The sequence below is a fragment of the Miscanthus floridulus genome, chromosome 19, assembly GCF_019320115.1.
Source record: "Miscanthus floridulus cultivar M001 chromosome 19, ASM1932011v1, whole genome shotgun sequence".
Lineage (NCBI taxonomy): Eukaryota > Viridiplantae > Streptophyta > Magnoliopsida > Poales > Poaceae > Miscanthus > Miscanthus floridulus.
This window is the reverse complement of record NC_089598.1, coordinates 24,920,856-25,031,954: the sequence shown is the minus strand read 5'-3', so window position 1 is coordinate 25,031,954 and position 111,099 is coordinate 24,920,856. Positions and strand designations below refer to the sequence as shown.

At 47.4% G+C, this 111,099-nt stretch overlaps 4 protein-coding genes and 3 pseudogenes across 5 annotated transcripts; 3 read left to right on the top strand and 4 right to left on the bottom strand.

Annotated features, from left to right (window-relative positions):
- Positions 1-37,524: 37,524 nt before the first annotated feature.
- Positions 37,525-39,328, bottom strand: LOC136528462 (uncharacterized protein YML079W-like). The gene is made up of 3 exons (XM_066521422.1): positions 39,135-39,328; positions 38,113-38,234; positions 37,525-38,041 (listed from the first exon to the last, which is right to left on the bottom strand). The coding sequence occupies exons 1-3, from the start codon at positions 39,280-39,282 to the stop codon at positions 37,721-37,723; spliced, it is 591 nt and encodes a 196-aa protein (XP_066377519.1). The 5' UTR covers positions 39,283-39,328; the 3' UTR covers positions 37,525-37,720.
- A 342-nt stretch (positions 39,329-39,670) lies between these two features.
- On the top strand, positions 39,671-57,502 carry LOC136529112 (protein GET1-like). 2 transcript variants are annotated; one of them, XM_066522181.1, is made up of 7 exons: positions 39,671-39,868; positions 40,104-40,183; positions 40,265-40,335; positions 40,431-40,501; positions 40,584-40,665; positions 41,394-41,443; positions 57,213-57,502. In XM_066522181.1, exons 1-7 carry the CDS (start codon positions 39,788-39,790, stop codon positions 57,297-57,299), a joined length of 522 nt encoding a protein of 173 aa, XP_066378278.1. In that variant the 5' UTR covers positions 39,671-39,787; the 3' UTR covers positions 57,300-57,502. The 2 variants fall into 2 exon arrangements, with proteins under 2 accessions (XP_066378278.1, XP_066378279.1); XM_066522182.1 differs by lacking the exon at positions 41,394-41,443.
- Positions 57,503-59,637: 2,135 nt separating this feature from the next.
- Positions 59,638-62,210, top strand: LOC136529286 (pollen receptor-like kinase 3). Its single transcript, XM_066522368.1, has one exon. The coding sequence runs from the start codon at positions 59,932-59,934 to the stop codon at positions 62,071-62,073; it is 2,142 nt and encodes a 713-aa protein (XP_066378465.1). The 5' UTR covers positions 59,638-59,931; the 3' UTR covers positions 62,074-62,210.
- A 2,702-nt stretch (positions 62,211-64,912) lies between these two features.
- LOC136525747 (pentatricopeptide repeat-containing protein At3g18110, chloroplastic-like) lies at positions 64,913-69,306 on the bottom strand (annotated as a pseudogene).
- A 2,539-nt stretch (positions 69,307-71,845) lies between these two features.
- Positions 71,846-76,573, bottom strand: LOC136526905 (polyadenylate-binding protein-interacting protein 7-like; annotated as a pseudogene).
- Positions 76,574-82,990: 6,417 nt separating this feature from the next.
- On the bottom strand, positions 82,991-83,796 carry LOC136528058 (uncharacterized; annotated as a pseudogene).
- Positions 83,797-104,641: 20,845 nt separating this feature from the next.
- LOC136525745 (uncharacterized) lies at positions 104,642-107,018 on the top strand. The gene is made up of 4 exons (XM_066518628.1): positions 104,642-104,704; positions 105,161-105,320; positions 105,680-106,225; positions 106,258-107,018. The coding sequence occupies exons 1-4, from the start codon at positions 104,642-104,644 to the stop codon at positions 107,016-107,018; spliced, it is 1,530 nt and encodes a 509-aa protein (XP_066374725.1).
- Positions 107,019-111,099: the final 4,081 nt, after the last annotated feature.

Here is a 111,099-nt window from a genome sequence, read left to right as displayed (position 1 = left end):
AGCAGCAGCTGATAGATCATAATACCTCTAAACCGTAGATCATGGGATAAACTTGATTTAGATGGAGAAACTTGTTCCTGGACCTCGTCCTAGCGCAGTTGTGTCCATGGCGCCGCAGCGACATGGACGTCGGTGTCGTGGCAGCGTAGGCGCGGTGGAGTCTAGAGGACAGGGCGCTGCTGGCGGCGCTTCCCGTCACTTGCAGCGCGCCCGCGATCGGAGGGGCTTCTAGGGTTCTTCGGTAGGGTCCAGTGGCGGTGTCGAACCTCGTGCCTAGCGCCCCGGCCCCCACCTCTTTCTTATAGCGCTATGTGACAGGGGCCCGCCGACTAGTGGTCGGTTGTGTGTCCCTGATCAGGACACGGTCAAGGGGTCCGACTCAGTCGTTGGACTGAGTCGAATGAGATCAATCCTAAGATTCTTCCCATTGATCTCACCTTATGACTTAAACTTAACTTATTTACTTTATTTTGTTCTCATTCCATCACAGATCAGTGCATATAGCGTGCCTCATCTCACGGTCAGTTGCCATTAGACTTAACAGCTACAATGCACCTCTTTGTTTTGAAACAGATACTCAACTAGGCCCTTAGTATCCAGAAATCATAGGCTTTCCTATAAACTCATGTCGACTGTGTGTTCTCTGGACACACTAGGTGGTTAGCCTTTGGTAAGCGGATTCGCAAGTACTTACTCGGTACTTATGTGCTCAATGCTTTTGAAATGATTCTAGATTTTCTCCTTTACAACATATAACTTAGTGTCAATGTATTTGGCAGCACACTTGACCTGCTGTCTTAGAAGTTAACTTACTTTAAATGGTTATTGCTGTTGTCTACCATCGTTAAATCCGTGTACAAATTCCCTTAACCTCCTTTTGCCTGTTCCTTAAGCCTCATATCAAGCTATACTATGGTATGCATCACTGATGACACCATAACTGTTTCTTTGGAGCTTTTCCACAATAATACTCTAACTGCGAGTGTTGACAACTGCTGTGGATTTCACTACACATCTCGCCAAGACTTAACATTTGTATCCTCAACTATTTGAGAGTACTTATTCTTTCTTACTCAGCATGAGGCCTATGATACTTTGCAAAATTGCAAGACATTCTCAACTCCATTCCAGTGATCTATATCTTGACTGGACTTCTGCCAAAATATCCTGGATACATAAACTACGTCAGGGTAAGTTCTTACTTGTACTTGTACACTCATTAAGCTTCCAACAACTGAAGCATATGGAACCATATTCATTTGATCGATCTCATATCGGTTCCTGGAACACTTAAAGTTTCCAAATCTATTACCCTTGACTGTAGGAGCAGGCGTAGGTTTACTCGCATGCATACTTTATTTCTCTAGAATCTTTTCTAAGTATGCCTTTGCGATAGTCCTAATACCCCATTTTCTTCTATCTCGGTGAATTTTAATTCCTAGAACTAATGACGCTTCACTAAGATCATTCACATTGAAACTTGAGGACAAAACTTCTTCTTCAATGACAGATTAACATCACTACTAGTGAGTAGAATGTCATCTATTCACAGGATGTGGAAAATGAATTTTCCATTCTTGATCTTCGCATAATGCTATTGTCCTTCTCATTTTCTTTAAAAAAAACTCAAACTTTCTTATCATTTCATCAACTTCAAATACTACTGTATAGAGACTTACTTTTAATCCATAAATGGATTTTTACAGGCGGCATCCCATATGTTCTTTTCTTCCATGACAAAACCTTTTGGGTTACGCCATGTAAATGTTTTCATACAAATCCCCATTGAGGAATGCTGTCTTTACATCCATCTGGTGTATTTCTAAATCGTAATGTGCCATGAACACCATTATGATTCTAAAAGAATCCTTGCATGAGACAAGAGAGAAAACTCCCATTGTAATCTTTTCATTCTCTTTGCATAAAGCATATTGCTACAAGTCGTGCTTTATATCTTTCTATATTCCTTTTAGAGTCACATTTTGTCTCGTAGACCCATTAACAGCCTACTATTTTGGCTCCATTAGGAATTACTTCTAAGTCCTAAACATCATTGGTATTCATCGAATTCATTTCAATTTCCATAGCTTCTTACCATTTAAATGAGTAAACGCTTCTCGTGGCTTCTTTAAATGAGGTGGAATCACTCTCCATTTGAATTTCTTTACTAACATAGACTTCATAGTCATTGGAAAAACTGGTTTACTAATTCTTTAAGACCTTCTGGGCCTCATCTTCTGGCACTTTCATATGGGGCTGTTGTTGCTCTTCATTGCTAAGAAGCAATTGATTCTTTAGGCTCCTGTATTACAAGATCCTTGTTTACATTATTCATCTTCTTCAAAAAGCCAACAACATGTGTTGTATAAGTCATACAACATCAACAGGTATTGTGAGATTCGTTGTTTTTGAATCACTGAAGTGGGCATGCAGTCCCGCTTCTCTTCAAGTCTTAGGTCTCTACATACCTCTACATACCATGCTCCCCCAGATCTTCCCATCTTTTCTAAAGATAGTGTCGGGTTCATAAACCTAGGGTCCCTCATGGACCTGCTTCCTAGCAAAAGCTCGGCCCAGCAGATGACATTGGAAATGACACGCAACTCCTGGGCCAGCCCAGAAGGGCGATCCAATCTTTGACTGGAAGGCCTAGCCAAGGAAAGGACAACACTCGCTTTTGACTCTGGCCCGCCTCTCCGACCGAAAGGCCTAGCCAAAGAGGAACGACGCTCGCTTCCGACTTCGGCCTGCCTCTCCGACCGGAAGGCCTAACCAACGCCGCTTCCAACTCTGACCTGCCTCTCTAACCGGAAGGCCTGGCCAGCACCGCTTTCGACTTCGACCCGCGTCTCCGACCGAGGATGCACCGAACCTCTGCTTATAGCTCTTCTTTGACTGGCGTAGTCGAAGCCGATTGGGACCAACTGACCAGGGATGCTCGCTCGGTGAGGACCTAGGAAATGAGCGAAGCAAGTAAGGCATGACGCTCAAGTCAACCGCAATACCAAGGACCGTACCCTGTGCACCTGCAGCACAGTACTGACAAGGCATGATAGAAGGGTGCCCTGCTGCCTTCAAGGCATGTCAGAGCCCCAGCAGTGTTGTGGGCGCCGGCATTTGCCCTACAGTGTTGTGGGCGCCCTCAACTCCCATACTAGGTGAACACGATAAAACCCCCCACATGCCTCTGGGCATCAACAGTATGGTAGGCGCCGACATCTGCCATACCAGAAGAAGACGACGGAACCTCCCACATGCATCTGACATTAACAGTATTGTGGGCACCTACAATCATCTTGTACCCGACGACATGGGCAACAAGACTTAGTAGCATACGTACACACACTCTCTCTCCCTCTCTCTTGTAAGGTTGTCCCCTTCATCTATAAAAGGCGATGCGCTCTATCCCAATAGGGACGACTCTCGAACCATTCGAACAACCAACGATCGATTCACCCTCTGCTAGCTTTAGACATTCTAAAGCTACACAGAGCACACGCTCGAATACTTAGCGTATGTAGGAGCTCCCATCACTCTCGGCTCTTTGGTCCAGAGTCCAACCGGACCTCTTGCACCCCCATCTTACTCTCTTCTGTTTATAACCCCACAGCAAACTTCGAGCACCTAGGCTCAGGAATAAAGTCATCGACCGACTCAAACTAGACGTAGGGCATGTTGCCTAAACCAGTATTAACCCTTTGTTATTGAGTGTTAGGCCACATCCGATCACAACGTATGGCAAAACTATAAATATTTACGTGTTGGTCACTTTCTACACCGATAGTTGGCGCCGTCCATGGGGAAGACGCCGTACGATCACGCTTTTGGTCATCAGATGGCCCACCTTTCAGCTATCTTCGCCATGGCAGGCTCAAGCGATATGACTCGCTTCGGCTTGCTAGAGTTTTCTCGCACTCCCACCTGTTGGGATGTGGATTCCTCCCATCTTCGAGCCATCTCAGACCTTCATCTTCGGAAGCATGGACTTCATCGCTGACCAGCTCGGCGTGCTTCTCCTTTGCAAGAAGGCACTTGTTCTGGCGCCCTCCGTCGGCTTCGGAACTTCCGATGACCTCAACGACAAGGCGCCTGCGCTTCGCTTTGAGCCTACGCTGGGCTTAAACCCCACTGTGAGTAATGTACATACTGTTATTTACTCGTTATTTACTATTTTCCACCAATTCTCCAGAGGGACCCTGTTGTCCCTACCACGACCGTCGTACGACCGGTTCCCCTATGGCCTCGCGTCCCCCGTGGATGCATATGCACGGAGGCTCCAAAAGATGCTGGCGCTACCCCCTCTCACATCCGAATTCATGGGGACGACAGACTACGCTCCCTCCTCTTTTCATGACCTCATGGATGATGATGTTGAGAGCAATGACTCCAACATCGACGATGTTGTGGCACCTAGCCACCCTCTGTCCTACGAGTGCGCTATGGCGGACGCTCTAGGATAGCCGGTGGTGGTGGTGGAGTCTCTTCAGACTCACACCCCTCTGGACCCTCGCGCGAATGCCCTCGCATGTGCCCAGGAGCACGGTGAGGAGCTACGACAAAGGTGGCAGAACCAGCTACCACCTACGCCAGCGCGCTTGGCACACCATGATGCGCCCCATGCGCGTAACCCGATGAGCGGCTCTCGGGGTCACGCTCGCCAGGTTCAGCGCAACATCATCGATGGGGGGAGCAATCCCCCACAGTTCGCTTGGGCTGGTCAAAACATTGCTGTGGCGGTGATGCTTCTGCGTGGCCTTCCTGAGCCTGTCGACCCACAGGAGTAGGCGGTCCACCGGAACCTCCGGGCGCTAGTGGAGATCACCGCCGTTCAACAGGCGAAGAGCTCCGTATCGCGGCACCAACTCGCGGCCTCTCTCCCCACCAAGGGCAGGGACGTACCAGATGCATTGCTCCATCCGCTCACCACTACGGCCACCAGGCATGGAACAGGAGGCCACAACTGTGCCACGACCTGACCTAGCACCTTCTCCACACCGACCGCCTGTGTGCGAATGCCTTGGGCCAAACCGAGATGCTCACAGCGTCATCAACAACTGGTGTTAGGCCCGGCATGACGATGACGTCCATCGGGCGGCGGTGAGAGCAGGTAGCACGGGCTCCGGCCGGACCATCGAGGGGACTAGTGAGACACAACTCAGGCATGGTCACTAACCCAACGATCGGAGTCCCAGCCTAGATGGCTTGGGACCATGGGCCTTTGGCTGGCGCATCCAGAGAGCGTCATTCCCACAACGCTTCCGACCATCCACCAACATCTCCAAGTATACCGGGGAGACGAACCCCGATATATGGCTCGAAGACTTCTAGCTCGCCTGCCAAGCTGGAGGAGTGGATGATGACCTCTTCATCATCCAGTACCTCCCCATTTGCGTGGGGGAACATGTCCGAGCATAGCTCGAATTCCTCCCATACGATAGCATCCATGACTGGGCGGACCTCAAGAGGATCTTCGTCGGGAATTTCTAGGGGATGTATGTCCACCCTAGGAACTCCTGGGACCTCAAGAGCTGCCAATAGGAGCCCAACGAGTCCCTGTGGGATTATATCCGTAGGTTCTCGAAATGATGCAACTCTCTTCTTGATGTTGTCGATGCGGACGTCATTAGCACATTCCTCTCTGGGACAACCTGCAAGTCCCTGATCCACAAGCTTGGCTGTCTAAAGCCCTGAATCACCCGCGACCTGCTCGACGTCGCCATGAACCACGCCTCCGGCGAAGAGGCGGTTGGAGCTATCTTCAATGGAGGTCAGGATATGGGCAAGGCCAAGCGCGAGGATCAAGATGAGGGCCCCTCCACATAGAGGGGCAAAAAGAACAAGAAGGATCATCACCGACTAGCCAACTCCGCGTTGGTCGCCATGGCTGATCGCACGGACAAGCAGCCCCAGCAGGGCCTACCCTGACCATTTTGACAAACTCATGGAGAGCTCATGCACCAACCACGCCTACCCATCAAGCACCTCTATAAGGACTGCAAGCTCCTTAAGCGCTTTCTACGATAGGCCGGCGGGCCAAAAGAAGGAAAGGGCAAGGAGGCAGCGACCAAGAAAGGAGGCGAGACGAGCAAAGATGGGGATGGCTTTCCCTACCCCGAGGAATGCATCATGATCTTCAGGGGATCCAACGTCATCTACTCCATGCGCCAGCACAAGGTGCGCTACCGAGAGGCATGCGTCGCCGAGACGGCCGTCCACTCCTTCCTTCGTTGGTCAGAATCTCCGATCACTTTTGATCAGAAGGACCATCCATCCCATGTCGCTAGACCGGGACGCTACCCGCTTGTCATTGACCCCATCATCCACAAGAAGCGCCTCACCAAGGTGCTGATGGATGGAGGCAGTGGCCTCAACATCCTCTACGTCAACACCCTTGACGCCATGCGCATCCCTCGATCAGAGCTCCGTCCGATGAGCTCTCCCTTCCACGGCGTGATCCTAGGAGCATAGGCGTACCCGCTTGGGTAGATCGACCTGACCATCATGTTTGGTGACCGAGCCAACTTCCACTCGGAGGTGCTTACCTTTGAGGTGGTGGACTTCCTAGGGTCTTACCATGCCATTTTAGGGCGCCCATGCTACGCCAAGTTCATGGCGGTCCCCAACTACACCTACCTAAAGCTAAAGATGCTGGGACCAAACGACGTCATCACTATGGGTAGCACCTTCTCGCACGCCTTCATGTGCGACCATGAGCATTACGAGCTCACCACTGCCATCATCAACTCTTTTGAGCTCCCGTGGCTTGGGGAGTTATCGACCCCAATAGTCCTGGACTGCAACAAGCCAACCTCTTTGACTGCCTTCCGCCCACTCAAGGAAGCTAAGGCGGTGGGGATCGACCCTGCTGACCCTACCAAGATGATGTGGATTGGGACCTAGCTCCTAGCCAAATAGGAATGCGAGCTCGCTGACTTTCTACGCGCCAATTGCGATGTCTTCGCATGGAAACCTTCTGACATGCCAAGAATACTGCGGGAGGTCACCGAGCACACGCTATGCCTTGTCCTAGGCTCGAAGCCTGCCAAGCAATGCCTATGTTGCTTTGACGATGAGAGGCATAGGGCCATATGTGAGGAGGTCGCCCAACTCCTAGCAGCTGGCTTCATCAGAGAGGTATTTCACTCTGACTAGCTTGCCAATCCTGTTCTTGTTAAAAAGAAGACCAGGAAATAGAGACCGTGCATTGATTATACTGGCCTCAACAAAGCGTGTCCAAAGGATCACTTTCCTTTGCCGCGCATAAACCAGATAGCCGACTGCACCTCGAGATGCGAGATCCTCTCCTTTCTAGATGCCTACTCAGGCTATCACCAGATCACGATGAAAGAGTCTGATTAGCTCATAAGCTCATTCATCACCCCGTATGGTTCATACTGTTATGTAACCATGCCCTTTGGTCTAAAGAACACTGGCGCCACCTACCAAAGGTGCATGCAGCAATGCTTCGCCGATCAAATCGACCCACTCGATCAGCCTGATCAAACCAAGCGGCCAAAACCAACAATCACCGTCTATGTTGATGACATAGTAGTTAAAATGGCTCACGCTTGTGACCTGATCGGGAACTTGGCCGTGACATTCGTGAACCTCCAAAGGTTCAACATCAAATTGAATCCCAAAAAATGTGTTTTTGGGGTTCCGAAGGGGAAGCTGCTTGGATACATCGTGTCCGAACGTGGTATCGAGGCCAACCCCAAAAAATCATGGCCATCTCCAACATGGGCCCTATACGCAATGTCAAGGGCGTACAACGGCTCACCGGCTGTCTAGCCGCCCTGAGCCGGTTCATCTCCCGGCTCGACGAGCGAGGGATGCCTATCTACAAGCTACTAATAAAGATAGACATGTTTGTCTAGACTGAGGAAGCACATTAGGCTTTGGAGAGCCTCAAAGCGTCACCGACGTCGTCCCCAATCCTCATCACTCCCGAATGGGGAGAACCCCTCCTCTACGTCGTGGCGAGCAACCACGTGGTGAGCACCTCCCTAGTCGTCAAAAGGGAGGAGCTGGGACACCACCTTAAGGTCCAACGACCCATATACTTCATCGGAGAGGTACTCACTAACCCCAAGGTCTGGTACCCCTAGGTGCAAAAACTCCTATACGCCATGCTGATGGTGACCTAGAAGCTCCTGCACTACTTTACCGACCATGAAGTCGTGGTCATCACTTCATACCCACTTGGAGACATCATCCACAACCATGATGCCACAGGATGGATCTCCATGTGGGCACTCGAACTCATGGGCCACGACATTAGGTATATCCCCCATACCACTATCAAATCTTAGGCTCTCGTGCATGTTGTCGCTGAATGGACGGAGGTCTAGCTCCTGACCCCAGATGTCACCCACGAGTACTAGACGATGTACTTCGATGGGTCCATAATGGCACCCGGCTCGGGGGCAAGAGTGGTTCTGATCTCCCCGGATAGGAGTAGGCTCCGCTATGCCATCCGCCTCAACTTTTTAGCCTCAAAGAACGGCGCGGAGTGTGAGGCCCTCATCAACGGACTACGAATCACCATCGAGCTCAACGCCATGTGACTCTACGTTCGTGGTGACTTGGAGCTGGTCAACGACCGGGTTATGAAGAAGTCCTCTTGCAAAAGCCCCCTTATGGCAGCATACTGCTAGGAGGTGCACAATCTTGAGGACAAATTCTAGGGTATCAAGCTGCATCATGTCCCCCGAAAGGACAATGATGTCACTGATTTTCTTGCAAAATTGGCTGCTAGGTGGGACCCATCTCTAAACGGGGTCTTCATCAACGACCTCCACAAGCCGTCCACCCTCATCCTAGAAGGTCCCATCTAGACACGCCCTAATGCTGACCCGGCGCTCGGGGGCTCTGACCCTAGTACCTCCATGGTGACATCGTCCGTCGACGTTGCCGTGTTGGCACTCGATCAAACCGACTAGCGAGCACCGCTACTCGCCTACATCCTTGAGGAGGTTCTCCCGCCTGAAAGGACTGAAGTGTGGCGGATCACTCGATGCACCAAGACGTTCGTCGCACTCGGTGATGAACTTTACAAATGAAGTCCATTAGGAGTACTCATGAAGTGAGTCCCTACCAACCAAGGGAAGCAGCTCCTCCTCGAGGTCCATGCCTGAATCTATGGACATCACACGGCCCCGAGGTCGCTGGTTGGAAAAGCCTTTCGCCAAGGTTTTTACTAGCCCACCGCGCTACAAGATGCAGAGGAGGTCGTCCGCAGGTGTGAAGGATGCCAGTTCTACGCTCGGCAAACTCATTTGCCAGTGCAGGAGCTTCAAACCTATAACAGAACCACCCAATTTATACAAGATCAAGTACAGCTATCCCCGCTAACATATTGACACGCGCATACTTTCACTTATATAAACCCGGTAGTTCGTCGAGTGTCTCAAAAGACCTCAGTAAATCAACATCACAACCAAGATCGCGTGATTAAGCAAATACACATCACATACATAGGGTTGTAGTGGAAATAATATTATAAATGGGTTCACAAATAATAGTACAAGTTTGGGTTTCAAAACCGCTTAGTGAAAACAACATAGCTTTCAAATGATTACATTAATATAAGTTCCAAATATATTGCTAGTGTAACACCCTAGGTGTTTGGCTTCTACTAATTGCATTTCATTTCATAAACATGTGCATCATCTATCTCATCATGCCTTTATTACTGAAACATGCATATGCAACATTTTCCAATTGTGTATGTTTCGTACTTGAGTGTTGTGAATAGTAATGGTGTAACATGTGAATGCAACCTAAGTTTCTCATACCTTGAAACATGGCAACATGGTAGTAATATGACAAGTATAAAATAACCACAAGGTCATGAAACATGTGAAACATGGAATTGAAACATATGAATGAATTGCTTGTTTTAATTGCTTTATCACATGTGATCTTTAGAAGTGGTATAACAATTTTGTAAAGTGGTTGATCATGGTCTTTTACACCTTAACTACACTTAGGTTACTTGTTGGGACATTGTTCATGTAGATCAAAATGACCAAAATGCCCTCAAGTGAAGGTTTGACTTGAATTGACTCCAGAGTCTCACAGTTTGACTGATTCAAAAGACCAACTTAGAGATCTTGCATGGCTGTACACTCTTTACAAAAGTCGTAGCTAATTTATTAAGGAACAAAAGTTGTTTTATGGCCAACTCATGAAAATGTGTGGAACATGGTCAAACCTGGCCCACAAGTCAGAGTTACATGATGATTTCACACTTAGAAAATATTCTAAGTCATGGCTGTAATTTCAGTGTGATTGAGCCATCTTTGGCTTGATGTAACTGCTTATCCATGGTGAATTAGATCATGGTCCTTGAAAAGAAATTGTAGAGGGATGGTACATCTACATTTTTCATGTACACCATTTTTGCAAAGTATCATTGGATTAGTCGTATCATGTACACCATTTTTGCAAAGTAACACATGTCGCCAGACCTCTGCTCGCGCTACCACGTGCCGTGCACATCTTGGCACTGCTGGCCGCGTCTTGAGCACCCCGCGCGCCTGCCCGACCGAGTCACCTGCTCCATTTGCTTTTCTTTCGCTTCCACAGCGCGCAGCACCGAAGCCGCCGCAGCCCCTCCAGTTCCGACCAAGCATCGCCGTTGCCGTTCAAGCTCGCCACTGCAAAAACGCGCCGGCCGTCTTGCTCCTCGCCTTGCCGTGATCCCCTCTACCACCTCCACCGTTCAATCGTGTCAATCGAGCCTCGGTAAGGGCCAATCGTCGGTTTTCTTCCACCACCGCCATGGCTGCCCTCGCCGGAGTTGGCGCTCCATGTGGCCAGCGGTCCTCGCGCCCTTGCCATCCCTCCTCTGTCTCGCGCTAGGTTCTAGGAGTGCTGCCAAAGCTCGTAGGGTCACCTTATCGGGCTGCGACGCCGTCATCTCACCAGAGCCGGCCTTGCCACGGCCGTGCACCGCCATTGCTCATCGCCAACCCTGTAGCCATAGCACTAGCCTCATTTGAGGGCACCAATAGATGCGCACTATAGTATTGAACGTAGTAGCACTACCGACCTCGCCGGAGGAGCCACCGACGACGAACTACGCCACCGGCCGTTCCTCCTCCCCTGTTTCTCTCACTGACGCGCGGGTCTCCTTGTCAGTCGCTGACGTGCGTAGCGGAAGCCTGGCTGGGCTGCGCCACGTCTGGGCCGTGCCAGCGTGCGCTTTGCGGGCCGCCGTGTCCTTCGGGCCGGCCCAACAGCAGTGAAATGATTTCTTGTTTTGTTTTGTTTTAATTATTTCATAGATTTGTATAGATATTCAAAAATGTGTATCTCCTAATTGGTAGCTCCAAATGCTATGGTTCCAATTTTGTTGAGTTCCTAGTAATGTCTAGTATTTAATAAAAATATTATATGAGCACATGTTTTAGAAATTCTAGATGAATTAAATAGGACTTTGAAATGTGTTTTTGGATACATGCAAACTTGTTTGAATTTTATCTTGAGTTTCTGTGGTCCAAAAATGATGAAATTTTGTGGGTAATCTATTATTGCTTAGTAGAATCTCTGGTTAAAATTTCAGAGCTAGTGCATGTATAGTTTTTGAGTTATGGAATTTCTTTTTATCAATGGATGGATCCTGTGTGAATTTTCATAATTTTTCTATAGATCCAGTATAGGTAAAATTTGGTGAGTAAAGTTCTTATGCTAGAGTGATGCTAGGAAAAATGAGAAATCTATTGCTTGACACTTTTCATTAGGGTTTCCTAATTATGCTAAAAATAGGCACGCCACCTGTTATTTTGGATACAACAAGTTCTGCTTGCTCAATGGCTTTGAAATTTTTATGGTAGTCTATGTGAAACATGAGATAGCTACTGTAATTTTTGTAGATTTTTATGAATAGTTTTACTATATATTGCTTAAATCACCTAATTAACTAAATAAATTGGAAAAGGATATTAAATAATTTATTTAGAAGTTGGCACTATACTTTCTGATGTTTCTTAGATATGAAAAACAAGTTGGTAAACTTGGTTTGATCAAATTAGGCTTTTGCATCATCATTAAATAATTAAGTTAGTAACCCTGTCATTCCTGGACAGATTCTAGGTATACTGGAATTCGATTTGATTAACCTAAGATTCATGCCTTAATGTTTACAAATAATTTGTAGAGAATTTATAAGCTTTCCAGAATGTCCTCATGCAAGTCATTTGGATTTGTATAACTCTTGTTGTGATTGAATTAAGGGACTACTTGTGTGCATATGAAACTTTAAATGTTGATTTATGTATACCTTTACTACTTCTAAGTTTGTGGTAATGTTCCTAGGTGTTAGGCCTTTAACTGAAGATGAGCATCTTTATCTTAGGTTATGCAAGTTAGGTAAGTTGATCTTGTTCTTTAAGTTAAGTTAGATACATGCTTAAAGTGATTTGAATAGAGCTATTTTACTCGGTAAACGAGTGTCCAGTGATGCTTTCGTAAACACTTACTGTGATTCATTCATCATGAGCATCATGTCATTCCTTATGCATCCATGATATTTATCTCGTGCATCGACATGCAATAGGTGTACCGGAAGGAGTGACCCTGCTGGAATTCGAGGAACCGAGCGAGCAGCAGCAGCCGACACCGGAGATTCAGGAGGAGCAGCCTTCAGGAGAAGTGCCAGACGAGGTCACCATTGAGTGCCCGGATCACCGTCCTTGCAACTTTGTGAAAGGCAAGCCCCGGAGCATATTAAGCCTCCTAATTTCCGAAATGCAGTTACAGTATTATTATTACATATATTGTTGCATTAAGTTTAGGTGTTGGATGCAAACACTTGCTGCATTGGTTACCCCATTCCTTGTCCAGATATTGTTACCCTGAATCCTATGTAGCTCAGGCTCGTATAGTGCTTAGCCCTGCTTCAACACGGTAGAAGTCAGGTGATTTCCTATCACCTGCGAGATATAGGAAGATACATGTGGCACGGTTGGCTATATTTGCTATTGTGGAAAAGAACCAGTCTTAATTTGAAATAAAGACCGGACGGAGGCTTGCCAGTTTGCAGTGACTCCGTCTGTGTCGCTTAAGGACTGATTCTTGGAGCCTTTCCTGTTCATGTTGAACGCATGCCTCTCTCTTAGTTGGCCATGTCCGATGACCGACCGCGAAGCCGAGTAGCTCACCTTAGGCCGGGAGTCGATAAGTATAAAGTGTGCCTCGGAAGGGAGCCGTAGGCGTGAGTCCAAGGGCAGGTGATTTAAAAGTCCTGATCGTCCTGGCAGAAGGGTAATCCCTGAGAGTGCTGGCGCTGACCGAACCCGCAAATTTGGTTCCTAAGATGTTCCAAAGGTGACCCACGGCTACCCTTGCTAAGTATGCCAGGGTGAGAGTTAGGAATACCCCCTCAGCTGAGTTGTAATTCGATTCGAGTCGCCGTCTCTCCCGGTTAGTGAGAACTTGATGGGCTTATCTCCAAAGTAGATACACTAAATAACATAAGGGTTCGGAAATGATGATATGATGATGACAGCCTTATTATATCTGCTATGGTTAATATTGTTTGCTCCTAATAAGTGAGTGCTCTAGTACAGGTGCTAATCTAGTGGACAGGTAAATAATGATAAGCTTGATGCTAAGTTTAAATTGGTTACTATAATCATAAGCTCTTTTATGCAACTGTGTTAAGCCAGCCCACCTGAAAAGCCTTGCATGATCCTTGGTGTCTTTTATTTCTGGTTTTGATTGGTAAGTCTAGCTGAGTACCTTCTTGTACTCAGGGTTTATCTCCCACCTGTTGCAGATGACCAGTTCTACTTTGGTTGCTGCAAGTACTGCCTTCTCCTAGCTGGGGATGAAGACTAGACCGTTAGGCACGGTCTCTACTAGTTCTCGTATCTGATAATGCTTTTGTGGGACATGACTCAGACTTGGCAATGTAATTGAAAACTATGATATTTTGTACTAAACTATGTTGCTTCCGCACACTCAAACTTGGTTTGTAATATTCTATTTAAACTCTAATGGATGTAATCCGAATGCTTATTATGAAATGTTGTAACGGATGATGTATTGTATTGAATCACTATGATCTTGGTTTGTATGTCGAGAGTTGGTTGAAATCCTTCGTGATTTCCGGACTACCGGGATTATGGGAGCTTAAGTACAGGAATTTGATCGCTTCGGTGATTGTTTTTGTACTTACGTTCTTATGATTTGGTTGGTTCTGTTACAGCTAGCATAAGTGACATCATTAGACAAAAGCATATAGATGAGAAGTAACTATAGAATCACCGATCCCACCGGTGGTTAGCCACCATCTTCAACAGGCCGAGAACTTCACCTGCAACAAGGTGGGATAAACCCTGAGTACTCAAATGTACTCAGCCAGACTTACCCGTCGGAAACCAAAATAAATGACACCAAGGATCATGCATAGCTTAATTTAGTGGATCTGGCTGGACAACCTTTTTACATAAAAGCTTGAGTAACCATTAGCATTATTCACCTGTACTAGCAGTGACTTTTAGCCATTACCTACCATCTATATTAGCACCTGTACTAATCAATCACTTGATTAAGTTGCAAACAATAATAACCATATCAGGTATTTCATGGCTCATTGTCATTATCATCATCATTTAACCATATCTTTAAATTTAGTGAATCTACATTGCCGCTGCTCAGTCAAGTTCTCACTATCTGGGAGATACGGCGATTCGAATCGATTCCTATCCAGCTGGAGGGGTATTCCTAACACAAACCTTGCTTCCCCCGTCAGGATCACAAACAAGTCACCATTGGTACAATTCAGGAGTCACGAGTCCGAACAGTGCCGCAAAATCAGAGAACCACTCTGCCATGAGTGCTCGGTGACTTAACCCGCCCTTGGGCTTACGCCAATGGCTCCATGCACATCCTTACTTCCATCCAGATTGCGGACCCCTGCTCGCGTCCCCGGCCTGAATCGAGCTACTAGGCTTCGCGGTCGGAACGACTTATCCGACCAGCTAAGTGTTAGGCTGCGTTCAACATGACATGAGGATGTACAGCTTATCGGTCCTTAAACGACATAGACGGGGATAGATTCACACCCAAGACCTCCATGCCTTGTTGCTGCACTACCGTCATCCCGTCCGGTCTCTTTTCATTATTAACACATGGTTCTTTTTTATGATAGCAAATATAGCCAATCGTGACCAGAGCTCATCCTACATCTCGTAGGTGATAGGAAATCACCTGACTTCTACCGGTCTATGCATAGCTAAGCATCATTTGATCCTACACTTAATTAGGATTCACAGGATTTTATCTAGACAAGGTAAGGATATAATGCAACAATTGGTTCCAACCAAATTCCTATACTTAATGCATCATCAACAATAAAAGATACTCAAGATATTTGTAAAAACATGGGAGACTTAGAATGCTCCGGGGCTTACCTGGGATCCGACACAAGTCAGTTCAGTTAGCTTGCACCATCTTGGTGACATCTCTGGCCCTAGCACTTGCTTAGTCCTTCCATCTTCGGGATAGATCTACCAAACCCAATCTTCGAGTTCGGCTCCACATCACATCCTTCACGTGGTTTATCTAGCGTACCTAAATGAGATGCAAGATGCATGTGTATGAATGTGATGAATGGTAACACAAGATGCATCATATAAGCATTCAAGACAAACACAAGGTTATGCAAGACATAGACACCAATAGCTATTTAACTAACATCACACAGCTAACTATAGAGAGCAAGCACATCAAGCATGACACAAGTTTAACAAGGTCACAAGTATCATAACTTGACCATCAACAAGGGCATAAGCCACCCTTATCAACACATGGAGTAAACAACCACAACTAGCATATGTCTATTTCTGGACTGGAAATAACAACTTCATGTTTGGATCATAACTAGAGTTATACAAATCCAATAGCCATGCAACAAGACAATCTAGAAATCTTATGGAATTTTATACAATTCATCTTTAATCATCTTAGCATGATTCTCAAGTTAACTAAGTCAATTATACCCATTTACAGAAACTGGTCCACAATTGACAGAGAGCAGCCATTTCTGAAACCCAACTTTAAACAGGCATAACTCACAAACCACAAGGCCAAATACCACCAAATTTTAACAGCAGCTAGATACATGAATTATCTACAACTTTGTTATTATCACCAAAAGCTCATTCAAATCCTAACTAGATCAAACACTAGCATCTTTTAGATCTACTCAGAATACAATCAAAACCTGACAGAAGGCTTAAAAGTCATGTAACTCCTAGAATCTTCCTTGTGGTGTATCCCATGGGTCCCGCATCGATAAGCCCTCGAGCACTTCATGGTTGAGCTCTGGAAGCCTCGTCTTGTTCCTTCAGGTCTTGTCGAGTAGGAACAAGCATTGTCCGAGTGCTTTCTTGAGTGAAACCATATAGCGCTTCTTGGGATCTTTGACTGGTGAGTGCTTTTTGAAGAAAAAGTACATCCATCTGGGTGTAGCCCCCGAGCCTCTTGCTATTTGGAACAAGGAGCTGGAGGGTCTTGTCTTGAAATTGCTCTGATTCTTCGTCGAAGGGCTCCCGAGCATATACCTGGGTTCTTTATCAAAAAGAACTCGGTTATAGCTTGGTCCGGGTTCTTTTTGTCGTAAGGTCTTGAAGTGGTTTGTCTTGAAGAAGTCTTCTTGGTAACGAAAAAGCGCCCTCACTGAGTGTAGCCCCCGAGCCTCTTGCTATTTAGAATAAAAAGTTGGAGGGTCTTGAATCTTATGTTTTTGGAAGCTCCTGTTTTGAAGTAGTCTTCTGAGTGATGTTAATCAACTCAAGGATCTTGAATCTTCACTCAAGTCATCATCCGAGTAGTTTTTGTGGCGTCCGCCCCCGATCTTATGCGCCAGGCGAGCCAGAGGAACCACGTTGAGTACTTATTGGCACTTAGCCCCCGAGCTTGGAAGCTAGCAGAGCCACTGGAGATGTTCCGAGTAGTAATTGGTGCTTAGCCCCCGAGTTCGGGAACTAGTCTGTGCCTTTGGATGTACGCTTAGCGTCCTGGAGCATCGTCGCCCGAATCTTGTTTTGAAAGAAAAGATGCATACATTATGTAGCATATTTGTAGAATATTGAAACTACTGAAATTTATTCAGTGATCAATATAAACATTTTGTGTCATGCCTTATTTCGGCCATCTCTCTCCCGAGTAGTTAGCCTGTTACGTTTAGGCTCTCAGTCTCCGTTTAGCCGTAGCCATTGTGTGTGTGAGAGCCTTGTCCCGTATACGCGTACCGGCACTGCTGTATGCATAGCTGAGAACATTGTCTCATGTACGTGTGCTAGCATTTAGGCGTGACAGATGCACCCGAGGCTTTCATGAATTAAGGCATGTTCTACTCAAGGAAATTATCAATGGCTAAGAGAAGACAAAAGTGAGTAGTCGGCGAGAGCGTGATTGCGCGTAAGAGTTTGCTGCCCTCCGGCAGAGTAGTCGGCGAAGTGTAGCTCTGCATGCGGAGAACAAGCCAGAAAATTAATTAGAAAAGTGACTTAGCTTATTTGTGGACGATTGTCGACGTAGCCTTGGCGGTCGTCGATGAAGCTGACTAGTCGGAGTTGATTCTAACTAGTTGTTGATCACGTGGAACCCACCCTCGGCTAGTTTTCTAGTCGAGATGGGGAGTCAAAGTAGTGGCCGACGAGTTGATGCGGCCGGATGTCGATGTAGTCGAGGTTGACGTCCGTCGAAGTAGTCGAAGTAGACCGTCCTCGACGAGTAGTCGAAGTAGTCCGTCCTCGACTAGTTTTGTAGTCGAGATGAGTAGTCGAAGTAGTCGATGGTGTGTTGGCGGTGCAGTGCATACTTGATGGAATTGTCTTCTGGTAATATCTGTTGGTGTAGCTAGGCGTTGCAGTAATACTCGCGTACATTCTTGGCCTTCATGCCATAATTTCTTCTCTGTCGCTGGAGTAGCGCGCCTCGCCCTGGCTTCTACTCAGATTTCGAGTACTTCGATAGGATGAGGGACGACGGTGCAATGATGATGGATCCCAAACCAATTAGGACTCGATGCGCGATGATCCACCTTCGACTCTGCTTCGGATTTGACGCACGGCAAATTGCCGAATCAATTGGTAAAATTCAGCAACCACGCGGCGCCAGCGGATTGATTTTGATGATGTGGTCCTTCAAGCTCACCCGATGATCTGCCTCGTAGATCCATGAACCAAAGATGAAGGTTGATCCTGTCGAGAAGATCATGTTGTCGAGGTCCGTCGAGCTCTCGGATGCAAATTCGCCGAAAACCCCTACCTGGCGCGCCAGCTGTCGATGTTTGACCACCGATAGCCTGCCACGGGGGTACCCAGGGCAGTATGTTCGGGCTTCTGTGTATGCGGAATTTGACGGTTAATGCAAGAGACAGTCGATTTATCCTGGTTCGGACCCTCGATCGTTGATCGAGTAATAGCCCTACGTCCAGTCGGCGTTAGCCTTTGCGTTAGATTGATTGTGTTGTGTTGGGTCGTCGTAAAGTCTCTCACTCCCCATCTAAGGAGCCCTGCCCTCCTTTATATAGTCAGGAGGTCAGAGTCCTAGTCGGTTTACAATGTAGAGTCCTAGTAGGATTACATGGTAGTATTACTACTAGAATTATATGGGAGGAATCCTAATCAAACTAGATCTCCTCTCTTCCTTGTGGTGTATCCTGCGGGTCCCGCATCGACACTATCCTCTATGTTATGGGTGACCGGCAGTGGCTCCTTGGCGACGCTTTGTTCTTCCTACACGCACACGGACTCCGCGCTCCGCGTTACGATTAATGGGCTAGCTAAGGCTGGAGGCTCAGCTACACACAAACTGCTCGGATGGTTTATATTAAATATAAACACAAAACCCACCACAACACTAAGTGTTCATCAAAAGCTGCTAAGCACTTTTACATAGCATTCAAACATAAGTTTTTTCCTAATCTACTGGACATTGTCACGTCCCTCGCCGAATAGGTCGATGTCTCCGGTAAGCTCCACCGCTGCTTTCTCCGCCGATCAACTGGTCGGACCACTAGGTTCATGGACTTCGTCGACGACCAGTTGGTCGGACTGTTCGGTGCTCACTTCTATTCGGCGCTCACTTCGTCACCAACCAGTTGGTTGGGCTGCTCGGTACTCGATTCTTCGCCAACCAGCTGGACGAACTGTTCGTCGCTTCATCATCAGCTACGTTGGGGGCTTGCCAGCTAAGCTGGGGACTCCTCGGCGTTCAGACTCTTTGTGGCAGAACCTCCTAAATTATAGGACCCACATACACTTGTCACTGTCCAACGACCTTTGACAACAATGCATATGTTCCTGGTAACTTAAGAAATCTGTCGGGTGTCCTCGGGGAACCCCGAATCATCCACGATTTCCGAGCAGGATCACGTTACAGAGTCATTGCAGTATTACAACATTTATTCAAATATCAAAACCAGAGTAAAAACAGCGGAAGTCTTACAATAACATAATTTACAAAACAGAAGTTTCAAACCTTACAAACTAAGTTCGATAGTTATTACAAACCATAGTAGTAGTGGAGTGGCATAATTAATATAAACATATCACACAAAATAAACATCCTGCCCAAGGATCACACATTTACTTCTCATCGTCCTCACAAGGTACAACTGTCATGCAGCACGATCCAAAACAGATCTGCTCATGAGGCTCACCTGCAACAAGGGGTCAACGAACCCTGAGTACAAAAGTACTCAACAAGACTTATCCGAAATATTAACTGATAAACTCAGTAATGCAGGCTCAGGGATTCAAGGTATAGCTTTAACAATGATCAAAGTTCTTTTGCGTAAAAGCTCTTTTAACAACATTCTTTATATAGAAAACTTCTCGAGAATTATATACAAAGCTGACACGATCCGCACTGAGATCATGAAACTTCATATCCAACACCTTCACAAGCTTTATTCAAGTTCCGGTTATTAATACTACGATGATGAACAGTGAGTTGAGTCTCCATAACCGAGGAGCAACGACGATTCGAACCGATTAAACCCAGCTGGGGATTCCAGACCACACGACATATGCAGGTCCCCGACCTACATATACCAACCTACCCTCGGATCCTCTAAAACAAGAACGGGTCCGCGCCACCCGAGAATACAGTACTCCACCAATCCGGCCCATTGCCACGTGGGTACACGCTATTCCCGCCATCTCTCCACTCCCAGTGCGCGAGTAGCCATTCTCGTAATAGAATCGCCAAGTTAAGGCTTACCGGAGTATGTGGTTAGTACTACAAATTCTCACCTCATGCAATTCAACAACGGACGTGCCTTAATCGACACAGGCGGAAAGAACCCGCTCACAAGACCTCCATGTCTTGTGGCTCACACACACCGAGTCCGCCCGGTCTAGATTTATTACTCCACATTCCCATATCACATGCTAACATAATTAACCGATGTTCCATTTAAAACTTGCAGGTGGCAGGTAATCACCCGACTTTCATCGTTCTACGCATAGCTAAGCAAAACTAGGCATATACGAATTTAAAACTGATAATATGGTAAATATGGAATAACAAGGTTGGTAATGCACCAATTAGGCTCTTACTTAACTCCTAATCACTTAATGCAGTAACGGAAAGCAAAAGCAAAATTAATTTGTAAAACACAAGGTAGGGTTGTATGCATCCGGGGCTTGCCTTCGTTGACGGAAAAGTCCGATTCCTGCGACGTCACACAAGTATTCGATCCGACCTCAACAGACGGATTAACCTCCTCAACAGCTTGATTAACTACCACGTTTTCACCTTCGTTCACTACACGTAATAACAATGCCATGTTTAACATGATGCGGAATACGAAACATGATGCTCGATGATGGATACAAAAATTAACAATTTGAATACAACTTTCCTTCGCGGTACAGTTGCAAGTCAAACAAACTAAATCTTTTTCGTAACACATACATCAACTGCCAAGGATCATTATCAACAAATGACCCAAGGTCATCACTCAATCCAAAATTACAAACAAAACCTAAATCACTAAAGGTTACCATTTGCTTTTATGAATTAATTATTTAATTAAAATTATGAAATAAATCAACTTATTCTAATTGAGCTCAAAATTTTAGTAAATGTTCATTACATGATAACTAAGTGGCAAAACAAATTTCATAATTTTTGGACAAGTAAATAAGCCTAGAAAAATCATGGAAAGTTATTTATTAATTAATTGAGCAATTTTTATCATACCCCAAAAATACTGGAAATCAATATTTCAAATTTTTGTCATATAATATACATCATAGAGAATTCACACAAAAATTTTCATAATTTTTGGAGCTCTAAATAATTCTACACAAAAATAACAAATTACAGCACTATTCATTTAATTCTGAAAAATAGAAAATCCACTTATAACGCCGAGTCACTGACATCGGACCCCACATGTCATCACCTACCTCCCGCGTGTTGACTACGACGATGACGGCGCTGACCGGCGCAAACTCGCCGACGGTGAGTCTAAAGGCGATGGTCAAGGTACCAAAATGACCACATCATCACGGCGCATCGACTGAAGGCACTAGCTAGATGAATTACTACGAGTTACGAGCTTGGCGTCGGCCATGGCGGACGCGGTACCACGGCAGTGCTACGCCGGCGAAACGAAGCCGAAAACGGGGAAACAGGGGGCATGGGAAGGTCCAGTATCTCACCACGAACACGTTCAAGCAAGAATTAAGGCCGGAGAAGCAACGGTGAAGCGGGGCGGCGTTCACAGCGATCACGGCGGTGCGAGCAATGGCGACGGCGGTGTTCCAGTGGCTGTGGCAGACAAAACGAGCAATCAACAAGATATTAAGCACCACGGCATCACGGAGAAGCTGAAACAATGCTTCCCGAGATCAGAAGCTCACCGTAGAGTACTGGCCACGACGGCGCTCGCTCGACGGGGACTCTGCCGGCCGCGAGGAAGAAGGCGATGAAACTCGAGTTCCCGGTGAAGACAAGCCAAATTGGTGGGTTAGATGGACGCGCAAGGTTTAGGTGGAGCTGGGACTAGCTTATCAGCGACGGTGAAGCATGACAGCGACGGCACGGACTCGCCGGAGATGGAGCAGTGGCGACGGGAAAAACAGAGGACGAAGAAAGAAGAACGGCGGCGGCTCCAGAGCTTTATAGGACAGCCAAGGAAGCGCAAGGAAGCCACGACGAAGCCTTCAGCGCGCCAACGCGACGCCCAGACGGCCACGCGCGCGACTGGAAGCAAACCGAAGATCGCCGGCCATGTAGCTTCGGCGGTGGACACTGTTCATCCAAATTACAGAATTGCCACCCGCCAAAATTCACAAATTACTCTCAAATTTTCATAACAACTCAAAAATCTCCAAAAACAAAAGTTGTTCAAAATCAAAAGTTCTACAACTTTGCTTTTATAACCATCTTCTAGTTCGGTCTAGATTTTGAAATGATCTTTTAAATTCAAATAGGGGATATTTAACGAATTACGCCTTTTTGAATTACTCAAAATTTTTCTAAACAACTTGAAAAACTCCAAAAATAAACTTTGCTTAACTTGCCAAGCTCTACACTTTTGCTTTTGGGATCAACCCCAAAATATGCTTAGATTTTGAAATGGATTTTCAGGGTAGGATTTAAATGCTGAAAATCAGGGTTTTCTCGAAAAATTCAAAATCCAAACAAACTTTGAATTTAAGTCAAACACTACAATTCACACATACCACATGAATATAAACTTGTTTTAGTGTATGCATCTCAAAGTTTTCACCAAATGCCAAATGCTTTGCAATGCATATGATGACATGTCAGATTTTAATATTTAAACACCCGAGGTGTTACACTCTTCGTGCAAGCATCGCCAGCTAAGCTGGGGACTCCTTGATGTTTGGATTCTTCGTACAAGAGTTGCTAGCTAAGCTGGGGACTCTCTTGGTAGTCGGATTTTGCTACATCTCTTCGGTGTGCTATCAAGTTACTCCATGTTCGGATCTGGGTACTGATCTTGGGCAGCACATTTGGGGTCTTGATAAGTACATGGCAGATGATGTCGACAATCTTTCGTTAAACTTCTTTGATCCTGCTACAAGATTTCTTCTCATTCTTCCAGCAGTCTCGGGGACTACGTGGGTACATGTCATCTAGCGATGACTATACTGATTTTTTTCAGCTAAGCTGGGGACTAGTTTCTAGATAAGCTGGGGACTGGTTTGGCACCTGAAGACTACTGTTTTGGACTCTAGCACCACGTGACTACTTCGCCTACTGTTAGGCTCGGAGACTAAGTGGGCACACTTCACCTCATGGTGAATGTGCTTATCTCTGGACTTGATCTTCTACAAAGCGACTAAGTCGTAGAATGTAATCGTTCAAGATCCCTGTTTCGGCTCTAAGAGCCAATTTTGCCTAATGCATTGATGCTAAGCATCTCTCTTCGTTCCTAAGGGACTAAGTTCCTCCACGCTGACTAAGTCAGGGATGCTAAGCGTCAATTTCACCGCCTAGAACTTAAGTGGGCACACTTCATCTAAGATGAAGGTTTCAAAATTTTTTACTTGAGCACCTTATGTTCTTCTGGCAAACCTTGCTTTCAAGTGAGTTTGAGCTCGGCACCCAGACAAACAGCTTGGATGCTGGCCTTAACAGCTCGGACGCTAGCCTCAACTGCTCGGACAAGCTCAAGACGATATTGCTCAGCGAATACAAGGTGCTCGAGGACTAGCTGTGGGGTATGGCCCCCGATACCCACAGGGTTGTACATAGGCCGAGCCGCCAGGGGAGGCCCAACCCGCAAGACTACGCCACGCGGAGCATGGCACAGGTTGGCATGCCTCGCAAGGTTACGTAAAGATCCTTGGCGATCAAGGATAATATGTTCAGATGTGCAAGATCCCGCAATCTCTGTAATTCATATCTTGTAAACCGATCAGGATAGAAACAACCGATCTGTAACCCTACCTTCAGGCTATATAAGGCGGGTAGGGACCCCCTCGTTTTCATTGAATCTCCCATAATACAATCCACAAAGATACAGGACGTAGGGTATTACGTCAAACTGACGGCCTGAACTAGCCTGATCATTGTCTCTTGCGTTCTGTGTCACCATCCGGTTCCCTCACGTGCATCTCCATTGATTTATCTACTACTATGGGTATACCCAACCCGCAAGACTACGCCACGCGGAGCATGGCACAGGTTGGCATGCCTCGCAAGGTTACGTAAAGATCCTTGGCGATCAAGGATAATATGTTCAGATGTGCAATATCCCGCAATCTCTGTAATTCATATCTTGTAAACTGATCAGGATAGAAACAACCGATCTGTAACCCTACCTCTGGGCTATATAAGGCGGGTAGGGACCCCCCTCGTTTTCATTGAATCTCCCATAATACAATCCACAAAGATACAGGACGTAGGGTATTACGTCAAGCTGATGGCCTGAACCAGCCTAATCGTTGTCTCTTGCGTTCTGTGTCACCATCTGGTTCCCTCACGTGCACCTCCACCGATTTATCTACTACTATGGGTATACCCCTGGTAAACTACCGGACGTATTTCGTCGACAGCGGTTGAAAATATTCTCAATGGCGGTCTATAATATTGACCGTTCATGGAAATTAATTTTGAAGGACAGTCAATAATGACAACTGCTCTTGGGTAGACGCGGCTGCGAAAACTATCTGTAGACATCGTTTTTTACCATGCTATAACAATCAATTTTGTAGTAGTACTTCCCACCCAATAGAAATAAATTGAAGGGCGATAAAATGTCAATATCTAACCAATTAAATCAATTTACTTTTATGCATTTTACATTTTATCCCTTTGCATTACTTCCAACCCCAATTGTTGTTATTCTCCCGTCTCTGCAACATTTGAGGTCACCTTAGTTGTTATTGGTCTGCTGCTCTGCTCGCCCCAAATCCCAATACGATACTGCTAGCGCTCAAACATCTAGATGGACGCCCATGACTGCAGTTGTTTCCGCGCCCCATTTCGTGCAACCACACGGGGCACGTGCTACCCAGACATCGGCCGCTCACGCCTGCATTTTGCGCGCCCATGCGGGGGCCCGCCCCGCCCGGACATCGCCTGCACGGGACCACTCGCACCCTCTTCCGCTCCCCATGCGCATCCCATGTGCAACGCATTATCTACTTTTGAAACATCCCGATGCAATATTTGCAACATACAAAAGAAGACAGATGAAACACTTGAAACATGCGTTAGAAACACTTGCAAAAACACCTAAAAACACTTGAAAATCATTGCAAACATACGCAACAAGCAGATAAAACACTTGCAACATGTGTGAAACATATGCAACATCCACATAAAACACACTTGCAACATACGTCCGAAAAACAGATAAAATATTGGGAACATACGCTTGCAACATACGTGTACAACCATTGCAACATATGTAACACCCCAATTCACTTTTGCAACATCCGTATGAAAACAATTCCAACATAACTCTAAAACATCTGAAACACTTAAAACATACACTTGCAACATGCGCTTTCAGCGCAAGATCTCCTTGCTGCTTGGGCGAATGCATGGAGGCTCGTCGGCGTGTGGAGTTCACCGAAGGCAGCAGCTCGGGGCGAGGAACGGAGCTAGGTCGGCGAGCGGATCTTGGCGAAGAGCGGAGAAGATAGCGCCCACATCGAGTTCAAGGAGGTGACGGACGAATCTCAGAAGAATGGCAGCCGGCGGTCCTCGGCTCTCACCCCGAGTCAAGGAGCCGGCGGTCCTCGACGGTCCGGCGGTCCAGGGGGCGGGGGAGCAAGCATGGGCGGCACGATGCCGGGTCAGAGCAGCGACGAGGTGGGGGGGTGGCGCGGTTGCGCTGGTGGCTGGCGGATCTGCGGGCAACAGCGCGGTGCTTAGGCAGTGTAAGCTGCGTGTGGGGTGCGACACGGTGGGGAAGGAAGAGGACCACGAGGCAAGATGACCGATTTTTTTTTTAAACTCGTGAGCAGATAGGAGTAGTAATTGGGCTAGCATCGGGGCCCAATAAACAAAAACATCCAGGTGGACAGACGCCCACCTCCCAGCATTTCGGATCCCAATAGGATTCCTCCGGCAAGCGTTCAATGGATTTATTTGACACTATTGAAGGCCAGAACTTTCGAGTTTCGAAAAACAAAATTTCTGGTCTTCTGCAGCACGCCCAACACACACTACCTCTACCCCATCGTGTTCGGCTCGCTTCCGTGTCAACACCAACAAGCAACGCACAGTAGGATATTGTTGCCCTAAAATGGGAGCTTCGAAACTGGGAAAACTCCACGCATAAAAACTCTCGCGGAAGTACGGGTAGCTGGTTAAACATGGTGTTTCATCCTCCTGCCCAGAATCCCAGCGAATGAAATCCTCATGGCAAACTGAAGGACCAAAAACGGCGACCAGAGGGGGGGGGGTGAATGGGAGCCTCAAATTTCTTTCGAAATCTTCGACCACTGTCCCAACATCAATCCCCAAAAAGCATACACGAAAGACTTGATGACCACGACCCTAGAGAAGGGTGGATGCTCCCTCAAAACACAGCGGGTCATCACAGAGCAAACGGAACATAGATCGAAGCCCAAACGAGCAAACTCCCAAAAGAAAACAGCACTGCTCCTGCAAATATCGGACACGTCCGGTATTATATCGGACACGTCCGGTATTATATCGGACACGTCCGGTATTATATCGGACACGTCCGGTATGATCTCGGACACGTCCGGTATTTTCAGCAGCAAGCTGACCAAAAGAGAAAAATCCAAAACCCCGTCATATGGTGTCCAAAAATCATGAAATTTTAACCAGAGCTCTTTAGACACCAAGGGAAGGTCTCCACCAAATTTCAGCTCAAAACTCCAAAGTGAGAAATATCGGACACGTACTAGATCATATCGAACGCGTCCGGTATGAACGAGCAGTTTCTCGAGAAAAATCAAATCAAGCCATAACTTGATCAAATCAACTCCAAATGACTTGAAACTTTGCACAAGGGTTCACAAGCGAGTAGAAAGGTAACCTCTAAAGGATCATGGCCCGAAACAAACTCTAACTCCATGAATCGAAGGAATTGAAGAATCCGCCAAAAAATAGGTCAAGAACTTAAATTGCTCGGATCTGCGATCTCGTGAGGAATTAGTGGATTTCCTTCGGTGGAAAGCTTCTACTCATGTCATTGATCGATCCAAGGCAACAAGAACGAACCAAAAACCATCCCAAAACGAAGAAACGAGAGGGGAAACAAGAAGGGAGAAAAGGAGCTCGTGAAGAACACCAAAATCACATCAAGAACACAACTAAATCATGAATCCCGGAGGGCATACGGTGGTTACGGCCACCGATTCCTTCAAAACCAAGTCACAATTTGAGTTGTGGACCTCTCTCATACATGGAAGCAAACTAGAGGAAGAAACCCTAAAGGAGAAAATGAAAACTGGAGGAGGTGAGGGAGATGGGGGCTCCCTCATCCTATTTAACAGGGCTATTACACATTCCTAGTTTTGCCCCTGGATACAAATGAGTTGAACTGCTAAGCCCAAGGGCGTTGTTGTCCAACCCGGTGTAATCTTGATCCGACGGCCACCGCGCCTTCTCATCGGTAGCTTCGCCTCGACGCGAACTCCCCGATGCCGCCACGTGCCGTCCGTCCCTCCTCGGAACCTCCGCCCGGGTTTTGAGGCCCAAACCCGTAAACCGTCCATCCAATGGTTTTGAGGTCCAAACCATCAAACCGTCCGCGAGTAGCGTACTCCATACGCGTCCCCCGCCATCCGACGCGTGTCACCGCCGTCCTCGACTGGCCGGCCCACCAAGTCCTCCTGAGCCTCGCTTGACTCACGCGTCCGCCGTCTTGACCCGGTCAACACCGTCACTCCATGTCTTCTTGCACTTGTCGATGTCCCAAGTGTCAGCCACCGCGGCTAGTCACCCGGCCTCTGGGTCCCTCGGTCCAAGCCTCACATCCGTCCTTCACTGCTCCCGGTCTATCGGCACGGCACGTCCTCCTTGACCTTCACCTCGCCGTCGACCACCGTATCCGAGCTCCAACCTGCACAACACAAGCCAAAAGACATGTCGCACATATAGCTTTCGCCATGGTAGGGTTAGTCACCACTCAACCTACTTCGTGGATCACATTGACAATCACTCATCATAAAACGAACACACAAGGGTACTTGTCAACCTTGTGTTCGCAATCTCCCCCTTGATGAGTGCATTGTCAACACCAATACACGAACAGCTTGAGCAAAAGAAAAAGAAGAAGAAGAGAAAAGAAAGAACTCACCCAAATGACCAAAAGCCAAAGAAAAGCCAAGAACTGGGTTATTTGAAAGTGAGCAAAACTTGGTCCCCAAAGACATGGGCAACGGCTCGACGCAACCAAGTAAAACAAAACTAGCCCTCAAGAAGAGGCAACGGGCTCAACGCCACTAGCAAAGCTCGAAAAGCCAAAAAACTGCTAGACCCTCCAGAAGAGGCAAAGGCTCAACACATCTAGCAAAACACCTCAGATGCAAAACTGCTAGACCCTCCAGAAGAGGCAAAGGCTCAACACATCTAGCAAAACACCTCAAATGCAAAACTGCTAGACCCTCCAGAAGAGGCAAAGGCTCAACACATCTAGCAAAACACCTCAAATGCAACTCCCCCTGAACAAGTGCAATCTCTCTCAAATGAATGCATATCTCTCAACATTAGGTGAATCTCTCTCAAATGAATGCATATCTCTTAACTTTAGGTGACATTGTGAGTGTGGAAACTTCTCCCCCTTGTTGACATATGCACTTATCAAGCTAGAGCCCAAGAATTGCAACTCCCCCTCAAAACAAGCTAGGAATGCAGAAATGCGCGAATGCAGAAGCTTCAAGATTATAGCAAGTAGATTGAAAGAATGCTCTAGTGGATGCTGTCATGTATATATAGCAACACATACAAGTGCTAGCAAATGCTCAAGGTGACCAAATGAAACGAAATATGGCATTTAAGCAAGTTTGATCAAGTTTGAGCAATTTTAAAAGAGGGTTCACCACCAAAGGAGCACATAGCAAAAATAGACAGGAGATCGACCTTGTGCTACACATGTATGCAAAGTGAACTACCCCAAACAAAGTTCACACATCATGTCATGAGACAAACTTGTGGTTTGATCAAATTTTAGACACCAATTGAAATTTATCAGAGTTATGCAGCTTATTACCAAAGTTTGTCAGACAAGTGTGTGCGGGAGGTTATCTGTGCCATCAAAACCTGACTTAGCAACCATGTCAAGCCTATGCCAAAGGCAATCAGAAGCTTAAGACAATGATCTCGGTATCCATTACAGAGCTCAAGTTCACCAATAAGTGCAATTTGGAGCTGTCTCGATACTCTGACATAGGATAGTACAGACCCATCCCAATCTTTTCAAATCACTTAGTTTGATTTTCAAGTTTTAGCACAAATTCAAGTTTATCAAGCAAGTGTGTAACTCAAGGTATGAGCCGTAGCAACGAAGCATATATATGAAGCAAGAAAAAGATCTCGACACATTCTACACATGCTAGTGCCACAAGTAGTGGTGAACACATTTCATGTTTCAACAAGTTTTAATCAAGTTCACAGTTTGGAAAACAAGCTTAGCTCATAACATGTATCAATTGATCAAAAGGAGCCTAAGCCAGAAGCACATCATTGTATATCCATAACATCCCCAACAAGAGCATAGTGTCAATCTAGCTACTATAAGGATGAAACTCAGGATGCAATATGATACATGATGATATGATATGCAAGAATGATATAAAAACAAAAACAAAGGCTAAACTACAAAGAAAAGCAAAACTAGAATACAACAACCAAAGTTCCCCTCCTCTAAAAAGGGAAACAAACTCCAAGCTCCCCTCGCAAGCGAGCAAACTGGGCTTGGTCAAGTGGTTTGGTGAAGATATCTATGAGCTGGTTTTGGGTATCAATGTGGTGCAGATCGATATCACCTTTCTCATAGTGGTCACGCAAGAAGTGAAAGCGAACTTCTATGTGCTTTGTCTTTGAGTGAAGGACTGGGTTTTTGGCTACACTTATGGCACTGGTGCTGTCACAAAACAAAGGCACTCACCTAAACTCTAACCCAAAGTCTCTCAGAGTAGCTATCATCTAAAGCAACTGGGAACAACAAGCAGCAGCAGCAACATACTCAGCTTCTGTGGTGGATTGGGCGATGCTAGACTGCTTGCGAGAAGACCAAGACACAAGAGAAGATCCAAGAAACTGACAAGTCCCCGAAGTGGACTTCCTCTCAACACGACAACCAGCATAATCCGCATCAGAATACCCACAAAGAGAAAGAGAGGAGGAGGCTGAAAACCAAAGACCAAACTCGGGTGTGAAACAAAGGTACCTAAGGATCCGCTTGATGGCTTGACGATGAGACATGCGCGGCGAAGACTGAAAGCGCACGCACAAGCAGACTGCGAACTGTATGTCCGGTCTCGTCGCCATTAGGTACAGCAGGGACCCAATCATGCTTCGGTATTCCTTCTGGTCCACGGCTTCTCCCTCCTTGTCCTCATCCAGGGCCGTCGTGGTTGACATGGGCGTCGAAAGAGGCTTGGCCTCACCCATATCAAATTTGTTGAGCACGTCCTTGGTGTACTTGCCTTGGTGCACGAACATCCCCTCATGAGTTTGCTTGATTTGCAGCCCGAGGAAGAAAGTCAATTCGCCCATCATGCTCATCTCAAATTCCCTGCTCATAGTATCTGAAAACTTGGCAACAAGAGCATGAGAAGAGCCACCAAAGATTATATCATCCACGTATATCTGAACAAAAAGGATGTCTGTGCCTTGCTTGAGGAGGAACAAAGTCTTCTCTACGGAACCCATCCTAAAACCCTTATCAAGCAAGAAAGCTTTTAAACGCTCATACCAGGCTCTCGGGGCTTGTTTCAAACCATACAAGGCTTTGTGGAGTTTAAAAACATGGTTGGGGTACTTTGGATTTTCAAAGCCAGGGGGTTGCCTCACATAAACCTCTTCCTCTATGTACCCATTCAAGAAGGCACTCTTTATATCCATCTGATACAGCTTGAACCCTTTCGAAGCTGCAAATGCTAAAAGAATCCTAATGGCTTCTAGACGGGCAACAGGAGCAAAGGTTTCTTCATAGTCTATTCCCTCTTTTTGGCAAAAACCCTGAGCCACTAATCTCGCCTTGTTTCTCACCACCACCCCATCCTCACTCTGCTTGTTCTTGTAAACCCACTTTGTACCTATGGGGTGGCACTCTGGTGGAGGTGGAACTAAAACCCACACTTGGTTCCGCTCAAAGTTCTCTAACTCCTCGTGCATAGCATTAACCCAATCGGTATTAGATAGTGCGTGTCCAATATCTCGAGGCTCAAAAGAAGCTACGAAAGCAGAATGAGCGAAATGGGAAATCTGATAAGACTTGGAACGCGTTACCCTTTCGTCGATGTCGCCGATCATGGTCTGAGGAGGATGGCGTCGCTGGATATGTCGAGGTGCACCCAAAGATGAAGTCGCCTCCCCCTCATCCACAGCTGGGGCCTCCTCAGTCGATTGAGGAAGTGGCTCGCACGGACCCCATGAAGTAGAGGTGGAGGGCTCGGGGCCGTGAGCCGAAGTGGTCGAAGCTGGCTCGATCGGGGCAGCCGGTTGAGATGGCTTGGGATCATCCCAATCGACGTCATCGTCATCCTCAACGAAAATGCTATCACCCATCTCTTCATCACCTGCACGTTCAAAGACCAAAATAGAAGAGGGCATGGTTTCGTCGAAGGTGACTTCACAAGTCTCCACGACATGGTTAGTCTCAAGATTAAGCACACGGTACGCATGTGAATGAGAAGCATAACCGAGAAATATACCGTCCGAAGATCTAGATTCAAACTTGTCAAGATTACCTTGCTTAAGAATGAAGCACCTGCAACCGAAGACTCGAAAATGACTCACCTTGGGTGGACGCCCAAACCGCAACTCGTAGGATGTCTTCTTTAAGAAAGCACGAAGAAAAATGCGGTTTGAAACATGGCAGGCGGTGTTGATGGCTTCGGCCCAGTAACGCCTAGGAGTCCTATGCTCATCGAGCATCGTCCTGGCCATTTCAACCAAAGTCCGATTTTTGCGCTCAACAACACCATTCTGCTGAGGGACATAGGGCAAAGAAAACTGATGTTCAAGACCCAACAAAGCACATAAGGTGTCAAACTATGAGTTTTTGAACTCAGTGCCATTGTCACTACGGATAGCTCGTATGGCATTCTTTGGTAACTCAGTTTGCAACCTCAAGATCAAGTCACGAGCATGAGAAAACGCTTCGTCCTTGCCCTCCATGAAAAACACCCAAGAATAGCGAGAAAAATCATCCACGATCACAAGAACGTACCACTTCCCTCCCTCTGACCGAACCCGAGCCGGACCAACAGTGTCCATATGGAGTAGCTCACCGGGTCTCGTGGTCATGACCTGAGTCACTGGAGGATGGGAAGCAGCCACCATCTTCCCGTGGCGACAGGGATGGCATACCAGATCCTTCTCAAACTTAAGTTTGGGCAATCCTCGAATCATGTCAAGAGAACTCAACCTCACTAGGAGATCGAAGCTCAAGTGACCAAGTCTCCTATGCCACTTCCACAAATCAGAAGAAGATCCAGCAACCAAACAGCGAGAAGAACCGAAAGACTGAGAGAAATCAGCTCTGAAAACTCGGCCAAAAGGAACGATCTGACAAACTAGATGTCCCTGAGAATCGAGCACACGAGAAAGTCCAGTCTTAAAGCGCACCTCAAACCCATCTTGAAGGAGTTGCGAAACAGAGAGCAAATTGAAATGCAGACTTGAAACCAAAGCAACGTCCTTCAAGATAAAAGACTCATTGACCCAAATGGTCCCACGAGACAGCACCTTACCTTTGCTATTGTCCCCAAATGTGATGTACTCCTTGTATTGCATGGGGTCGAGGCTGGAGAACCATTGGGAACTTCTGGTCATGTGGTGCGAACAGCCGGAATCAACAAGCCACGTGTTCTCCAGGCCTTCGCTCTGCATCAATAGAAAGACAGGGGGTGAGCAAATGGCACAACACTGGGGTTAGTGAAATGAGGAGAATACCAGTGTTGAGTCATTTGCCCTGGAAAAGTGTTAGGAAAAACACCATACATGCCATGTCCCATTGGAGAGAAGCGATCACCATGTGGGGGAAAATGTGGTCCGCTAGGAGTGTGGGACTGAAAGCCACCGTCGCGAGGTCTAGAGTCATATAGATCATGACTTGGGCCACGCCGGGCACGACCACCATGTGGTCTCGCCACCTGAGGCCTAGCACCTTGAGGCATTGCACCTCTAGGCCTAACACTGTGCCTCTGAATAGGCGGTACATGTACGCCATGGGGAGGACGGTACATGTTCCGGTTGTTCAACTCGTACTCGCGCCGCTCATCTCTCTTCCTCCTAAAGCAAAACTCAGCCAAATGACCATCTCTATGGCAATAGTCACAGTGGTACCTCACCTCTCTCTTGGGTGGTGGTTGACTCACTCTCTTGTGGATGTGGTTCACTCTCTGAGGCTTTTTGGCTTTAGGAAGGGGTGCACTAGAGATGTTGGGTAGAGTATCGAGTGAGTTCCGAAAGTGGTTCGGTTTGGGAACCCAAACTTGCTTGGATGGTGGAGCTTTTGGTGGTTCTTCAAACACACCATCTTTGATCATAGGCTTGGTAGACTCTGGTGGAGGGATCTTGATCAATTTGGGAGTGTTGGTGGGTTTCTCACTTGGGTCAAACCACTATGTTCACCAACCTTGCCATAGACATGCTCACCCTTCCCACCTATAGCAAAGCCTACTCCCGATGAGTCAGTTCCCTGCCTGAACTGGCTCACCATCATGCCCAACTGAGGCTCACTGCACGACACACAGCTCAAGATGGACCGAAGTTGTGTGTTTTCTTCCTCGGTTCCCATCTTGTCGTGCCTGTAGGACTCAAGCTCCAACACCAAAGCTTCACATCGAACACATGTAGTGGTGGTGCTATCTGAGTTGGCCTTCTCAAACTCAGCAAGTTTGGCAACCTTCTTTGCCAACTCAGATTGCAAGCCTGAGCAGGACTTGCATGCACCGAGCAACCCAGAACGAGACTTCAGCTCATCACATTCATCAAGCAAAACAGCATACTTGGATTGCAAGTCAGAGAGGTTAGACATGTGTATAGCACACTCATCGCACTCCTCCTCTGACACCACTACACCACTCTTGGCAAGCTCCAACTCCTTCAAAGCAACCTCTAGCTGGTCCTTAAACTCTTTTCTCTCGCGGGCAGCACGCTTAAGCAACTTATCTTGACTCATCAATGTATCATTCATAGTATCAAGCTCAAGCATAAGTGAGTCAAGTGTGGGCGGTACCTCATTTTCGTCGTCGTCGACGTCGACGTCCTTTTTGAGCTTTGCTCCACCGTCAACCGCCATAGTGCAAAACCCACCACGGTTTGCACCGGCAACAAAGCAGAGACTGTTGAGCTTGTCCTCGCGCTTCTTCTCGGACTCATCGTCGGTCGAGGGAGAAGAAGAGTGATCATCGTCGGAGTCGTCGTCGAGGTCGCTGAGGGAGGCGAGGAAGGCGCGTTCTTGAGCTTTGGCCTTCCTGCGGTATGCCTTCTTGATCGCCTCCTTGTCGAAGCCGCCCTTGGCCTTGTGCTTGCCGGAGGTGTAGTCGCGCTTATCCTTGCGCTTGCCGAGGTTGTACTTGTTGGTGAAGGGCTTCTTCATGGGGCAGTGCGCGACAAAGTGGTCCGGATCTCCACATCCATAGCATCCCTCCTTCATGCCACCACTGCGTCGGCGGTTCAAACGGTTGTTGTGAAACCGAGAGAACCGACTGATGACGAGTGCCAACTCATCATCCCCAAGAGACTCCAGCTGCTCCTCTGTGACTGACATCAAGCACGACAAAGAGAAGGAAGCTTGTGAAGGGTTAGTCAATGAACTTGAACCACTACCTGAGACCAAAGCCATGGTTGGTGCAGAAGGATTCTTGAGCTTGGCTTGGGTTTGGTAGTCGATCTCTGTGGACTTGAGCTTGCTGAAAAGCTCATCGACGGTGAGGGTGTCGTAGTTGGCCGACTCGATGATCGCCGACACCTTCACATCCCATACCTTTTGATCAAGGGCATAGAGAAGCTTGAGCGCCCTCTCATGATCACTATAAGGTAGGTTGGCCTTGTTCGCTTTCATTTTGTTGACGATAGTCTGAAAGCAGGAAAACATGGCATCGATGGACTCGCCATCAAGCTGAGAGAAATTCTCGTACTCGCGCTTGTACGTCTCGTAGAGTCTGGTCTTGACCTGTGCGGTCCCCTCGTGATAGCTCTGAAGCCTCACCCAGATCTCTCGAGCTGTAGTACAATCGGAGACACGCTCGAACTCAGAAAGAGAAAGACTCGAGAAAAGCACACTGCGAGCTTTGCTATTTGCGTTGTGCCGATCCTTGTGATCCTGGGTGGTACGCGCCGCAACAGGGAGCACAACGTAAGTAGCATCCTCGCAAATTTCCCAGACGAGCCAATCAATCCCCTGGAGATGTGTAGACATGCGGATCTTCCAATAAGGATAGTTGGACCCATCAAAGTGCGGTGGTTTGCCGGAACCACGCTCCATGTCGCCTTCGTGGATCACGGACCGATTAAGGTGGAATGATCCTTAACCGGCTCTGATACCAATTGAAGGACCAAAAACGGCGACCAGAGGAGGGGTGAATGGGAGCCTCAAATTTCTTTCGAAATCTTCGACCACTGTCCCAACATCAATCCCCAAAAAGCATACACAAAAGACTTGATGACCACGACCCTAGAGAAGGGTGGATGCTCCCTCAAAACACAGCGGGTCACCACAGAGCAAACGGAACATAGATCGAAGCCCAAACGAGCAAACTCCCAAAAGAAAACAGCACTGCTCCTGCAAATATCAGACACGTCCGGTATTATATCGGACACGTCCGGTATTATATCGGACACGTCCGGTATTTTTGGACACGTCCGGTATGATCTCGGACACGTCCGGTATTTTCAGCAGCAAGCTGACCAAAAGAGAAAAATCCAAAACCCCGTCATATGGTGTCCAAAAATCATGAAATTTTAACCAGAGCTCTTTAGACACCAAGGGAAGGTCTCCACCAAATTTCAGCTCAAAACTCCAAAGTGAGAAATATCGGACACGTACTAGATCATATCGGACGCGTCCGGTATGAACGAGCAGTTTCTCGAGAAAAATCAAATCAAGCCATAACTTGATCAAATCAACTCCAAATGACTTGAAACTTTGCACAAGGGTTCACAAGCGAGTAGAAAGGTAACCTCTAAAGGATCATGGCCCGAAACAAACTCTAACTCCGTGAATCGAAGGAATTGAAGAATCCGCCAAAAAATAGGTCAAGAACTTAAATTGCTCGGATCTGCGATCTCGTGAGGAATTAGTGGATTTCCTTCGGTGGAAAGCTTCTACTCATGTCATTGATCGATCCAAGGCAACAAGAACGAACCAAAAACCATCCCAAAACGAAGAAACGAGAGGGGAAACAAGAAGGGACAAAAGGAGCTCGTGAAGAACACCAAAATCACATCAAGAACACAACTAAATCATGAATCCCGGAGGGCATACGGTGGTTACGGCCACCGATTCCTTCAAAACCAAGTCACAATTTGAGTTGTAGACCTCTCTCATACATGGAAGCAAACTAGAGGAAGAAACCCTAAAGGAGAAAATGAAAACTGGAGGAGGTGAGGGAGATGGGGGCTCCCTCATCCTATTTAACCGGGCTATTACACATTCCTAGTTTTGCCCCTGGATACAAATGAGTTGAACTGCTAAGCCCAAGGGCGTTGTTGTCCAACCCGGTGTAATCTTGATCCGACGGCCACCGCGCCTTCTCATCGGTAGCTTCGCCTCGACGCGAACTCCCCGATGCCGCCACGTGCCGTCCGTCCCTCCTCGGAACCTCCGCCCGGGTTTTGAGGCCCAAACCCGTAAACCGTCCATCCAATGGTTTTGAGGTCCAAACCATCAAACCGTCCGCGAGTAGCGTACTCCATACGCGTCCCCCGCCATCCGACGTGTGTCACCGCCGTCCTCGACCGGCCGGCCCACCAAGTCCTCCTGAGCCTCGCTCGACTCACGCGTCCGCCGTCTTGACCCGGTCAACACCGTCACTCCATGTCTTCTTGCACTTGTCGATGTCCCAAGTGTCAGCCACCGCGGCTAGTCACCCGGCCTCTGGGTCCCTCGGTCCAAGCCTCACATCCGTCCTTCACTGCTCCCGGTCTGTCGGCACGGCACGTCCTCCTTGACCTTCACCTCGCCGTCGACCACCGTATCCGAGCTCCACACCTGCACAACACAAACCAAAAGACATGTCGCACATATAGCTTTCGCCATGATAGGGTTAGTCACCACTCAACCTACTTCGTGGATCACATTGACAATCACTCATCACAAAACGAACACACAAGGGTACTTGTCAACCTTGTGTTCGCACAAACTATAAAAGAAACATCAACTTCCATACAGAACTGATTTTGCGAGTATAAGTCGTCTGGATACCATACAACAATTTTCAACAGCTACTTGAGAAAATTGGCACTTGAAGTTCATCATGAACTCTCCTCCAGATGAAATACATGCTTATTAGGAGCATCAACTTCCATACAGAACAAGCTAATTGCACTGGGCAGTCTAAGATGGTACGAGGAAATTGATGAAAGCTTCTGCCTTAGGAGCCAAAGCTTTAATGTCCTCACGTGTTGCAAGTTCATTGTCCTCAAACTGGAACGCTGGGGCACAGGTTACACCAACGAACGAATAATGCAGCTCAGGGTCTCTTCCGGGACTCTTGACAAACACACTTCCATCTTCAGTAAAGGATTCAATGTCGCAGGTCAAGAAGGCCCCAAACCATATGTTTGGAGGAACTGTGTACTGTGGTCTCTGGCCCTGTCGCAGGTCAGGACCAACGACAGTCGTCTTGATTTGTCCATCATCGTGCACCTCAAACACCTGAATGAATGGATGATCTGAGCAGTGTTCTTAAAGAATCGATATGTCATTTTTCAGATAAGTTTACAGACCGTGAGAGGTTCTCCTAGGTAGTAATGCCAGGTTTCAGCACAAGGGATGCGGTGCAACCTAGCAATCTCCCCAGCAGGCAGTAAGAAATAGATGGCACTACTCACGGCTCGGTCAACCTTATCTACAACGATTGAAACATAACATTAGTGAATTAGGGAAAAAAATAATGCAGACAAATCCAGGTCAACCATGGGTACAATCAATGTTTAGTAGATATGGTCAGCAAGTCAAGCATATTTATAGTTTAGAAATCAGCAGGATCCAGCTGCAAGGTTACATGAAAACTTGTTCAAACAACAGGTTACTGATGGTTGATGCCAATCCTATCAATTTCTTTGACCATCCAATTTAGGGGCATGGAAATCATACATGGTAGTTCCTATAAGCTATACTGCATGTATGCAAATTCAGGATATCTTCTAGTTGAAAAGAACAGCAAGCGCATAAAAATCCAGACCTCCATTTTCACTGTAACAATAAGGTATGACTGAATTTTGAGGTTAGGAGTAAGTATTATTCCAGATAAGACAAGTGTCAGGAACCATCTTGAAGCTAATGGCAGCAATTTGCATTTCCCAATCAGTTGGGAGAACCTGAATCACTGAGCGCAGCACTATGCCTAAAGAATCCGCAGCTGTGCCATAGCCAAACAAAAGGCTTATTTGGCTTCCTTCCAAGGACTAAACCATTTTGAGGATCCGAATGTGCCACTAACAGCTCATGGTCATCAGATCATGCATTTATCTGAACGAATTCATGCCACTTCTGATCAAAACTAAACAAACTCTGAACCCTGGAGCTCTAAAAACAAATCCACCATCAACCAAATTGCCACCCTAATAATCCACAAAACGGCCACCGCCTACAACTACTTGCAACAAATAACCAGGTTCCCATCCTTCGTAAATCTCTATCTGTGCAGTTAAAACTAGATCTAAACTAAAGGAAACTTGGGATCAATCAAGATACCTAGACGGCTAGACAAAAGCTTAAAAAGTTGCGACAAGTTATCCAAGCTTACAGCGCGGCGGGAGAGCGGACGTGGGGAGTGCAATTGAGGGATCACGGAAGGTCTCCAGGAAGAACCCGCCATCGGGGTGGCGCTGCAGATCCAGAGCGGCGACGATCTCCACCGCCGTCTTCTTCTCCTCCGCGGTCGAGAACGCCATGGATATCTGGCTGGTAGCTTTTTTTTTTTACGCCGCGTCCCTCCTGCTCAGCTGAGGTGTCTGATAACTATCCGGTTAGGTTTGTGTTTAGTTACCAAAAAGTTTCCCAAAAAATGCTACAGTAGTCATCATATCGAATCTTACGATACATGTATGGAGCATTAAATGTAGACGAAAAAAACTAATTATATAATTTGGTTGGAAATCACGAGACGAACATTTTAAGTCTAATTAATCTATAATTAAATACTAATTACCAAATAAAAACGAAAGTGCCACTGTGGCCAAATTCTCGAACTAAACACAGCCGAGCTGTGACGAGACGGCAGAACCAACGGCCAAGATTTATCCAGGTGTGAACATGACCTGTCTCGTTCTGGTAGGGTGTATAGCAGAACCAACGCCCACGCCGAGGGAGACCAGAAAAGAACGCCCGGCCCCCGACCGGACCAATCCATCACCAGTTCACCACCGCGCCGCCCTAGGTCGGTCGTCGCCGGCAACAATGTCCCCTTCTGCCATCTTCGTCTTCCTCCTCGGTTCTGCGCTGCATATGCTGGAGTGCATCCTCGATCTCGTGAAGAGGGTCGGTGCCAACTGCCAAGAAAACTCTGCGCTTTCCTTTCTCTCTTGTTCAAGATTATTCTTTTGGGGAGAAATATTTGATTTTGGATGAATTGACGTGGTTAAGAATCTTCACGGGTGGGTGGGGGGGGGGGGATCTGCCTCCGTGATTATTGGATCTGCCACCTACTGCAATTCCGACATTTTTTCAGCTAGTTCTGTTCCGTTGATGTTGTCCTGACCTGTTGATGTTGCAGAGGGGATCAATTTCTGATGAACAGCTCAAACTGCGTGTACAGATCACGGAACTTCTCAAGGAGGCTAGTGCTTTGTCAACGTAGGAATCTGGATACTATTCTCTTATGATTTGGCGATTCTGAGATACACAGCTGTTATTGAAACCCTTTTTGTGCTGCAGGCCCTCAACGTTTGCGCAAGCCGCAAAACTGAAGCGGTTGGCTGGTGCTAAAGAGAAGGAGTTGGCAAAAAGTAAGTGTTGAATTCCTCAGACAGCGCCAGGGTTCTTGCTGTTCTTGTTTGAGTCGATCCGGCTTGTTGAACTCTTTCTTTTGTCCATTTTATAGTGCAAGAGCTGAACATTAAAGGGAAGCAGTCTTTATATGAACAATATGGAAAAGTTCTGCTGGCCACAAAGGTGCTTCATGATTCGTGTAGTTTTATGCTCTCAACTATTTGCTACATACAGTTTGAGGAGTCTCATCAAATCCGCATGCTAGGTTCTAATCTATGGTGTGCTCGTTCTGTGGTTTTGGAGTACTCCTGTGACTACTGTTCCTAAACACCTTCTCCAGCCCTTCGGTAAGCTAATGCACTTCACCTAGCTAGCAACTTGTTCTGCCATCTTGTTAATTTCCTGGTGTTCGCACATTTCATTGTATTAGGTTGTTTATCAAACTGGGAATTTTTTTTTTTGTAATGTCCACAAGATAAACCCACAAGGTAACTATATGCCTTCAGTGGAAGAAGGATCTGCTAAACAAAACCATGTTCCCCTTTTTTTGTAGCTTGTAGTATGACAATGAGCTAGATCAGGACTGAATATTGTTATATACTTATATTGTACTCCTTCTGGATGACAAATGCTGACGTTTCAGACAATGAAAAAAATGAGTTAGCAACTCACATTTCTTGTCTGGAGTAGTTAACCAAAGGTATGACTCTCCCCATCCCGAAATGTTTTATATAGGGAGAGTCCACTTTTACAAATTTTGACCAAGAATTATTCAAGTTGTACACAAGCTTATGACATAAAACTTACATCCAGAGATTTGTGTTCAAAGTGCGTTTGATATTGGTTCTTTAGCAAACGATAACATTTTGTGAGTGAAATTAAGGGTCAAAGTCTATTTTATATGACTTTTCTCTGATCAGAATATGTTTATCATTCTTGGACCGTGGGAGTACTGCTGTAGATTTGACCTGATATTAAATATATACCCCCTTTTTGTTTATTGTTTATTGAAACTAATTATTATACTATACAACCATAAGTCATCCGGAAGTAATAGTTTAGAGGGAATTTTTAGGATGGATGTTTTCCTGGAGAGGTGTAGATGCTTCAACAGGCCGTGTTGTGGTGAGTACCGCTGAACCTCCATGTGTTTGAATGTTCTTGGCTTTATCCTTGTTAAAAAATACCGCCTATTCTGATTGAAACTAGGAGTCACTACTCACTGTACAAGATAAACGGTTAAGGTTGCCAAATTAGACACGGTGATGTCTAATTTCTAATCCCTCCGTCCAAAAAGAAAGTCGTTATGAGATACGTGCAGGTGAAACTTTCTGAACTTTGACTAGGTTTGTAGAAAATATCGTGCAATATTTATGTCGGGTTCATAAACCCGGGGTCCTCGATAGGCCCGCTTCCCAGCAAAAACTCGGCCCAGCAGACGGCATCACAATGACACGCGGCTCCTGGGCTGGCCCAAATACCTAATGATAGGCCGGAAGAGCGATCCAGTCTCCGACCGGAAGGCCTGGCCAAGGAGGGGACGGCGCTCGCTTCCGACTCCGACCCGCTTTTTCGACCGGGAATACACCGAACCTCTGTTTACGGCTCTTCTCTGACCGGCGCGGTCGGAGCCGAGTGGGAACGACCGAATGGGAACGCCTGCTCGGTAAGAACCCAAGAATCAGGCGGAGCAGATAAGGCAAGGCGCTCAAGTCAAGCGCAATATCGAGGACCGTACCCTACACATCTGCGGGACAGTACCGCTAGGCCATGCCAGAAGGGTGCTTTGCAACCTTTCAGATATGTCAGAACACGAACAGTGTTGTGGATGACGACATTTGTCCTACAGTATGGTAGGCGCCGACATTTGCCATACCAGAAGAACACGATGGAACCTGCCACATGCATCTAGGCGTCAACAGTATTGTGGGCGCCGATAAACTGTCTTGTACCCGACGGCATGGGCAACAAGACTAGGACACACACACTCTCTTTCTTTCTCTCTCTCTCTCAACTTGTAAGGCCGTCCCCTTCACCTATAAAAGAGGATGCGCTCTCTCCTAAAAGGGAGACGGTCATTTTTTCTGACTCTTTCTCCACTTAGCTTAGACATTCTGAGCACTCGAATGGCTCCATAGCTTTAGAACTCTAAAGCTACACAGAGTGTACGTTCCAATACTTAGCGCGCGTTGAAGCTCCCGTCACTCTTAGCACTTCGGTTCAGAGCCTGACCGGACCTTTAACACCCCTTCTCATTCTCACTTGTTTGTAACCCTAGTGCAAACTTTGAGCACCTGGGCTCAGGAATAAAGTTACCGACCCACTGAAACTGGACGTAGGGCACGTTGCCTGAACCAGTATAAACCCTGTGTCATTGAGTGCTAGGCCACATTCGATCATAACGTACGACAAAACTACAAATATTTACTTAGTCACTTTTCGTACCGATAGTTGGCGCCGTCCGTGGGGAGAACGCCGTACATTCATGCTTTTGGTGATCGGATGGCCCACCTTTCCATCATCTTCGGCATGACGGGCTCAAGCGATATGATTCGCTTCGGCTCGCTGGAGTTTCCCACGCTCCCGCCTGTTGGGATGTGGGCTCCCGTCTTCGAGCCGTTCCAGACCTTCCTCTTCGGAAGCGTGGACTTCGTCGCCGACCAGCTTAGCGTGCTTCGCCTCCGTGAGGAGGCACTTGTCCCAGCGCCCGTCGGAGGAGGAGTGCCCTCCGTCGGCTCTAGGCCACCCGGCGACCTCAACGACGAGACACCTGCATTTCGCTCCGAGCCCACGCTGGGCTCAAACCCCATTGTGAGTAACGTACATATTGTTCTTTACTCGCTATTTAATATCTTCCGCCGACTCTTCGGAGGGGCTCCGTTGTCCCTACCGCAATCGCCGTGCGACGGTTCCCCTATGGCCTCGCGTCCCCCGCAGACGTGTACACGCGGGGGCTCCGAAAGATGCTGACGCTGCCCCCTCTCACATCAGAATTTGTGGGGATGGCGGGCTATGCTCCCGCCTCTTTCCACGACCTCGTGGATGACGAGGTTGAAAGCGACGGCTCTAGCATCGGCGACATCGTAGCACCTAGCCACCCTCTATCCCGGGAGTGCGCTATGGCGGATGCTTCGGGACAGCCGCCGATGATAGCGGAGTCTCTACAGATCCACACCCCTTTGGACCCTCGTGCGGTGGCCCTCGCTCATGCATAGGAGCACGGCAAAGAGGTGCGACAAAGGCGGCAGAGCCAACTGCCACCTGCGCTGGCGCGCTCGGCGCAGCACGCTGCGCCACATGCACGTAACCCGACGAGCGGTGCCCGGGGTCACACCCGTCAGGTCTAGCGCAACATCATGGATGGAGGAAACGATCCCGCATAGTTCGCTCGGGCTGGCCAGAACATCGCCACTGCGCGCGAGCTTCTACGCGGCCTTCCCGAGCCTTTCGACCCCCAGGCGCAGGCGATCCACCAAAACCTCCGGGCGCTGGTGGAAACCGCCACCGTTCAACAGGCAGAGAGCTTCGCGTCGCGACACCGACTCGCGGCCTCTTTCCCTACCGGGGGAATGGGGGCGCACCAGTCGAATCGCTCCATCCGCTCACCACTACAGTCGCTGGGCGTGGAATAGGAGGCCACAGCTGCATCACGGCCTGACCCGCCGCCCGCTCCACATCAACCACCTATGCGCGAACGGCTCGGGCCGAACCGAGATGCTCGCAGCATCATCAACAATCGGCGTCAAGCCCGGCGTGATGATGACGTCCATCAAGGGGCGGTGAGAGCAGGCGGCACGGGCCCCGGCCGGACCATCGAGGGGAGCGGGGAAACGCACCCCAGGCATGGTCACTGACCGGACGACCAGAGTCCCAGCCCGAATGGCCCGGGACCACGGGCCTTTGGCCGTCGCATCCAGAAAGCGTCGTTCCCACAGCGCTTCCGACCACATACCAACATCGCCAAATACACCGGGGAAACAAATCCCGGTACATGGCTTAAAGACTTCTGCTCGCCTGCCAAGCTAGAGGAGTGGATGATGACCACTTCATCATTCAATACATCCCCATCTGCGTGGGGGAGCATGCTCGAGCATGGCTCGAATTCCTCCTGCCTGACAGCATCCGCGACTAGGAGGATCTCAAGAGGATCTTCATCGGGAATTTCCAGGGGACGTATGTCCGTCCTGGGAATTCCTAGGACCTCAAGAGCTGCCAGCAGGAGCCCAACGAGTCCCTGTGGGATTACATCCGTAGGTTCTCAAAATGATGCAACTCCCTTTCTGATGTCGTTGACGCAGACGTCATCAGCGCATTCCTCTCTGGGACAACCTGTGAATCATTGATCCACCTGCTTGACGTCGCCACGAACCACGCCTCCGGCGAGGAGGCAGTCGTAGCGATCTTTAGTGGAGGCTGAGACAGGGGCAAGGCCAAGCGTGAGGACCAAGACGAGGGCCCCTCCACGCAAAGGGGCAAAAAGAACAAGAAGGATCGGCGCCGACCGGCCAACTCCGCTTTGGTCGCCGTGGCCGATCATGCGGGCAAGCAGCCCCAGTAGGGCCAGCTCAACCACTTCGATAAGCTAATGGAGGGCCCATGCACCAACGACGCCTACCCCATCAAGCACCTCTACAAAGATTGCGAACTCCTCAAGCGCTTTCTGCGACAGGCCAGCGGATCAAAAGAAGGAAAGGGCAAGGAGGCAACGACCAAGAAAGGAGGCATGGCGGGCAAGGATGGGGACGACTTTCCCAATCCCGAGGAATGCCTCATGATCTTTGGGGGATCTGATGCCATCTACTCCAAGTGCCAGCACAAAGTACGCTATAGAGAGTCATGCGTCACCAAAACGGCCATCACCTCTTTCCTTAGCTGGTCAGAATCTCCGATCACTTTTGATCACAGGGACCATCCTTCCCACGTCGCCAGACCAGGTCGCTACCCGCTCGTCGTCGACCCCATTGTCCACAAGAAGCGCCTCACCAAGGTGCTGATGGACGGAGGCAACGGCCCCAACATTCTCTACGTCGACACCCTCGACGCCATGTGCATCCCCCAGTCGGAGCTCCGCCTAGAGAGCTCTCCCTTCCACGGTGTGATCCCAGGGACGCAGGCATACCCGCTCGGGCAGATCGACCTGCCCATCACGTTTGGCGACAGAGCTAACTTTTGCTCGGAGGTCCTCACCTTCAAGGTGGTGGACTTCCCAGGGTCCTACCACGCCATCTTGGGGCGACCATGCTACGTCAAGTTCATGGCGATCCCCAACTACACATACCTCAAGTTGAAGATGCCGGGACCAACGGCGTCATCACTATGGGTAGCACCTTTTCGCATGCCTACACGTGCGACCACGAGCATTATGAGCTCGCCAGTGCCGTCATCAACTCAGCTGAGCTCCCTTAGCTCGAAAATTCATCGACTCCAGCAGTCCCGGACTGCAACAAGTCAACCTCCTCGACTGCCTTCCACCCACTCGAGGAAACTAAGGCGGTGGGGATTGACCCCACCGACCCAACCAAGACGGTGCGGATCGAGGCCAAGCTCCCGGCCAAATAGGAATGCGAGCTCGCTGACTTTCTATGCGCCAATTGCGATGTCTTCACATGGAAACCTTCTGACATGCCATGCATACCATGGGAGGTCGCCGAGCACGTATTACACCTCGTCCTAGGCTCAAAGCCCACCAAGCAACGACTGCGTCGCTTTGACGACAAGAGGCGCATGGCCATAGGCGAGGAGATCACCAAACTCCTGGCGGCGGGATTCATCAAAGAGGTATACCACTCCGACTAGCTTGCCAATCCTGTTCTTGTTAAAAAGAAGACCAGGAAATAGAGAATGTGCGTTGATTATACTGGCCTCAACAAGACGTGTCTGAAGGACCATTTTCCTTTGCTACGCATAGACCAGATAGTCAACTCCATCGCAGGATGCGAAATTCTCTCCTTTCTAGACGCCTACTCAGGCTACCACCAGATCGCGATGAAAGAGTCCGACCAGCTCGCAACTTCATTCATCACCCCATATGGTTCATACTGCTACTTAACCATGCCTTTCGGTCTGAAGAATGCTGGCGCCACCTATGAACGGTGCATGCAGCAATGCTTCGCCGACCAAATCGACCCGCACGGCCAGCCTGACCAAGTCGAGCAGCCAAAACCAACGATCGTCGTCTATGTAGATGAAATAGTGGTCAAAACGGCTCAAGCTTGCGACCTGATCGTGAACTTGGCCGCAACGTTCGCAAACCTCCGAAGGTTTAGCATCAAATTGAATCTTGAAAAATGTGTTTTCAGGGTTCCGAAGGGGAAGCTGCTTGGATACATCATGTCCAAACGTGGTATCGAGGCCAACCCCAAAAAAATCATAGCCATCTCCAACATGGGCCCTATACGTAATGTCAAGGGCGTACAAAGGCTCACTGACTGTTTGGCCGCCCTGAGCCGGTTCATCTCCCGGCTAGGCGAGCGGGGGATGCCTCTCTACAAGCTTCTCAAAAAGACAGACGCGTTCGTCTGGACTGAGGAGGCATAGCAGTCCCTGGAAAGCCTCAAAACATCACTGACGTTGGCCCCAATCCTTGTCGCTCCCAAATGGGGAGAACCCCTCCTCCTCTATATAGCAGCAAGCAACCACGTCTTGAGCGCCGCCCTAGTCGTCGAAAGGGAGGAGCCGGGACACCACCTGAAGGTCCAACGACCCGTATACTTCATCGAGGAGGTACTCACCAACGCCAACGTTCAGTACCCCCAGGTGCAGAAACTTCTATACGCTGTGCTGATGGCGACTCAGAAGCTTCTGCACTACTTCACCGATCACAAAGTCATGGTCGTCACTTCATTCCCACTAGGAGACATCGTCCGCAACCGTGACGCCGTGGGATGGATCTCTAAGTGGGCACTCGAGCTAATGGGCCAGGACATCAGGTATATCCCCTGCACCGCTATTAAGTCTCAGGCTCTCGTGGACTTTGTCACCGAATGGACGGAGGTCCAGCTCCCGACCCTAGACATCACCCACGAGTACTAGATGATGTACTTCGACGGGTCGATGGTGGCGCTTGGCTCGGGGGCTAGAGTGGTTCTGATCTCCCCGGATGGGAGCAGGCTACGCTACGTGATCCGTCTCCACTTTTTGGCCTCAAACAACGCCGTGAAATACGAGGCCCTCATAAATGGACTGCGCATTGCCATTAAGCTCGGCGCTATGCGGTTGTATGTTCGCGGCGACTCGGAGTTGGTCGTTGACCAAGTCATGAAGGAGTCCTCTTGCAAAATCCCCCTCATGGCAGCATATTGTCAGGAGGTGCGCAAGCTCGAGGACAAATTCTAGGGAATCGAACTATATCATGTCCCCTGAAAGGACAACGATGCCGCCGATTTTCTCGTAAAATTGGCTGCCAGGCGGGTTCCGTCTCTAGATGGGGTCTTCATCAATGACCTTCACGAGCCATCTACCCGCATCCTAGAAGGTTCGATCCAGACACGCTCCGACACCAACCTGACACTCGGGGGCTTCGACCTTGATGCCCCCATGACGGCGTCGCCCACCGACGTCGTCGTATTAGCACTCGATCAAACTGACTAGAGAGCACCACTACTCACCTACCTCCTCGAGGAGATTCTTCCACCAGAAAGGACTGAAGCACGATGAATCGCTCGACGTGCCAAGATGTTCGTCACATTCGGTAATGAACTTTACAAACGAAGTCCATCGGGAGTACTCATGAAGTGCATCCCTACCAACCAAGGGAAACAGCTCCTCCTCGAGGTCCATGCCAGAATCTGTGGACACCATGTGGCCCCAAGGTTGTTGGTCGGAAAAGCCTTTCGCCAAGGTTTTTACTAGCACACTACGTTGCGAGATGTAGAGGAGGTCGTCCGCGGGTGTGAAGGATGCTAGTTCTACTCTCAGCAAACTCACTTGCCAGCATAGGAGCTTCAAACCATCCGCATCACCTGACCATTCGCAGTCTAGGGCCTCGACATGGTAGGACCCCTCAAAAAGGGCCTGGGTGGCTTCACCCACCTACTCATAGCGGTGGACAAATTCACCAAGTGGATAGAGGCGAAGCCCATCACCAACATTCGCTCAGAAGAGGCGGTCAAATTCTTCCTTGACATCATCTATCGTTTTGGTGGTCCTAACTGTATCATCACTGACCACAGAACTAACTTCACCGAGAAGTTCTTGGACTTCTGTGATGGATATGGCATCAGGATCGACTGGGAGGTCGGACATCCACGTACTAACGGTCAGGTCGAATGGGCCAATGGCATGGTCCTCCAAGGACTTAAACCATGCATCTTCGACCGACTTAATAAGTATGCCAGACGATGGGTTGTAGAGGTCCCAGCGATCCTCTGGAGCCTGAGAAAGACCTCGAACCGATCCACAAGATTCACACCTTTCTTCCTGGCCTACAGAGCTGAAGTGGTGCTGCCCTCCAACCTCGACCACAACGCCCCAAGAGTGAAGGCCTTCGATCAAGACCGAGCCACGGAGGCTTAGCAGGACGCGGTTGACCTACTCGAGGAGGCTCGCGAGACGACCGTCATCCGCTCCACTCGCTACCAACAAACTCTCTGCTGGTACCATGAAAGAAAAATCAGATGGAGGATCCTCGAGGTCGGTGATCCCGTGCTCCGAAGAACCCAATCAACCAAGGAGAAACATACTCTCTCCGCCATGGGAAGGACCCTATACGGTGGCTGAGGTGATCCGACCGGGCACCTACCGACTGAAGGACGACAACGCAACGTTCTCACCAACACATGGAACATCGAACAGTTACGTCGTTTCTTCCCCTAAAGCTTGGTCTTACCATTTTCTTTCATTCAACGTTTGCTCCTACAAGCACCCCAGCCTGAGCACTCTCGGCCTGGGTCGCTCGGGGGCTCCACGAGGGTGCGATACCACCTCTCTTTTTTACTATCATATAGTAAATACTTTTCACCCAAACGAAAGGGTAGTTCGTTCCTTTAATTACCCTATGTAACTTATGTTTTAAACTCCCGACCGATCACACCCCGCCACGACCTACGGTTACGAGCAGCTGAGCCTCGCGGGCCACGCCCGGGTTCTTAAGGTTGCAGCCTACGGGTCAAACGGGCAGGTGCGAAAAAGAAAGGATAAAAAACAAAGCTATGCTAAGGTAAAAACAAGGAACGGATGGGACAAGCTTCCTCTTACGAAGTGATTCCATCACAAAACAAAATTGAAGTATTCATGAATACAAAAAAACTATTCACACAGGGGCTCTCCCACGAACTTATCTTTTACATATACTGACTGCTTCTACTCTAAATTCTATTGTGGCCGCCCGGCGGCATCGGCTGATGTCACGGTTGACGAGGATAAGGGTTGCTCGCTTTCTGACGGGATGACGTTCGGCTCGGTCAGAGGCGGGACGACGCTCATTTCTGACCCGGTCTCCACTCCGTCCGCAGGCTGGATGACGTCTTCCTGGCGCACGCCTTCAGCCACGCTCGAACGGCGAGCCTCCATCACCCACTGCGCGAAGACTTGCTCGGCAACCATCTGTGCGTATGGCACCAAGCTCTCCCAAGCGCATGGATTGCATCCGTGCTCCAGCTGTCGGTGTACCCTCTGCAGATGGCGGTGAAGTCTAGGTCTGGGTGGTGCGTTGCCACTGAGGTCAGCACCCCCAATGTCCCATAGAACATCCCGTCGAAGATGAGCGCCCGAACTTCATTCGGGACCTCTGTCAGCTAGACGGCGGGCGTACTGGTGCTCGGTGCCGACCCAAACACCTCGTAAACGACCACCTGGGCGACATTGCGAATCTGGTCGAGCTCCCCCTCGAGAGCACGTCGCTCTTCAAGGGAATTGGCTAGAGCCTCCGTGCTCCGACCAATCGCCGCCTTAGTTGTCTCCAGCTCTCGCTCCAGGAAACCAATTTTTCCACCCAGTTCTGGAAAAAGGACGACAAGTTCAGAAACAAAGGAAAGAAAAAACCAAGGCATCAACCAAAGGTGGAACATATACATACCAAGGTGGGTGCTTTCGAGGATGGAGAGTCCTTCCTCTTGCTGGGTCACGTTCGACTCTTCCGCCCCAAGCACCTGCCCCCAGAGCATGAGCACTTCTTGATCAGCCTTTGATCGGGCCTTTCGCTCTGTCTCCAGAGCCTCCAAGGACTTCTGGAGCGCCACCTCAGTCTCCGCCAGGTGAACCTTCGCTGCGTCGAGTCCCCACTCGGCAGCAGTCGCCTGTTCCGTCGCAAGCAGTTTCGCTGCCCACGCTCTCGTCGCCTCGGCCGCCCGGTCTTGGGACTCATGGCCGGCGGATTCCAGCTGGCGCTCAAGCTCATCGACCCGCCGTGATATTGTGGCTTCTCGCTCCATCCGACCGTGTTCCTCCTAATGGAAATGGGACTTGCGGATCAACATTGCCTCTAAATCCTGTAAAGCGAGAAACAAACAGGCTGAAACAACCAGTGAAAGACTAAGGAGTCAAGGACAAATGCTAAAAACATAGAAAGCTTACCTCTGCGACGTGCGACAGGTCGACTGAAACCGCCTGATGGATGAGCTCAACCCTCTCCAAGGCCTCCTTAAGCCTCGCCTTGGTTTGGGCGAGATTGGACTCCATCGACAGTCCTCTCTCCTCAAGCAAGTGCCAGAGCCCCACCTCCTCCTTATCGCGAAGGACGAACCAAGCCTTCCTCGGGTCGCCAGGGTAGGGCCACACCAGCTCGCAGGTCGCCCCCAACCCGCTAGAAGATCCAGCCATCGCAATATCGTGCGATGACCGGACCATCGCCAACTCCTACGACGGCGGGATGGTTGACATCTCCACCCTAGTGCCTGCCTCAATGGAGCAGGGGATCTCCACTATCTAAACTTCATGGCCCACTGGCGGATGTTCTGCCTTCGGCTTGGCCACATCTCCTCCTGACCCCTCCAGCTCTGACCAGGAGGGCGAACCATGCGTTCCTCCACCGGGCGAGGCATGAAGCCCGGTTTCCCTCCTCTCTTCCGCCGTGGCTGTTGGGGGAGGGATCGCAAGGGTCACCTCTGACCCAACCTCCGCCGTCACCACGGGGATCGCCGCCACCACCGCTGTCGCCGTACTCGCAACCGGCTGGGAGGGTGCAACCCCTAGAAGGGAAGGTCGCACCATCGCCAGTCTGCTTTCCCCGCCGCTCATCGCGACTCGCTGCAGGTTGGGTCTCCACTCCTCCCGCACGGGAGGCGGGGCAATGCCCAGTCCCGTCAATCCCTGGCCGCTGTCAAATAAGTACAGGTTAGTCGCGCTCAAACAACTCAACTGTGAGATCGAAAAGGAACATAGATACATACTAGACGAAAGTGGTAGGGCCCTGAAGCCTCGACCCGTAGGCGACGAGCCTACCGGACGAGGACCGCTCACGGGTCGCGACCCGCGCCCCCTCTTATCGACCGAGGGAGGAGTCGACCCGATCGGTTCCCGATCGGCCCACAAATAGCCACGATCGTCGGCTCGTGGCGCACCCACCGGAGCAACTGACGTGGCATCTCCCTGTTGTGGGTCACGCGCACGTGCCGACCCCAAAGATGCTGGGGTATGGGCACGCTCCTCCAACCGGTCGGCGTGCCCTGCCACGCTCGGAACAGGGTGTGCGAAGCCAACGATGCCTACTCCGATCGGCCAGCATGCCCCGCCACGCTCAGAGCAGGAGGGTGCGAAGCCAACGACGCCTCCGAAGGGTGTGGCGACCGCGCCCGCTTCGCCTCTCGCTCGACGGCGGTGTCCAAGCTCGCGGCGCGCTTCCTTGACTTAGGAACGTCGTCTCCGTATCTCGCCCACCACTGACGGACGCAGCTGTAGGCTCACGACGCTCCACCGAGGTCACGACGACGCCACTGTCTCCTTCATCCTTGGAGGTACTCGCGTCGCCTCCATGTCGCTCCTACTTTCGCCCGCCCAGACCCGCCGTCCGATTTCCTTCTCCTTCTCGAACCTCCTCCAGGCCTTCTCAGCTCTCTTCTTTTTGGCAACCGCTGCCCCTTTAGAGCAGCTTGTCGAGCTATGCCCTCTGGCCCCCTCGGAAGATGTGGCCGGGATCTGTAACCCATGAGCCCCTACAAAACGAATGACTTGAAGTCAAAACAAGGGAAAGCAAGAAGGAAAAAGGCCACTGAATAAAAAGAGGGGAACATACTAGATTGGACAGCTTCGCGGCGTGAAGAGGTCTGGGCTTTCCTTCATGGGACCCTTTATCCCTCAGTTGCAGCACCCGGTCGAGTCAACTCTAGACTTCATCCTTCGGCAACTCCTCCAGCGACACGTGGTCGGGATCCGTTGGGCCGGAGTACGCCCACATCGGCCGCCTCCTCTCAACCAGCAGGGCGACTCGACGATGGAAGAAGGTGTGGAATACCCGCAGCCCATCGAGACTGTGCTGCACCAGCTTCTGAAGCTCCACCTTGATGACATCCAGCTTGTTCTATCAACTGGAGGGACCCCACGACCAGCTCTCCCGCCTCTCCGGCCTTCTTCCGATGAACGGCGGAAATGGTGCCTTCGCTGGGTTCCTGATGTAGAACCACTCGCCATGCCACCCCCGATTGGAGTCGCAGTGGGAGTATGCGGGATAGGAGCCCGACGGCCTAGGCTTCTTCTATAAGGCGAAGCCCCCAACCGACGCGGTTCTGGGTGGCTTCCCCTCCGACAAGGCTCGCCCGATGAAGATCCACCGGAAGAGATCCATGTGCGGCTCCATCCCGAGGAAGGCCTCACAGATGGTGACAAAACCGGCAACGTGCAACACCCCAGTCGGATTGAGGTGCTGTAGCTCCAGGCCCCACTCGTTGAGGAGCCCACGCAAGAACCAGTGCGTGGGATATCCAAGCCCGCGCTCGTGGAAGGTGAGGAAGGAGACAACCTCATTGGCCTGTGGTCGCAGAACAGCTTCCCCTAGCGTAGGAGCCCTCTAATGCGCCACCTCCTTTGGCTGGAGCAGCCCCTTCTCAGTGAAGGCGGCCAGCACCGCCTCGTATACGTTGGATGGCCTCCAGTTCGACATCGCGCTCCGAATTCATGAACGAATCTATGAGTTCTCCTCTCCCTCGCTTTACCCTCTCTCTCCTAGAAACCACCGCGGCGCACAAACGAGCTTGGCGAGAAGGAAGAAGGAGAGGCGACAGGTGGAGAAAGGCGAAGGAATGGGACGAAAACCCTCTCCCTTTCCCTATTTAATGCGGAAAGGCATGCGATGGGACACGCCCTGCCCAACGAAACATCACCCGGTTAAAACGGGATGTGGCCTGGGTTGGGCCCACCACTACCACGACCCAGGTGTAGGAAACATGGCGCAACCACATGCAAATGACCCTCTGCCTTCCCAGGCAGGGTTTGGAAGGGCCCACCAATAGGATCTCCGTCGAGGAAAGACCAACGGGCTACCTGAGTCAATCGGACGGCTCAAGCGACTGCCGAGAGACAGGTATGGAGCAGTGTGATGCCCCATGCGGGCTACACCGACTCCGTCACGAATGATGAACACGGATCCCATTCGGACATCCGATAAGAGCTTCTCAAACCCGCCACTCAAGTCATTAAGGTATCTTTACCAAACCTTCATACTTTATTTTATTTTCTAATGCATAATCATTCATTCATCCTTCCTTATACACGCATTCACACATTCATCCATGCAATCATTCATTCATCCCATACATCCAAAGCATTGCATATCAAATTAATGCATCACAACGCTTTGTGTTGCGTCACGAAGCGGTAGTCGCCTCATTCGACATGAGCGACGACCGGCCAGGGTTTGAAGGTCGGCCCGCGAAGGGCTCGAGGCCGCCTCGTGTCAAACAGAGCCAGGGGAGAAAACACAGATGAGCCCCAGCGGCCCTCACCTGATCTGCTCAGAAGCAGATAGGGTCATCTTGACCTTCTCGTTCGATCCTAACCTCGAGCCATACCCACAGAATCTCCATCAAGGGTAGGCCAGCGGGTCGCCTGAGTCGTTCTCCAGAACGGCTCAGGCATCTGCCGAGAGGTGGGTTAAGGAGCAGTGGAATGCCACATGAGGGCTATGCCGACCTCGTTACGAATGACGAACCCGGATTCCACTCGGACATACTCGTTAGAGAGCTCACCGAGCACGTCACTCGAGCCATCGAGGCAAGCGACGTTAGCTCAGCCCCTCCGGTTGCAGAAAACCGTGGATGGGGTAAAGCACGAAACTAGACCAACCCCTCGGCCACGCACGGCACTTGGGTCCACGCTCCGTCGCGCCCGACCCCCCAGCCGCGCCCGATGTTTGGGTTGGCGCCCGACGCCTGGGTCCACGCCCCTGGAAATGATGGCTCAGACCGTTGGCAAGTCAAAAAATCCCCTAGGCGATTCTACCCGAATCGCCCGGGGGCTACACCCACCGGGTGCGCTTGCGCGCATCCGCTGGCAAGTCAAAAAATCCCCCAGGCGATTTCTAGGACCACCAAGGCCACGCCCCTTGCTAGGCTCCGCCTCGTCCGACCCCCGAGGGCAGGCTCCGCTTCGGCTGACCCCCGAGGGTAGGCTCCGCCTCGGCCGACGTTTGGGGGCTGGCTCCACCTCGCCCGACATCTGAGGGCTGGCCCCGCTTTGCCCGATCCCTTGGACACGGTCCCTAACGGAAGCTCACGCCGCCGCCAACCAGTACGGGCCAGAAAGTACAACCCCAGGTCAAACTTCTGACATCGTACAGGGAGCGGTCGCGTCTCAGCACGACCTGTCTCCGCGACATGACGTTCTAGGGGACTCACATCGACCCACAGTGACAGACGTATGGTCACTATGCTGCCTAAATCCAGTACGACCGCTGATCAGCATGATGATTCGTCGGTCTGACGCCTGGCCGTCGCGCCCGACCCCTTAGCCGCGCCCGGCGCGTGGGTTCGCGCTCCGTCGCGCCCAACGGCGACTCACGATCTTACACCCATCCGTTGCTCTCATGCAACAAGTATGAACATCCCCTTCACGACTTCATAAAAGTCCCAAAAGGGCTCGGGGGCTCCTGTCGGGTTCATAAACCCAGGTTCCCCAATGGGCCCGCTTCCCAGCAAAAACTCGGCCCAGCAGACGGCATCACAATGACGCGTGACTCCTGGGCCGGCCCAGATACCTAACGACAGGCCGGTAGAGTGATCCAGTCTCTGACCGGAAGGTCTAGCCAAGGAGGGGACGACGCTCGCTTCTGACTCTGACTCGCTTTTCCGACCGGGAATACACCGAACCTCTACTTACAGCTCTTCTCCGACCGGCGCGGTCGGAGCCGACTGGGAACAACCGACCGGGGACGCCCGCTCGGTAAGGATCCAAGAATCAGGTGGAGCAGATAAGGTAAGGCATTCAAGTCAACCGCAATACCGAGGACCGTACCCTACGCACCTGTGGGACAGTACCGCCAGGCCATGCCAGAAGGGTGTTTTGCAACCTTTCAGACATGTCAGAACACGAATAGTGTTATGGGCGCTGACATTTGTCCTACTGTATGGTAGACGCCGACATTTGCCATACCAGAAGAACACGATGGAGCCTGCCGCATGCATCTGGACGTTAACAGTATTGTGGGCGTCGACAAACTGTCTTGTACCCGACGGCGTGGGCAACAAGACTAGGACACACACTCTTTCTCTCTCTCTCAACTTGTAAGGCCGTCCCCTTCACCTATAAAAGGGGATGCGCTCTCTCCTAAAAGGGGGACGGTCATTTTTCTGACTCTTTCTCCGCTTAGCTTAGACATTCTGAGCACTCGAACAGCTCCATAGCTTTAGAACTCTAAAGCTATACAGGGCGTACGTTCCAATACTTAGCGCACGTTGAAGCTCCCGTCACTCTTGGCCCTTCGGTTCGGAGCCTGACCGGACCTTTAACACCCCCTTCTCATTCCCACTCGTTTGTAACCCCACTGCAAACTTCGAGCACCTGGGCTCAGGAATAAAGTCACCGACCGACTGAAACTAGACGTAGGGCATATTGCTGAGCCAGTATAAACCCTGTGTCATTGAGTGCTAGGCCACATCCGATCACAACGTACGACAAAACTATAAATATTTACTTGTTGGTCACTTTTTGCACTGATAATTTATATCTTCAAATAAGTTTATTATGAAAAGTATATTCAACCATCTATCTAATGATATTAATTATGTATTATAAATATTAATATTCTTTTGTATATAATTGGTCAAAGTTAAAAAAAAGTTGACTTCTCAAAAATTAAGAACGACTTCTATTTTGCGTGAGGGAGTAAGTTCTAATAAGTTCCAAATGGTGTTTTTTTTTCTCAAACATGATAGAGAATTGCGTGTCAATTGGCATTAAGAAGGAAAATACGGCTTCAGGGTCTGTTTAGGTGTGCTCCACCAACTCCAATATGATGCAGCTCCATAACAACTGCTTAACTCCACCTTTTTTCTAGAGCAGAGTTTGTGAAGCTGTCTTTGTTTAACTAGCGAAGTCGGAAACAGAGGAAGATAGAGCAGAACAGTTCCAAACTGGCTTTAAACATTACATTTCACCGTGAACAAATTTGATTACTAACAAAGCTCCGGTCTAATAAGCCCTAGTAGCGACTACTGCCCTGTTCGCTTGACTGATAAGCCATGTCTGAAAATATTGTTGGCTGATTTGTTGTGAGAGAAAAATATTGTTCGTTGGCTGAAAAAATACGGCTTATAAGCCAAACGAATAGGGCGTACATTCATTGTGAGTCATGTGATCGAGTCATTCCGGTGAATCTTTTTGTTACATGATATTTTTTGAAACAATTTTTGTTATATGATATATCCTGTGACAAGCCAAGCATATTTTTTGCAACAATAAGTCTGGGATTTTTTTTCAGAAAAATTGTAGTTATATTGCCGCGTAATATCTCATTGTGCTGGTGCAGGTTGGAATTCTCCCATGGCTATTTTTGACCTCTCATGTCAGCAAGCTACTGAGCGAGAAACTTGCACCCATATTTCTGCATCCTTAATTAGCTCCTCCTAACAACTTAGTTTTGCCTCTCTTTTGTTCTGCAGTTTTGTATAATCTCTCGATCCATCTACATTTATGTAGTTTCCAAAGGGATTGGGATTCTTGTAATTGTATAAAGTAACGAGTGGAATTTACACTAAGATCCCGTTTGGATCCCTGGAATTGAATTCATTTTAATAATCATAATTTAGATACATATTAATTAAGCTAATATGATTGTATATGGATTATATTTGTATATTATTGTTGACCATACCAGAGAGATACTTATGAGTTGAAAAGCGTGTCATAAGTTGTAAAGTAAAAACATAGAATGATGATCTATATAATCAATTTCCACCTCCTACCCTATAAATTTGAGATTGACTTATATGTGAACTTTGGAGAGTGGTGGAATATCAAATTTCTAAGCCAATTAGTCTAATTTATTAAGTAGATTTCAGGCTTATATGTGAACTTTGAAGAGTGCTGCAATATCAAATTTCAAACCAACTAGCCTAATTTATTAAGTAGATTTAAATTCCTTCAAATGAAAGGATCCAAATGCCCTCAAAGGGTAGCTGTTACTCATACATTTTATTACCATTAGAAATGTTCTAACAATCTCCTTAAAGTGCAAGTGGTTAATTGGAAGCTACATCAGACTGAAGTCGTCACTCAAAGATAGCAACAATATTAAAAAAACAAATAATTTAGTGATAAATAGGGAGCGGACTAGGGTTGCAGCCTAGGTCCAAACCAAATAGTACTAATTTTGTGTTTGGTATGAAGTGATAAAGGGGATGGGATGTGATGATCTCTTTTTTTAACAGTGTTTGGTTCTGGGATAACTGGAACAGAGTCCATTTCCTTTGAGGAATATCCACATACCATTCCTTAATATGGAGAACGCACCCATCCCTCTAAACAAGGGAACGGTAAGGGACGAGTCTGGGATGAGAGATTAACAATCAGGACCTACGTGTCAGATGGCTTGACCCAGATTTTGATGCTACGGAACCAAACACGGGATATGGACATCCCATCCCTTATAACCAAACATGGAATAGGGATGGTCCCATCTCGAAAATAGGGGATGAAACCATCCCATCCTTCGTTACCTCAACTAAACACACATTAGTTTTCAGCCCAGTACATGTACCGAACCTAGGAGAAACGATAATACTAGGACTTAGATGTCCGGACAAAGTGATTTCGTTGGACTCTTCCATGTAGCATGTGATTAGCCAGGAAACCCACCAACTCACTCGCCGCACGCCTCCCCTCCCGCCGCTGACACACGTCTCCAAGGTGGATAAGCAAGTAGGAGACGGATGAGTGGTGCGGAGAGAGACAAAGATGTAGATGGAGATAGATGAGCAAGCAAACGGAAAAGATGGGGCAAAGGCTGAGGCGGTGCGGGGCAGAGGTAACTACCCCATGTGGTATGGGGGCGGTGACAGATGTGTGCAAGGGAATGAGGAAGGAGTGAGCGAGTGGGTTGGGTGGAGGTGGCCGACAGGTGATATGTGGCGGTAGGGGAGGAAATACGGTGTAAGAGCATCTCCGAGAGTCTTTCTTAAACTCACTCTCTAATCTTTCTTAAACTCACTCTCTAAATCATTTTTATATCTTTTCATCCTTTAACGGTTTCTCTATATCTTATGCTTACTCTAGAAAGCCAACTCCTCTTTTCATCCACCACTAGAGAATAGACTTTAGAACGATGTCCCAATTTGGCATTAGCCTCGGCCTTTTTTGCCCCCGGGACTAGAAGGCCTTTAGTCCCGGTTGGTGTCTCCAACCGAGACTAAAGGTCCCTGCCCAACGGCTAAACCGGGACTAAAAGTCCTCCAACCTTTAGTCCCGGTTGGTAATACCAACCCAGACTAAAGGTAGACCCTTTAGTCCCGGTTGGTAACACCAACCGGGACTAAAGGTCTCCGGATGAGTTAGTTCAAAAGGAAAGCATCTCATCCATTGTTAGATGTGTTGTGTAGGTGGGGTGCGAGATAGTGCATGAGGTCTTGGGTTCGAATCTCACAGGGCGCAGCGGTGGGAGGCATTATTTTTTTTTAAGCTGGGAGAATCTTTAGTCCCGGTTGTGGCAAACCGGAACTAAAGAACAACACCTTTAGCCCCGGATTGCTAGTCCCGGTTGGGAAACCGGGAGTAGAGCTAGTTCCCAACCGGGACTAGATCTCATTTCTGTAGTAGTGATCTTTGGCTAGTGAAAAATCAGAAAAGAAAATTGCAATATTTAGAGATCTAATTAAAAATTATTAGATGATTTTTTTATCAAAATCTTCAATCCTATCAATAAAGAACGGTATAGAGAGGTTAGAGAGGGACGAAATTGGATGAAATAAAAATAAACTTAATCGCTGACAGATGGACCATGTGTTATGGGACAATGTTTTGGTGTCTCCCCTAATAATCCTGCAAATTTGATATTATTGGTATATAGGTAGCACAAATGACGCGCGCGTGCGCCTTCCCGCCATCGTCGGCTGCCTGCCTATTCCGGGCAACCTCGCCTGCAGCCGAAGAAACTGAGCCCGAGAAAGCAAAACCACCCGCGCAACCATCCTCCCAACCTTAGGGTCGCGCGCCCGACACGGCGGCCTCCCCTTTCCGGGCCCCCTCACGCCATGGCCCCGTCTCGCCACCTCCTCCTCTTCCTCGCCGTCGCCGTCGCCGTCGCCGCCACCATTGCCGCAGCGCTCCTAGCTGCCGTCGCTGCGGAGAACAACATGACCGACGTGGAGGCGCTGATGCAGCTCAAGAAGTCCTTCACCAACTCCTCGTCGCTCTCGTCGTGGCTCATTACCGATAAGGAAGGCAGCAAGTCCCCCTGCGCGCCGGGCTCGCACCACTGGCATGGCGTGGTGTGCTCCCGCGGAGCGGTCACCGGCCTCCGCCTCAACGGCCTCGAGCTCGGCGGCACCATCGAAGTCAACTCGCTCTCCAGCTTCCCGCGCCTCAGGTCCATCTCCTTCGCCAGGAACAACTTCTCCGGCCCACTCCCCGCCTTTCACCAGATCAAGGCGCTCAAGTCAATGTACCTCTCCGACAACCAGTTCTCCGGCAGCATCCCCGACGACTTCTTCGCCAACCTCAGCCACCTCAAGAAGCTCTGGCTCAATGGCAACCAGCTCTCCGGCTCCATTCCAGCTTCCATCGCACAGGCCACGTCTCTCCTCGAGCTCCACCTCGATCGCAACGCCTTCACGGGTGAGCTCCCCGCCGTGCCGCCGCCGGCGCTCAAGTCGCTCAACGTATCTGACAATGACCTTGAGGGCGTCGTCCCGGAGGCGTTCCGGAAATTCAACGCCAGCAGGTTCGCCGGCAACGAGTACCTCTGTTTCGTGCCGACCCGCGTGAAGCCGTGCAAGCGCGAGCAGGCCGTGACCAGCTCGTCCAGGCGGGCTATCATGGTGCTCTCCACGCTGCTTCTCTCAGCCGTCGTGATGGTCATCGCCCTGCGCTTGTGCAGCAGCCTGCCCAACAGCCGTGCCCGCAAGCTCGACATGGAGGGCCTCGAGGAGAAGCCACCCGAGTACGTGGCCGTCAAGCAGGCGTCGTCGGCCCCGCAGAAGCGGAGCTCCTCGTGGCTCGGGAAGAGGCCAGGGTCGTCGCTTGGCGGGCTTGGACACCGGCGGGCCGCTTCTGCCGCGAAGGTGGACCATCTGAGCACCAAATCCGCCGGTGATCTGGTCATGGTGAACGAAAGCAAGGGCGTGTTTGGGCTCACCGACCTGATGAAGGCGGCGGCCGAGGTGATCGGGAGCGGCGGCGGGCTCGGGTCGGCGTACAAGGCGGTGATGGCCAACGGCGTGGCCGTCGTGGTCAAGCGCTCCCGCGACATGAACCGGGCGACCAAGGAAGCGTTCGAAGCCGAGGTGAAGCGGCTCGGCGCGATGCGCCACGCCAACCTGCTGCCGCCGCTGGCCTACCACTACCGCAAGGACGAGAAGCTCCTGGTCTACGAGTACATTCCCAAGGGCAGCCTGCTGTACGTCCTCCACGGCGACCGGGGCATCGACTACGCGGCGCTGGACTGGCCGACGCGGCTCAAGGTGGCCGTCGGCGTCGCGCGCGCCACGGCGTTCCTCCACACGGCGCTCGCCGGCCACGAGGCGCCCCACGGCAACCTCAAGTCGGCCAACATTCTCCTCGCGCCGGACTTCGAGCCGCTCCTCGTCGACTTCGGGTTCTCCGGCCTCATCAACCACATGCAGTCCCCGAACTCCCTGTTCGCGTACCGCGCCCCCGAGTGCGTGGCTGGCCACCCCGTGAGTGCAATGGCCGACGTCTACTGCCTCGGCGTCGTCCTCCTCGAGCTCCTCACCGGCAAGTTCCCGTCGCAGTACCTCCAGAACGCCAAGGGCGGCACGGACCTCGTCATGTGGGCGACGTCGGCGATGGCCGACGGCTACGAGCGAGACCTGTTCGACCCGGCCCTCATGGCGGCGTGGAAATTCGCCCTGCCGGACATGACGCGGCTCATGCAGGTGGCGGTGGACTGCGTCGAGACGGACCTGGAGAAGCGGCCGGAGATGAAAGAGGCCTTGGCGAGGGTGGAGGAGGTGGCGGCGACGGCTTTAGCGACGGTGAGGGAGAGGCAAGATGAGAGCGGCAGCGAGGGGAGTGCACCGTCGGCAGACTCGGCTAGCAGAAGCTCGCACGCCTCGTACGTGCGAGAGGGATCGATGCAGCGGATCGCAAGCGTCGGCGAGCGGTCGTTGCGGCGAGGAAGCAACGACCCCTCGTACGGGTACGGCATCTCGTGAGACGACATATGCAGGGCAGCTAGTTGGCCAGTCAGATTTTGTGAGTCAACCATTTCTCCCTTTTGGTTCAGTTTGTATCTATATCATACTGAATGTAGCTTTAACAATGTTCAATTAGCAATCAGAAGTGAAATGTACAGAAGAATTTCAGATTTTCCTGTCCTACAGGTGGAGTTTATTTCCATAAAAATACGAGTTTAAATGGTGCTGAATAAATCCAAAAAAAAAAAGCACATCAACAAATGCAGAGTTTTCAATCAAAACATTTACATTGTCGATCTGATTCAACAACTACAAACAAAAATTGCATTGTGTATATGAATCAAGAATTGACAATAAAAACCTTGAGTTCGAATCAGGCATGCATGCTAAGATTCGAGAGATAAAACTTGATCAAACCTGCCACAATGTCATAAGGATAAAATGAATTATTATGAAAGGAAGCAAAGAAAAAAAAGATGAAAAGTAATAAAAATATTAAGCAAGGTAACATATTTATCGAACCTGCTATTGTTCTCTTAGAGTTGCATATCAATGACACTTAGAAATATTAGTATTTTTGTGTATATGTTTGGTCAAACTTAAAAAGTTTTTTGTTTTAAAAAAGATCCAGTTGTCCGGTTTTGATTTATAATAAGAAGAAGGTAGCATACAACACTTGGTTACATGCACGAGTTGCGCTCCCCACTGCAGAGGTTTTGGTTTACAAAAGCTAATTACTCGCTACCTAGTTGGACGACCATTAGAGGTTTGAGAGTTGCCCCTCCTACTAAAAACCAGTAGTAGCTAGAGTCCTTATTCTCCTTGAGCAGTGCCTGTGCTGACCTCCAACAATCCCTGAAGATAATTGTCTTCCTTCGCTTCCAGAAGCACCAAACGGTCAGCACCGCAAGGGTACGTCTCGTTTTGTCTCCGCTAATCACCTCTTGGACGAAGCGATCCACGACATGAAGCACATCTGCCACTCCCAAACTCGCCACTCCCAAACTCACCGGTCGAGTACGGATCGGCACTAAACAAACACACATCGATAACTGAAGCTGCAACCTCCATGACCGCTGAAAGGACCGGTCACTGGACATCCATCTGTGTTGCATCAAACTCATCCGCCATGGCTGCAAGGCCCTCGGCATGTTCTTGTTGCCCATGCGCGTAGCAGGGGTGTGGCGCGAGCTGTACACCGGTCTCAAGGGTGATCTCCTCCTGGCCTCCTCCGCAGTTGGCCTCGGGTTGACGGGCCTCGGGATGGATGGAGGGCAGGCACCACCAGATCGGAGACCGGAGGCCAGTGAGCCACAGACCTCCTTGTCGCCCTCCGGGGCGAAGTTCAGTGCCGGGGCAGCGATCGCCTGGCTGTGCAGGAACTCGTGGAGCATGGGGTCGTCGTCCCTGGAGACAGCAGCGTACCAGCCACGCCCTCCCGGTCCCCAAGTCCTGCCTCCAGGAGGGGATCCACACTCGCCGGCACCTGCATGTATCATGGGTGTCACAGGTCCTCACCCGGCCTGTCGGGGGAGCGTGAGCGACGCCGCTCCCAGTCCTCCGAGGCATGAGGGAGGAAATCTCTTCCACGTTCTGATCTGGGCAGGGAGCGGCTGAACGTGCGCCCTCTGTCCATCAGCTCGACGTCGCCCACCAGCGCCCGCCGATACGAAGGCGGAGAGCACGTGCAGATATGGATTGTCCTCTCAGACGCGCAGGCCGGGAAGCGTTGGCGGACTGTGGATGTCCGTGGCACGTCGTCCCGAGGGCGTGGCCCCCTATACTCATCGTCGGGGTCCCGACCTCTGCGTGCCGCGGGCGGGCGACATCCTCCAGGCTGGGCATGCTGTGCAGGGGCCAGGGGCAGGCCGTCCATCGAGCACATCATGAGCCCAGGCAAACAGTACAACGTTCGGCCCGGACCTACCGTGCTCGAAGGACGTTCCAGAGCCTGTTGCGCGTCGTGAACTCGGGCTCCAATCCTCATAATCTGCAAGGTGAATTATTATTACCTTCTCCCCTGCCTTGCCCACCGGCGGAGATAATGGGATGCGTGTAGGCGATGGGAGTCCACCGATCTCCATGGCTTGTCCTGCCTTGGCAGCGAAGATGTTGTACTTCATGGAGAGTGGGAGCGCGTCCGGGTCCTCCATCCACACCCAGCAAGTAAGGAGGTCCGAGGACTCTCGCGCAAGAGTGCGACTGTCCAGTTTGTCGAAGATGCAGACATCTCCTAGAATGAGCTTTACTCCATCCTCGTTCCAAGCTTCCAGAGGCACATTCTCCATGGTGACCTCCACGTGGTACCACCAGGTACATACCAAGGAGCCACCTGCCGACCGCCATGGACGGATGGGGAAGCCGTCGCCGCCAATGTTCACATACCCCTTGCACAGAGCGCGGTCACGTTCTGCCGGACTTAAAAAGGTTTGACTCCTTGATAATCGATGTGCACTTATTTTGGGACATGGGGGGTATTAGTATTACAAAGCAATCTCTTGGTGGAAGCTTGGAAACGCGTTCCAAAATAGGCATTTTTGGTCACTCGAAAAAATTAAAACAATGCACACCCATAGTGCATCCATAGATGTGATTTTTGTTGTAAAAATCGAGATGCAAACTCGTCTTATACAAATTCAAACGAAAATGACAATTTATTGTGCATGTGCAATAGAAAGACATACCTATTTTCCCATCATTGTGTCCTAGACAATTTGAGTATTAACTGAGCTGCCAGCCTGCCACACTTGAAGTACATCATTTCAAAACAAAACCTAGACTTCGTGATGCGACAATGAACCATCTTACCATGCTCGAGACTCACAAGGGCGCCGAATGCTGAGCACATTAGTGAAGCAGAGGTCACTCAGCGACCCTCACCGTTTGTTTGTAGAAGCTCGCAGCTTCCATGGCAAGGCCACGCTGAAGCAATCACCGATGGTACTGCCGCACCAGTGCGCTCCCCATGAAAGCATTCAAGCGTAGCCCAAGGCACACTGCGTAGGTGTGCACCTGCCGAACAATATCCAAAGCTTGTTCATCTCTGTAATGAATGGTACAAACAAGATATGTATCGGGAAGGTTATAAATTTCAAAGAAGAGATGATAGAACAATAGTTTTACCAGTATGAGCTGGTTACTCAGCGGTGCTCGCTGCTCAGTAAATCTTGGAGAACATGAACCACGTTGTTTGTTCCACTACAGAACCAACCATAACCAATGGTAAAAGAGCAGCAATGCCATAGATCCTTCTCTATTGCTCCAACCCCCTATCAGAAAATTTTCATGTAGATGCCAGGTGCTGCTTGAGGAAATTACCATGTTGAAGCAAATAATAACAGGCCACGACTACTCCAATGCTATTTTCATGTTTTGTTCCTGTTCCCTAACAAATTTTCCTCTTCGTTCTCTTGTTTTAGATTTTCTTGCTGTAACAATACCCTTCTTCTTCATTCTCTCCAGTTTTTCTTTCCTTCCTTGTATATCAACCTTGATAACCTCGGCCCTACATTCTTCTGACAACAGAGCTAACCTGGAAAACTTTTTTGGCCATACTTCCCCAAGTCTCTCATGTATATCTTTAAATGCTGATACAAGACCAGCTCTCATGAAATATCCTTCAATCAGCTTCATTGAGTTTAATTTAGGAAGAGCTGGAGCGTGTTTCAACTCAAGGTCCATGCAGAAAGGAGAATCTTTCAGCCACATCTTAAGAGAGTAGTCCTTTACCACAAAGCGACCTGACCGAGCTCTACATGGCAAGAATGGGGAGCCCATTTCCAAAAGGTAGGCTCTGATTGTTTTACGCAGGGATACCATGTTATATTCCCCCTCCCCTGTGACCAGTACAACAGATTTGGGAGATTCTGGTGAACCCTGGAGTGAAGCATCCTGAATTAAAACCAGAGTAGGTCAGGTGTCATTTAAATAAAAAATGAAACTCAAGTCCATTTAAACAAAAAAGAATGGCTATTGCAGGACCAAGAAAAACTCAGTAGTTCATAAACCTATTGCAAACATTCAAATATGTTTTCTTCAAAATTCTTTAGAAAGTTTTTTAGGTGTTATTACCTGATGTCTCCAATTATATTTGGGTTAGAAGCTGATAGACTAGAAAACCTATAATGACACATAAAATGAATAGGAATACCAAAATGGAAAACTATCAAAAAAATGAAAAGGCTCTACTGCCGCAGCCAGAAACGAAAGGAGCAGCGGTGTAGCGGCGCCGCCGCCGGTGCCCTCGCCGGCGTGCGCGCTCGCCCTAGGCTAAGTGCGCCGCCGTCGAGTGGTCTAGGCGACGGTGCCCTAGTCCCCCATACGCGCTAACCCTAGCTCTATCCCTCTCTTCGCCGCACACCATAGCTGCCGCACCCGAGATCTGAAGGGCGAACGCGACACAGGAGGTGGCGGCGCCGCCGTGGCGCCCTTTGCCAGTGCACGCGTGCGGCCGGAGCCGCGCGCGGCGTCGTCGAGCGGCACCGCGGTGGTGCTCTTTGCGCCCTGCGCACGTGTACGCGGCGCCGCAGAGCACCGGCGAGGCGGTGGCTCTCTTCCAGCGCGCACGGTCTTCCTACACGACGGCGGTACCGCCGGCGGTGAGGAGAACCCGGGTAGGTCTCTCCCCTCGCCGACTCTCTTCTAGGGTTAGGGTTAGGATTAGGGTTTGGGTTCCGATCCGATTTGAATCACTTGATTCTTGATTTCTATTCTGTTTTCTACCCCAATCTGCTAAATCTACACGCTAGAACCTGGCTTTGATACCATTGATAGACTTGTAGAACCTCTAGGTGCAGATCAGTGGGGAAATTCTTAACTTAGATAAGCAGACTTGGTAATGTACCTCGTCGAGTGCAGTTGCGGCCGTGGCGCCGCCAACAAGGTGGCTGCGACGTGTCGGTGTAGGGGAAGCCGTGCAAGCGCCCGCTAGGTCGTCGACGGTAGCAGCAGCGTAGGCGCGGACCAGTGGCGATGGTGAAGGCGATGTGGACTTCCCGTCGCTTACAGCGTGCCTTTCTAGATCGGACTAGGGCTAGGAATCTCGGTGGGGCGCTGGCGGCTACGGTGAACCTCGTACCTTGCGCCCCGGCCCCCACCTTCCTCTTTATAGCGTTGCGCGACGGGGGCCCATCAGCCAGGAGAACGGCTAGGCGCCCCCAATCAGGGCGCGGATCAAGGGCCCAATTGGCCGTTGGGCCAACTGGTGGAGATCAATCTAATATTTCATTACCTCGAATACATCCCCAGCTTTTGCAAAAGCATCAAGCATAAGGAGCACGGTACTTTTGCTGATCTTGAAGCTCTTCTACAACGACATACAACTCATCCAATCTGCCATCAACAATCAATGCCCTCATCATTCCATTAACCGAATCAACAGTTGGCGGAGGACCTGTTTTAATCATATTATCAAAGACTGCCCTTGCTTTCTCATAAAGTCCACTCTCTGCATATGCATATATCAAAGCATTCCAAATCCTTCTATCGATACCTGATGCTTGCCTCAGCCCTTTCACCAAGATTTCTGCTTGCTGCCAGAGTTTTATCTTCCCATATGCTTCAATTATAGTTACCCTACAAGAGAGAATGTTTAACGGAATACCAGATTGCAAAGCATCATCCATCAACCCATGTGCTGTTTCTGGGAATCCCAGTTTATAGTAGGTGGAAATGTACTTTCGTAAATATTTTTAGAAGCTTCTATGCCAATAAACTGCATGTCGCAGAACACTTGACAAGCTTCAGAAAACAACTCAGCTTCCACGAGGCATGTAATCAAGTACTCATACAAGTTACAGTTTTGACCAGGGTATTTTAACATTAAACTTTGAATGTACTGTTCATAGGCAGAAATGGTCGTCTGTTTTCTGCATAGAAGTATGACGGAACATTCTGATATCAAATCCTGGGAACTGGAAACATGCTCACGGATGCATTCAAGCAAAGAGAGACCTTCCTCATGCTTTTCTGTCATTGCATATGCATTCATAATGGACCATAAGCTCTTAGCATCAGGCTTGTATCCCTGGAGACAAGCCTTTTTTAATAGTTTAGCGCCCTGGGAAATGCACCTCGCCTTGATAAGTATTGCTGATATTACTCCCAGATTCATTCGACAAAGTAATTCCATGTCTTGGATAATTTCTTCAATCTCCTCACACTTATCTTCCTTTGCAAGTGCAACAAGCAAGACCTGGTACATGTCATCATCTGGTCTATAATTATCATTCATCATTGTTCGATACAGACGCAACATTTTTTTTTTGTCTCACCTGACCTTGCAAAAACATTCAGCATAACCAAGTATGCTAAACGATCAGGTTTGACACCTGATGCAATCATGCAATCAAATGTCTTCTCCGAATCAGCCTGCACCTTTGGCATATGCACAAATCAGAGCACTAAAAGCTACTAAAGTTGGCTTCAATCCCGCATCTGCCATGTCCTCCAGCACCTTCCCCGCCTCAGCAATCCTATCCATCTTCCCCAAAGAATCAATCATGACCGTATACGTCACAGCATCTGGAGTACAGCCCACAGCCCTCATCTCATCATACAGACCCACTGCTAAGTCAAGCCTGCCCATTTTCCCATACATATGAATCATGGTGTTGTATGTTATTTCATTCTTCTTGAACCCAGCCTTAACCAATTCCTCACATGTGTGCTCCACCTTGTCAACATTCCCTTCCTTTGCAAAAGCATAGAGAAGAGAATTGTAAGTGATCGCATCAGGCATAAAACCCTTCTCCACCAGCTCCCTAAACAGCCGTCCTCAGCCTTCCCACACCTGCCATGCACCGACACCATTGCATTGTATGTCCACAAATCCGGTCGGCATTCTGAAGCTATCATCTCCTCAAACACCGTCACAGCATCTTCCAGATTAGAACTCTGTGAGCAAGCACTGATGAGCGTGTTATAAGTGATAACATCGGGCCTTAGCCCAGATTGTCGGACTTCTGATAGGAGGTCAAGGGCGACGCCGGCGGCCAAACACCCAGCCTTGGACCTGGCATTGATTAGAGTATTGAAGCTGACGAGGTCAGGATCGATCCCCCGGTCGTGCATTGTGTCAAGCAGCTGCCGTGCGTCATCGAATCGGCCAGAGCGCGCATAAACGCCCATCATGGCATTGAACACCTGAACAGTGGCGCCCTCTCCGGCGAAGCGGAGGAAGACCTCCTCCGCGGTCGAATCCTGGCGCGCGCGGCCGAGGACGCCGAGAACGACTGCGACGGCGCGTGAAGGGTATTATATATAGTAAATGGAGACACAAAGTCAGAAAAATATGCTTGAAATACACAAAGCGAGAACGACTGCGACGGCGCGTTTAGTAAATGGCAATATATAGTAAGAGAAATTAACGATTAAATTACATTTTGATTGACTTTCCCCTAATCAAAATATACATATCATTCCGGGGCAAGGGTATTATATACTCCCTCGATATCAAATTGTAAGTTATTCTGGCTTATCTAGACACATTGTTTTTATTATGTTCTTGGATATTTCAATTTGGAAGGGAGGGAGTATATATGTCACATTGACGTGATTTTTTTCTATTGCCAATCACAGCAATTATGAATGCATACAATACATCTAAATCAACAAATATAACACAGTGATGTAATGATTTACATAAAAGCAACAAGATAGTCAACAAGTGTGCATACAAACATTGGCTTTAAAGGGATTGCAAGTCGTAACTAGTGAGACGACTTTGCACCAGAGTTATTGCACCAAGGCGCCAATGGTTGATGCAAATGGGCGAAGCCACGTTGGAAGTGGCGGAGTGAGGGGGGCAAACACCCCAAACCTCTTGAATGCTCCATTATATAATACCCTTAATTATTTAATAAATGGTGATAATAATTACTGATTAGTGTTTTATTTGTTTGTCTCCGCCTTCTTTGTGTTAATCCTTAATAATATTTATATAATTTATGACTAATATTTATGTTATCTTCTCCCTCTACTTTGTTGTTTTTATTATTGTTGTGGTTTTTTCCTACACAACATTCTAGTTGGTCAACACAATGCACATCCAAGTAGCTAGTTATAATGTTAATTAGTGTTTTTCTTGTTATTTCTCCCTCCCTATTAATCTCTAATGTCATCTATATGCTTTAAGATTGCCTTTCTTTATCTTCCCTCATTTTTGTTCTTGTTATTACAGTGGTTTTTACCTATGAAATAGATTAATCGGATGTAGATTAGAAACTTAAGGGAAAAAATCTCCTTTCTCTATAATTTTTAGTACCATTTTAGAATTTTAACTTTCTTTTTTATCATAAAACAAACATTGATTATGTTATTATCTACACTCTTGCCAACTCAATATACATATGTGTTCAGTGATTGCTAGCTCATATTCACCTCGTATGCACCACGCAATCCTAAATATGTGCACTAACTCACGATGTTAACACGTAAGCCCAACTGTACAACTAGGCACATTGGCAGTAATAGGCCTGCCTGGTCCAACGAACCATTTAGGCTAGTTTTGTAGCATGATAAAGCGGATAGTAGTAGTAGTAATAGCAGCTATGTGTACTTAATTCTTAGATTAGAAACAATGGGCCTGTTCGGCAGGACTAAAAAATATTGTTCTGGCTGATTGTTGTGAGAGAAAAATATTGTTCTGGTAGGACGTAAACAGTGATTCTGTGAGGTGGCTGGCCAGCCGGCAACCAGCCAGCCAGCCAGCCGAACACGCCCAATGCTGATACTACAACCAAGCTTCAACTCCATTAATTAACAATAATGTTTGTGCTTCCACCAGTATTGTCATATCAGAGGCAATAACCCTTTTTTTTATGTCAATACTAGAATATGTAGTCACTTCTATATTCTAGTTGAGTTCTCATGTTTCTAGTAAAATATAGGAGGGAGAGGATTTTTATCTTGTAGCACATTGGTTTGTTTATACTTGCATCGTGTAACATGACCTAATTTAGCGTACTAGCTAATACAGTACTAGATCTGCTTTAAGCATTGTACAAACCAACATAATATGCAGACAATCAAACATGAACAAACTGCATTAATATAGACTAATACTATCAACGAATAAAACCATCGAACTGCCATATTGTTTAAGCCGCAAGTCAGGCGTGACACGGTTTCTTAGGCGTTTGATTGGTTCACTATAACTATAGCACGTCACATTTTCTTAGCACCTTATCTCACACGTCATAGACTCATTTTTAATCAAACTACCACAAATATGGTTTCATTTTTTTCGCCACACTTTTGATGGCTACCACAATTTGCCAAAAGTTAGACGTGAATGTCAATGTTTCGATGAGAGAGATGACAAACCAAACAACTAGAACAAACATGTGTGTTTCAAAGTGTATTAGACCTGTTTCAAAGTGTATTAGACCAGTTTACGTAGGTCCTAGGAATGTTAAGGATCAAGACATGAACAATATAAGGCTTGTTTGGGACTGCTCCATTCATGAGCTCCGCTGCCATCTTTGCTAGCCAAACAGGGATAACTCCACGAAGCTTTGCTTCAAAAGAAACGGCGGAGCTAAAGGTCAAATCCAGGTGTTTTGTTGAGCACCTAAAGGGGTACTCCATAAACTCCAGATTTTTTAGAGCTACTCCATAGTGTATTTGGAACATAGTTTGGGTGGAGTGAAGCCCAAACAGGTCCATACGATCCAAAAAGGAATGAAGATGCAGCAGCTGTAGAGTTCAGTAGCAACAAATGGCCCCAAATGCATCTTAGTGTTCAGCAACAAACAATTGTCAAGCCACTTACCTTGCACAGCACCGGATGGATGGAAAAGGAATGTGAATTGAATGAAGCTATGTATAATTTTACACTGTATTCTGTTGTCAGGCTATTCTCCTGCTGCCTCTTTTAATATACAGCTACAAGGAATTACAGTGCGTGCTCCAACGACGCTTTTTTTATGTGTTTTCATCTCTCTTCTCTTTTTTTTGGGTTGTCCTTTTTCTCTCCATGATGTCTTACCTAAGAGATGTTAGTACACCATCACTCGGAGCAGACCTGCCTGAGGCTGCGTGTACTGGAGGCCTTCATCCAGGAGGAACTGCTCCACAGCAATAGGCAACCTCGCAGTGCGAGAGCCCTTGGTGTGGTGGCCTGTTCCAACGCAAACCATGACTTGCATCCTCTCCCCTGCTACCCTCGCCACGCTCTTCAAGGCAGTGAGCTCACCCTTCAGGATGTGGATTGCTTCGTTCACATGCAAGCCATGTAAATCAATCAGGCGGTCACCCCCACGTTGGGAAGAAACAGGATTCCTGCACATCAGAAAACGATAAGTATGAAACTAAATTAGACTTCAATATTACATAAGCTGGAACAACCAAAGGTCAACATGTAAAACAGCTATCAGACCTTTGTCGGTAAATAGCTTCTCTAGCTTTCTCATGAGCTGCTTTCATTTGCACATTGTATGCCTGCCCCTTCATGCTGAGTTCCTTCGCAAGAGCCTTGTTGCCAACCAAGTAAGCCTGTCTAGCCTGTCAGGTGTATCCTTATGTGAATACCTTAGCAACTCATAAGAGTACCAAACTTAAAAACAGTATGTTACAGATAGTGAACTCTATTCATGAAAAAATGAACCTTACTAAAACAGGCAAAAGAAATTGCAAGTGTAGGCTTCAGTATCCATATGCAATAGTGTTTACCTGCTCAAAGCATGCATTTCGGACCCTAGCAAAATCACGAGCTTCTCCCCTTGATTCTGAGTACATACTTGCTGGTGGATTGCATATACAGAGATAAATTAATCAGAGCATAATTGGAACATACTAAAGGAACTCAAAAGGTAGCATAATTCTCCCTGATTTCTTGCAATTCCCGATCTTTCACTAAATGAAGAAAACAAGCAAGAGCAATCCTCATCCAAACATGAAACATAAAGGAGGGAACTGTGCAATATGGACCAGAAAGACTTCAGAGAGTATCAGATGAGTATTACCCACTGCATCGCCAGTCTCAAGCCATGGGGCAAGCTCTTGCACTGCTGATGCTTTGAAACTTGTTCCCAGATGATTGTTTAGTGTTAGAACTGTACTGTTTGGGTACAGAAAGAGCCTGAAACACCATTACCATATTCAGGACCCTTTTTAAACTTCCACTGGCCAGAATTCTGTGACGCAAGTTTGCGAACAGCTGAAACAAAATCACCAGCTCCAGTAGGCATCGCAGATGAACCGCGCCCATTGAACATGCTAAGTACATCCCACATTACCCTTATTGAAACCATTTTGGTCCTCGAGTGTTGGAAGTGCAGGGAAATCCCCAGTGCTAAAGTTTGGTGTGTTGTGGGTCCAGATTCAGTGTGTGATTGGGTGTAGCATCAACTTGCATCTGAAAAAACAGGAAAAACATAATTATGGATAGTCCCAAAATGTTCTGGATGTACACAAGCGTTTTAAAATCAATGCAGAACTGCAATTGAAGATGTGAGGAATTCAAATTGTCTTTTCGTGTAGCATTACTGCTTTAGTAAAGAGTACACTTAAACAGCATGATAACGATGTTTTGCAACCAGTCCATGGCATGCTTGATGAGCTCCACAAAAATTCTTATGCTAGTATATAGTTCTTGTCTAACAGGTGGCAACCAGTAACATTTTGATTGAAATGGTGGGAGACATATTCCAGTGAGCATCATAATTACTCCCTCTGTTCCAAATTGTAAGACATTCTGGCTTTTCTAGATACATAGCTTTTACTATGTATCTAGATATAATGTATATCTAGGCGCATAGCAAAAGATATGTATGTAGAAAAGCCAGAACGTCTTACAATTTGGAACAGAGGGAGTATTTCCAAACCACTTCGATAATAATTCTAAAGAACACTGATCTGACATCTGAGCAAAAGAGCATACATTTAATTACTTTCGCTTTTTTTGGTAAAGCTAATTCTGAGTGGATATCTGGAAGACTTAATTTAGTGTTGCAGTAAGGAAGGAATTACCTCTAGCTGGGTGAGGATTTCAATAGTATGGTTGAAATCACACCCATTTGCGTAGTACAGCTCTGCAAGGCTCTCTGCTGAAAATCCAGGGAACTGAGATACCAAGTACTCCAGGGGAGCAACAAGGCCATCTGATGAGGCAGCATACTCACTAGCAAAACTATCAGAAAAGCTTACACCAGTTTCAGAATCATAATGAAGGTCCTGGTTTCCATTAGCAATATGAAGATCATCAATATAATTTTGCTCCCAGTTGCTTGAACCCAGGTAATTATCTTCATACAGCAGATTAGTATGTTCCAGTTCCAGGCCCTTGGTAGCTGGAGAAGATAATTCGTGATGTTCTCTTGAGAAGCGACTGGATGTTGTCCCATAAAAGGGGGGTGCATTCAAGGATAATCCAGCAAGGGACAGTTCTTCAGGCCCTTGTTCAATTTTCTCAAAAGAAGTGAAGTCTGGAATAATGTCATCAGGAAGCTGCTTACGCCAAAACTGGTGTGCCTCATCATCCGAGTTATTAGACTTTGATGACTCGGACCTGTCGAGGATTGTTTTTCCAGAAGAACCCCTAAAATCTGACTTAGTTACATCTGGAACTGTAGTACTTCCAAGAGATGGTTTAACAAATGAAGGTACAAACTCCGCTGCATTGGGATTTAATGACGTGACTTTACTAGGTAACACTGAACACGCATCTCCACTATTTGAAACAACTTTATTTAGTGAACTCATCTTAACAGAAATTACATGCAATGTTACATGTACAAGAGAGATGTGTTCAACAATGATTTACCCAAGCCCTGCGAAGAAACGGGAAAAAAAGAGTTATGTAAAGGCATGGTGGAGCTCCCAATCCTTGGACAAACACTAAAAAATATACTTTTCAAGCTTTATTAACGTAGCCTAAATAGAAAGGTTGTCAGTGAAATACTCTTAAAATGCAGTAGTCTACAAAAATAAAGTCCCTACTTACACTGACTACAGCCGTTTATTTATTATTAACACGCAATTACTTCCTCCTATCATAAATACAAGTCCATCCATGTTTGTCCCAAGTCAAGCTATTCTTTTTTAACTTTGACTTGCCGTATACATAAAAGTCTATTGTCTTAAATGAGAAGTGTTATATATTATGAAACTATTTCTAAAAGTTAATCTAATAACATCAATCTCCTATTGTCAATGTACATATTTTTTTATTGATGGTCAAAGTTGAAAAGTTACTTAGGACAAACCTAGATGGGCCTATATTTACCGACCGATGAAGTATATATAATCACAAAGCATAGTGTGGCTCTTGTTAGTAGATCTTTACATTAGGATAATATTTGAATCATAATAACTGACTTCCTGGTTCCTATAATGAAAACCACAATTAAATAAATAAGACAGAGCGGCCAAGGTTTTCTTAGAAGAGCCTCCTTAAAGCTATTGCTTCAGAAAGAATTTTCCTTATTATCCCAGTCACAGTGTGAGGCCGTTATGCCACCACCAGCATCAATAAAATTGATAATACCCAAAGACCCAAGAATTGTAGCTTTCTTTCCCGAAACCGATGGCGTATTCACAGCGGAAACAAAAGCAGATGCTTCCTGTCACTCATATGCATGCCTCCTTTACTAAAAGAAGATGCAGCACGGTACTGCATCGTAAAAGAAGCATCTTCTTCCCAACATGGTATTAGTTTGCACCTTCCAAATTCACAACTATGCTTTTTTTTTTTCTTCTGTTCAACGATAAATAGCAAACGAAGCAGAGAATAGGCAACAAAAGAACGAATTATTGCTGTTATCAAATGAGCCAGCAAAGCATAAACTTGAGATGCTGCCCTAGTAGCCGTTCTCAAACCGGCGCCCTCAAGGCCTCAAACCTATCAATTGCTTGGAACTCCAGCCTTAATCATACTAATAATAATTACACTCGAGCGAAGCCAAGATAGCAATAAAAAGTTGAGCAAATAGTGCACCAGCTTTGCTTAATTGCTCTCGTGTGCGGTGCACACGCTCACGACGTGCACCCGACGCTAAAGCGGCGAGAAAAGAAGGGCTTTTTTTTCACAGCACGCATGCGACGGGACACTGGTTAATTACCAGCCAACCGACCAGTGTACCCGACAGAGGAGGAGATCCGGACCAGATCTACGCGGAATTCACCAGATCTATCGAGAGAAGAAGCAAGGAGACGGGGAGACCAGTACCTTTCCGCCGGTCGATGAGCTGATACGTAGCGCGCTCAGGCGACCGGCCCATGGGGCGGCTGGCCTCCGGCGGGGCAAACTAAAAGGAGCCCTCCCGCCCGCCGCGGTTCGGGCTCTCCCCCCTCCTGAACAAGGTCGAGTCGGCTCCGGATCGGGACGGGGCCACGGGGAAGCCGGAGGGCTGACGGGTGCGCGCCCGTGTCAAGGACGGAGACGGGGGCGGGGAAGTGGAGGTGAGCGGAGAGAGCGAAGATGGGAGGGGCGTGGTCGCTGTGGATGGAGACGAGGCGAGGCGGGTGGGTGGATGGGTGAGGCCGTGAGCTGAGGCGAGGCGAGGTGATGGGGGGGGGCGGGGGGGGGGGGGGGGGGGGGGGGGGGTGGAGTTTGACCCGACGCGGCGAGGGTGGGGCCCGCGCGGCCAATGTAGGGCGCGGTGGCGTGGAGGGGAAGGACGAGGCGCGGTGGGTGGTGGGCAGCCTCGGGATCCGGGTCTGGCACGGGCGCACCGGCACCGCAGCTGGCAATCCGACGGGCGTCGGCCGATACGAATATGCGATTGCCGGGCGGGGAAATCTCTGGAACTCGATCCTCTCTCGACCGGTGTGGTGCCGTGCGCAGGGTTGGCTCTCTGGTGCTGGTCGCGTCTGCGTTGGCCGAGCCAGGTTCATGGCCTCAAAGGGCGAGGGCGACTGAAAATAGCAAGCCGCAGCGATGCATGGGTAGCATACAGTTTGGTTGGTTTCCCCATCTAAGAGCAAGTATAATAGCAGGCTGTAAGCCGACTAAATGCTGAGGTGGAGGAGAGAGGGGAGGAGAGAGAGGAGAAGCGGGCTGTAAGCTTACAGCCAGCTTGAACACCAGAACCAAGAAAGTCTGTGAGAGAGACAAGTGGGCCATATATTAACTGTAAAAGAGCTAACTATTATATGAGTGGGCTGAGAGAAGGCTACAAAGAATCTTACACCAGCAAACCGGCTGTATTATTAGCCTTGCTTGCAACTTGCACGTTGCTGTTTCAAGGTCTGCCTGCCTAGGTCAAGCGCGGTTAAGAGTTTGTGCAGAAATGGTAAAGCCAGCAGGAAAGTGGTTTCCGTTCCAACAGCGCGCTGTTCTGTTACAGATAGAAAGATTCCATTCATTTTATGTGTATTTCAGTTGGCCAGCGTGGTTTGGCTCACTAGAAGTGCTAAGCAGCATTTTGTCTATTTAAATTAACGAGAGAGCTACATACGGTGGACACGGAGATGAATTAGAAACAAATGTTACAATGAACTTATTTCCTTAGTCTTTCATCTCTACCATTTTATTTGAAGCTTCCCTACCTACAGTGGCGGAGCTCGTCAATTTCTACGCGCCACTACGTCCACACCGTGACACCAGATCAAAATACCGTCTGTACGGAATCTAATAATAATCAGCATGTTCGCTTGTTGGTTTCAGCCAGGGTTTATCAGCCAGTCAACAGTGTTTTCCTCTCACAACAAACCAGCATCAGCCGGGCTTATCAGCCCAGAAACCAACCAGCGAACAGATCGAATATATGACAAACTAGCTCACAAATAAATGCGTAAGTTTAGCTAATGATGGTTTGACTTAGGAGCAAGAGAAAAAATGGAGTTTAGTGTCTTATCCTCGAACTATCAGTGATGGAATTTTTAGAGAGAAAAGAAGCGACGAATGGGTTCTAAGACTGTCTCCAATAACCACGACCCAAAATACAAGACGCATTTGTCCTTTGGGTAGTGCTACAGGCAAATGGTTCAATACCTATTTTTGGTCTTCTCAAACAAGAAAACCCAAAAGTGCATTTCTGCAAATGGGTCTCCAGGAAAGAGGATGCTCAAATTTATGTTATGCCTCTCCTGGCACCCAAAATGGGTCTTTCATATAGGTACTCTGTTGGAGGCTATAGATATTATGTTAGAGACCTATTTTGAATTTGGATTCTGCAATGGGTCTCCCATTGGATACGGTCTGAGAACCATAATTTACCATGGTTGAGTAGTCCGTGCTCACGCTCCTGGGGCCCTTGCGACTAGCAGCCAGTGCGACGATTGCGGCTGCGGCCAGGTGCCCAGGCCACAGGCGGGCAATAGCCTAGCCCCAGCACGTCTGCGATGGTTAGGCGGACAACCTCTAGCAGCAGTCGGCAGGGGCTGAGACGCCGAGTTGCCGGGTAGTAGCTGTTGCCTACTGGGCTGATGAGCGGCGTGACCGCATGAGAGGCAGAGTGCCGGAATGGGGGGATTTGCGGCTCGGCGTGAGACGTGTAGTGGAGATTTTGCGGCTCGGATTGCTCTCTCCTCTCCCTCTCTCTATGCCTGGGCGGGTTAAATTTAGCCCAATGCCTACAGTCACTTTGAAATGGGCCAGAAATTTACATACAGTATAAGAGACATTTTGAGCCACGCCTAGGGCCATGGCCCTAGTGGCCCAAGGCCCATATCCTCCCCTGCCTACCTATAATTTTGTAGGGGATGCCTAACCATGTGTTTTACTGCTAGATGACGTGAGATGGGCTAGGACGATTCCTCTTTTGGTGATGTTTAGTTCTAGGACAATTGGGGGGCGGGACCGTCTCTGAGAAGAATATTCCCCTCAGATACGGGACTCCCCCGCCCCCACGAATCGAGCGGACAGGGCAGTCCTCTTTGGCTGCCACCATCGCTCGTCTCACGCCTGTTCGTCGCGACTTGCGAAGCATGAGCTTGTGGGTCTAGAGTTCTCGGTAGCAGGAACTCACTATGCCTGCAAAGTTCATGGAGTCAGAGTTTGTGGCAAGCTCCGATGCGCACGGGGCATCCTCATCTTCCCCGCGCGCAAGCTCCAAGTGGTCATTGTAGCAAATATACGAGCGACACATTTGAACTCTAGGCGTATGGGCGATCGAACTCCGACGACGCGACATATTAGGAAAGGGCTCGAGCAGTTCGCGAGGAAGCATAGGGTACCGAGCATAGCGGTGATTCCATGTTGGCTCAGAGGATATCTTTATTTCTATATAATAGATGAAAGAGATTGACACATAGGTCAGTTGCAACGGTGTCAAGTACACCATCTATCCTATATTCTCTTCGTCCCCTGTACTAAACAGAAAACAGGAATCATCCTATCCCCTTGTCCAAACAACTAACAGGGATGGAAAATTGGGTTGAATCTGTCCTATCCCTCTACGTCCCGCAACAAAACACACGCTAAGAGTTTCTAAGTCTAGCAGGGGTGGTTGTAGCACCAAATTAGATCTAGACGAAGGTAGGAACCCACTAGTGCACCCCTCATGGTTGCTTTCCAAGGCAATGACATATTGCCATCACCATTGAGTGCCCTCTCTATCTCACCCCGCTCACCCTATCTTTCTCTTAGCTCCTATTTCTCGCATCCAAAACTTTCTTATCGTCCACGTCCAAGCTTGAATCCGTGACCACACCACAGATGCCTCTTATCTAGATTTGACCTTTGAATGCTTCGACACGCCTTCACCAATGGGAATGTTAAGTATTTCTTAGGGTCCATGTTGGTGGCTCATGAGCTATCTCTACCGTTTGTACACTATGTATAAGGTTTGTAATTGATAAGAGTTCTAAAAAACAGGTGCTCCAAAATCTACAACTGTACTATCTCCGTTTGGAAAAGAATGGAATTCTAGGTGCATTTTTGGTTAAGTTGCCCAAAGTTTGACCAAATATATAATTAAAAATATTAATGTTAATGACGCTAAATAAGCATGAAAAATCTAATTATACTTATTTATATAATAACTATTTATAATTTTTTTATATACAGTTAGTCAAACTTGAGATACTTTAGCGTGATACTATGATAGAATTGCATTCTTTTCCGGATGAAGGGAGTATTAATTATCCAAACTTGATTAACTACATATTTCATGGCCTATTGAGTATAGAAACAAAAAAAATCACATGAAACCTACTCTATGTGGCTCTCCAATCTCCTCGACCATTTATTCATTTGACGCTTAGATTATGCATTTCAAACCAAGGCCTCTAATTTCCATCTACGTCTCTACTCATTCTTGATGTAGTGAACCCTCTTAACCACTCTGGTTCTAGCCATTGTAGTCACACTAGAGATTTCCTTCCTAAGTCAATAGCCGACATCGTTGGCTACATAAACAGGGCCCGAGTGGTCTAAGATAACGACTATGTATTTAAGGATCTGGTTGACTAGTGACTCGTCACTACGAGCAGCCCTTTCGCCTTAGGCCCTGTTTAGATTCCAAAAATTTTCAACCCAAAGTGTCATATCGAATCTTGCGGCACATGCATGGAGTACTAAATATAGACGAAAAATAAAATTAATTGCACAATTAGGTGAGAAATCGCGAGACGAAACTTTCGAACCTAATTAGTCAATAATTAAATATTAATTACCAAATACAAACGAAAGTACTACAGTAGCCAAACCCAAAAAATTTTGGGAACTAAACGCGCCCTTAGTGTTGGTCATCTCCACCATGCCTAAGGGCTGCCAACTGCCTTGCATATGTTGCATTGGGCATTTGGGCATTCAAGGCTCCTTTTATCAAGCAAGAATACGGAAGATAATAACGGTAATCAAGGCCATGAGATATGTGCCTGTGGTCTTTTGTGAAGGTGCAGTGGTTTTGAGCGAAAGGTTCTATCGGCTTCTTGCTAGAGAGGGCGATATGTTCTTTGCTTGGAGATATTATGTGGTGTCATACTTCCCAGTAATCATGAGAGACCTTGTGAAAAATCCATCAGTGTCATGTTCTTCTTGGAGGCATCGTCTTGTAGTCTCTATCTCGTTTTGAAGAACAATTAGGTGGCAACGATGTGGCCTAATTAGGTGGGTAGTTTATCATCTGTTCTCATGTTTTTAGCTAGGTTTCCCAAATTAACCGAGCTTGCAATGTTTAGCCTCACTTTTTTTCTTACTAGAATCATGCCTGTGTGTTGCACAGGAAGGAAAAAAAATATTATCAATGTCTATCTAACAATCTGATGTTTTAGTATCCGGTAACACCCGATTTTTTTCCTCCATCGATACTGTTCACCTTTCTCGTCTCTTCTCTTCCACCTTGCCATAAATCATAGATCACAAATCACAAGTAACAAATCACAGATCATAAGTATTAAATTTTTTGAATGGGTAAGGACAAAGACAAAATTTGGTGGGCGGCGCCGGGGTTGGGTAAGAAGAAGCTCGCCCGAGATGGGGAAGATGTCGGGCACGGCGACGGTGGCGGCGTGGGGACGGGCGCAGGCGCGGCAACGGCGGCGTAGGCTCCACAGGCGGGCGGTCCCACAGCCAAAAACATCATGTGTAACAAGAACCCAAAACACACAGGTGTGATATAGCATTTATGTAGATATCATTTGCAGCAGAGAGATCATCAAAGGCAAATGTTTTCATGATCGATGAGGAACTTGTATCATCATCCTCAGATCCTATTTGCCCTGGCCCAATAAAACATCACGTTAAACCTCAAATCTAACAAATATAATCTATGATCTACTATAAGAGACATGCAGAATTCCAAATTATATAGCGACACAGGTGTTGGTGTGCCGGGCAGGGGGGGAGACGGGGCCGTCGTGGGGCAAAGGGAAGAGGGGAGGCTGAGCTGAGCGGGGCCAAGAGGGGAGCCACGTAGACGCTCCACCTTGCACGCTCTCCTCCGCAGCCGCAGCGGCCGCATCGCCTTGACGCCCCTGCCCGCCGCGTCGGCGACGTGCTGCCGATGAGTTCACCGCCGCGCAGCACCGCGAGCACCTCGAGACGGCCCGTCATTTGAGGTAGATATGGAGTTCGAGACGTGGACGGAGGCAGTTGCAGCTCGTTCCCGACGCGGACTCGAACTCTGCTTCGTTTCGTTGTGACCGGAGAGGAGGAGCGGGGCTATGATTTGACGCAGATGATACCCTTTCCATATTTTTTAGGTGTGTAGAAAAATAAGGTCATTGGTCTATTATTACACTGCAACTTATCTGCATAAATTCAGGTGGCGATATTGCTACGTGTTTGGAGCTATAGACTCGTTTGCTTTGGCAGGTGGTTGGCTAGCTACGCTGAGGATTTAGACGGATTTCAGAGAACTATAATAGGATTTCACTTGAGCGAAATGGAACTTGTGTAGTGGAATCGGACAAACTTCCATATGTGAAGCTTTGTATGTACTAGCAGCATTCAATCTGACCATCACCAAATTTTGATGTACTAAAAGGTACGAAATATCCTAAACAGTAATCAGCAAGTTACAGCATAGTTTGCATACATGGATACAATTGTATAAAATACTTCAAGAAGATAGCACAGAATTACTCCAGTACAATGTTCTTACAACCTGAATATGCAGAACTAATGAAATAGTCCTTGTCCTGACGTACTCTAATGAGTAATATACTTAGGCCTTGTTTAGTTGGGTAAAATTTAGGATTTTGGCTACTGTAGTACTTTCGTTTTTATTTGACAATTAGTATTCAATCATGGACTAATTAGGCTCAAAACATTCGTCTCGCGATTTCCAACCAAACTGTGCAATTAATTTTTTTTCGTCTATATTTAATGCTCCTTGCACGTATCGCAAGATTCGATGTGATAGCTACTGTAGCACTTTTTAGGAAAACTTTTTGGAACTAAAAAAAAAAGGCCTTATTAACTTCATGCTCGATCACACGGAGCGTGATTTGCTCCTCTCTCTCGAGCAATCATCAATCGATCACGGCACAAATTATTCTCCGGGAAGGCGACCTACACATGTATACGTACTTCTACCACCACATCACATGCCACCGGAGGTTTATTCTTTCTTGTACTAGTACAATACAACTAATTAATCCACCACCAGCTCAACCAACCAGCTAGTGACCCCAATCATTGGCAGTTTGCCACCAAGCAAGCAGGCTCGCTTCATTCGTCGGCTCCATCGGGGGCACCCGGGGCCCGCGGCCACCTTCCGGCTCTGTGGTGGTGCAGCAGGCGCGGCCGGAGACGCGGGCGGTGAGTCGAGGCAGCGCCGGAGCAGGCGCGCCACCGCCGCCACGAGGTCGTCCTCCGCGGCGGATGCCCTCCGGGACGGCGCGCGCGCGAACGCGACGTGGCGGTCGAGCGCCTCGGCCGTGGTGATGGTGCTACCCTCGCGCCGGATCTCGTCGCCCACCGCCTCGGCGCAGAGCCCGCAGACCCAGCGGCCCAGGTACTCGGCGCGCACCGCCGCGATGTACGCCGGCGTGCACTCCTCCGTGAACCCGCAGCACTCGCACTTGGCCGCCTCCACCTCCATGCGTTTCCTTCACTTTCGTCCTTGCGGCAGCAGCAGCAGCTTTAGCAGACGGCGTAGAGGTCGATGTCTTACCGCTCCTTCTCCCAGACGGCGTAGGACGACGGGACGGACGGCGCCGCGGCGCGGTAGCTGCTCTGCTCGCTCGGGACGCTTGCGACGACGACGACGGTTTCGGCGGCAGATGCGGCCGGTGACATCGCATCGCAGGCGACGTCTCCCTCCCTCCTCCGGTCTCCGGACCACTGCAGCTCGGCTTGCACCGCTCGCCGCGCTAGGTCTCTCGTTCCCCGCGCCGCGCTATCTCCTGCTCCTACACCATGTGGTCTCCAGGTGTATTTATCGACAAACGTCGTGGCAGCCACGGGGCCCGCGCGAAGGCCACGCCGCTATCGACCCGCCCCACCCAAACCAGGACACACTACACCGTACCTCCGCATCCTGACCCCACACGTCGGTTGGCGTGGGTGAGGCTAACACCACCTAAAATACAAGATTCATTCGTACTATAGGTAGCGCTACAGATAAAAGGTTCAATACATATTCGGCATATTCTCCAACAACATGACATAAAAGAGAATCATTTCTGTAAATAGGTTTCCAGGAGAGAGAATACACATATTTGGGTTGTGTCTCACAGGCAACCCAAAATAGGTCTCCCGTATAGATACTCTGTTGGAGGCTAATTTTGGATCTCTCACTACCCATTTTGAGTTTGGATCTCCTTATTGGAGACAGTCTTAATCAACCTCCTCTGCAAGTCGTGGTCTGCAGGAAGGCGGGGGGCCACGAAAGGGCGGTCCACATCAGGGCGCCTGCCGAGCTGGAGGTGCGCCCACCCTTTCCAAGTTTTCATTGCGTGGACCGTGACAGCTGGCGACGTGCGAGGCCTGCGTGGGAAGCGAGTGAGTGGAGGGGAGTGGCGCCACTCGTCGGCTCGCCGGCTCCGGTTCGGTGGGTGTGGGTTCGGTGCATGTTCGGGTTCCGCTGGCCCGTCGCTATCGTGCGGGCCCCGCGCGCGGTCATTTTCCTTGCCGGTTCCGTGTTTTTCTCTTACAACTAAAAAAATAAAAATAAAACTATTTTTGGTGCGATTTTTTTTGTCGCTCCTCTCCCCGTCCATGCGATACCGCGTCTCCCGCCTCCCGCTCCCTCCCCTCCCCTCAAATCACGCTCCATCCTCTCCAATCAAGCTCCCTCCCTTCCCCATGCGCGCACCCAAGCCGCCGCCTCTCCCACGTTCCCTCCCCCTCCCCACGCATTCGTCCATGCCGCAGCCGTTCCCCTCCAAGCCAGCCCCACCCGGCAAGGCCATCCGGCCGTGTCTCGCCACGGCGGGCACAGCAGGCGACTCCGTGCGATCCCCGTACCGACCGACACCGGATACCAAAATTCCCGACCGGATATCATTTTCTCGGGAAAAAACGGATTCGGGAAAAAATCCGGAGAAATCCGACGAATCCGGTTTCGAAATCGGTTAGAGTGATTTTCCGACCGAATTAACGGATCCCGTATTTATCCGGGAAACCTCCCGCAGGAAATTCCCGTTTTTCCCATGGCCGCACCCCAGACCTGAGACCTCTTTAATGCAGCCGCTGGTGTGCGACCTGCTGAGCTCCACCGATGTGAGACTAAAATGCTACACCCCCACTATGCTGTGCTACTGACAGTGGCAGCCGAGCAGCAAGGTTTGGCCTAGCCCAGGAAGCAAGGTTTGGCCCAGGAAGAGAGGAGGCAAGGAGCATGCGGCCCATCATTCCATGCTTGGCCCAGGAATTCACACATGGAGCACAGGAGCAGCAAGGTTTGGCCCTTTGTTCATTTTTCTTTTCCATTTTCTTTTTTTTTGTAGTTCCATAGTTTTCTTTGCATAAATATTCTGACAAGCTCACTGTTTGCTATTGTTTGCATATGGATTATGCATGGTTGCTATTGTTGCATCGAGCTCAATGTTTCCAGTGGTTACATATATCGATGTTTCTGTTTTGTGTTACCGCTTCCCGATCGTAATCGACGCGTTCCCGTTCGAAATATTCTGTTCCCGATATCCCGTAATACCGGATTCGTTTTCCCGTCCGGCCTTCCCGTTCCCGTTTCCGTTCCCGTCCAAAAAATACAGGAGCAGGAATGGTTAAGACATTTTCCCGACCGTTCCCGACCGTTTTCATCCCTACTCTTCATGGTTTCCCATCACAATAGAGTTTGGATATTTCGACGTCCTAGTATCAGTATTTAGGTGCACCACTGAACTAGGTTGTAGATGTTGCCCATCCACATTGTTTTGATTAACAATTTGGTGTCTATCAACATGAGGTTGATTTGCATTTACTATTTTAGAAGGTTTATTCTTCTATTTCCGTGGTTGCTTATTAGAAGCTTTATGTTGGCTTGTGTTCGCAGGTCTCCCCCTCTTATTTTGAATTGGGATTGAAGTGATATTTGTAGGTATCTCCACTCGTGCTGGAACATTACGTGCATGCTTTAGTGATTTTGTGACACCTTTAATATCAGTAAATGCATCTGACAGGTTATTTACAATATGTTGCAAATCTATAATTTTCTGAACTTGAAATTCATTTTCTAAAGTATGTGGATCAAAGGCGGCCTTGGACATTCCAATTAATTTCCTGGCATTCATTTTGGTACTTCGAATTTCTCCTTAATGCCGGGAAATGGTCCTCATTAAATATACAATCAGCATACCGGGCAGTGAATAAGTCCCCCGTAAGGGGTTCGAGATATTTGATAATCAACGGAGATTGATATCCCACGTAGATCCCCAATTTTCTGTGAGGGTCCATGGATGTACGCTATGGTGGTGAAATCGGTATGTACGTAGCGCAACCGAATTTTCGCAGATGGGAAATACTTGACGGATTTCCATGTACTAATTGTAAGAGGGAATTAGTATGATAAGCAGTTGGACGTAATTGTATTAAGTCTGCAGCATGTAAAACTACATGACCCCAACATGAGGTTGGTAACTTGCAATTCATTAATAATGGTCTGGCAATAAGCTTTATCCCTTTTATAAGTGATTCCGCTAAACCATTTTGAGTATGGACATACGGGACCGAGTGTTGAACTTGAATAACAAGTGCCATACAGTAATCATTAAAAGCCCGTGATGTAAATTTAGCAGCATTACCCATGAGAATGGATTGAATCTGATGTTCAGATATTACACTTTTAGCTTAATAATTTGAGCAATTATTTTAGCAAAAGCATGGTTTGGGGTCGATAAAAGACACATGAGATCATCTTGTAGATGCATCTATTAAAACCATAAAATACCTGAATGGTCCAGATAATGGTTATATAGGACCACACATCTATCTCCCCGAATGCGTTTAAAGAATTTAAGTGGTTTGGCTTTCACCTTAAGATAAGGTCTTAAGATTAGATTCCCTGTTGCACATGCTGTGCACACAAAATCCAAAGATTGTGGGAATTTTGCCTCATTTAAATTATGACTAATTGCATTTTTGATAATTTTTCGCATCATCCCTACACCAGGATGTCCTAGGCGATCATGCCAAGTTTGGAATGTGTCAACGTTCTAGAAAATTATTTTGTACGCAACATGTGTAACAGGTTTGATGTAGGTGTAGTACAAACTAGATGAGAAAGATGAAATTCTTTCAAGAATTTGTTTGCCATATCTAGAATTTTTTGTTAGAATGAGATATTCTTCTTTGTTATCTTTGTGTATCTCAATATGAAACACATTATTCCAGATATGTCTATAGCTTAGTAAGGTACGAGTTGAATTGGGATACAATAACACATCTTCGATTATAATCTATGTACCCATAGAGAGAGTGATAGCAGCACGACCTGTGCCTACTATCATTGCATCGTGCCCAACGATTGTTAAAACATTTCCATTGCTCTTAGTAAGATTTAGAAAATATTTGATTTCCCTAAGTATAGAATTTGTGGTGCAACTATCCACTAGGCACAATTCTTCCTCCATTGAATTATTCCCATTGATAACTATATGTATAGAACAAAGAATATAAACAAGAAATTCTTTTCAGATATATATAATATATATAATTTTATTAAATATCAAATATGTTTGATACAAATACAAATATTGTAAAAATTCAATATAAATACAAATCTGATAAAATATATACTGTTACAACGTTGTTACAATTATTATGGACACTTATTATATGATGTTCTTAGTGTATTTAGATACTGAGCCATGTATGTAAACATGGTAATGTATGAATTCTAGAAACTAGTCCATGTCTCGAAACATGTCGTTTGAAGCAAATTCAACAATCATGTTCTCCGTGCTTGGGAGATTCTCTTATGGATGAGCTGTCATGTTGTTAGTTGGTTCTTGTGGAACTTCATATGAACAACTAGCCTCCTTGTTGATGTCAGGTTGAAGATTGAAGTGTGCTTCATATCTTGGTCCTTTGGTGTTTTGTTTACGTCCTAGGGATTGCTAGTAAAGATCAACGAGATGTCTTGGTGTATGACATTTCTTAGTTGTGTGCTTGTAACAGTCACAATTTTGGTCTCCACCACCTTCCACACTCTTCTATTGATTGACTTGATATGAGTAGTCATCTTTGACTTCCAGTAAGGATAATTTGTGCTATCAAATTGGGGTGGCTTCTTGGTGTTGTTGATTTGAGCTATTTTGACACCAAAGGTTGTTAAGCTTCAAATCACGGTGACCACGACTCCGATACCACTTGAAAGGCCCTAATGGCTAGAGGGGGTGAATAGCTTATTAAAAAAATTCTACAACAATACTAAGGCAAGTGATTAGTAAATAAGATGGAGAAGCAATTTTTGCGCTAGCACTACACTTGTATTGCAAGCCACCTACCCAATTCTAAAATCTATGATCTCTAGTATATCACAACAAGGCTAAGTCACTAATTTACACCTAGGTGAGCAAGCTAGCAAGAGAACTACAACTAAGAGCTACACTAACTAGTTTCAATTACCACAAGGTCTACACAAGTAAATGCACAATGTAATACAAGAGAGTGGTAGAGAGGTATACCGCCGTGGCAAGTGATCAATCAATGAATACCAATAAATACCAAGGAGACAATCAAGACACAATGATTTTTCCTTCGAGATTCACTTGCTTGCCGGCAAGCTAGTCCTAGTTGTGGTGATTCACTCACTTAGAGGTTCACGCGCTAATTGGCATCACACGCCAAACCCACAACCGGATGCTGCACAACCAACATAAGATAAGGATCAAGCAATCCACTAGATTACCTTTTGGCTCTCCGCCGAGAAAAGGTCAAGAACTCCTCACAATCACCATGATCAGAGCTGGAGACAAGCACCTTCCTCCACTCGACGATCCTCGCTGCTCTAAGAGTAACAAGCGAATTTCGCAGCGAAACACAAACACCATGTGCCTCTAGATGCAATCACTCAAGCAATGCACTTGGATTCACTCCCAATCTCACAAAGATGATGAATCTATGACAGAGATGAGTGGGATGGCTTTGGCTAAGGTCACACAGTTGCTATGTCAATACAAATGGCCAAGAGAATGAGCTAGAGCTGGCCAAATGCCTTATATAGGCGTCCTCTCGAAATAGAGCCGTTGGGCACCACAGGCAGCTCACTACGTGGTGATCGGACACGTCGGTCAAATCGATCGGACGCTCGGCCCCCTACGTCTAGTCGTGGGATCACTGCCATGTGTCACAACTTCAAACATGCGCCATCCGATCCCAATGGTCAACTTGATCACTCGTGCGGTTAAGTCAAGACCAGACACACTACGGAGATGACCAGACGCACCCTCGCCTAGAGTCCGGTCATGTCTAGTTAGCATCCAGAGAGGCAAAATTGTGACTGAACGCGTCAGGTCACGCATGACTGGACTCATCGGTGAGTCTGATCACCACTGCATTGCTCTAATGCTTGCATCAATGTATGTGCCACTGACCAAGGGTGGCCTTCACTGCGTGCCACTGACCAAACACGATTGCTGAGTCTGGTCACTGCTAGAACAACGTCCGGTCACCTCATGACAACCCCTTCTCAACTCCAACTTTGCCACCCTTGATCAAATGTGCCAACCACCAAGTGTATCATCCTGTGCATGTGTGTTAGCATATTTTTCACAAACATTTTCAAGGGTGTTAGCACTCCACTAGAATCTAAAAGCATATGCAATGAGTTAGAGCATCTAGTGGCAATTTAATAACCGCATTTCGATACGATTTTCACCCCTCTTAATAGTACGACTATCGATCCTAAATGTGATCATACTCGTTAAGTGTCTTGATCACTAAACCAAAAAGCTCCTATCAAGTTTCACCTTTGCCTTGAGCTTTTTATTTTTTCTCTTTCTTCTTTTCCATGTCCAAGCACTTGATCATCACCATGGTCACACCATCATCATGATCTTTACCATTGCTCCACCACTTGGAATAGTGCTACCTATCTCATGATCACTTAGATAAACTAGGTTAGCACTTAGGGTTTCATCAATTCACCAAAACCAAACTAGAGCTTTCAATCTCCCCCTTTTTGGTAATTCATGACAACCCTTTCACAAAGATATGAATTGAAATTCATTTGAATCCATGTTGCTTGCCCAAGCATATTTACTATGTGTAAAAGAATATGGACAAGTTTAATGAACCCCCATTGGTAGCATTTGCTCCCCCTACATATGTGCTAAGAGTTTGGATTGAAGCTTGCACATATGCATGGATTTGAGTTATGGGAGAGTAATGTCTACCAAATGATGCTAAGGTATAAGAGATGGACCTTTGAAGCGTGATACCAATCGGAGTGCACCAATATACCATCCTTCGCACCATTAGTAACTAGACATACACAAAAACTAGAATACCCCATGAGATCAATATTAGAAGCAAGGGTCTAGTTTTCACAATATAAGCACAAATCTAGTTACTCAACCTATGCATGCTAGTTTTTCATTTCATCATTTAAACCTACAACTAGCATACACCACACAAGCATGTAATTTTTAAATTTAAAACTTGTGCCATGCAAACAAACATATGAAATGCACACTCAAATGCATCAATTAAGTTTATGAGCTTGCTCCCCCCTACTTGTGTGCTTAAATTTTAATTGATCCCCTTACTTTCTCATATCTCTCCCCCTATGTTAAAGTTCTCCCCCTTTGTCATCTTTTCACTATCTTTGTGCAATTTCTCCCCCTTTGTCATCAATGACCACAAAGGTTCAATTTTAGATAGGTTAAGATTATCACTGTCAATCAATGGGGTGAGGATCATTTTCTCATATTTGGTCCAATCTAGAACACTTGCTAAAGATATTTAACTCGGTTTGATCTAAGGACGAGTTTCTTCACATCTTATTTCAAGGGTTATCTTGTACCATGTTAAGTTGAATACTTATAGCTCATTTTCTAGATTAAACACTAGGTTCACAAGGCCACAAACATGTCATATGCTACCACTAGATCAAATCAAGCATAGAAGCAATAATGGTAACATACAAGCATCAAATCATTTGATTTTCATAAATGAGCCTAAGACATGTGAGGTATGACTAGATGCACTAAACAAGTTCTTAGCAAAGAATGTATGCATGCCAATCAACTTTTACCTTGGATTGCTCAAAGGAGAGGCATGTGATATAAGTAGAGGTGCATCAACACATATTTGAGAAATCCAATATGTTCAACTCATTCCTTAGCTTGCAAAACCTTTTCTCTTCCAATGGCTTAGTGAATATATCATCAAGTTGATCTTCATTGCCCACACTTTCAATGCAAATGTCCCCTTTTTGTTGGTGATCTCTAATGAAATGGTGGCGGACATCAATGTGCTTTTGTTGATGCAAAAGTGGATCTGCAAACACAAAGGGCTAATACCCGAATCGATATCCAAAGCGTGCCAGTCGATTTGACCTGTTAATCGACAAGGATGAAGATACGAGCACTTTGGTCCTGACAACAGTGATACGCCCAAAAGTCACGGCCAAGAGGTACTCACACGGAACTCGAGAATCGCCGAAGGTCGCACTGAAGCTATGCAACTCGCCGAATCAATGAGAACTCGTAAAAAGGAAAAATATGCAAATTGACGAAGTCGCCGAAAAGTAAGTAGATGCAAATAGGAGTAAAAATTGGTTTTGATATTGATTGATATATCTATTACATTGCCCCTCACTCCATATTTATACCCTGATCTAAAGAGACACAACCAAACACAACTAGGACACCAAGCCCATATCTAAGGAAACACGTGACTCTTACATGAATCATACTCTAACAAATATAGAAAAGGAAATCAACTCCTATCTATTTCCCTGTCCGCCTCAATTACGATGGAAATCTCACCGTCCTCCTTTCCATCGGCATACTCCCTGTTTCATCGGTAGTAGTCTTCAAGTCTTCCTTCATCGGCATCGACAATAACATCTCCAACCTTATCGGCAACGCCCGAGTCTAAATCAACCTTTCCATCAATCACCACCATTCATCGGCAACCATCTTTACAGACTGATTTTCATCGGCTGTCAGCATACACAGTAACTTTCCTCTGCCGATAAGCCCACTCTGATCATTTTGACACGTGCAAAAAATGGTGTCAACACATGCCCCCTAATTTCGGAGTATAAAACCATTAATGCTCTGAAATTTACTCTAGATAACGTTTGCCTTCGCCCAATTACCGTAACTCATTCTTCAAGCCAAAACTTGATCTGTTATCAAATCTAATCAAATCTAATCCTGATTCACGCACCTCAGTAAATATCGCACAATTTCCAACCACTCTTGCCCTGATTATGGTTAAGATACCGAAACAATAATCCATCGGCAGATCCTAACATAATAATGCCGCCATTTTCAGAATTAAAATATCCTGTACCGAGATCTCTTCCAAATCATGATTACTTGTCATCAAATCATCTGTACAATTCCTTGATTATCGCGTGAATAGTTACCATATCCATCTGAACCATCTCGACCTACATGCGCGCGGCATAGAGATAAGTCCAAAATACCCATATTCCGAGCGGCTTATAAATAGATTTCTCCGGAACGCTCATCTTCTACCCTCAAACCCCAATCTTCGGCATTCTCTCTTTCCGGCGACGACTCCGATGAACAACTGCGCGACCTCAACCAACAAGAACTTTTCTCCAGCGTCAACCTCGAGTCTCCAGCTCGTGCCCCCATCTACCTCAAGATAATGGCAATCAACTTCAACGTCCCTGCGGTTCGTTCCACTTCCATTACCTCTTACCTCGATTCCTCTGGTCTTTGCGAGTTCATACAGTTGGTAATTTTTCCTCTTTTTTTTCCTTCTTCGGATCCTCCAAACTTAGGAACTTCACAACAAATTAGTTATTCCAACCGATCAGCCACATGTCCAATGCCTAGGACCAATGGGTAACCTAGATCCAACTGATCTGATTAATACAGAAGTCAATAGAATCCCCTTTAGAGCCCAAAATTTCTCTCTGAATTTATGGAAAGATACATTCCGATCTTGGCCCAAAACCACCAAAGGGTGGAAAGATTGGTACTTAAGGGTCAATAGGTCGATGCAAGTATACTGGGCAGAACGGAAGCTAGACCAATGCATTAGGCTATCTATTGCCGATATGCAAAAGAATGAGTCAATGATGATTGCAGCTGCTTACTTCTGGTCAGACACAACAAACACTTTTATGTTTGGACATGGCCCAGCTACTCCCACACTTGCCGATGTCCACATGCTCACTGGCTTGGATATTTCAACTGCCGATGAAGGCTCCAGCTATGGCAGAAAATCTGAATATAGGGTGAATACCCGCAACATCGGCGGTTGGACGGGATACATTCAAGAATGCCAGAAGACCGGGACAATTAACCAGAGGGAACATGCCACATTCTTGAATATGTGGTTAGAAAAAATTATCTTCTGTGGTCGATCAGTAGGACCAACCAACGCCTTTCTCCCCGCAGCTGAACTTTTGGCTAATGGTGTAAGGTTCCCTCTTGGCCGATACCTTCTGAGCTCCACTTATCATCTTCTTCATCAAGTGTCTCAGAAACTTTTGCTTGGCGAACCCATCGGCAACTTAGGAGGCCCGTGGTGGTTTATCAACATGTGGCTGAATGCCCATATGCACAAGCGTTTGCAGTGGGACTTCTTTGCCCAACAATTCCCACGAGAAATTGCTGAAGACCACATGCTTAGGGATGAGGAATCGGCAACACGCTCACCCCTCAATTTTGGTGAAGCCATAATTGTCCTCCCTGGAACAGAGGCCAATGAAGACCAGATCGGCAGATTCTTCCAAAGCTTCTACAATGGTCTTTCTCATGATCATAGGGCCTGGGTACCTTATATCGACGAAGAAAATAGATTTCCCCTTCTTTTCAACTTTGCCGATGACACTCTGAATCAGGATAATGAACTCATGATGTCCATCATTACTCCCAGGGCAATCCCAGTAAACACATTCGGTAGCGGGAAAAACACCAATATCATGTATGAATTTTACAATCCATCGGCAGTATCCCATCAATTAGCTTTTGGACAACTGCCAATCAAACTTTGTTTTGCCGATGTGATCAAACCCAGAGAAACAATCACTTGCGGAACAGATTGGAACAGGGTAGTGCGACTTCCCCCCAATGCCGATACTACAGATGTTGATATATCCAACTGGACGCCAGTATCTTTCATCACCGAATCATATAAGCAATGGTGGCGAGAGTGGAAGGAACAATTGTTTGCAACATCTGCTCACTCATATCGGCACATGATCGACCCTGAATACGCCGTTCCTGATGACGCAGTAAGTTTCTTTTAACTCCCTTCCGCCTTTTCCTTTCATATATCGGTAACTAACTTTCTCGTGACAGGTTAACAACCCAGCACCATCTGTGAGCAAAAGTGGGAAACCCTTCAATCTTCAGCCTGTTTCCCCGATATCACCGATCGGCTACAACGCCCCCACCTTAGCTGCTTTGACTCACTAGAAGACCCATGCCAAGACCATCACTTCCAAGTCCAAATTGGCTACAACTAGGGCCACTCCATTGGCTACCGCTACAACCCTGATCAAGGCATTCAAGGTAACAACCCTGTTTATTTCTACTCATGCCGATCACAAGCTGTATTAACGTTAATCATCAGGGTGTAAGAGCCGCTGCTGGATCGTCATTGGCAATTCCTCCGACATCAAGCACTACTACTTCTGACAATCCTTCAGAGGTATTCCTTTGATTTTACATTTTATCTGTTAAATATCATACCTTACACTTGTTTTGCAGCAACAAATGGGTACATCGGCAAGCGTACCAGATGTTCAAGCTCCACAACCAACAAGTGCCGATACCCCCCAGCCAACCGTTGCTGAGGCCCAAGCAAAGCGCAAAGCCTTAACAGATGCCGAGGCACAGCCAAAACGACAGAAGTCCATGCCGATCCCCCATCTGCCCCAACGTCTGCAAGCCGGCCAGAATCAATCGATGCAACTGAGCAAGCAGTTAATCCTCCTGTACAGGACATACCATCGGTCATCATACCCCAAGGGCCAACTACCGATGAGGCCACAGAGGATATCCCATCGGCAAGTTCAGCCGATCCTCCACACGGCATACTCCAGGCTGCCTCCTCCAGCCAAGTACAGGAAATTGCCTTGAAATAGGTAAGCCGATTGACCTAGTCGATTTATAATATTCATACTTATCCTTAACTGACCTCCTTTTCTTTTTTTCAGGAACAAGACTCCCCAAACAGCCTATTTTCCTTTGCCATTGATGTTTCCGATGATGATGGAGAGGAAACAAGTTCTTCCCTTGCACTGGGAACAATATCGGTAGAAATTAAGTCCAAGTTGGAAGCTCTCCTGGACTTGTTATAGCAGGATACCGCCCAACTGGTAGAGGACTTGGACCCCGCAAAGGCAATTTTCAAAACAATCCGTGGCCAGGTCCCTGCCGATGTTGAAGAAGTACTCTTCCCAGCAGCCCATTTAGAAAGCCGCCAACTGCAATATCAACGGGCTGCTCAACGTATTGCCGATAGAGCAGCTCAAGCTCAACTCAAAGAAGAGATGCTACAACTGAAACAAATTGCCGATGAAAAGCACAAGGGCATCGGCAACTTGCAGACTTCGGGCGCTGAACTTAAGCAGAAAATCTTAGATTTATCGGCAAAGAAGATGGCTCTATTGGCTGAATTGAAAGAAGTCGATGCAGCCTTAACTCATGCTCAACAAGAAGAAAGCCAGCTACCCAATGCCATCAAGGCCCTTCAGCAAGAAAGAGACATCCAAGCTCGCAAAGCTTTGGCCATGAAGAAAAAACTCAAGCCTGTGGAGGGTGCTACCGATGACGACATCAAAGAAATGGAGGAAGCCGACCAGATTCGCCTGCGTGCGATATTAGCTATCCAATCCTTGTTAAACTTGTAATCTTGTTTATTGTATCGGCACTTTATGAGACATTGACATCCTTGTATAATTCTAGCCGATAGGACTGTTATCGGCACTTATACTTTTATGCATCCATCCAGATACTAGGGTAATATTTCTTTAAATATTTTCCATTTAATGCTCTGGGAAACACAACCCCTTCGAGGGTTTCTAGAATATATGCGTTACCAGGAGCAGACTGATTTATCCGATATGGACCTTCCCAATTAGGAGACCACTTTCCAAACTTTGAACTTTTAGTCCCAATCGGTAAAATCAATTTCCAGACCAGATCCCCATCGGCAAACTCCTTTACCTTCACCCTCTTGTCATACCATCTGGCTACTCTTTTCTTATTTTCTTCGATGCTAACTAAAGCCCTTAACCGATGACCCGCCACATCTTCCAACTCATCCTTCATAAGAATATCATAATCATCGGCTGTCAGCTGATTTTGAGAATGTATTCGCCTAGAGCCAGTTTTAATTTCCCAAGGCAATACTGCATCGTGTCCATATACTAACTGATAAGGCGTTACTTTGGTTGCACCATGATATGACATCCGATGTGACCACAAGGCTTCATTTAATACTGTATGCCACCTCTTAGGATTTTCTTTAATTTTGCGCTTAATGAGTTTGATGATCCCTTTGTTAGAAGCCTCAGCCTGACCATTAGCTTGAGCATAATATGGAGAAGAATTTAAAACTTTAATTCCCATACCTACAGCAAACTCGTCAAATTCTCCCGATGTAAACATAGTACCCTGATCGGTAGTGATAGTCTGAGGAATACCAAATCGATAAACAATATGCTCTTTCACAAAATCGATCATATTAGCCGATGTCACTTTTTTTAAAGGAATTGCCTCAACCCATTTTGTGAAATAATCGGTAGCAACCAGAATAAATTTATGTCCTTTGCTTGATGGTGGATAAATCTGACCGATGAGATCGATAGCCCATCCCTGGAACGGCCAAGGTTTAATTATAGGGTTTATAGCCGATGCAGGCGCTCTTTGAATATTACCAAACTTTTGACACCCCTGACATCCTTTAAAATATTTAAAACAATCTTCAAGAATAGTCGGCCAATAGTATCCATTCCTTCTGATCATCCACTTCATCTTGAAAGCCGATTGATGCGCCCCACACACTCCTTCATGAATTTCACCCATCAAGCTTTTCGATTCATCACTGCTAACACATCTAAGTAAAACTCCATCTATAGTTCGATAATATAATTCATCATCGAGGAGCACATACTTGGTAGCTTGGAACCTTATACGTCTTTCAACCTTTTTATATGGATCCTTTAAATAATCGACAATCTCCTTCCTCCAGTCATCGGTATCAACTGCCGATGTTAGCACTTCCTAAATAGGCTGATACCCTGAAGCATGCTGAGCTAGTCGATTAGCCTCCTCATTATGCAGTCGAGAAATATGTTCAAGACGAAAATCTCTAAATCCTTTCAACAATTGCAAACATCTTTCATAATACGAAATTAAAACTTCACTTCGGCATTCATAAATTCCAGCCAATTGATTTATAACTAGCATAGAATCACCAAAGATTTCAACAGCATCGGCACATATCTCCTTCAGTAATTCTAACCCTTTTATCAAGGCTTGGTATTCAGCCTGATTGTTTGTCGATGTAGCAACAATCGGCAATGAAAACTCATACTTCCTTCCTTGAGGTGAAATTAACACAATGCTGATACCTGCTCCTTCACCACATGTGGACCCATCAAAGAAAAGTGTCCAGGGAGCAACCTCCAGAGAGTCCACTGTATTACAATGCTGAGTGACAAAATCAGCCATAACTTGCCCCTTAACTGCCTTAGTTGATTCGTAACGTAGTTCAAATTCTGATAATGCCAAAATCCACTTGCCGATTCTACCACTTAATATCGGCATAGACAGCATATGCTTGACTACGTCGTCTTTGCATATGACCGTACATTCAGCAGATAACAAATAATGTCTTAATTTGACACAGGAAAAGTATAAACACAGACATAATTTTTCGATGGCCGAATACCTTGTCTCAGCATCCACTAACCTTCTGCTCAAATAATAAATAACACGTTCTTTCCCTTCAAATTCTTGAATAAGAGTTGAACCGATAACGGTATCATCAGTTGACAAATACAATCTGAAGGGTTCCCCGTGTTGAGGTGGAACTAGCACTGGAGGATTTGTTAAATATTTCTTAATTTCATCGAGGGCTAACTGCTGCTCAGCTCCCCATACAAATTCCTGATCGGCTTTCAATTTAAGTAATGGACTGAAAGCCTTGATCTTACCCGACAGATTAGATATGAATCTTCTAATGAAATTAATCTTACCGATCAAAGATTGCAATTCAGTCTTATTGGCAGGAGCAACCACCTTGTTAATTGCATCAATAGACTTCCTACTGATTTCGATGCCCCGCTGATGCACCATAAAACCCAAGAATTGTCCTGCCGATACACCAAATGCACATTTATTAGAATTCATCTTCAATCCATGCTTCCTTGTGCACTCCAGTATCTTTTGTAGATCGGCTAAATGTTTTGTGACATCTCCAGACTTAATCACTACATCATCAATGTAGATCTCCACTAATGTGCCGTTGTATTCATGAAAAATAAAGTTCATAGCTCTTTGATAAGTAGCGCCGGCATTTTTCAAACCAAATGTCATGACTATCCACTCAAACAACCCCACATGACCTGGACATCTGAAAGCAGTCTTGAGAATATCTTCTTCAGCCATGAATATTTGATTGTAACCTGCATTACCATCCATGAAGCTGATAATTTGATGTCCGGCTGCAGCATCAATCAACAAATCAGCAATCGACATTGGATAGCCATCCATCAGTGTGGCTTTGTTGAGATTCCTGAAATCAATACAAACACGAAGTTTTCCATTTTTCTTATAAACAGGAACCACATTAGAGATCCACTCTGCATATTGACACTGCCGAATAAACTTTGCCTCAATTAATTTAGTTATTTTGGCCTTAATATCAGGAAGTATATTAGGGTTGCATCGGCGCGCTGGCTGTTGATGTGGCCGAAATCCAGATTTGATAGGTAACCGATGTTCAACTATCGATCGGTCTAATCCAGACATCTTAGTATAATCCCAAGCAAAACAATCTTTATACTCTTTTAACAAATCAGTTATTCGCTGCTTACACTTGGAATCTAACTTAGCACTAATAAAAGTAGGTCTTGACCTATCGCCATCACCAATATCTACTTCTACTAAATCATCTGCCGACGTAAACCCTTGACCTAATTTTCCATCATCGGCAAACCTATCCATTAAAACTCTTCTTCAGAACCGACTGCTTGGATCGGTGGAATTTCATAATCAGCAACTCTAAGGAACTCTTTTTCCCAAATTTCTCCTGATATGCATTTAGTTCGCTCATAAGTATCTGATTCTGCCGATGCGATGATATAAGAAGAATCACCAGGGACAACCTCAATCTTATCCCCAATCCACTGAACAAGGCATTGATGCATTGTAGAAGGAACACAACAATTAGCATGAATCCAATCCCTCCCTAGAAGCAAATTATATGCACCCTTGCCATTAATAACAAAGAACGTCGTCGGTAAGGTTTTGCTGCCGATGGTCAATTCAACGCATACTGCCCCTTTAGCTGGTGACACATTGCCTTCAAAATCCTTCAGCATCATATCGGTTTTGGTCAAGTCTTGATCTCCCTTACCAAGTTTCCGATACATCACATAAGGCATAATATTAATCGCAGCCCCTCCATCGATAAGTATCTTAGACACAGGCTGCCCATCAACTCTGCCTTTCACAAACAAAGCCTTAAGATGCTGTCTCTCGTCATCGGTAGGTTTCTCAAAAACAACCATCATTGGATCTAGTGTCAACTGAGCTACTTGACCAGAGAGAACAACTTCTTCCTCATTATTAGATAGTGCCAAAAACTCCATCGGCAACATGAATACCATATTAACATCTGCCGATGGACCCTTATTTTTGTGTTTTACCTGCCACTGCTGATGACCAGACCTCTCATTGGAGGAATTTTCCTCTCAGTATAAATCCTCCTGATGTTCACATTGCATTCTCCTTTTCTGTGTCTATGTCAGACCCTCCGGGCACCATCGAGGAAACTTGGTTTTCCAAACCGGTTGATAACAGGTCCTAGTTGATTCTACACGGCGTATATTAGGGTCCCTGTAGAATATTTCTTCATCAGGAACTCTTGCGTTTGCCATCTCCTCAAGCTCCTCTTGATTCCTTGGAAAATATCCAGCGCATTTACCAAGCCTTTCATGTACACTAAGTCTGCCTCCCAGCCGATCATGTACTGATGCTCTGCCTCTGATTGGCTCATTGATAAATAAACCCTGATTGCCAGGTTGAAACCTCCTTTCTGACCAATTGACCCCATAATAACCATTGCACTCAGGGCAATTTTCAACAGTTGGCAATTTAATACCTTCTTCCCAGCAATGGATGAAAAACGGGCACCTCCAATGATCTTTATGCCGATGCCATTCTTCCCGATGTCTCTCTTCTTGCTGTTGTCGATATCGGTCATTACGCTGACGCCAACCCTCCTGCTACCTTCGATGAGTAACCACAATGCCAGGTCGAGGAGGGTTTTTGGAACTACTGCTTTCTCCCAGCAAACCCTTACTTTTTGCATCATCGGTAGTTATCCGATGTTGGGGATCCACTGATGCGTTTTTCTCATCAGCCTCTGACGTCAATACCTTGGTCTTCCCTTTGGCCTCCAACGTATTTGCTGGAAAAGGGTGTTGATCAATTTTCATCGGCTTCTGGGCATTAGAAGTACCAAACTTAATTCTCCCAGATTCAATAGCCTATTATAACTATTGCCTGAACACCTTGCACTCATTTGTACTGTGTGAAGTTGCATTGTGCTATTTGTAGTACAAGATCTTCTTCAACTCTTCTGCCGATGGGATCACATGATTAGGTGACAGCTTAATTTGGCCCTCTTGAAGCAGAAGATCAAATATCTTGTCGGCCTTGGTGATATCAAAGGTAAACTTTTCTGGCTCTTTCTGACCAAAGGGACAAGATATCGGCCTTTTATTCTTAACCCACTCAGCTAAGCCGATAACTGGTTCTTCATCAGAATCGGAATCTCCTACTTCTTCAACAAATCATACTTTTTTACTCCAATTCTTTTTAGGTTCAAAAACCCTAGTGTCTTGATCAGAAATCCTTTGCACAAGATGACTGAGACTTTCAAACTCCTGAGAAGCATATCTGTCTTTAAGATGTGGCAGTAACCCTTGGAAAGCCAGATCGGCAAGCTGCCGATCATCCAGCACCAGACTGTAGCACTTATTCTTTACATCTCTTAGCCTTTGCACAAAGCTTTCTACCGATTTATCATTACGCTGTCTCAATTTTACTAAATCGGTAAGCTTCTTTTCATGGATTCCAGCAAAGAAATACTTATGAAATTGTTTTTCTAGATCAGCCCAAGTAATAATAGAATTTGGTGGTAATGAAATGAACCATGTAAACGCCGATCCAGACAAAGATGATGAAAATAATCGAACTCTTAATTCATCTCTGCTAGCTGCCTCTCTACATTGAATAATGAAGCGATTGACGTGTTCCATTGTTGATGTATCATCTTGCCCAGAGAATTTAGTGAAATCTGGTACCTTGTACCGATTTGGGAGAGGAATTAAATCATATGCAGGAGGGTATGGAGTCCGATAAGAATAAGTATTGACCTTGGGCTTTATCCCAAACTGATCCTTCATAATTTCTGCTATCTTATCGGCCCAAAAAGCATCAGCTTCCTGCTGACGAACTGGCTGAATTTCTATAGGAGGGGCTTGCTGATATCCCTCCACATATCTTTGTGGCCCACGATCTCCAGCAATCGGCATATTTGCCGTTACTTGTGGTCCATTAACCTGTTGGAAAGGATTCATCGGCTGAGCTGCCGATGCTTGATTCTGGAAACCAGCTTGCATATGACCTTGTTGAATCCCTGCAACCTGCTGATTTTGCTGAACTATATGTTGAACAGGTAACTGTCCTGACCAACCATTATTAGAACTCATCGGTACAAAACTTACCGATGACTGGTAATTTGTTGACATTATCGGATAATTATAACCAGCTTGAGGCATGAACTGAACCCCAGTTTGACTCATAGCGGGGGCTTTCTGCTGCATCGGCAATAAGCTTGCCGATGGACTTGAATTGGGTGTTTGAACCAAAGGCATCTGGAAACCTCCTGGAGTTGGTTGCACAGTAGTTGCTGTAGCATATTGAGGCACTTGAGCCATCGGCGAAACAGCCGATGGTATAGGAGCTTTTCCTACTGCATCAAACACTTGAGGTAACCCAGGATTGAAAGTAGATGACTCCGGAGGCATACCATATCCCCACCAATTAGCAGGAATCTGGCTATTCTGAGACACAGGGCCTGACATAGCTGATGCCAATAGATCTGTATTAAGCTAAACTCGTCCTCCTGGTAGTACCTGATCTGATCATATCGGTGTAGATTGAATATTAGGTAAGCCTGCCGATACTAGAGGGGAAGTAACTTCTGTACCCACAATGGCCGAGGGAGCCGATGGAGTATTGACAGATGCCGGCTCTGGTTGGTGATAGGTAGGCCCAACGTAATGCGGTGACGCTTGTCCTTCTTTGAGAGTTCGAACCACAGCATTATGAACGGTATTGGACAGGACATTGGAATGATTAATCAAAGCATGATTTACTGCAGAATTAACCATCTCTTGAAGTTTACCAGGATTGGAGTCAAAGGTAACCTGCCGAGGCAACGGCAAATCTTGCTTCTGGATGACTTGTCCACTCTTGTTCAGGCTAAACGATTTCAGACAAAGCTGCCTGTATTCTTCTACAGCCTTTTCTATAGCCTGCCTCTGCTCTTCCTTAAGATCTTCAGATACCGCGATAATGTTCCCTGAATCGATCTCGGAATTGAACATATTGATCGGATTGATTTGTCCCACCGAGCGTGCCAAAAGATGTGTTGATGCAAAAGTGGATCTGCAAACACAAAGGGCTAATACCCGAATCGATATCCAAAGCGTGCCAGTCGATTTGACCTGTTAATCGACAAGGATGAAGATACGAGCACTTTGGTCCTGACAACAGCGATACGCCCGGAAGTCACGGCCAAGAGGTACTCACGCGGAACTCGAGAATCGCCGAAGGTCGCACTGAAGCTATGCAACTCGCCGAATCAATGAGAACTCGTAAAAAGGAAAAATATGCAAATTGACGAAGTCGCCGAAAAGTAAGTAGATGCAAATAGGAGTAAAAATTGGTTTTGATATTGATTGATATATCTATTACATTACCCCTCACTCCATATTTATACCCTGATCTAAAGAGACACAACCAAACACAACTAGGACACCAAGCCCATATCTAAGGAAACACGTGACTCTTACATGAATCATACTCTAACAAATATAGAAAAGGAAATCAACTCCTATCTATTTCCCTGTCCACCTCAATTACGATGGAAATCTCACCGTCCTCCTTTCCATTGGCATACTCCCTGTTTCATCGGCAGTAGTCTTCAAGTCTTCCTTCATTGGCATCGACAATAACATCTCCAACCTTATCGGCAACGTCTGAGTCTAAATCAACCTTTCCATCAATCACCACCATTCATCGGCAACCATCTTTACAGACTGATTTTCATCGGTTGTCAGCATACACAGTAACTTTCCTCTGCCGATAAGCCCACTCTGATCATTTTGACACGTGCAAAAAATGGTGTCAACAGCTTTGTTCTTGCATGTTAAACCGGATTGATAGTTAGCTTGATTGCACTCTCATTGTCACAAAGCAATGGCACTTTCTTGAACTTAATTCCAAAGTCATTCAAGGTAGCCTTCATCTGAAGTATTTGTGCACAACAACTACCAGCGGATATGTATTTGGCTTCGGCGGTTGATAATGCAACGCTATTTTGCTTCTTTGATGACCATGAAACAAGTGATCTTCCCAATGATTGACATGTGCTCGAGGTGCTCTTCCTTTCAATCTGGCATCCCGCATAATCTGAGTCGGAGTAACCAACTAGCTCAAACTTTGCTCCTTTGGGATACCACAAACCAACATTTTGTGTATGCTTCAAGTATCTCAATATTCTCTTTGTAGCCTTCAAATGACTTTCTCTTGATGAGGCTTGAAATCTTGCACACATGCACACACTAAACATGACATCCGGCCTTGATGCGGTCACATAGAGTAGGCTTCCACTCATAGACCGATACAACTTTTGATTTACCATGTTGCCACTTGCATCACTATCCAAGTTGCCATTTGTTCCCATTGGTGTAATAATGGCCTTTGCCTCATTCATGCCAAACTTCTTGAGCATGTCTTTGATGTACTTGCCTTGACTTACAAATGTACCATTCTTCAATTGCTTGATTTGAAGACCAAGGAAGTAACTCAACTCTCCAATCATGGACATCTCAAACTTATTTGCCATCATCTTTCCAAACTCTTTACAAAAGTCTTGATTGGTTGATCCAAATATGATGTCATCAACATAGATTTGCAACACAAATAAGTCTTTGCCAATATTCTTGGTGAAAAGAGTGGTATCAACCTTGCCCATCATGGACCCTTTAGAGAGTAGGAAGTCCCTCAACCTTTCATACCATGCTCTAGGTGCTTGCTTCAAGCCATATAATGCCTTCTTCAACTAATACACATGGTCAGGCTTCTTGTCATCTACAAAACTGGGAGGTTGCTCAACATATACTTCTTCATTAATGTAGCCATTTGGAAATACACTCTTGATATCTATTTGATATAGCTTGATATTGTGGGCACAAGCATACGCTAGTAAGATTCTAATTTCTTCCAATCTAGCAACTGGGGCATATGTTTCGCCAAAGTTAAGACCAAAGAAAAAAATAGTGCGCTATTTTGCCGCAATAGCGCCGCTATAGCGGCCCACAACACTTGCCGCGATGATATTGTTCGTTTTTGCGCTATGTGCGCTATTGCCGCTATAGCGCACTATCGCGCCGCTAAATGCCCACTATTGCCTGGTTTGCTGGCTGGCCCAAAACTAAAGTGTGGCCCTGTCGAATTTGGCCCACTAATGGCCTGAATAGGGGAGACATATATTAGCAGAGTCATTTTTGCCTGGAAGCCTAGTGTGTGCATGCATGCCACTCGATTCCAGCGGTGGTGGCGTGACGGGCGGGATGCTGGGTGATGGCAGTGGCTGGGTGACGGCGGCGGCATCACAGGCGGGAGGCTGGGCGACGGCGGCGACTTGTCGACGGCGTCGGCTGAGCTGGGCGACCGCGGCGGCACGGGCGGGAGGTTGGGCGACGGCGACGGCGTCGGCTGGGTGACCGCGGCGGCCAGGCTAGGGGGAGGTACCTCACTTGAGGCCACCAATGAGCTCCTATAGTTGCTAGAACGAGCTGCAGTTGCTGTAGCTGCAGGCCACCAACGCCCAACAATGTCTGACCCAAGTGAAAGCACACAAAGTCCTGCTGCCACTGCGCCAACAATAGGCAAATTCTTCTCCCCTGTTCTTCTCCACAATGCCATAGATATGTTGGTCTTCTTTGAATATGAGATTATGAGTAGAGAGTAGTATATGACTATGAGACACTGAGATGAGATTTGATTTCTAGAATTCTAATTTCTAGCCAATAGGGGTAGTGATTTGATTTCAATTTCATATTAGTTAGTGATTTGGACCTGTGTGTATGTACTGTCTACTTTGTAGGCTTATCTAGCATTGTGTCCATAGGCCAGCAATCAAATGATACTGTTGCTGAACCATCTGACCTAGCTTGGAAGCACTGCACAATGCCAGATGTGAACAAGAAAAATTCTCTCAAGTGCAACTACTGTGACAAAACTTATCATGGTGGAATAACTAGAATCAAATACCACCTTGGTAAAGTTCCTAAATGTGGTGTTGCAAAGTGTACTAAAGTTCCATCTGATGTGGAAGAAGAAATGATTAAGTTGCTGTCAAAGAAGTTGGATAACAAGCAAAGGAAGAATATGGAGAAAGAAGAGGATAGAGCTAAAGTCGATTTGAGCCATTCTGAAGGAGAGGAACACAGTGATGCAGATGGCAGCAATTCAGTTATTGTGTTGAAGAAGGTGACATGCAAAGGTGCTTCTTCAGGTGGTCTGATGGATAAGTTCTGTAAACTGACACCAGAAGAAATAGTGGCTGCAAGGAAGGGCAAATCTGTTGTTTCTGATAAGGTTCAATTCAAGCTATCAACTGAAAAAAAGGAAGAGAAAAGGGACAGAGCATGTGAGTACATCTGCCATTTTTTTATGAAGCAGGTATCCTACACAACACTGTTACACTTCCTAGCTTTGATCTTATGCTTGAGGCTATTGGAGACTTTGGCAGGAACTTGAGAGGGCCAACTCCATATGAGATGAGTGGGAAATTCTTACAAAAAAGGAAGAGGAAAGTGCAGGAGTCATTGAAGTCTCACCAAGAGTCTTGGGAGCTAAATGGATGCACAATTATGACAGATGCTTGGATAGACAAGAGAGGTAGAGGTGTGATGAATTTGGTAGTTCATAGTGCATATGGTGTTTGTTTTCTTGATTCAGTGGATTGCTCAGTTGTGAAGAAAGATGGCAGATACATTTTTGAACTGGTTGATAGATGTATTGAGGAAATAGGGGTGCAAAATGTAGTTCAAGTTGTGACTGACAATGCAAAACCCAATGCGGCAGCAGCAAGTTTATTGAAGGCAAAGCACCCCTCTATTTTCTGGAATGGTTGTGCTGCCCATACCATTGATCTAATGCTAGAAGATATAGGAAAGATGCCAAGAGTTGCAGCAACAATTAGCAAAGCAAAGTGCTTGACTGTTTTTCTGTATGCCCATACTAGAGTTTTGAGCCTGATGAGGAAGTTTCTTTCTAGAGATTTGGTGAGGTGTGGTGTTACAAGGGTTGCTACAACTTATCTCAACTTGAATAGCTTGCTAGAAAACAAGAAGCAATTGCAGAGGCTTTTTAGGGAAGATGAGCTCAATGAACTAGGCTACCTAAATAGTGTCAAAGGGAAGAAAGAAACAAGATTGTGAGGTCTGAAACTTTCTAGAAAGGAGTTGAGACTGCTGTTAATTACTTTGAGCCATTAGCTAATGAGTTGAGGAGAATGGACAGTGATGTGCTAGTGTCGATAGAATATCATCGACAGTCCTCCGAGGGGTATCCCACGAAGGTAGATTGATCGGCAGAGGAGCGTGAGATCAAGAACAAGAAGGCAACAGAGACACACGAGTTAGACAGGTTCAGGCTATCAGTATGACGTAATACCCTACTCCTATGGTCTATTAGTTTGTATTAACTATCGTATGATATGCCATGATTTTAGAGGGGGTCCCTGCCCGCCTTATATAGTCCGGGAGGCAGGGTTACAAGTCGGTTAGATCTGAGAGATAACTGGAAAGTAATAACTGATTATAGAAATCTTGGGATCATACATATTCTAACAGATCTCGTAGTATCTTTAGGATATCTTCCCTACATCTTGCGGAAGGCACCGAGCAGAGTCATGCCTCGTAAGGCTTCTTCTTATGGGCTAGGCCACCCCTAGGGGCACAGCCCATATGGTCTGCCATGGGTATCTGAGGTCGTACACCCCATAGCTAGTCCCCGAGCGCTTTGTACCCGTTGTGCAACATCGTCTTAAGCTTGTCTGAGCAAGTGTGATCAACGCCGAGCAGTCAAACTTATGGTCCAACCACCATGCTGAACTGCCGAGCTACGTGAGCCGTCGCCGAGCAGTGTGAACCATTGCCGAGTAGCACAACCTATTGCCAAGCAGGGCGACATGTCGCTGAGCACCGTGAATCATCACCGAGCAGAGTGACCAAAGTATGGCTTGCCATATGGGTGTAAGGAGCTCAAGTTTAGAATCAAAAATTTATCTGTAGTGGACCAAGTGTGCCCACTTAGAGTCCGAACAAACTTGTAGGAGTCAATCTTCCTCTATAGGTAAAGTGTGCCCACTTAGTCCCCGAGCCTAACAGCAGATGATGTAGTCATGTGGTGCCAGGGTTAGAAACTTGAAGAATAGTAGAAAACCAGCCGAGCGGGAAGCCAGTCCTCGGGCATGTCCCAGAAAGAGACAAAGCACATTCACCGCAAGGTGACGTATGCCCACTTAGTCCCTGAGCCTAACAGTAGGTGATGTAGCCACATGCTGTCAGGGTCAGAAATAGAAAAACAAATAAAGACCAATGGAGCAGGCTGCCAGTCCCCATGCTGTAGGCGGAGTTATCAGAGAAATCAAATCGTGGAGAAAAACCGTAGTAAAGGTTGTACAGTGTCAGTTAATTAGCCTTAATAAATGGTGGAGTAGTCGGCGATATTTCGATGAGGAGCAATTGATGGTAGCAACAAACGAGCGACGTGGGCTGAGGTTGCCTGAAAATCCTGGTAACGGCCCATTAAGCCGCATCGAAGAATTCAGAGCGGCGCAGATCACGGGAACGGCTTCCCAAAAACCCTTAAGTCATAAAGTGGGGAAAGTGCTTTATAACAGTACCACCACCCCCCATTCTCCCACCTTTGCCACTTCACCATTTCATCTTCCACCTCAGCCACCACACCTCTAGATTCGCAGCCACACACGTTGCCGATGCTAGATCGCATCTAGATCTGAGTGATGGCGCTGAAGAGGAGAGCCATGAACCCAAAGAAAACAAGCCCAAAGAAGGTAGGAAGTGGAGCCAGTCACGACGAAGAGTGGATGCCGTTGCGCACTTGAGAAGCGGAGCTCGAAAGAATGGTGACGGCGGGCGTGCTTCCTGACCGTGTCACCGTCGAATGGCGGCCAGCTAGTGGTGAGTCCTTTCCAATGCCTAACACCGAAGAAGTTGTAGTCTTTGAAGATTATTTCTTGCATGGATTGGGGTTCCCTGTTCATCCTTTTCTGTGAGATCTGTTGGTATTTTGGTCGATTAGTCTGTGCAATCTCCACCCCAACACTATACTGCACATCTCGATCTTTATTCACTTTTGTGAGGCATTTCTTGGGATTCTGCCACACTTCAACCTCTTTAGACACTTGTTTTGGTTAAAGAAGAAAGGCGACGGTGGGTCCAAGGTGGTCGGCGGCGTATATCTGCAGCTCCGTGACGGAATGGCCAGCGATTATATCAGCGTACCACTGAACACTTCCCTAAAAGGGTGGAATTCCAAGTGGTTCTATATGAAACAGAATCACCCGGCCGTCCGCTGCGACGTTCACCATATCCTGGAGAACCAAAGAAGCTGGTCGGAGAGACCAAGAAGTATCGACATGGAGCAAGTGAAGGAGCACCTTGACTTGATTCAAAGTGTGGAGTTGAGAGGTGAACTTGTGGCAGCAAGCTCCATAGTACGCCATGTCCAGCCTTGCAAGGAGAGGGCCTACCCTGCTTTTGACTACAAGGGCGACAACGACGGAACCCAAGAGAGACCTAAAAGGCTGTCAAGGAAAGAAGTAATAAGCCACGCCATAGAACTATTCACCTCCAGCGCCTCATTTAGCTGGCCGAAAGAAACAAAGGCCTTCAACTATACGAACCCGCCTCCTCAGGTAATCATCTTAACCTGCATTGTTCAAATGTCGATTTGCCAAGCAGGGAAATGACTTACTTATGCAAAGATCCATTCGCAGGATAGGGCAGTATATTTTTCTGACATGCCAAGAGCGGAATGGCCACCAGCGGTGGATGTTCGACTAACAGAACACCCTAAAGAAAGTTCCGTCGGTATCTCATCAGAATCCAGAGATTCGGATGTTGATCACACGGCGCATCCCACCCCGTTATCGGAGAAATCTCAGGGGAAATGGGCAGCGACAGACGAGCCGGCCCAGAAGAAGAGGAAAATGGCGATGGCCGCTCCCCCAAACTAGGCGGTATATCACTAGGTGGCGACCAGACCACTCGTTCGTGGAGGGCCGTGGTGATCGAGTGGTCTAATGACGACGAAGATACAGTTCCCCCTCCCCCGAGTGTGCAAACAACTTCACGCAGCACACACGTGGAGGAGCAACCAAGGGGAACCGATGAAGTCCCCGAGCAGTAGGCAACAAAAATCCCCGCAGAGCAAGCGACGGGAGTCCTTGAGCATTAGGCGGAGTTAAACCCGGTGTTACCGGTGGAGAAACACCAGAACAATAGGCGGAGCAGAGACCGACTATAGAGGAGGACAGACCTCCACCCAAGAACATGGGGGTCGACCCCACAGCCGCACCTAGGGGCTCGAACAGGCCTCGTCGATTCAAAAAAGTACACTGGCAGACCAAACGGTAAGTATCTTCACGTTAGTGTTGTTTTGCTATTTGATCTTAGCTTTTTGGGCGATTGACCAAATGTTCTAATGCAGCGCAAGGCACATGGAGGATCCAAAATCACCCGCCTAGACTGATGAGTAGCCTCGAGCTAATCCCGAGGCAGAGGTAACGCCTGTCGCGCCTGTGTCAGGGTCCACCAGTGCTCGGCAACTGGTGGAAAAATCCACAACCGCTGTGGGTGGAGCTAGAGATGGCGAGGGGCCGGCATCAGTAGAGGCTGGCTCGACGACAATGCCTGAAGCAACGTCGGGTAGCGCTGGACCCTTGGGAGCTGAAACTGGAGTTGCCAGCGAAGCAACAAAGTCTAGGTCGGCGAGACCAGGGGTGCCCGAGGAGCTAACGGTGCCCCCTGAGGGGTCGTAGGTCATGCTCAGACTCACTGTCCGGCCATAGAGCCCCCCTGCGGTGATCCCTACTGCTGCGGAAGAGGAGGACGAGGTCGAGCAGATCGTTCGTGATGAGCCTCGAACCCAATCCGTCTGAATCCTTCGCAAGCGCGGTGACGAAGTGGTGGTTGTCGAGGAAGAGGACACCCCTAGAGAAATGAGGAGGCTGAAATCCGCCATCGGCAGAGTAGTAAAACAAATCGAGGTTAATACTGAATCCTGAATATTCTTCGTTGACATTGGTGGTGTCCTTCTGTCATTGTCATTGTGCATTTCCAGGGGATAACTCGAACTACCAAGCACCATTACCAGCTGATTAAGAGGATGGAGCCCCTCGCCGAGGAGAACAAAAAACTCAAGGAGGCAATGAACCGTTCGGAGAAGAACATTCAAAGGGCCCAGCGCGAGCGAGACCTTGCTGAGTCCAAC

Bases quoted from the DNA above. Each gene is read 5' to 3' on its own strand.
- LOC136529112 (XM_066522181.1), top strand. From the start codon at position 39,788: ATGTCCCCTTCTGCCATCTTCGTCTTCCTCCTCGGTTCTGCGCTGCAT. The intron at 40,666-41,393 runs GTAAGCTAATGC...GGGAATTTTTAG, and splicing joins ACACCTTCTCCAGCCCTTCG to GATGGATGTTTTCCTGGAGA. The intron at 41,444-57,212 runs GTGAGTACCGCT...GTGCTGGTGCAG, and splicing joins CTTCAACAGGCCGTGTTGTG to GTTGGAATTCTCCCATGGCT.
- LOC136529286 (XM_066522368.1), top strand. From the start codon at position 59,932: ATGGCCCCGTCTCGCCACCTCCTCCTCTTCCTCGCCGTCGCCGTCGCC.
- LOC136525745 (XM_066518628.1), top strand. From the start codon at position 104,642: ATGGTCAGGCTTCTTGTCATCTACAAAACTGGGAGGTTGCTCAACATA. The intron at 104,705-105,160 runs GTAGCCATTTGG...GGGTGATGGCAG, and splicing joins ACATATACTTCTTCATTAAT to TGGCTGGGTGACGGCGGCGG. The intron at 106,226-106,257 runs GTGAGTACATCT...TTTATGAAGCAG, and splicing joins AGAGAAAAGGGACAGAGCAT to GTATCCTACACAACACTGTT.
- LOC136528462 (XM_066521422.1), bottom strand. From the start codon at position 39,282: ATGGCGTTCTCGACCGCGGAGGAGAAGAAGACGGCGGTGGAGATCGTC. The intron at 38,235-39,134 runs GTAAGCTTGGAT...CAATCGTTGTAG, and splicing joins GTCCGCTCTCCCGCCGCGCT to ATAAGGTTGACCGAGCCGTG. The intron at 38,042-38,112 runs GTCTGTAAACTT...CCATTCATTCAG, and splicing joins ACCTAGGAGAACCTCTCACG to GTGTTTGAGGTGCACGATGA.